This window comes from Scyliorhinus torazame, chromosome 7 (assembly GCF_047496885.1).
Source record: "Scyliorhinus torazame isolate Kashiwa2021f chromosome 7, sScyTor2.1, whole genome shotgun sequence".
Lineage (NCBI taxonomy): Eukaryota > Metazoa > Chordata > Chondrichthyes > Carcharhiniformes > Scyliorhinidae > Scyliorhinus > Scyliorhinus torazame.
This window is the reverse complement of record NC_092713.1, coordinates 67,835,750-67,979,928: the sequence shown is the minus strand read 5'-3', so window position 1 is coordinate 67,979,928 and position 144,179 is coordinate 67,835,750. Positions and strand designations below refer to the sequence as shown.

Sequence of the window (144,179 nt, the reverse complement as noted above, 5' to 3'; positions counted from 1 at the left end):
GCCCCTGTATTACAGTTACGGGGGTAGATCCCTGCCTGCTGGCTCCACCCAGTAGGCGGAGTATAAATATGTGTGCTCTCAATACAGCAGCCATTTCGTCAGCTGCTGTAGGAGGCCACACATCTCAGTGTAATAAAGCCTCGATTACATCCTACTCTCGTCTTTGTGTAATTGATCGTGCATCAATTTATTACACTGAGTTTTTCAGAAGATGAACCTCCGCATCAAGCCGGATCGCCTGCAGCTGCATCCGCAAGCAGACAACGCCAAAAAGGACTTTGAACATTGGCTAGCCTGTTTTGAAGTGTACATCGGGTCTGTCCATGACGAAATTCCAGAAGCACAGAAGCTCCAGATCCTTTACACGCGGCTGAGCTCCAACATCTTTTCACTTGTCCAGGACGCGCCGACCTACACAGAGGCCATGCGCTACTGAAGGAAAACTACGCTCAGCGGACTAACACACTCTACGCCAGGCACCTCCTCTCCACGCGGCGTCAACTTCCCGGTGAGTCGGTGGAAGATTTCTGGCGCGTCCTGCTCCCCCTCGTTAGAGACTGTGACTGTCAGGCCGTTTCGGCCACAGAACACTCGAATTTGCTAATGAGAGACGCATTTGTTACAGGCATAGGGTCTGACTACATCCGCCAGCGCCTCTTAGAGGGGGCCACGCTCGACCTCGCGGCGACCAAAAAACTAGCGCTTTCGCTTACGGTCGCATCACGCAACATTCAGGCCTATGCCCCCGACCGCGCAGCCCACCCCCCTGTGCATCATGGACTCCGCAGACGGCCGCCCCATGTTGGACCCCATCAGCGACCGCCCTCAGCCAATCCCACGCCTGTACCGCGCGGCAGCCAACCACCCCGGGGAGCCCAAATGCTACTTCTGTGGGCAGTCAAAACACCCTGGACAGCGCTGTCCAATGCGGAGCGCCCTTGCAAGGCCTGTGGCAAGAAGGGACCTTTCGCTGCAGTGTGCCAGGCCCGCTCAATCGCCGTTATTGTCCCGGCAACCCCACATGCAGCCAGTGGGCACCGCCACCTTCCCCTCCTAGGACCACGTGCGGCCAGTGGACGCCGCCATCTTGCTCGACTCGCAACACGTGCGGCCCATGGGCGCCGCCATCTTGTTCCTCCCAGGAACAACGGGCGCCACCATCTTGCTTTCCCCACGACACTGGCGGCCTGTGGGCGCCGCCATCTTACCCGACTCAGGACCCATGCCCGTCGGGCACCTCATCCGGCCGCTCATCGCCTGCAACTGCCAACGACCAGCCGCCTCTCGCCTCGGTCACGATTGACCAGTCTCGACCACGCAACCTCTCGACTGCTTCAACTAAAGTGAAGGTCAATGGGCACGAGATCTCCTGCCTGCTGCACTCCGGGAGCACTGAGAGCTTCATTCACCCCAATGCTCCCTCGCGGTACACCCCACTAACCAGAGAATCTCGCTGGCCTCCGGGTCCCACTCCATGGTGATTCGGGGGTACTGCATCGCCACTCTCACAGTCCAGGGCGTGCAGTTCAGCGGCTTCCGCCTCTACGTCCTCCCCAACCTCTGCGCTGCCTTGCTACTCAGCCTGAACTTCCAGTGCAACCTCCAGAGCCTAACCCTGAAATTCGGCGGGCCCCTACCACCCCTTTCTGTCTGCGGTCTCATGACCTTTAAGGTCGACACGCCTTCCTTTTTGCAAACCTAACCCTGGATTGCAAACCCGTCGCCACCAGGACCAGACGGTACAGTGCCCAGGACAGGACCTTCATCAGGTTTGAAGTCCAGTGGCTGCTTCGGGAAGGCATCATCGAGGTCAGCAACGAGGTCATCATCGAGGTCTTCTCGACAGTAGACCTGAAATCTGCCTACCACCAGCTCCCCATCCACAAGGCGAACTGCCCATACACTGCGTTCGAGGCAGACGGCTGCTTTCTTCACTGTCTTTGGGTTCCCTTTGGCGTCACCAACGGGGTCTCGGTCTTCCAACGGGAGATGGACCGAATGGTTGACCGGTACGGGCTGCGGGCCACTTTCCCATACCTGGACAATGTCACCATCTGCGGCCACGATCAGCAGGACCATGACGCCAATCTTGCCAAATTTCTCCACACCGCCACTCTCCTCAACCTCACGTATAACAAGGAGAAGTGCGTATTCAGCACAAACCGCTTAGCCATCCTCGGCTATGTGGCCCAGATTGGAGTTCTGGGGCCCGACCCCAATCGCATGCGCCCCCTCATGGAACTCCCCCTCCCCCACTGCCCCAAGGCCCTCAAATGTTGCCTGGGGTTCTTTTCGTATTACACCCAGTGGGTTCCAAACTATGCGGACAAGGCCCGCCCACTCACTCATTCCACTGTTTTTCCTCTGACGGCCGAGGCTCACCAGGCCTTTAACCGTATCAAGACCGACATCGCCAAGGCCGCGATGCACGCGGTCGACGAGACGCTCCCCTTCCAAGTCGAGAGCGATGCATCAGACGCCGCTCTGGCCACCACCCTCAACCAGGCAGGCAGGTCTGTGGCATTCTTTCCCCGCACCCTCCATGCCTCCGAAATTCGGCACTCCTCCGTCGAAAAGGAGGCCCAAGCGATCATTGAAGCTGTGCGGCATTGGAGGCATTACCTGGCCAGCAGGAAATTCACTCTCCTCACTGACCAACGGCCGGTTGCCTTCATGTTTAACAACACACAGCGGGGTAAGATCAAAAACGATCAAATCTTGACGTGGAGGACTGAGCTCTCCACCTACAATTACAAGATTTTGTATCGGCCCGGTAAGCTCAACGAGCCCCCCGATGCCCTATCCCGAGGTACATGAGCCAGCGCACAAGTGGACTGACTCCGGACCCTGCACGACAACCTCTGTCACCCAGGGGTCACACATTTTTACCATTTCATCAAGTCCCGCAACCTGCCCTACTCCATCGAGGAAGTCAGGGCTATCACCAGAGACTGCCAGATCTGCGCGGAGTGTAAACGCACTTCTACCGGCCAGACCATGTGCGCCTGGTGAAGGCCTCCCGCCCCTTTGAACGCCTCAGCGTGGACTTCAAAGGGCCCCTTCCCTCCACCGAATGCAACACGTATTTTTTCAGTGTGGTCGATAAATATTCACGATTCCCCTTTGCCGTCCCATGCCCCGACATGACGTCTACCACCGTCATCAAAGCCCTCAACACCACCTTCACTCTGTTCGGCTTCCCCGCCTACGTCCACAGCGACCGGGGATCCTCATTCATGAGCGATGAGCTGTGCCAGTACCTGCTCAACAGGGGCATTGCCTCGAGCAGGACCGGGGATCCTCATTCATGAGCGATGAGCTGCACCAGTACCTGCTCAACAGGGGCATTGCCTCGAGCAGGACCGGGGATCCTCATTCATGAGCGATGAGCTGCACCAGTACCTGCTCAACAGGGGCATTGCCTCGAGCACGACGACCAGCTACAGCCTCAGGGGAAACGGGCAGGTGGACAGGGAGAATGGAATGGTCTGGAGGGCGGTCCAGCTGGCCCTACGGTCCAGAAATCTCCCAGCCTCCCGCTGGCAGGAGGTCGTGCCGACGCACTTCACTCCATTCGGTCGCTCCTGTGCACCGCGGCTAATGAAACCCCCCATGAACGTCTCTTTGCCTTCCCTAGGAAGTCCACCTCCGAGGTTTCGCTCCCGACATGGCTGGCAGCTCCAGGACCCATTCTCCTCCGTAGACACGTTCGACTCCTCAAGGCGGACCCGTTGGTTGAGAGGGTACAGCTACTTCACGCCAACCTGCAGTACACCTACATAGCGTACCCCGACGGCCGGTTCCACACACATCCCCCATCCCGGCGCCACCCTCCCTCCCCCCGGCGCACCCCACCGCAGTCCCCGCTCCGGGACAATCTGTCCTCCCCTTGCTCACACCCGGGGATGAAGAGGATTTTGACACGCTCCCAGAGTCACCGAAGACCAAGCCGCTGCCGGAGTCACCACCAGCACTGCGGCGTTCTCAATGACAGATCAGGGCACCGGACCACCTGAATTTGAAATATTATCTGTACTTTTAAAACACAACTTTCTGCATATAGTTTTCCACCACCCCCGCAGGGGGTGAATGTGGTGGTCACCACTGATGTATATATTGTATATCTAGGATGTTGATATAGGTGCTTTATGGTAAGGCCCCTGTACTACAGGTACGGGGGTAGATCCCTGCCTGCTGGCTCCGCCCAGTAGGCTGAGTATAAATATGTGTGCTCCCAGTACAGCAGCCATTTTGTCAGCTGCTGTAGGAGGCCACACATCTCAGTGTAATAACGCCTCGATTACATCCTACTCTCAACTTTGTGTAATTGATCGTGCATCAGTGCCTCTGTATATACCAACGGATACATTAGAGAATGAAAGAGAGGAAGACAAGGCCATGTAAACATGGCAAAATGTGCACAACATTTCACGTAGTGAGTGCTCGCACAGTCCTGCACCAGAACACATCTCCCCCAGTTCCAGACACACCAGAGGCATCAGTAACATATTATTAACTCCTTTTCTCAGATACAAAACCTATTTGTACATTTGCAGGAACCCGTCGATGATTCTTTAACCCCAAAATAACAATACAAGAACTGCACAGAAAACATTTGGGAGTTCACTAGTTCTAGGAGGATATTTTACATATAACCACCAGACGGTTCTGAGCAGCACAGTGGGGCAGTGGTTAACAGTGCTGCTCACGGCGCCTCGGACCCGGGTTTGATCCCGGCCCCAGGTCACTGTCTATGTGGAGTTTGCACATTCTCCCCGTGTCTGGCTTGGGTCTCACCCCCACAACCCAAAACGATATGCAGGGTAACTGGATTGGCCACACTAAATTGCCCCTTAATTGAAAAAAATAACTCGGTACTCTAAATTTATTCCAAAAAAAATAACCACCAGAGGCACCATATCCCAAAATTCCAGCACAATACAGAGCAATCATCACTCATTTATACAGAGAAGACCGGCAAATTCATACAGTTGGTTCAGATTATAATCAATGTGGTCAGCATCTCCCAACACACGAACAGTGACAGGATAAAGAAATACAACCAAGAGCAGAGGATCTCAGGATAACAGGATGCAGTGATCAGCACATGGTCCCCTGTCTCACACCCCTCACCACAAGACAAAAGAGGAAATAGCTGCTCATTAGAAACCTCATTCAGCCTCTCAGGGCATCCTGGCCAAGAAGGACCATCCAAGAATTGGGGAGCAACAAGATACTGACCACAGTATAAGACCTGGCTTGGCATTGTACATTCTTGCATACAGGAGTCAGTAAGCCATGAATACCCACACAATATCAAGACTCACTACACAACCAACCTCACTCCTCTGTAACCACATCATGCGTACTGCACCAGCGTCGTCAACACTGGAAGATTCACATCATCCTCCACCGAGGAAAACCCACCAACGAGAAGAAGACTCATCAACACATCCACCATCTGGGCATCTCGGGAGGGGGTTTGATCAACACCGCCCACCCCCTCCACCCCTTGACACGATAAGGGAAAACCCCTCTGAGATACAAAATACCAAATCGGGGCATGCTATCTACCCAAATAAGGAAAGGAAATCCCAAAAAGAGGGGAACACTAGGATTAGCCAAGGAATGCCAGACTAGGTCGAGTACCGTACACCATTGCAAAAAGGATACCAGGGCAGAACCACGTAGCCTCATCAGAGACAGGATAGTGCCTCCTTCTTGAAGCGGGGATCCCTGGTTGGCAATTTGGAAGTCACCGTGTAAGACCACTTGGAAGAAGGCGCCTTTCTCCCCACTCAGCCTATCCCCAAACCGAAGAAGGTCTCCAACAACACACATCCAGAGCACTCAGGCTCTCACTCAAACTCTGCAGTCCACAGGCTCCTATTTTTCCAGTGTGAAACTCACTCCACCATCCAGCAGATCCTCCCCCCGATCCAGGTAATCAAAATTACTCCTGCTCTTACCTACCCAGTCAAGTGACCACTGCCACTACCCCTGCAGCCAAGGGAATGTTGAAGACAAGTCAAACAAGGATTAAGCGACCACACCCAGGCATGTGCCATTACACATTTCCCCCTACTCCAACAACGTCTGAGACGCCAACCACAAAGAATAATCACAAGGAACCCAGTCGTCTGTCGGATACATGATCTGTCCAGACCATCATATAAGATGAGCACGGATACCATAACCCCAAAATAACAGAAATACAAAATGGAGAACAAGCCACTAACAGCTCTACCTGGGGGTTTTCCTCACCCACAGTGAGGACTTACATGGCCATACCAATCACCTCCATACCAAACCATCCACCCGCCACCCTGCTATGCCACTACTCATCTCCTCTATGAACAAAGTGATGGGTATCTAAATCATAGATCATAGAATTTACAGTGCAGAAGGAGGCCATTCGGCCCATCGAGTCTGCACCGGCTCTTGGAAAGAGCACCCTACCCAAGGTCAACACCTCCACCTTATCCCCATAACCCAGTAACCCCATCCAACACTAAGGGCAATTTTGGACACTAAGGGCAATTTATCATGGCCAATCCACCTAACCTGCACATCTTGGGACTGTGGGAGGAAACCGGAGCACTCGGAGGAAACCCATGCACACACGGGGAGGATGTGCAGACTCCGCAGACAGTAACCCAAGCCGGAATTGAACCTGAGACCCTGGAGCTGTGAAGCAATTGTGCTATCCACAGTGCTACCGTGCTGCCCAATATGTACTCCCTCTGTGTAAATTCAAGAATTAGAGCAGAGAAGAAAAAAGACACAACTAGGTAGATACTGCACAAACCTCCTGTCACATTACCAACTCAGTATAGTCTTCACCATTGCAGGATAACAGGTGACAACTGCTTCTGTACTCGTGTATCGTACACCCTTGTCAGGATAAAGGATAGTAAATAATATCAGTGACATAATCACAAAGGGATAAAGTTCAGGTTCTTGATGAACTGCAGGATGATATCACCATCTAGGGAGGTTGGAAGGGCCAAATCCATAACAGGACTAACGAGCAGCATTCAGGATCCCTCCACAGTTCCATCAAAGCCCCTGCACCCCTGCCATGTCGTCGTCCCCAAGCCCATGTTGTGAGAAACCTAGGCCCCTGCGGGAGGTGATGACCCGACAGGTCCAGCCGCCTCCAACCCTTCTTGACGAACATTGAGGACAAGACAGCAAAAGACCAGTGGTCCGATCGACCCAGGGCCACGAAGACCGGATACAATGTGCTCTGTCAAACTTGAAATGTCCAGCCTCCAAATCTACATTTCAAAAACATGGCAGCCAATCCTAAAAACCGGCCGAGAATTCGTCCCCTCAGAACACCAGGCTCCCCTCTGTCCGGCCCCATCTCCCCAAATTGACCAGGACAATCGCTATGCCATGCAACAGGATTTTCAAGGACTGAGGGCGAGCCCTCACCAAGGACATTGCCCTATCGTGCAATAGGATTCTCTTCCCCACTTCATCTATTCTCTCAAGAATATTTCTCAGTTCACGAAGGAACCGAGTCCATCGTCCACAACATCATTCACAAGGTAGCCAGCATCCTGATGCCAACAGCATTGCCGAAACCTAGCCCGCCCACCAGCAAATCCGCCACTGCAAGCTGGGACCCACCACGGCTGCCTCAATCAAACAAGGATTGTTTTACTTAATCCAACTCCTCATTGCCAAAGTCTAGCCAGGATCTTCCGGAGTCAAAGCACAAGGCACATACACCAGAAATTAATTATTGGATGTGCATCACAATAAAAGGATGAATAGTGCCAGAGCTGGGGAAAACGCAGCCACTCCTGCGCTCACATCACATGACATCTATGTTCCCGCCACCCCCTGGCTAAAATGTTGTGGGAGAACCTGCCCATGGTCATGATGGCCGTCCCAGAGCAATTTCACACTGGGGGCAGAGTTCATTTTGAGGTGAGACTCCTGTCCATTTCTCAGGAGGGAGTCCTGCCTTCGAGAACTGCCAGCTAATCAGATTGGCTGGCTGGAGTCCCAGCTGGGTGCAGTGACCACTATTAGAACTACAAGCAGTTCCAAATGCTGGGGACCCTGGGCTGACAGGTAAGTCCAAGGTCAGTAGTCTCAGCAAGCAAGGTGAGTGGGGGTTGGGCGGCCAGTGTCAGGCGGCCAAGGGGAGGATTAAAGGGTGTGGAGGGGGGGGGGGGAGGGTGACCTTTGGGATGTGACCCCAACATGCCATTGGCCTCCCTTTGCTATGGGTTAAATACCACAGGCGGGATAAGATCCTTAAGTGTTCCCCCTGCAAAACGTCAGACTGGTCAGGGGTGGGTGCGTGAGTGGCAGGATTTATTTTATGCATCCTCCTTACTTTCAAACCTGCAGGTAAAATCCAGCTGGTTATTTGCCTATCTTTGGGGCCTACGTGGTCAACGATTCTATGGCACGGCATTGTTTTCCCATTGCTCAGACCAGCAATCCTTCCTCGAGTAGCTTCAAAAACAGAGTCAGTTGCTTTTTGAGAGACCTTGCTGTGGGCAGTTTTCTGATGAGCAGAAGTAATCTCATTTTAAAAGTGATTTAGTGGTTGTGACGTGTCCTGCTGATGTGATCAGGAATTATATAAATGCAGATGTTTTTTAAACGAGTGACTGGTTGTCACTGCTCATAAACCCCCCATTTATTTCCATACTACAGGATGTATCACCTCGCTTTTTAAAAGCATGGTGTAATGTGTACAGTTTATGAAGTTAATTTCTTAAGTGCACTAATCAATTATTTTCCCATAGGTGGAAAAACAAATCTTTTACACTATTCAATAAATATGGATTGCATGGCAAGACCTTATTGTGACAAATTCAGTGCGTTTTACTGCAGTTGGCTCAGCCTTTCTGTAACGTGAACTCCTCAGTGACCCTTAGATTTCACCTCTGGTGCGCACAACCTCTTGTTATACCCTCACAGAAGTAAATGCAATCTGCTCTTGTTCCCAAAATAAATAGCAGATGGTTAGAAGTATTTCGAATCGATGTTATGGTACTAAGATTATCCCAAAAGAAAAAGCTATTTTTCAACATTGTTCACGGTGCACGTGTGCAACAAGTTGAAGTGTTTGTGAAAATTGCAATAAATCTGGAGATATTTCACCCATCTGGGGAAAATCGCCACAACTTTCAACAAAGAGATTCCAATTTTCACTGATGGTTTATCAACTGTAATGTGATTGATGTACCTTCAATCCACAGAGAGGCAGCGAGAGCGAGTGAACATAAAGCTTTATTAGTCATGAACTTGCCTAGCCAGAGTCAGTAGTACAGATGAATGACGCCCACAAGAGGCCAGCCTATATATGCCCCGGTGTGGGCGGGGGTTACAGTACAGTACCTGGAAGCAGTTCATATCACCATTTCCAGGTCATAGGTCACAGGTTATGGTATCATGCATGCTTAATGGTGAATATATTCACCACATTCACCCCCTGTTAAAAAATCAAGTCCGGCGGGGGTGACGTGGGGTCATTACATATTCAGCCTAGCTGGAGGCCGGATCGTTCTTTTCGACCTCCTCAGCTCTGGCGATGCGGCAGGCACAGTTGTCGCAGGTGGTGACTCCAGGGGCGTTGAGTCTGGAGCTTGAGCCTCAGTCCGGGGTGTCGGAGATGGTTGGGGTGCGGGGGTAGGGTGGGGGGTGATGGGTGGTGGCAGTGTCAGCACGGGACAATACAGGAGACCCAGGGGGGTGTATGGGCGCTGTGAGTGGCGGCGGGCAGCAGGGAGGGGGTGGATGTAAGCGGGGAGGGGTGCGTTGGCGGGGGAACCAGCTGGCGCCAGGTCCCGTAGGGAGACCGTATCTTGCCGTCCGTCCTGGTGCGCGATGTAAGCGTACTGGGGGTTAGCGTTGAGCAGCTTTACCCTCTCGACCAGGGGGTCGGTCTTATGATTCCTCATGTGCCTCCGGCGAAGGACTGGTCCCGGGGTTTTCAGCCAAGATGGAAGCGAGACCCCGGAGATGGACTTCCTGGGGAAGACAAACAAACGATCGTGAGGGGTCTCGTTCGTGGCCATGCAGAGGAGCGATCTGATGGAGTGAAGGGCGTCAGGGAGGACCTCCTCTCAACGGAGAATTGGGAGACTTCTAGACCTAAGGGCCAGAAGAACGGCCTTCCATACCGTCGCGTTCTCCCTCTCCACCTGCCCATTTCCCTGCGGGATATAGCTCGTAGTCCTGCTCGAGGTGATGCCTTTGTTGAGCAGGTACTGACGCAGCTCATCGCTCATGGACGATGTGCCCCGGTCACTGTGGACGTAGGCAGGGAAACCGAACAGCGTGAAGATGCTGTGCAGTGCCTTTATGACGGTGGCTGAGGTCATGTTGGGGCAGGGGACGGCGAAGGGGAAGCGGGAGTACTCATCGATGACGATGAGAAAGTATATATTCCAGTTGGTGGAGGGAGGGGCCCTTTGAAGTTGATGCTTAGATGCTCAAAGGGCCGGGAGGCCTTTACCAGGTGGGCCTTGTCTGGTCGGTAGAAGTGCGGTTTGCACTCCGCGTAGACTTGGCAGTCACTGGTCATGGCCTTGACCTCCTTGGAGGAGAAGGGCAGATTGCGGGCCTTAATAAAGTGGGTAATCCGGGTGACCCCCGGTGGCAGAGATCATTGTGGATAGCCCCTAGTCGGTCATCTTGCACGCTGGCGCATGTGCAGCTGGACAGGGCATCTGGGGGCTCGTTGAGCTTCCCAGGACAATACTTGATATCGTAGTTGTAGGTGGAGAGTTTGATCCTCCACCTCAAGATTTTATCATTTTTTATTTTGCCCCGTTGTGCGTTGTCAAACATGAAGGCTACTGATCGTTGGTCGGTGACGAGGGTGAACCTCCTACCGGCTAGGTAGTGCCTCCAGTGCCGCACGGCTTCCACTATGGCTTGTGCTTCCTTCTCGACCGAGGGGTGTCGAATTTCGGAAGCGTGGAGGGTCCTAGAGAAAAATGCTACTGGCCTGCCCGCCTGGTTGACTGTGGTGGCCAGTGCGACGTCTGACGCATCGCTCTCTACCTGAAAATTGATGGACTCATCCACTGAGTGCATTGCGGCCTTGGTGATGTCGGCCTTGATGCGAGTGAAGGCCGAGCGGGCCTCATCCGTCAGGGGAAAACTGGTGGTTTGAATCAGTGGGAGGGCTTTGTCTGCATAATTTGGGGACCCACTGGGCGTAGTATGAGAACAGCCCCAGGCATCGTTATAGGGCCTTGAGGCTGTGTGGAGGGGGGTGTTCTGTGAGGGGGCGCATGTGGTCGGGGTCGGGCCCTAGGACTCCGTTCTCCATGACGTAGCCGAGGATGGCCAGTCGGGTAGTATGGAAGACACACCTTTCTTTGTTGTATGTAAGGTTGAGGGATTGGGCGGCTTGGAGGAACCTCTGAAGGTTGGCGTCATGGTCCTGCTGGTCATGGCCGCAGATGGTCATGTTGTTCAGGTACGGGTATGTCGCCCGCAAACCGTACTCGTCCACCATTCGGTCCATCGTTCTCTGAAAGACCGAGACCCCATTAGTGACGCCGAAAGGGACTCTGAGGAAGTGGAAGAGTCGGCCGGCTGCTTCAAAGGCAGTGTAGTGGCGCTCTTCCGGCCGGATTGGGAGCTGGTGGTAGGCCGCCTTCAGATCGACCCTGGAGAACACACAGTACTGTGTGATCTGGTTGACCATCTCCACTATGCGGGGGAGGGGATACGCATCCAGTTGCGTGAAGCGGTTAATTGTCTGGCTGTAGTCCATAACCATCTGGTTCTTTTCCCTGTCCGGACGACCACCACTTGCGCTCTCCAGGGGCTGTTACTGGCCTCTATGATCCCCTCATTCAGCAGTCGCTGGACCTCTGACTTGATAAATACCATGTCTAGCGAGCTGTACCGCCTGCTCCTGGTGGCAATGGGCTTACAGTCCGGAGTGAGCTTCGCAAAGAGTGAAGGGAGGGAGACCTTGAGGGCCACGAGGCTGCATACTGTGAGGGGGGCACAAGGGTCCGCCGAACTGTAAGGTCAGGCTTCGGTGATTACACTGAAAATCGAATCCAAGCAGTAGGGGGGCGCAGAGGTGGGGGAGGACGTAGAGCTTGAAACGGGTATACTCTGCGCCCTGTATCGTGAGGTTGGCGATGCAGTACCCCCGGATCTGGACCGAATGAGATCCGGAGGCAAGGGAGATTCTTTGTGAGGAAGGGTAGGTGTGGAGGGAGCAGCGCCTTACCGTGTCAGGGAGGACAAAGCTCTCCGTGCTCCCGGAGTTGAAGAGGCAGGGAGTCTTGTGCCCGTTGACCCGGACGACCATCATGGAGTTCCTCAATGGTTTCGGCTGCGACTGGTCGAGGGTCACGGCGCCCAGCTGAGGGTAGCCTGCGTGGTCGGTGGAGTCGCAAGATGGCGGCCCCCATCTGTCGCACATGTCAGACGGGGTCGAAGATGGCGGCCCCCATGAGTTGCACGTGTCGGTCGGTGTTGGGGCCGGCGGCCAAGATGGCGACCCCCACGATTCGCATGATGACGGTGACGCGTCAGGGGAGGGCGTTCCGGGCAGGCACGCAGCCACATTGCGGGGTCTGTGGGGCTGTGAGTCCATGGGTTGGGCCTGGTGTGCTTTTGATTTCTGGGCCTTGGATCGGCCCAGACAGACTCTCGCGTAGTGCCCCTTTTTCCCGCAGTCGCTGCACGTCACCGTGCGGGCTGGGCAGCGCTGCCGGGGGTGTTGGCCCTGGCCACAGAAGAAGCATTGCGGTTCTCCGGGCTGGCAGACGCGCAGCGCAGGCCAGCGGCGTAGACGGGTCTGACGGGGGCCGTGACGATCGCCGGGCCCGGGCCCGCGGGGAACGCGCTGAGGTTCTGGTAGGCCACCTCGAGCGAGGTAGCTAGCTTTACCTTGTCCCGCAAGTCGGAGGTCCCGTTTTCCAGCAGGCACTGCCTGATTTAGTTCGAGCGGACCCCCGCCACATAAGTGTTCCGGATCTTTGAGTTCATATGCTCCTCCGCCGTCACATCTCGGTAGCTGCAGTTTCTTGCGAGTAGGGTCAGGGTTTCCAGATACTCGTCTAACGATTCCCCGGTGCGTTGACGGCGAGTAGTGAGGAGGTGCCGAGCGAACACCTCATTCACGGGCTTCACGAAGTGCGCCTTGAGGGTTGCGACCACTTCCTCATATGTGGTCGCTTTTTCAATCATTACCGAGACTCGATGGCTCACCCAAGCGTGGAAGAGTCGCAGTTTGAGGGTCTCCGAGGGAGCCGTTGCTGAGGAGTCGATGTAGGCCTCGAAGCATCGAAGCCAATGTTCAAATATTTCCTTGGCTTCGGACACTCGGGCGTCGAGTTCGAGCCTGTCTGGCTTTAGAGCGGCTTCCATGGTGCTGTCTATGACTAATAAATTGATGTACCTTCAATCCACAGAGAGGCAGCAAGAGCGAGTGAACATAAGGCTTTATTAGTCATGAACTTGCCTAGCTAGAGTCAGTAGTACAGGTGAATGCCTCCCACAAGAGGCTGGCCTATATATGCCCCGGTGTGGGCGGAGCCAGAGGCGGAGCCATACCGGGTTTACAGTACAGTACCTGGAAGCAGTTCATATCACCACTTCCAGGTCATAGGTCACAGGTTATGATACCATGCATGCATTATGGTGAATACATTCACCACAGTGATGTCTGAGTGAACTGAGACAGATGCGACGGTGTCAGTCAATTTGGCCTCGCTATTTGCAGGGAAGCGGGGTAGGGGGAAATGTGCAAGTTACCGGTTGGGAAACCAGGAGGTGTGGGTTACCCTCAGGTCCTGCCAGATTGAACAGCTGGACAAGGTTACCACCTATAGAATCCATCTAATGCCTGAAGTCTGTCAGTTTAAGAGGCTGGTGGTTGGGTGGATAGGAAGGGAGGAGATGGGGAAAGATTTGGGGGATATCGATGGGGTGGCCCAGGACATTCAGGCAGCGGTCCACTGGCTGGTACGGCCATGGAGAAGGGAATGAGGAGATTGTGGTCCGAATTGGAACACCACTAACCGGTTCCATCCAGCTGTCGTTGCCTCCATTCTGCTATTAGACTTTCAGGTGAAACCAGACCTGCCAGGCACTTGAAAGAGAGGTAAAATCTTCTGCAGCTGTTCAAGAATGGCTGCTCACCACCCTCTTCTCAATGGTAATTAGGGATGAGTAATAAATGCTGACCTAGCCAGTGACACCCATTTCCATCAATGAATTAAAAAAGTTCAAGTTGCCTGGATTCCGATTTGAAAGCTTTGAAATTTTAACTTCCCATTCAAGCCAAACTCACTCACTCTTTGGGGTGAAAGTAACTATCTTTGAATCCCTCATTCGGCTTGCTCCATCCCACTTTCTGCATTCTTTTCTTCTCGTTTTCTGTCCCATCACGCACTCCCTGTTTCCGGACTCAAGTCCGGAATTGCTGTACATAATTCCTTCCTATCAGTACATGAGGTTTGGTCCAGAGTCGGGCTATATTAGGAATCGGGGTGAACGATCGTGGAAGTCGGAGGCAGAACCACAGCCCGGGTGCAGATAAAAAGCAGGCACTCGGAAAGGCCCATTTGAGAAGGTGATGGTGAAGTCCCTGGAGGAGACATTATTGCCTTATTGGGTGAATGGGAACTCTGTAAATGTTATTCAACTGTTACCTGTCCCTGGGACAGATGGCGCATCATGAGCTTTCCCTGGGAAAAAACTGTCTTTGTTTCTGCCTATTCATAGTGTACTGTAATGATACACAAAGCTTGGAGCGAATTCACAGGACACAGCCATAGAGATGGCATCATCTTGGTGCCACTACCTGGTAAAGATAATCTGCAGTCATGTAGTTAGCTGCCATGACTCAGTGGATATTAGCCAATGCCATGGCATTATCCCATCATTGTCCTCTTGCCACCCACCTATCAGGATGCGCCCATACAGTTGAGCCTTTACCACATCCCTCACCTCTGTATAACATAAAAACATGACAAAGAGGGAGTAAACCAGCAAGGCTTTCAGTGGTCATGGAGCACAGCAAGCAACCTTGGAGGAGTCCCTGGCCCAACTGCCCCATGTTTCTCAGATCAGGATGTGCAAATGTTAGTCAAAGAGCCCCTGAAGAGGAGAGCAGTCCTGCAGCCTGCTGGCCAGTGTCATCCTCCAGCCACCACAAAGGTGGCCTGGGTTCAGCAGCTGTGGTAAGGGCAGCTGGAGACTGTCAGTGATCACGCAGTCAGTGCCAGAAAAGGTTGAACAGCCTGCTGCGTTCTGGCAAGGTGCTTAGTTTGGGTAAGCCAGAATGTGGAGTTGTGGTTACAATCAGATCGGCCATGAGTTTATTGAATGGCAGAGCAGGCTCGAGGGGCCGAGTGGCCTACTCCTGCTCCTAATTTATGTACACCCACACAGAGGTCCAAAGGAAGGGTCATATCTGATTGCTGCAGGTTCGGTGTGAGATGTAATACATGGCTCTGCATCAACCCTGAGACTTGTGGACTGCACATAACAGATGCATTCAGAACAAGTGTGAATGAACATTATGATGTACAGCACAATAAAGAGAGATATCTCTGCATGCGCTGTATATCAGGCTCTTTGAAATCATGTTGTTGCAGTTGAATAGGGTGAAGAATGCCAAGGATATCCTGGACTTGGGGGTGTCAGCTTGGCTGAAACCAATTTGCTTGGTTGAACAGATGGCCATGGAGATTGTGAGGACGCCTGAGCAGCTGTCTGTTGGTGATGGTGAATTCATAGAATCACAGAATAATACAGCACAGAAGAGGCCCTTCGGCCCATCGAGTCTGCACCGACGCATGAAAAACACCTGACCTGCTTACCTTTGCCAAAACTTGGCCCAAAGCCTTGAATGTTATGGCATGCCAAGTGCTCATCCAGGTACATTTTAAAAGGTGTGAGGCAACCCACCTCCACCACCCTCCCAGGCAGTACATTCCAGACCGTCACCATCCTCTGGGTAAAATGTTTTTTCCTCAAGTCTCCCCTAAACCTCCTGCCCCTGACCTTGAACCTGTTTTCCCTCGCAACTGACCTTTCAACTGAGGGGAACAGTTGCTCTCTTTCTGCCCTGGCCATGCCCCTAATAATCTTGTACACCATGATCAGGCCACCCCTCAGTCTTCTCTGCTCCAGCAAAAACAACTCAAGCCTATCCAAAATCTCTTCATAACTTAAACGTTCCATCCTAGGCAAGATCCTGGTGAAATACGCCTGCACCCGCTACAGTGCAGTTACATCCTTCCAATAATGTGGTGACCAGAATTGCACACAGTACTCTAGTATTGGGGAGGCAGTGGCATACTGGTATTATCATTGGACTAGTAATTCAGAAACCCATGTTAATGCTCTAGGGAACCGGTTCAAATCCCACCATGGCAGTTGGTGAAATTTGAATTCAATAAAAGTAAAATCTGGAATTAGAAGTCCAATGATGACCATAAAACCATTTTTGATTGTTGTAAAAACCCACCTTGTTCACTAATGACCTTTAGGGAAGGTAATCTGTCATCCTTACCTGGTCTGGTCAACATGTGATTCCACAGCAATGCGGTTGATTCTTAAATGTTGGCCCAGCCAGTGATACCCACATCCCATGAACGAATAAAAAAAAGCTGTGTCCTCACCAAAATCCTATACAACTCCAACATGACCTCCCTGCTTTTGTAATCTATGGCTCATTTGATAAAGGCAAGTGTCCCATATGCCTTTTTCACCACCCTATTAACCTGCCTTTCTGCCTTCAGAGATCTCTGGTCCCTTTGTTCCTCAGAACTTCCAAGTGTCATGCCATTCATTGAATACCTCCCTGTCACATGACTCCTTCCAAGGTGTATCATCTCACACTTTTCAGGGTTAAATTGCATCTGCAACTTTTCTGCCCATTTGACCATCCCATCTATATCTTCCTGTAACACAAGACACTCAACCTTACCGTTAACCACCCGGCCTATCTTTGTGTCATCCGCAAACTTACTGATCCTACCCCCAACATCGTCATCCAGACATGAAACGTTAGCTCCCTTCTCTCGCCACAGATGCTGCCAGATCTGCTGATATTGTCCAGTATTTTCTGTTTTTATCTCTTCTTAAATATCGTTTTTCTCTTTCATCTTTAATTCCATTGTCCTCAGCACCTCTTTGAACTCAGCTTTTCGAAAAATATAAAAATCTTTCATATTTTCCTATTGTCTTTCCTTTTGGGTCAAATAAAATGTATTAATCTTCCCTTGCTTACTGATGAAACCTTTGTAAATTGTACCTATAGCCCAGTGCTATTTCTCTATTAAACTTTTCCCAGCTTAATTAAATCATTCATACACACACACTGCCAAATATTTAGAACAAGGGGCGTCATTCTCCGACCCCCCGCCGGGTCGGAGAATGGCCGTTGGCCGCCGTGAATCCCGCCCCCGCCCCGGCCGAAGTGTCCGGTACCGGAGATTGGGCGGGGGCGGGAATCGGGCCGCGCCGGTTGGCGGGACCCCCCGCTCAATTCTCCGGCCCGGATGGGCCGAAGTCCCGCCCAGAAATTGCCTGTCCCGCCGGCGTAAATCAAAGCTGGTATTTACCAGCGGGACCAGGTGGCATGGGCGGGCTCCGGGGTCCTGGGGGGGGGGGCGCGGGCGATCTGACCCCGGGGGTTCCCCCACGGTGGCCTGGCCCGCGATCGGGGCCCACCGATCCGCGGGCGGGCCTGTGCCGTGGGGGCACTCTTTCCCTTCCGCCTCCGCCACGGCCTCCACCATGGCGGAGGCGGAAGAGACTCTCCCCACTGCGCATGCGCGGGAAACTGTCGGCGGCCGCTGACGCTCCCGCGCATGCGCCGCATTTCCGTGCCAGCTGGCGGGGCAACAAACGCCATTTCCGCCAGCTGGCGGGGCAACAAACGCCATTTCCGCCAGCTGGCGGGGCAGAAATCCCTCCGGCGTCGGCCTAGCCCCTCAATGTTGGGGCTCGGCCCCCAAAGATGCGGAGCATTCCGCACCTTTGGGCCGGCGCGATGCCCGTCTGATTGGCGCCGTTTTTGGCGCCAGTTGGCGGACATTGCGCCGTTGGGGGAGAATTTCGCCCAAGATTCCCCACAAATATTGTTTTAAATAACATCCATCCTCACAATGATCTATTCATTTCTGGGTTTGAAACCACCCAGGATTAGAAAGTCTCTTGGTGGTACATCAATTTATAAACCTCTCAATTTGTTACTTTAGTATCATTATTGCAGCTGGTGAATGTAAATTGAGTAAATGACCCATTCTGCTCATGGCCAACATTTCTCCCGTAACTCCTGTAAAAAAAAATGTTGTTATTCACCCACTGTTTGAATACAAATTGGTTCTTACATTTACCCATAAGACGCCACTTGAAAGTATTTAGTTTGAAGAGCTTTAGGATGCCCTGATACATACACATTTTGTTTCTGAATTTACAGCTGTGTGTCATGAGCTATAATGAAGGCAAAAATTTTGAAGCTGTGGATTATCAACTGAACGCAATAATAAATGTTCTAGATGTCAAATATACTTGGCCACTCTCAGCTTAGTTCCAATGAATATGCCACGTGTCTGCTCAGAATTTGATAGTAATATCTGTTAACTCACTCACACAACATGAAGATGGTTGATGTGAAAATTGGCTTTTTGAACACATTGTGGTGACTCCCAGGGAAGCAACCATTCATTTTCTTCACGATGTCAACTGCACATTGAGAGAGTGAAATCCTTCCCTTTTGGTGCTTCTGGAATTTGCAATGATGTATTGTGATTGCGAAAGGGAGCACTTATGGCCACATGAGTACAATCAATGAATCCTTGGAGCTCAAGTAATCCTACCACTCCGTGAAATTACCTTGCCCTGTTATGTTACAGGCTCTCCTTGGGGGGGGCAACGGTTAGATGAATTGCTCACTAAAAAAATGCACCCGTGACCTTTTTAGTGCATTTAGTGCACAGTGTTCTTCATGTCCCCAGTGAGAATTTGGAATGACCCCATAGCATGGATGTTAAGGGCCGCCGTGAACTCACCAGGCACTAGTGGAAGTGTGCTATAAATCAATTCACAGTATGTGCTACTATTTCGCAAAAGCTTTGCTTGGAAATCAGCCTCTGCAGGCATTTCTTCTCGGTTTAATGTAGGTCAGGGGTGCCCCGCATGCATATTCTGGTGCAAAGGTACTGGCCGGTGAGCACTGTGTACCTGCAGATTAGTCTCACCAGCCTCTATCGCTCCAGCTCTTCTTTATCTTTTGAAACAGGAAAAAAAGGGAATTTCAAGAGGGAAAGACAGTCTTCCCTCCTGAAAGTCAGGGAATTTATCCCAAGTGAATGACACAGATGCTGATGACAGAGTATTTGGCAGCAGCAAAACAACGCAGTAAAAATGGATGTGAAGATATCTGTTAAGGCCCCAGCTATTTCCCGCAGCAACCTGGGATAGATCCCATCCACCAGCGGGAATCTGAGGGGGGTGCAGAATCAGCAGCAGCGCGAATCTGAGGGGAGTGCGGAATCATCACCAGCAGGGGGTGGGGGGGGGAGGGGGGGGGGGAAATCATCACCAGCAGGAATATGAAGGGGGGAGGGGAGTCAACACCAGCAGATATGTGGGGGAGGGAGGAATCATCACCAGCAGGAATATAGAGTGGGGAAACATCACCAGCAGGAATTTTGGGGGGGTGGGGATGCGGAATCATCACCAGCAGGAATCTGGGGGGAGGGGTCGCAGAATCATTACCAGCAGGAATCTGGAGATGGGGGGGGGGGGGAATCATCACCAGCAGGAATCTGGAGATGGGGGGGGGGGGGAATCATCACCAGCAGGAATCTGGAGATGGGGGGGGGGGGGGAATCATCACCAGCAGGAATCTGGAGGAGGGGTGAATTCATCACCAGCAGGAATCTGAGGGTGGGGGGGAAATCGTCACCAGCAGGAATCTGGGGGAGGGGTGAATTCATCACCAGCAGGAATCTGAGGATGGGGGGAAAATCGTCACCAGCAGGAATCTGGGATCATGTGATGTTGGCTGAGTGACATCAAGTGGGAAGGACATCAGCCTCATAGCACAGAGGCACAGAGGAACAAATGTATGCTGCAAAAGTAATAAAGGAATGGAGCAAAATTAAAGGCCTGAAAATAAATAAGATGGAAATTTAAAATAGTACAGTAACTCTATTGCAGCAAGTGAAGCCAAGTTCATATGGATAAGTTTATCTTGCCGTTGTTTTCAGTTTGTTTTTCTGTGCTGCTTCCAGCATCTCTGGACTGCATTAAGTATTAACCTCTTGAGGGCTGTGTATCTTGGCTGCTGCTAGGGACTTTGTTACATTCTTCTACTAAGCTCTATGGACAGGAAGATATTTGTGAGTGGAATCAATTCAGCAAAAGTTGCTGTGCCCACCGAAAGTTCCCCTCTGGACGAGTTGATGCAGCCCAGCTGGTTTAAATCAAATTCTGCTTCCGAGATTCTACCAGGACCAATTGTCATTTTTGTTGCTCTCACAGGGACACGAGCTTGAGAGGCTGAGCCTCTCAGTGAGGAAGAATCTCCAGGTTTTGCAAACGTACAACAATTTTGCAAGGCACCTCAAAAGACTGATTCCAATTTTAACTGTAAATAAAACTGTCATATAACAGTAGGTAGCACCGGAGAGAACTGATTCTCCTCTCATCCAGTAAATGATACATATTTTAAAAATGTCTATTTCTCCCCTTCGTGTCTTCGGGAGTTTTTCACATTGCACAGTAAGAAGATGGTTTACTGATCCCTCCACTATAGCTAGTCAAACTAGCCATATTCCTTTAGAAGATTACCAATTGATCCTGGTAGAATCTGCAAGTACACACAGGGAGCAATATTGCAATCATTTGTGACATCAATGTTGCTCCAAGCAAAGACCACACATTTTAATAAATGTTCGGTGCTCCTGATGTATAACACTCTGGGAGAATGCAAGGTCAGGGTGCAACCTGGTAAATAGCTAGTTGTTGCCTTAAACGGCAATTGGCTCCAGAATCAATGAACGGTTGCTGAAGGACTCTGGCTGCACATAACTGTTGGACCCCCTTCTGCAGGCTCATCATCACACAACGTCACTCATTAATGGAGTGGAAAGCCTTGCGATTTGTGAGGGGAGTGAAGCCATCCAGCAGGATAAAAGACTGTAGTCAATGACGTCTTGGGATTGAGGATGGGACAGCCTTCAATCCCGAGCCTCAGGGCTTCCCCAGAATATCTCTGGAGAAAATGCTGAAAGTGCATGACATCAACCACCTGCTCAACAGAAGCATGAACTGCAGACTGACTGAGGTTACTGATATCCCCTGTGGGAGCAGCCAGAGAGAAAAGAGGTGTAGGACTGCAGTGACATTGACTTCAGCAGGCTGTGCCATGCTCACTCAGGGTTGTAGGTCTTGCTGGAGGGAGGGTTCCTGAATTCAAAGGTAAGATATATGTCGATCTTCAGTGATGGGCAGAACTAAGTTTCCTAGGACCTGGTTTGTGTTCTCTGATTCATGCAGCTTTTCTTCAGAAGTGGATACACAATAGGGCGCGGATCTAACATAAAAAAGTCAGCTCTGGACGGGATTAAAGAGGTTGTTCCCACTATCTAACGGCATGCTGGTCCCCCCCCCCCCCCCCCCCCCCCCCCCCCCCCCCCCCGCCGAGTCTGCACTCAGCCGCATGAAATGAAAATGAAAAATGAAATGAAAATCGCTTATTGTCACAAGTAGGCTTCAAATGAAGTTACTGTGAAAAGCCCCTAGTCGCCACATTCCGGCGCCTGTTCGGGGAGGCTGGTACGGGAGGCTCCTCAGTGCATTTCCTGCACTGAGGAGCTCCACTCCTCACATGGGCAGGGCACCCCCATACCTGATCTCCATTGTGGGCAAAATGCCCTCCTGGGCACCCTGGCAGTGCCAGGCTGGCACCTGGATGGTACTGTCAGGGTGCCCAGGTGGCACTTTCAGGGTGCCAGGCTGGCATTGTCAGGCTGCCCAGGTGGCATCAGCAGTGCCAAGGTGTCACCCTCCCCAGATACCAGCCACCTGGGGGCTTCCATTCACCTGGGAAAAAAAACCCAAGTGCTGTTCCGACTGGTCCCCAGTGGGGACCAGTGCTAATCGGCACCTGGATGGGGCTTCTTTGGTGAGGACCGTAGACCTCAGGCACTGGTTCAATCTGGCAAAGGAGTAGTTCAGTGAGTTTTCAAACTCAATTAACTCTGCGAGCCTGAGTCCGGCACATTGTGGGTGGGACCAGATTGCAACGCCTCAAAAGATCTTATTAGATCTCATGCAATGTAGTGACCATCAGGAATCCTGGGAGAGGTCTCTTCCGGTATATACCGGCTGTATCCCATTCCGATTCTGGCAGGACGTGGCCGGTAAATCCCAATGTACAAGGACTGGGAGGAAGCCAGGCTGTTGGTTTTGGTTTCACACCCCCTGTGAAGAATCTCACTATAGTATTCATGTTCTAACCCGCACCAAAACCCACCCACCCATAATCCCAACCTGTATTGGCTCCTGGTTAAGCAACATCTGTATTTTAAAATTTTCATCCTTGTTTTCAAATCCCTCCATGACTTCACCCTTTCAATCTCTGTAAGCTTCTCCAGCTAAGATATCTGTGTTCCTCTAATTCTGGCCTCTTGTGCACTCCTAGATTTTAATCACTCCTAGATTTTAATCACTCCATCATTCCTTCAGCTGTCCAGGTCCTAAACTCTGGAACTTCCTCCCCTGATCTCTTAGCCTCTCTACCTCTCTTTTCACTTACCTTTTTGACCAAACGTTTGGTAATCTGCCCCAATATGTCCTTATTATGTACTGTATGTCATGTTTTGATTGCCATACCTTGCAAGCCAATGCTCAATGGGATTGCAGAATCCATGTTGTTTGTTGGTTCCGGTGCTGAAGTAAAATAAACGGAAGCTGCAATGTTAAAGCACAATATTTGTGTATTGATTAAGCTGGTAAAAGCTGTCAACAGTAGCAATATTAAACAATAAGTTCTTATGTGGCTCATTGTCAAATTTTGATTCCTTGGAATCTTTGACTATGTTAAAGGAGCTATGAAAATGTTCGTCGCTGTATTGAGCTCTCATTGATAACCAGTTTTGAGGTGGGTTGGAATATCAATTACCTGGTTACACATGCTCCAGCCAGGGCTAAATCCATATTGCTACTGAGGAATGCAATCCTTGCAGAGTGAGACCAGGCTTTATAGAAACATCCTTTTCAGGAGCCCAGCCAGAAATAGTTTGGATCAAGAAGTAGATATTTTTCTGGATAAAATGTCCTTTCTCGGACATGTTTACCTGCTACTTCCCTGTCGGCCTATCTACTGAAGTCCCCAACTCATATTGAAGGGGTAACAAAGGAGAGAAGCAGAATTACAATTATTTAATTAACAAATGGAAAACACAGATCGTGACTATTGGATGGGGTGCAAAAACAGATGTCCTTTCCTTCTGTAGACGTTCTGTGATGGCTGCTGTTTGAAGTGACTGAAGCAAGCAGCCAAGGAGAAGCATGTTGCTGAGTTGTATGCTTGAGCAGGGAGCAGAAAGAAGAAACAAGCAATCATTAAAGCCAGCCTGTGCCTCTTAAGCTGAAGGAGCATTGTCATTGCAGCAGATGCTTGGAGTCATTCTCTAGGTGATTCTGAAGTGGAAAATAACATGACAGAGAGCCAACTCCAAGGCTTTCAAATGCTGCATTGGAGTCTTTGGGGAGGAGGTGGAGAGGAGGAAAGATGTCTGCATCCACAGGGGGATGGAAGTTCTACAGACAAATTTGGCAAAGACAGTGAGGCAAGAATGCCAGGAATCTAGCCCTGAAGACCTAGATGCTGTGCCACAAGAAGGACACAAGATTCCAAGGACTTACACAAGCAGTCAAGGTCCGTGAAAGCCACTGAACAACTAGCCTCTTAGACATTGCTCAATCGATCACATGCAAACTCATTGCACTACACTCAACTGAAACAGCTCCCTTTCTCCTGCAGGACATAACCAGAGGCAGCAGGACTGAATCGGCAGGGACAGGCTTGCCTGTCCTTACTCCAGTGGAGGAGGCAGTGATCAACTTTATTGGAGTGGCCATGATGGAGGCTGTGGCTAATAGTGGCATTGAAACCATCGAAGATTGTGCCCTCCTCAACCCTAATCCTCCTCCTCACATTAAGCTCCCCCTCATCTCACAATCTTTTCTGATGACAAGCTTCCGATGGTGTAAGCACGCACCTCTTTCTTCACCCACATCCCCCCAACTTACCATAACCCTACACTTGCGCCTATCTCTTCAGATACCCAAGAATTGACCTGTCCAGGCGTGCAATTAGTGGTGCATGGTGCAAGATGGTGCAAGAGTAAGAGTTAAAAGATAAGGAAGACAGCAACGAAGAAGAAATCCTATCATTTTCTCTCACATTTGCAGCCACCAATTCAGATACTGACACTGCACCTACTTTAGAGGATCGCATTGAGTCGGTACTCTGCAGCCAGGGCAGACGACAAGGAAAGTGTCGATCCCAGCTCACTGCAGAGCAAAGTCACACAATTGCAGAGGACTTAAGTGAACACTTTGAAGGGCTGGGCAATGGAAAAATACTAATATGAATTGACAATGAAATGCATAATTTAATGGTTGGCCTGCCAGAAAGTCTACGTGCAAGGTCAAGGAGCAGGGCTTCGTCAGAGCTTGGAGCTAACTCTTGCAGTGGGGAAGTGGTACCTGTCATTAGCACGTTGTTGGACACACCCTTGATGCAGCATCTAAAAACTGTTGAGTCAGTTCCCATTGCAACCAAGGCAGAATCCAGTTAGAATCAGCATGCTGGGGTGAAAGCTTAGTATTCTGCATTGCAATGTCAGCTTGCTGCTATAGAAGCTCAGACTGACCTCATGCAAGATCACCTGGCTGCTACTCAACCTCAGTCTGCCACACCATCGTTATGAATACTAATGTTCAAAGGGTCTTTCAAGGTGTTACAAATGTCCAGCAATCTGTCCAACACATTACTGGGATTGCTGTGGGGAATGCATCTTGGAGGTGGCAGTGCCCCCAGGTTGAGCATCAACCTGCTGTCCTCTCTCAGGATGACAGCATTCAACCCCCCACCACCGTCACTCTGCCAATGCCCTTGTTGTCACTTGACAACCAGCAAATGCAGAATGCTGCATTCCCTGCAGAGATAGTCCAGTCTGAAGCCAGAGCATCATCGTGGAAGAGTAGCTGCACTCTCCTCCCACTGAGAGTCAGCAGCCTCCCAGCAGCCATGCCGCAGCCACTGCAGAGTAGAATGAGGCTCATGAGGTTCCTGGACGACAGGCACTAAGGGAATGGACAACGCTGATTAATTAATTAATGTTTGTATGCAATATGGCATAGTTTGATTTATAAACTTTGCTTGGAATGTTTATTTTCTATTGTCTTTTATTTTTGCATTGTGGCTCCTCTGATGATTAGTGATGGGGGAAGAAAAGATGAATGTTGGTGAATATGGAATTGGGGAATGTTTACTGATATTACAGTTGGATGAGCCTGGTCCGAAAGGGGTTGTGCTGTTTTCCCCTGCCTTTCCTGCCCATTCCCTTCCACCTCCACCTCCTCCTACTCTGCTGTGGTCTCCTCCAGAGTAGTCGAGACAGTGGGGACATTACCTAAGCACCATAATGATTTGCTCAATGTCATTTTATGTGGCAACATGGTTTTCACTATATGTGTGCTACCCAGAGGTATGTGAGTTACAAATCAAAGTGGTGAGCCATTTTATCAAAGGATAGTCTCTGCCACACAGTAGCCATTCTTTAATTTACCACAGTGGCTTAAATGCAGACGGTGCAATGGACTGCTACGGAATTACGTCTACTGCCAGGATGCTGGCCATTGGGCGACACGGTCGCACAGTGTTGCTTCACAGAGCCAGGATCCCAGGTTCGATTGAGCTTGTGTTGCTGTCTGTGCAGAGTCTGCATGTTCTCCCTGTGTCGGCCTGGGTTTTCTCCGGGTGCTCCAGTTTCTTCCCACAAGTCCTGAAAGACGTGTTGTTAGGTGAATTGGGACATTCTGAATTCTCCCTCAGTGTACCCGAACAAGCGCTGGAGTGTGGCGACTAGGGGCTTTTCACACTAACTTCATTGCAGTGTTAATGTAAACCTACTTGTGACAATAATAAAGATTATTATTATCATCATTGACCAGCATGATTCACAGCCTATGGTTGCAAACCAGTTGGACACTGAGGTAGTGAAATCTCTTCTAGTTATGATATATCTCAGAGTTGGCAAAAGAGACATCCGTGCAGCCAATGTCATCCTGCACCATGAGGAAGTCTGAAATTCTCACAAAGCCAAGTCCTTTCTCTGCTTGCTTGTCTCCAGCAGGAGAGAATGAAATATGTTCAGCTCGATTGGAATACAGAGCTTGAGTGACCTTCGTTATGCAACAACAGTTGGTAAACTTGGAGATATTTCAAATATTAGCTGTTCCATCCTTGAAGGAGATTGATGCCACAGTCACCTTCACTGGTATTGGCAATGATCCTCGCGTTGTGCTGAGGCTGCAGTTGTAGTTGCAATACGTGGCAGGTTTCAGTGAAGTCCTCCTTACTGAAGTGGATACATCGAATACAATGTTTCTTTCGGAGGAGAAAAAAGGAGAATCTCTCCCCAACACCCTGGATGGATCGTTCTGCTGGGAGACCTTCACTTCCTCATCCTCCCTCTTCCAGCAACTTGTCATGCTTTCCAAGGGGATGCAAATTTTGCATCCTTGTCTGGGAGCAAGTCGTTTGTGCAGAATCATCAAAATCAGGACAAAGTCCATCAGCAGGTGCTCCACCACTCCCTGTTCACCTTAGCAACTTTAGAGACTGCCAAAGACTTCTAAAGCCACAGTAACTGACAGTAGACGTCAATGAAAAACTAATATGTAATCAGTTGAAGCTCGCTTTAAACAGCAGCTTGGATCCAACCTGCTGCTGGGCACATGTTCAAGTGGATAGGAATCCAGAGAAACCGTTTGCTGGAGCATTGAGCTCCAAAATGGCAGAACTGGCATCAAATTAGTTCCCTGCACGCATATTAACGCCCTCATCAAAATAGTGTAAAGTTTGTCTTGCAGCAGGATGACGTTCCGCCACAGAAATAATTTCAGACAAAACGAACCATAAAAACAAGTACAAAGTGTTGCTGATTTTCTCCTTGGTTCAATTGGTCTGTTTTATTACCTTTGCTCTCGAGTAGCCAGGTATCTTTGTGATACCGCCACGAGGTTCAAGTCCGAGTAATGATCAATAACCCAATACACCGATTAGTAAGATTCAAATCAAAGCACATTTATTATACACAGTAATCGCTACTCATGCACAAATTCTACGTCTAAGCTACTTCTACAACTAACAGGCCTATACTTAACTTCGGACTGGCCCACCAGGTCAGGGGAACAAATGGCCTTTTGTTCGGGTTCTGAGTCTGCGGGATTCGAAGTTGGTACGGATTGGTAGCTAGGAGCGCCTATCTCGTAGCGAGCGTTGAATTAAGACTTACGGGCTTTCGGCGATCACTGCACCGGTCACGGTCAATGTTGGTTCGTGTTGCTGGGTGACCCGGCAGGACGCAGAGGTGAAGAGGGCTGAAGAGAGCGCAATTTGAACTTGGGGCTCAACTCTTATAGTCCCCAGGGGCTTCCCGCCTTTCGGGGCGGACCCTGTACCTGGTCACAAGTGATTGGACTTTGTCCCAATCGCTTGGTTCGATTTTCTCCAATACTGGAGCGGTTCCCTGATCGATGGGCGATCTTCAGGTGGTCGTTCACCTCCTTTGTGTTGGCTCCTGCTGGCACCGAGGAGTCTGGCTTTGCTTTGTGTGTCCAAAATGTTACTTATTGTTCCCGGGGATTGCTCATCAGTATGCAGATGGCTGCTACTTTGTTATGCTGATGGTCGCTGGTATCGATGTTGTCTAGCCTTTGCAGAGGTAAATACACAGCAAACCTGCAGCTGCTGGTTTCTGTCTCTGTTGGCTGACTTTCCCATCAGCCTTTGCCGTTCACCATTTTAAATCGGGAGTTGGCCAATTTAGGTGGCTACACACCCTCCTTGTGATGCTAACGCGAAGCGTGAAGGATCACATAACTACGTTGCTTTCCATTCCCTGACCTGGGGAGCACTTCTTTCATAGCCTCTACACTGACCATAACTATGCAAAAAAATTTTCACTGACAATTCTAAGGGGCGCTATGTCAAACAGGGACATGCATTACAAAACAATAGTGGGAACCTCTAACTATCCTTAATACGCTACTCCCACTCAAACATTTCATCACTCTAACTTCCTCAAACATACAAACAAAATCATAGCAGTCTATACACATTTTTCCTGGCTTGGCAGTCAAGCTCAGGATCGTATAATTGCTCATGAACATTTCTTTACATTTCTTTATTTACAATCAAAACCGCAAATGAATGCTCTTTCTTATAGATCGTGGGGGTCGGGGGTCTGGTCATATCCGAAAATAGAGGATCTGATCCTATATACCGGGGTGCGAGCGCGGTAGGCTCTCCTTCTCCATTTTCTTAGACGCATAGTCTGCACAATGCAGCAGAGTATCACCAATACCAACAAGGATTCTATTACATAGGACAGGGAGTACCAGGTTATAAACCTGTCACACCAAGATGATGCGGTGTCGCTGGTGACTGGGCTCTGGGTACTGTGGGGTAGTGAATCATTAACGGCTGGGGGGCTTGAGGTCATGGGGTTCGCATTCACTCGCAATCAAATGTCCATTGTGATGATGAACCATCCGAAGGAAGTCCTCATGGTGCTGCTTCTTTCCCTTCTCTTCTCTTCTCCGGTCCTGGAGCTTCTGGAGTTCTGTGGAAACAAGCATAGTGTCTGTAACTATCTTGGTTTAACATCTCGTATGCTAGTCTGTCTGTCCTTTAGTGCCAATTACTCCCTTTATAATTGGTCACGATGTGTGACTCCCTCATTTCTTTTTTCAAAAACTGAATTTTTAGGACAAGACACACTTTCAAATAATGAACCAGTGCGAGCCGTCTCGCAGACTGTGCGATTTACCATCCAAATGTTTCAGGATGTAAATAGCATGTGGTTGGCAACCTAAGGGTCACCTGAAACAAAACAAAACTTTTTGAACTAAAATTTCCAAAATGAGGTGCGTATGGGCGACGGGTAAGAGTTGGATGGAGTCCCCGGGTAGGACGGCTACCAATGCCGTATCTCCCCTACCCGAGCGTAGTTGACCAGAGGGGGGCGGGGGGGGGGGAGGGTTCCCAGGCAGGGCGGGTCCCAAGCCGTTTCTCCACTGCCTGAGCAACCGACAGGAACGGGCAAGAACTGTAGTCATCGTGGTGGGGCTGCCGTATTGGTTCCTTCCTTGAACCAGAAGAGCAGTTATGAACGGGGGTCTGTGGTCTCTGTCGACAGACGAGTTCCACTGACCTGGCGTCTGGGCCCTTAACAAGTCTCTGCAGACAAACTAGTTCCGCTGAACTAGCGTTTGGCCAATAGTGAGTCTCTGTGGGCAAGTCCTCAGAGGTTTCGGCTGAAAAGGCGTGGGGCCGTGAAAAAAATTTCTGGTCTGACAAACAACATTTGTGAGAGTTTGGTGACCGAGGGAGTTAGGTGAGGAGGGAGTAAGGTGCTCCTTTCATTTTGTTTCCGACATTTCCGCAAAGAGTGCGAAGAGAGCCAGGAGTTTACAGGAAGTGTAGCTGACTGGGAGCAGAGTCGGAGGGCGGAGATCTAGTTAGTCCACACAGCAGCTATATTCTGTAAGGTAAGAGGGGATGGAGGCTAGGCCAGTTACATGCTCCTCCTGTAGGATGTGGGTGGTGAGGGATACCACCGGTGTCCCCACTGACTATACCTGCGGGAAGTGCACCCAACTTCAGCTCCTCAAAGACCGTGTTAGGGAACTGGAGCTGAAGCTGGATGAACTTCGGATCATCCGGGAGGCAGAGGGGGTGATTGAGAAGAGTTACAGGGAGGTAACCACACCCAAGGTACTGGACAAGAATAGCTGGGTTACAGTCAGGGGGAAAAAAACAAACAGGCAGACAGTGCAGGGATCCCTCCTGGCCGTTCCCCTTCAAAACAAGTATACCGTTTTGGATGCTGTTGGGGGGGATGACCTACCGGGGGAAGGCCCTAGCGGTCAGGTCTCTGGCACGGAGTCTGGCTCTGGGGCTCAGAAGGGAAGGGGGGAGAATAGAAAAGCAATAGTTGTAGGAGATTCAATGGTTAGGGGAATAGATAGGAGATTCTGTGGTCGCGAGCGAGACTCCCGGAAGGTATGTTGCCTCCCGGGTGCCAGGGCCAGGGATGTCTCGGATCGTGTCTTCAGGATCCTTAAGTGGGAGGGGGAGCAGCCAGAAGTCGTGGTGCACATTGGTACCAACGACATAGGTAGGAAAAGTGGTGTGGAGGTAATAAACAAGTTTAGGGAGTTAGGCTGGAAGTTGAAAGCCAGGACAGACAGAGTTGTCATCTCTGGTTTGTTGCCGGTGCCACGTGATAGCGAGGCTAGGAATAGGGAGAGAGTGCAGTTGAACACGTGGCTGCAGGAATGGTGTAGGAGGGAGGGCTTCAGGTATTTGGATAATTGGAGCGCATTCTGGGGAAGGTGGGACCTGTACAAGCAGGACGGGTTGCATCTGAACCAGAGGGGCACCAATATCCTGGGAGGGAGGTTTGCTAGTACTCTTCGGGAGGGTTTAAACTAATTTGGCAGGGGAATGGGAACCGGATTTGTAGTCCAGCAACTAAGGTAGCCGATATTCAGGACGCCAAAGCGTGTAATGAGGCAGTGGGGAAGGGAACACTGACAAAGGAGAGTATTTGCAGGCACGGAGATGGGTTGAAGTGTGTATACTTCAACGCAAGAAGCATCAGGAATAAGGTGGGTGAACTTAAGGCATGGATCGGTACTTGGGACTACGATGTGGTGGCCATCACGGAAACTTGGATAGAAGAGGGGCAGAAATGGTTGTTGGAGGTCCCTGGTTACAGATGTTTCAATAAGATTAGGGAGGGTGGTAAAAGAGGTGGGGGGGTGGCATTATTAATTAGAGATAGTATAACAGCTGCAGAAAGGAAGTTCGAGGAGTATCACCCTATTGAGGTAGTATGGGTTGAAGTCAGAAATAGGAAAGGCGCAGTCACCTTGTTAGGAGTTTTCTATAGGCCCCCCAATAGTAGCAGAGATGTGGAGGAACAGATTGGGAAACAGATTTTGGAAAGGTGCAGAAGTCACAGGGTAGTAGTCATGGGTGACTTTAACTTCCCAAATATTGAGTGGAAACTCTTTAGATCAAATAGTTTGGATGGGGTGGTGTTTGTGCAGTGTGTCCAGGAAGCTTTTCTAACACAGTATGTAGATTGTCCGACCAGAGGAGGGGCAATATTGGATTTAGTACTTGGTAATGAACCAGGGCAAGTGATAGATTTGTTAGTGGGGGAGCATTTTGGAGATAGTGACCACAATTCTGTGACTTTCACTTTAGTAATGGAGAGGGATAGGTACGTGCAACAGGGCAAGGTTTACAATTGGGGGAAGGGTAAATACGATGTTGTCAGACAAGAATTGAAGTGCATAAGTTGGGAACATAGGCTGGCAGGGAAGGACACAAGTGAAATGTGGAACTTGTTCAAGGAACAGGTGCTACGTGTCCTTGATATGTATGTCCCTGTCAGGCAGGGAAGAGATGGTCGAGTGAGGGAACCATGGTTGACAAGAGAGGTTGAATGTCTTGTTAAGAGGAAAAAGGTGACTTATGTAAGGCTGAGGAAACAAGGTTCAGACAGGGCATTGGAGGGATACAAGATAGCCAGGAGGGAACTGAAGAAAGGGATTAGGAGAGCTAAGAGAGGGCATGAACAATCTTTGGCGGGTAGGATCAAGGAAAACCCCAAGGCCTTTTACACATATGTGAGAAATATGAGAATGACTAGAGCGAGGGTAGGTCCAATCAAGGACAGTAGCGGGAGATTGTGTATTGAGTCTGAAGAGATAGGAGAGGTCTTGAATGAGTACTTTTCTTCTGTATTTACAAATGAGAGGGGCGATATTGTTGGAGAGGACAGTGTGAAACAGATTGGTAAGCTCGAGGAAATACTTGTTAGGAAGGAAGATGTGTTGGGCATTTTGAAAAACTTGAGGATAGACAAGTCCCCCGGGCCTGACGGGATATATCCAAGGATTCTATGGGAAGCAAGAGATGAAATTGCAGAGCCGTTGGCAATTATCTTTTCATCCTCACTGTCAACAGGGGTGGTACCAGGGGATTGGAGAGTGGCGAATGTCGTGCCCCTGTTCAAAAAAGGAACTAGGGATAACCCTGGGAATTACAGGCCAGTTAGTCTTACTTCGGTGGTAGGCAAAGTAATGGAAAGGGTACTGAAGGATAGGATTTCTGAGCATCTGGAAAGACACTGCTTGATTAGGGATAGTCAGCACGGATTTGTGAGGGGTAGGTCTTGCCTAACAAATCTTATTGAATTCTTTGAGGAGGTGACCAAGCATGTGGATGAAGGTAAAGCAGTGGATGTAGTGTACATGGATTTTAGTAAGGCATTTGATAAATTTCCCCATGGTAGGCTTATGCAGAAAGTAAGGAGGCATGGGATAGTGGGAAATTTGGCCAGTTGGATAACAAACTGGCTAACCGATAGAAGTCAGAGAGTGGTGGTGGATGGCAAATATTCAGCCTGGATCCCAGTTACCAGTGGCGTACCGCAGGGATCAGTTCTGGGTCCTCTGCTGTTTGTGATTTTCATTAATGACTTGGATGAGGGAGTTGAAGGGTGGGTCAGTAAATTTGCAGACGATACAAAGATTGGTGGAGTTGTGGATAGTAAGGAGGGCTGTTGTCGGCTGCAAAGAGACATAGATAGGATGCAGAGCTGGGCTGAGAAGTGGCAGATGGAGTTTAACCCTGAAAAGTGTGAGGTTGTCCATTTTGGAAGGACAAATATGAATGCGGAATACAGGTTAACGGTAGAGTTCTTGGCAATGTGGAGGAGCAGAGAGATCTTGGGGTCTATGTTCATACATCTTTGAAAGTTGCCACTCAAGTGGATAGAGCTGTGAAGAAGGCCTATGGTGTGCTCGCGTTCATTAACAGAGGTATTGAATTTAAGAGCCGTGAGGTGATGATGCAGCTGTACAAAACTTTGGTAAGGCCACATTTGGAGTACTGTGTACAGTTCTGGTCGCCTCATTTTAGGAAGGATGTGGAAGCTCTGGAAAAGGTGCAAAGAAGATTTACCAGGATGTTGCCTGGAATGGAGAGTAGGTCTTACGAGGAAAGGTTGAGGGTGCTAGGCCTTTTCTCATTAGAGCGGAGAAGGATGAGGGGCGACTTGATAGAGGTTTATAAGATGATCAGGGGAATAGATAGAGTAGACAGTCAGAGACTTTTTCCCCGGGTGGAACACACCATTACAAGGGGACATAAATTTAAGGTGAAAGGTGGAAGATATAGGAGGGATATCAGAGGTAGGTTCTTTACCCAGAGAGTAGTGGGGGCATGGAATGCACTGCCTGTGGAAGTAGTTGAGTCGGAAACATTAGGGACCTTCAAGCAGCTATTGGATAGGTACATGGATTACGGTAAAATGATATAGTGTAGATTTATTTGTTCTTAAGGGCAGCACGGTAGCATTGTGCATAGCACAATTGCTTCACAGCTCCATGGTCCCAGGTTCGATTCCGGATTGGGTCATTGTCTGTGCGGAGTCTGCACGTCCTCCCCGTGTCTGCGTGGGTTTCCTCCGGGTGCTCCGGTTTCCTCCCACAGTCCAAAGATGTGCGGGTTAGGTGAATTGGCCAATGATAAATTGCCCTTAATGTCCAAATTGCCCTTGGTGTTGGGTGGAGGTGTTGAGTTTGGGTAGGGTGCTCTTTCCAAGAGCCGGTGCAGACTCAAAGGGCCGAATGGCCTCCTTCTGCACTGTAAATTCAATGATAATCTATGATTAATCTAGGACAAAGGTTCGGCACAACATCGTGGGCCGAAGGGCCTGTTCTGTGCTGTATTTTCTATGTTCTATGTTAACAAAACAGTACAAACAACATAAAACATGCTGCAGGTTCCATCAGAAAGGACACCACTTCTCCCAAGCGATTCCTTTTAAAACATCATCTGGACACCTCAGGGTCGCAAACGGGTTCTCGTTTTGGGAGTCAGACTCAAGGTTGTCATCTTCTCCCGGGTGCCAAACTCTTGAATGTATTAAGGTTGATAGGGCTGCATGGTGTGATTTGGGGTCGCTCTCGTCATTTCGGACGAGTCTGTATGAGTTGTCTCTGTGCCAATAGGTGGTGTCTAGTTGTGTGGGGACGGAATCGGGGTCGTCATGGTAGTTCGGTGGTCGGTGGTGGGGTTTGTTTAGGAAAGTGATCATGAAGGGATCACTCGGATCGTAGTCGGAATCGTTGGGTGTGGGTCCTGTTGCATGGGGGTAGTAGGGAGGCGTGCTGTGGCCATCGTCCGAGTCACAGTCGCTGTCTCTGCTGCTGCAGTCTGTGGGCGTTCCGGGGCGGAGTGTATATTTCGGGGGTGGAGTCGAGGTCGAGTCCGTGGCTGCGCTGGATGTGTTGGGGGATGGTAGGGTTACGTTGGCTGTGGGCGGGGTGTGGTCTGCTGCATCGAGCATGACGTGGTGTGCGTGGTTAGACTGTGCTCCATATGCCTTCAGCTGGTTTATATGGAACCACGCAGTCTTACCGTTGGGATACTTTATCTTGTATACAGAAGGGCCTTATCGCCCATGCCACAGAAACAGGACAGAAAGCTTGCGCGAGTTATGATCCCTCAGAGTAGGCTCATAACGAGAAGTGGGTAGTGAAAAGATTGTCCCGCACTTGGGAGCAATCTATACAAAGCAAACCCGCAGTCAAGAATCCCGAGGAAAAGCAGGCCGCTGCAGATATACAGGCAGTTACAACACACCAGAACCCTGCATGGGTGAATGAAGGAAAGAACAGCCCCCCACCCAAGTCACAGGAGTGTTACAACTGTGGACAGTTGGAACACTTTGCAAGAGAGTTTCTGTACCTCGCAGTTGTGCCAAGCAGGACACGATTGCCATCGGTTTGCGAGCTTTCCCTAAGCTCTTTTTGTGGATCTCGCTCAGGGACTCCCACCAAATATGTCCTATACTCCCAGGGCCTGATTCCTCGTTGTCACAGAATTCATTCCAAAGGGGCCATCCTTCCCCTTTGAGATATTTCCTGATCTCTTCCTCCCAAATGGGACATTGTCCCACTCTACTGCTGCTGGTCGTTGCGACCGCAAATTCCTCTGGGTTCATGAGGCGTTGCATTGCCTGCATTGCCATCTTTCCTATCCGAATGCTGCTCTTCAAATTTGGGACAGGGGTATTAAGGCGGTGCTGTAAATACGGGTACAGCTTTCGCTACTTTCTAAAATACAACCTTCCGACAGTTTTGTCGCAACAAAAAAATCTATCAGTTTTATCTTATTGCCCTGTTAGTTACGCATGCATACACACACTTCCGAATTATGAGTATTGATCAGAACTGCTTGAACACTTGTGGTTTTTGTTTCCAATTGGATCTCTAATTCAAATTCTGGGTTCTCCCGCAGTGGTTTTCCACTTCTAGATCGGGTCCCGTCAGATGTCGCCAAATAATGTTGCTGATTTTCTCCTTGGTTCAATTGCTCTGTTTTATTACCTTGCTCTCGAGTCGCCAGATATCTTTATGATACCGCCACAAGGTTCAAGTCCGAGTAATGATCAATAACCCAATACACCGATTAGTAAGATTCAAATCAAAGCACATTTGATTTGAGGGCTGAAGAGAGCACGATTTGAACTTGGGGCTCAACTCTTATAGTCCCCAGGGGCTTCCCGCCTTTCGAGGCGGACCCTGTACCTGGTCCCAAGTGATTGGACTTTGTCCCAATCGCTTGGTTCGATTTTCTCCAATACTGGAGCGGTTCCCTGATCGATGGGCGGTCTTGGGGTGCTCGTTCACCTCCTTTGTGTTGGCTCCTGCTGGCGCCGAGGAGTCTGGCTTTGCTTTGTGTGTCCAAAATGTTACTTATTGTTCCCGGGGATTGTTCATCAGTATGCAGAGGGCTGCTACTTTGTTATGCTGATGGTCGCTGGTATCGATGTTGTCTGGCCTTTGCAGAGGTAAATACACAGCAAACCTGCAGCTGCTGGTTTCTGTCTATGTTGGCTGACTTTCCTATCAGCCTTTGTCGTTCGCCATTTTAAATCGGGAGTTGGCCAATTTAGGTGGCTACAAAAGGAACCAAATTTTGAAGCTTCTGAGTTTCTCTCCCGGTTACTTGGGAGTCATTTTGTGATCCTATTACAATGTCCATTTATAGCCTACACTGCATTTACATCTATGCATCAGCATACCATAGGTATGAAATCAAAAGTTGTCATAGTCCCAGAGGACCGTAGGCTGCTCTCCCCTTTTGAGAGAGAGAGAGAGAGAAGGAGAGAGCTGACTGGTGATGATTTAACCTGAGGATCACCACACCTCAGGTGAGGAGCAAGGATAGCCTCAGGATAACCTGAGCCGGTATGGGAATTGAACCCGCGTCACTGCATCACAAACCAGCCATAAAGCCAACTAAGCTGACCAACCTCTACCATTGGTGTAATATTTAGACAAAATGCCACTACATTTCTGGATATTTAGTGTAAAATAAACTACAAAAATTCCCCACAGCATTACTTTGCTGCCATCTAGTGCTAACTTGCAGTCAAACACTTGCCCACACAGTATCTGCTTCTAGATTGGACACAGGATATCAGATTCATGGGCAGGATTCTCCATTTCTGACACTATGGGCGGGATTCTCTGTTCCCCGACGGCAATTTCGTAATCAACGATCGGGCAGAGAAACCCCTTTGACGTCAAAATCAGGGGCGGCACCTGTTTGATGCAGGTTTTGTATGATCCACCCCCTCCGAAACGACATCATCACGTCGCGCGCCGCACGCAGGTGGGATGGCCTCAACGCGTCACCTGAAGGCCCTTCCCCGATGCTCCATCCCCAATGGGCCGAGTTCCCGACTGCGCGGGTGACGTATGGTCTCAGCGGTCGGGTACCCGGCGTGGCAGCTGTGGACTGTGTCCAGTGTCGCCACAGTCGGGCGGGAGCCATGTTGCTGGCTGGGGGGGCTTCCGCAAAGGCTGGGGGGGGGACTGGTGGGGGGTGGCCGGGGGGGGGGCACTATCTGGCAGGTCAGGTCCCGCATGGCCAGCGCCATGTTTTACGGCACGACCGCTGCAGGTCGCCGCCGTGTACATGCGCAGCCACGGTCCCGACCATTCTCCGACCATTTATATCGTGGGTACCGGGAATTTTAATGCGGTGCGGCTGCTCGCCCCTCACCTGTCGCAGAATCGGTGACGGGGCGTTGCCGATATTTTTCAGGTAAAACACCACAGATTCTCTGCACTTAGCCTCAGAAACGGAGAATCCAGACCTAAGTGTTGACACCAACGCAGAATTCATGGACTTTCACGACAGCAAAAGTGGTGCCGCATCTGAACCAATTCTGCTACTGTTAAGGGGCTCGAACTGGTGCCGCGTGGAACATCACCAGTGCAGGATTTGCCGGGACGATGATTGACACTCAGGAGGCTGACAAGCTGCTGCCGCATATACACATTACACTTCCCACACACACTCATGCCAGCCAAAATGATGGCATTGGTTCTGATGTAGTACACCCATTCAGCTGCTGGGTCGGCTGGGGCTAGAGGGTACCCAGGGTAGTGGCCAGGGGGGGACACCTATATGACCTGTGGCCCTAAGTTCACAGTGGGCTCTTAGCGGTGTGCGCAGCTGCATGGCTGCCTTGCCGGCTGTGGCAATGGTGTTCTGTGCCCGTCCACGCTAACCCCACTTGCCACCTCTTGGCCACCCCCAGCTACTCCCCTGGCCACGGAAGAAGCCCCCCGGCCAGCAGCACAACTGTCAGCAAACTGTGGCAATGTTGGACACTCTCTGTTCCGCCTCTCTCTGCCTCAGCCGCCACAGCGCCGGTTTCACGATTTGTAAAAGCACAAGTGAAGAATGCCGACGGGAACTTGGCCCATCGGAGGAGGAGAATCGTGAGGCCACGGAGAATACCGGGTCGGGCCAGCTAATAACATGCACAGGGTGTTTACTGTGCGTGCGTACTGGAACACATTGACGCAGCTGTCAAGGTGATGGAGAATTGCGATTTGGTGTTAAATCGGCGCATGCCGTGAGTTTGGGGCCGGCACCTATTCTCCACCTAATCGTAACAGAGAACCTGGCCATAGAGCCTTACAGCACAGAGAGGGAGGCTCTTCAGCCCATCGTATCTGTGCTGGCCATCAACACCTGTTTATTTTAATCCCATTTTCCAGCACCTGGGCTGGGATCCTCCGACCCTGTGCCGATTCGGAAAATCCCCGGGGGGGAGGCGCGAATCCTGCCTCGCCCCCCCTTCAGCGGCTTCCCTATTCACCGGCACCGTTTTTCGGGGGCCGGCGGGATTCCCGCTACGCCGGCCGGGGGCCGTTGCCAACGGCCCCTCCGGCAAATCTCTGGGCCCCGATGGGCCGATTGGCCGTCAAGTTTTGCCCAGTCCTGCCGGAGTGAATTACTCACCTCACACACAGCGGGACCTGGCAGGTAAGTGTGCGGGGGCCATCCTGGGGGGGAGCAGGCGGGGGGATCCGACACTGGGGGGGGGGCCCCCACGGTGGCCTGGCCCGCGATCAGGCCCTACTGATCTGCGGGCGGGCTGGTTCCGTGGGGGCCTTTTTTCCACCGCGACAGGCCCCTATAGGGTTCCGCCATATTGCCCGGGAGCCGGCGCGGAGAAGGGAACCCCTGTGCATGTGCGGAAATACGCCAGCCATTCTGCGCATGAGCGGAAATACGCCGGCCAGCCCGCGCATGCGCATGGTCACACTGGCCCCTTGGTGCCGGCTGGAGCTGCGGGAAACACTCCGGTGTCAACCTAGCCCCCAAGAAAGTTGAGAATTCATCACTTTCGGGGGCCGTTGATGCCGGGGTTGTTGGCGCTGGTTTTCACGCCGGAGTGGGGACATAGCCCCACTGCAGAATCCCACCCTCGGTCTGTAGTCTTTATCTACCTATAACATGCTCTTTAAAACCTACCATTTTGTCCAGTCATTTTTATAATAATCTTTATAAGTGTCACAAGTAGGTTTACATTAACACTGCAATGAAGTTACTGTGAAAAGACCTTGGGCGTCATTCTCCGACCCCCCGCCGGGTTGGAGAATCGCCGGGGGCTTCCGTGAATCCCTCCCCTGCCGGTTGCCGAAGTCTCCGGTACCGGATATTCACCGGGGGGCCCCCACGGTGGCCTGGCCCGCGATCGGGGCCCACCGATCCGCGGGCGGGCCTGTGCCGTGGGGGCACTCTTTCCCTTCCGCCTCCGCCCCGGTCTCCACCATGGTGGAGGCGGAAGAGACTCCCTCCACTGCGCATGCGTGGGAAACTGTCAGCGGCCGCTGACGCTCCCGTGCATGCGCCGCCCGGGGATGTCATTTCCGCGCCAGCTGATGGGGCAACAAAGGCCGTTCCCACCAGCTGGCGGGGCGGAAATTCCTCCGGCATCGGCCTAGCCCCTCAATGTCGGAGCATTCCGCACCTTTGGGGCGGCGCGATGCCCGTCTGATTGGTGCCGTTTTGGGCGCCAGTCGGCGGACATCACGCCGTTTCGGGAGAATTTCGCCCCTTGGGCGGAATTCTCAGCAATCGGTGCGATGTCCGCCGACCGGCGCCAAAAACAGCGTGAATCAGTCCGGCATCGCGCCACCCCAAAGGTGCGGAATCCTCCACACCTTGAGCAGCCGAGCCCTAACCTTGAGGGGCTAGGCCCACGCCGGACTGATTTCCGCCCCGCCAGCTGGTGGGAAAGGGCTTTGGTGCCCCGCCAGCTTGCGCGGAAATGACTTTGCCGGGCGGCGCATGCGCGGGAGCGTCAACGGCCGCTCACGGCATCCCCGCGCATGCGCAGTGGACGGGGTCTCTTCCGTCTCCGCCATGGTGGAGACCGTGGTGAAGGCGGAAGGAAAAGAGTGCCCCCATGGCACAGGCCCGACCGCGGATCGGTGGGCCCTGATCGTGGGCCAGGCCACCGTGGGGGCACCCCCAGGGGCCAGATCGCCCGGCGCCTCCCCCAGGACCCGCCCGCGCCACCTTGTCCAGCCGGTAAGAGAGGTGGTTTAATCCACGCCGGCGAGACAGGCATTCCTGCAGCGGGACTTCGGCCCATTCGGGCCGGAGAATCGCCGCGGGGGGCCCGCCAACCGGTGCGGCACGATTCCCGCCCCCGCCGAATATCCGGTGCCGGAGAATTCGGCAACCGGCGGGGGCGGGATTCACGGCAGCCCCCGGTGATTCTCCGACCCGGGTGTCCAGTCTGCAGGTGGGAGGGGGGTGAGGGAGAGTGTGCAGGTGGGAGGGGGGGTGAGGGAACGGAGTGCAAGAGGGAGGGGGGTGAGGGAGAGTGTGCAGGTGGGAGGGGGGATGAGGGAGAGTGTGCAGGTGGGAGGGGGGGTGAGGGAAAGTGTGCAGGTGGGAGGGGGGTGAGGTAGCGGAGTGCAGGTGGGAGGGGGGGTGAGGGAGAGTGTGCAGGTGGGAGGGGGGGTGAGGGAGAGTGTGCAGGTGGGAGGGGGGTGAGGGAGAGTGTGCAGGTGGGAGGGGGGGTGAGGGAGAGTGTGCAGGTGGGAGGGGGGTGAGGGAGAGTGTGCAGGTGGGAGGGGGGGTGAGGGAGAGTGTGCAGGTGGGAGGGGGGATGAGGGAGAGTGTGCAGGTGGGGGGGGGTGAGGGAAAGTGTGCAGGTGGGAGGGGGGTGAGGTAGCGGAGTGCAGGTGGGAGGGGGGGTGAGGGAGAGTGTGCAGGTGGGAGGGGGGATGAGGGAGAGTGTGCAGGTGGGGGGGGTGAGGGAAAGTGTGCAGGTGGGAGGGGGGTGAGGTAGCGGAGTGCAGGTGGGAGGGGGGGTGAGGGAGAGTGTGCAGGTGGGAGGGGGGGTGAGGGAGAGTGTGCAGGTGGGAGGGGGGGTGAGGGAGCGACGTGCAGGTGGGAGAGGGGTGAGGGAGAGTGTGTAGGTGGGAGGGGGGTGAGGGAGCGGAGTGCAGGTGGGAGGGGGGTGAGGGAGAGTGTGCAGGTGGGAGGGGGGATGGGGGAGAGTGTGCAGGTGGGAGGGGGTGTGAGGGAGCGATGTGCAGGTGGGAGGGGGGGCTGAGGGAGAGTGCAGGTGGGAGGGGGGATGAGGGAGAGTGTGCAGGTGGGAGGGGGGTGAGGGAGAGTGTGCAGGTGCAGGTGGGAGGGGGGTGAGGGAGAGTGTGCAGGTGGGAGGGGGGGTGAGGGAGCGGAGTGCAGGTGGAAGGGGGGTGAGGGAGAGTGTGTAGGTGGGAGGGGGGTGAGGGAGAGTGTGCAGGTGGGAGGGGGGGTGAGGGAGAGTGTGCAGGTGGGAGGGGGGATGAGGGAGAGTGTGCAGGTGGGAGGGGGGTGAGGGAGAGTGTGCAGGTGGGAGGGGGGGTGAGGTAGCGGAGTGCAAGTGGGAGGGGGGTGAGGGAGAGTGTGTAGGTGGGAGGGGGGTGAGGGAGAGTGTGCAGGTGGGAGGGGGGTGAGGGAGAGTGTGCAGGTGGGAGGGGGGGTGAGGGAGAGTGTACAGGTGGGAGGGGGGTGAGGCAGAGTGTGCAGGTGGGAGGGGGGGATGAGGGAGAGTGTGCAGGTGGGAGGGGGGATGAGGGAGAGTGTGCAGGTGGGAGGGGGGGATGAGGGAGAGTGTGCAGGTGGGAGGGGGGGTGAGGGAGAGTGTGCAGGTGGGAGGGGGGGTGAGGGAGAGTGTGCAGGTGGGAGGGGGGGTGAGGGAGAGTGTGCAGGTGGGAGGGGGGTGAGGCAGACTGTGCAGGTGGGAGGGGGGTGAGGGAGAGTGTGTAGGTGGGAGGGGGTGAGGGAGAGTGTGCAGGTGGGAGGGGGGGATGAGGGAGAGTGTGCAGGTGGGAGGGGGGCTGAGGGAGAGTGTGCAGGTGGGAGGGGGGGTGAGGGAGCGATGTGCAGGTGGGAGAGGGGTGAGGGAGCGGAGTGCAGGTGGGAGGGGGGGTGAGGGAGAGTGTGCAGGTGGGAGGGGGGATGAGGGAGAGTGTGCAGGTGGGAGGGGGGATGAGGGAGAGTGTGCAGGTGGGAGGGGGGGGGAGGGAGCGGAGTGCAGGTGGGAGGGGGGTGAGGGAGAGTGTGCAGGTGGGAGGGGGGGTGAGGAAGAGTGTGCAGGTGGGAGGGGGGTGAGGGAGCGATGTGCAGGTTGGAGGGGGGTGAGGGAGAGTGTGCAGGTGGGAGGGGGGATGAGGGAGAGTGTGCAGGTGGGAGGGGGGTGAGGGAGCGGAGTGCAGGTGGGAGGGGGGATGAGGGAGAGTGTGCAGGTTGGAGGGGGGGGAGAGTGTGCAGGTGGGAGGGGGTGAGGAAGAGTGTGCAGGTGGGAGGGGGGGTGAGGGAGAGTGTGCAGGTGGGAGGGGGGATGAGGGAGAGTGTGCAGGTGGGGGGGATGAGGGAGAGTGTGTAGGTGGGAGGGGGGGTGAGGGAAAGTGTGCAGGTGGGAGGGGGGTGAGGTAGCGGAGTGCAGGTGGGAGTGGGGTGAGGGAGAGTGTGCAGGTGGGAGGGGGGTGAGGGAGAGTGTGTAGGTGGGAGGGGGGTGAGGGAGAGTGTGTAGGTGGGAGGGGGGGTGAGGGAGAGTGTGCAGGTGGGAGGGGGGGTGAGGGAGAGTGTGCAGGTGGGAGGGGGGGTGAGGGAGCGACGTGCAGGTGGGAGAGGGGTGAGGGAGAGTGTGTAGGTGGGAGGGGGGTGAGGGAGCGGAGTGCAGGTGGGAGGGGGGTGAGGGAGAGTATGCAGGTGGGAGGGGGGGTGAGGGAGCGGAGTGCAGGTGGAAGGGGGGTGAGGGAGAGTGTGTAGGTGGGAGGGGGGTGAGGGAGAGTGTGCAGGTGGGAGGGGGGTGAGGGAGAGTGTGCAGGTGGGAGTGGGGTGAGGGAGAGTGTGCAGGTGGGAGGGGGGTGAGGGAGAGTGTGCAGGTGGGAGGGGGGATGAGGGAGAGTGTGCAGGTGGGAGGGGGTGTGAGGGAGCGGAGTGCAGGTGGAAGGGGGGTGAGGGAGAGTGTGTAGGTGGGAGGGGGTTGAGGGAGAGTGTGCAGGTGGGAGGGGGGGTGAGGGAGCGGAGTGCAGGTGGAAGGGGGGTGAGGGAGAGTGTGTAGGTGGGAGGGGGGTGAGGGAGAGTGTGCAGGTGGGAGGGGGGTGAGGGAGAGTGTGCAGGTGGGAGGGGGGATGAGGGAGAGTGTGCAGGTGGGAGGGGGTGTGAGGGAGAGTGTGCTGGTGGGAGGGGGGGTGAGGGAGAGTGTACAGGTGGGAGGGGGGATGAGGGAGAGTGTGCAGGTGGGAGGGGGGGTGAGGGAGCGGAGTGCAAGTGGGAGGAGGGTGAGGGAGAGTGTGTAGGTGTGAGGGGGGTGAGGGAGAGTGTGCAGGTGGGAGGGGGGTGAGGGAGAGTGTGCAGGTGGGAGGGGGGATGAGGGAGAGTGTGCAGGTGGGAGGGGGGTGAGGGAGAGTGTGCAGGTGGGAGGGGGGTGAGGGAGAGTGTGCAGGTGGGAGTGGGGTGAGGGAGAGTGTGCAGGTGGGAGGGGGGTGAGGGAGAGTGTGCAGGTGGGAGGGGGGATGAGGGAGAGTGTGCAGGTGGGAGGGGGTGTGAGGGAGCGGAGTGCAGGTGGAAGGGGGGTGAGGGAGAGTGTGTAGGTGGGAGGGGGTTGAGGGAGAGTGTGCAGGTGGGAGGGGGGGTGAGGGAGCGGAGTGCAGGTGGAAGGGGGGTGAGGGAGAGTGTGTAGGTGGGAGGGGGGTGAGGGAGAGTGTGCAGGTGGGAGGGGGGTGAGGGAGAGTGTGCAGGTGGGAGGGGGGATGAGGGAGAGTGTGCAGGTGGGAGGGGGTGTGAGGGAGAGTGTGCTGGTGGGAGGGGGGGTGAGGGAGAGTGTACAGGTGGGAGGGGGGATGAGGGAGAGTGTGCAGGTGGGAGGGGGGGTGAGGGAGCGGAGTGCAAGTGGGAGGAGGGTGAGGGAGAGTGTGTAGGTGTGAGGGGGGTGAGGGAGAGTGTGCAGGTGGGAGGGGGGTGAGGGAGAGTGTGCAGGTGGGAGGGGGGATGAGGGAGAGTGTGCAGGTGGGAGGGGGGGTGAGGGAGAGTGTGCAGGTGGGAGGGGGGTGAGGCAGAGTGTGCAGGTGGGAGGGGGGGTGAGGGAGAGTGTGTAGGTGGGAGGGGGGTGAGGGAGAGTGTGCAGGTGGGAGGGGGGGATGAGGGAGAGTGTGCAGGTGGGAGGGGGGGTGAGGGAGAGTGTGCAGGTGGGAGGGGGGGTGAGGGAGCGGAGTGCAGGTGGGAGGGGGGTGAGGGAGAGTGTGCAGGTGGGAGGGGGGGTGAGGGAGCGGAGTGCAGGTGGGAGGGGGGTGAGGGAGAGTGTGCAGGTGGGAGGGGGGGTGAGGGAGAGTGTGCAGGTGGGAGGGGGGTGAGGGAGCGATGTGCAGGTTGGAGGGGGGTGAGGGAGAGTGTGCAGGTGGGAGGGGGGTGAGGGAGCGGAGTGCAGGTGGGAGGGGGGATGAGGGAGAGTGTGCAGGTGGGAGGGGGGATGAGGGAGAGTGTGCAGGTGGGAGGGGGGTGAGGGAGCGGAGTGCAGGTGGGAGGGGGGATGAGGGAGAGTGTGCAGGTGGGAGGGGGGATGAGGGAGAGTGTGCAGGTGGGAGGGGGGTGAGGGAGAGTGTGCAGGTGGGAGGGGGGATGAGGGAGAGTGTGCAGGTGGGAGGGGGGATGAGGGAGAGTGTGCAGGTGGGAGGGGGGATGAGGGAGAGTGTGCAGGTGGGAGGGGGGGTGAGGGAGCCGTGTGCAGGTGGGAGTGGGGTGAGGGAGAGTGTGCAGGTGGGAGGGGGGGTGAGGGAGAGTGTGCAGGTGGGAGGGGGGGTGAGGGAGAGTGTGCAGGTGGGAGGGGGGTGAGGGAGCGATGTGCAGGTTGGAGGGGGGTGAGGGAGAGTCTGCAGGTGGGAGGGGGGTGAGGGAGCGGAGTGCAGGTGGGAGGGGGGTGAGGGAGAGTGTGCAGGTGCAGGTGGGAGGGGGGTGAGGGAGAGTGTGCAGGTGGGAGGGGGGGTGAGGGAGCGGAGTGCAGGTGGAAGGGGGGTGAGGGAGAGTGTGCAGGTGGGAGGGGGGGTGAGGGAGAGTGTGCAGGTGGGAGGGGGGATGAGGGAGAGTGTGCAGGTGGGAGGGGGGGTGAGGGAGAGTGTGCTGGTGGGAGGGGGGGGTGAGGGAGAGTGTGCAGGTGGGAGAGGGGATGAGGGAGAGTGTGCAGGTGGGGGGGGGTTGAGGGAGAGTGTGCAGGTGGGAGGGGGGGGTGAGGGAGAGTGTGCTGGTGGGAGGGGGGGTGAGGGAGAGTGTGCAGGTGGGAGGGGGGATGAGGGAGAGTGTGCAGGTGGGAGGGGGGATGAGGGAGAGTGTGCAGGTGGGAGGGGGGGTGAGGGAGAGTGTGCAGGTGGGAGGGGGAATGAGGGAGAGTGTGCAGGTGGGAGGGGGGGTGAGGGAGCGGAGTGCAGGTGGGAGTGGGGTGAGGGAGAGTGTGCAGGTGGGAGGGGGTTGAGGGAGAGTGTGCAGGTGGGAGGGGGGATGAGGGAGAGTGTGCAGGTGGGAGGGGGGATGAGGGAGAGTGTGCAGGTGGGAGTGGGGTGAGGGAGAGTGTGCAGGTGGGAGGGGGGTGAGGGAGAGTGTGCAGGTGGGAGGGGGGGTGAGGGAGAGTGTGCAGGTGGGAGGGGGGTGAGGGAGAGTGTGCAGGTGGGAGGGGGGGTGAGGGAGAGTGTGCAGGTGGGAGAGGGAATGAGGGAGAGTGTGCAGGTGGGGGGGGGGGGTTGAGGGAGAGTGTGCTGGTGGGGGGGGGGGGGGTTGAGGGAGAGTGTGCAGGTGGGGGGGGGGTGAGGGAGAGTGTGCAGGTGGGGGGGGGGTGAGGGAGAGTGTGCAGGTGGGGGGGGGGGGTGAGGGAGAGTGTGGATGGTATCGTCCATCCGCGGATGCAACATGTCAGCCGCCCTGATATGGCAGGACGGTGACGAGGACACGGTCACAGGTTGCCGTGTGGCTGATGGGCACAGGCGACTGGCACACTGGTGAGGAGTATGGTGTGAACTGACCGTTGGACGCAGACAGTGACCAGGTGTTAGGCTGGCTGCGTGTCTGCATCGCGACCAGGCCACCGGGACACACAGGGATCCCATGCAACCCGGCTGGCGAGGTGTGGAAGAACCTCCGTGTAACATGTCGTTTCTCTGCCCCCCACCACCCTCCTGCAGGTCACCATGTATGCCAACCAGACAGCGATGTTCACTGCCGTGGTTGGAGCCGCAGCTCTGGAGTTTGCCATCCGGCAGCGTAGAGTCGGACGGCCCACAGTGGCTGCAGATGCAGCGGTCGCCGGTGCAGCAGAGGGGATGGCCGCGGAGTGGCCCGTCATCGCCGTGCAGGCCGCAGGCGCTCAGGACCCGAATGTACAGGGGGATGCCGAGGGGAACATTGACCCCCCTGACGGTGAGGAATGCAGAGGAAGTGCTTGGGGGGAGCAGGAGGAGGAGGAGCAGGTGGAGCAGGAGGATCCACTGATGGTGGTGCCAGGGAGCCACAGGCGTCCAGCAAGGCCGAGGGTGTACCGTGACAGAATGTCGTTCGAGGCCCGACCAGACATCACATGCAGGAGGCGACTACAGTTCAGCAGGGAGATGGTCGCACATATATGCCAGCTCGTGGCGCACCTCACACCACGTGGAATGGGAGGACACGCGATACCAGTCTCCGTCAAGGTGACGGTGGCCCTAAACTTTTATGCGACCGGTTCCTTCCAGGCGCCGAGCGGGGACCTATCCGGGATATCACCGGCATCGGTCCACAGGTGCATCAGGGCCGTCAGCGACGCCCTGTACGCCATCGCGGACAGGTACATAGAATTCCCCGAGGACCGAGCACAGCAGGAAGCACGGGCACGTGGATTCGACAAGGTGGCTGGGATACCGATGGTCCAGGGTGTCATCGATGGTGTGCACGTCCCCATGCGCCCACCTGCAGACAACAGGGAAGTGTTCATGAACAGAAAGGGCACATACTCCATGAACATTCAGGTGGTGTGCGACCCCCACATGAAGATCATGCACGTGTGTGCAAAGTACCCTGGCAGTGTGCATGACGCCTACATTCTGGCACAGTCGTTCATCCCCGCAATGTTCGATGGATGCCCCCCCCGGCTGAGGGGCTGGTTGCTGGGCGACAGGGGCTATCCGTTGAGGTCATGGCTGCTGACGCCAATACGGAGGCCTCAGACCAACGCGGAGAGCCTATACAACGAGGCCCATGCAGCAACCAGGGGTGTGGTGGAGGCGGTGCTTCGACCTGCTGAAGATGCGCTTCAGATGCCTGGACCGCTCCGGAGGGGCCCTGCAGTACCGGCCCGACAGGGTCGGTCGCATAGTTGTCGTCTGCTGTGCGCTGCACAACATAGCCATGCAGAGGGGAGATGACCTGGTGGAGGAGTCGGAGGGAGGACCCGACGGCACCGGAGCCAACGCGAACGAGGGGGATGGGGAAGAGGAGGGTGCGGAGGATGAGGATGATGGCGCGCATGAGGGTGGGGGGAGGGGCGCAGGACGCAGACACTGCCCGGCTGCTCGTTACGTCCAGGAGGCTGCGCGACGGCACCGCCGCGGACAGCGCGCACGCGACGCGTTGGTGGCTGCACGGTTCATGCACTGTGGGGGTGGGATTCGCTGAACACTGCCACTTGCACCATCACTCCTGTACACGGGCACCACACAGCACCCACCTCCTCCCCCCCCGCACTGCGTTCACGGCAACAATTCCACATCACCTTACCATTGCGGCACTACGGGATTGCACAACATTGATGATTGGGTAAGCGGGTGTGAACAGTGCCATGTTGAATGATGACAGCCCGCTCTGCGATGAGCTGTGTGCTGAGATTCACCAGCCGAGGTCTGACTCATGGCTATAGCTGAACCATGCACTTTGTGACGGATATTTCACCACATGCCCGTGGGGTCGCTGGCGTTGGTGTACCGAGGACAACGGTGTCCGATTATGGGAGGCAGGGGGGGAAAGGGTCAGCACATCCCGAACAGACCTTGAACGGCTCGTATACCACTACGCCAATCGGGCACCCTCACGAGCCCCCTGGCACCGGACATAGCACACAGTCTTACAAGTCAAATTTAACAGTGAGTTTATTTGTGTGGTTAACATAGGTGCCCTACCCACTACAACTAGACTGTGCCCTGCACCCGTGCCAACTTCTTACCTGACTAACGTCTTTGCCTTACGGGCCCTACCACTATGTCTAGATGTGTTCCCAGATGGTACAGCAGGAGTGGAGGCGGACTGCTGAGAATCTCGCCCTTCGACATGGCTCCCCGTCGGCACGCGTTCCCTGGGGCGGCCCGGGTTTGATGGGCCAGGCTGCTCGGCGGGCGTAATGGATGGCGTGGTGCCACCCTGACCTGCCCGCTCCCCACCAGATGCGCCAGGGACGGAACGGGGGGGGAGGCCGAGTGTACCGGGACGTCCCTTGATGGAGCTACCGGGATGGGCCCCAGAACCTCCTCCTCCCTCGGGGAGCCCGGTGGCCCCCGGGCCTCACTGTGGGACGGAGATGCGCTCGGAGACATGCCCCGTCGCACCACCGATACCTGGCGCTGCCAGTCCTGGAGCCTGCAGCGGTATCGACCACGGTCCGAATGTTCGCCGAGACGGAGCCCAGGGAGTGCCACATTCCTGACAAGGTCTGTGCGATCTCGACCTGTGAGTGCGCGACGCCATCCATCACGTGCGCCAGGCGGTCAATGCTCTCCACGACCGACTGCTGGGACAGTGCCATCGCTTGCTGGGACCAGGCCATGGCATGGTGCGACTCAGCCAGGGCCCCGAGAGCGGCGGCAATGTCCTGTTGGCTCTGTGAGATGGCTGCCTGTGAGAGGGCAGCCCACTCCTGGGCCATGGATGATGCGTGCACGGTAAGCCCAACGCCTTGCAGAATCTGACCCAAGGCCGAAACCCTTTCACCCATTGCCTCCACCGCGGTCGCCACCCATGCGGTGTCGGCCTGGGTGGCTGCGATGAGCGGCACCACTCCCTGCTCCTGGACGCGGATAGACTCCTCCAGCTGCGTGTGCAGGTCCTGGAAGATGGCCCTCATCCCGTTATTCAGTCCCTGGGTGTTCACATGCATCGGTTGTCTGGGTGGGTCAATTACATCCAGGAACCCGGGAACCGTCTGGGTGGCAGCTGGTTGCTGGGCCTGCGCTGCCCTCTGACCGTCCAGCCCCTCGGCTGCTCCAAACTCCACCTGCTGTACCGGCTCGGCTGTGGGGTGCGCACCAGACAGTGACCCGGGTGCCTCATCACTTATATGCCCAACCGAGGTGGGTGTCTCTGTGATGGTGAATGGTGTGGGAGACAGCAGTGCCGCAAGCTCGAGGTCATCATCCGTCAGGAAGTCTGGTGTGTACTGGTCCCCCTCATGGCCCGGCGCAAGCTCCATGCCGGCCATGTCGTCTTGACCTCCAGGTGGATCCAGCGGGTGTGTGGCCATGATGTGCACTTCGACATGACTGTCCACCCTGTGCCCCTCACTAATGTCTGTCTCGGTGGTCTGAGCGTCCCGGTCCTGCGTCCCAGACTGAGAGGTCTGCCCTCCTGTTCGACTGACTGCCAACCTCTGGCATGCGTCCCTAGGTGCAGTTGCAGTTGGCAATGTTGCGCTGTTTCCTGGGCGAGACGTCCCTGAAGGTTCGGCGGGTGGCCCTGGGGAACATAAAGATTCAGGGTTCATTAGACATGGTGGCCCGGGTGTATGGTGGTGGTGGGTGCACAGTGTGAGTGGGGAGGGAATCGGGGGTGCAATGGCCAGAGTGTGTGGGGGGTGATGACGGGTTGGGGGTGGGGAGGACATACAGGGTTCTCTCACTTGCTTCCGCGCCTCCGACCTGGCATGGCGCGACCTCCCGAGTGGCCGATCCCCCAGCGAGGTCCAGGGCCCTCTGCTCGTGAACGGTTAGGGGGTGCAGGACAGGAGAACCCCCTCCGGTTCTCATGCGCTCACGCTGATTGTGCGCTGCCTTGTCCTGGGCGGGTTGGATAAAGCATCACCATTAGGCGGGTATGCAGATATAGACAACATTGTTGCTGGTTCAGGAGACAGCACGCCATGGCTTCGCTCCAGGAGGGTCCCGGGGCTCATGTGGGTCGAGTAGATAGTTGGGCACCGTGACCCTCCCCAACATCGCCCCTGATGCCCCAGTCCCCCCCAACACTCCCAACCACCTCTGACCACCCCCAGCACCGCCCCTGATGCCCCAATCCCCCTCAACACTCCCAACCCCGCCCCCCCAGCACCGCCCCTGATGCCCCAATCCCCCCCAACACTCCCAACCCCCCCCCCACTTCCCCTCCCCCCCGTGCCGGGGGGGGGGGGGGGCATGGGGGCACCCTCATGGCACTTACCCTGGCAGCCCGGCTGAGGTCGTGCAGCTTCTTGTGGCACTGCTCCCCCGTTCGGGGGGTCTGCCCCACAGCACTGACTGCGGTGCCCACCTCCCGCCAGCTGCGCCTCACCGTGCTGGATGGCTGGCGATGCCCACGTCTTGGGCAGAGGGTGTCCCTTCTCTGTTCCACCTCATCCACCAGGGTGTCCAGGTCTGTGTCCCGGAACCTCGGTGCGGCTCTTCGGGGCTCAGCCATCTCCTCTCTTTTCCTCCGGGTCCTCTGTGTGCGGATCGCGCCATTTATGATGCAGCGCCGCGTCATTCGGGCGTCGCGCGGTGACGATGCGGCCTTCGCGACACGTCCCCCCGAGGTTCTCGCGGGCCCGATCCTAGCCCATTTTCGGGCCCTGAATCGGTCGGGATCGGGGCCGTTTCGCGCCGTCGTGAACCTCGACGGCGTTGGCACTTCAGCGCAGGAGTGGAGAATCGCGCCCAAGATGTCCGAGAGATCCTGGGCGGAATTCCTCCCCCTCCCCATGCCGAATGGAAGAATCGCCCGGGCGCCGCGCGAGTCCCGCCATGCCGCCCGCACGCGATTTTACTCCGCCCCCCCCCCCCACATCACGGCTGGCCGCTGGGAGAATCGCCGCTTGCCGTTGGTAATGGGCGAGCGGCGATTCACCGGCCTGGGTGGGCCAAGCGGCCTGCCCAACACGACAGGTTCCCGCCGGTGCCATCCACACCTGGTCGCTGCAGGCGGGAACAGCGCGGGAACGCTGGGGGGGGGGGGGGGGGCGGTCGATCGGTGCCCACCGATCGGCGGCCCGGCCTCTCTGAAGGAGGACCTCCTTTCCTCCGCTGCCCTGCAAGATCCATCCGACATCTTCTTGCGGGGCAAGAAGCATGCGCGGGTGACGTCATTTACCCGGCGCCGGTTGGGTCATTTACGAGAATATAAATGAATGGCGGGGCAAGCAAACAAACAGATGGGCAAAGCAGACTTCTTGGATAATGAGGTGAATACACGGAGAAATATAAAATTTAACATTCATTCAACAAAACACAAGCACACAATCTCAATTTCCCTGGATTGTTGACTGCAGCAAGAATCTAAATCGATGTTGTTTTGTGGTAACCTCGATCAGGTATGTTGGCTGATCTGAAACGGAAGGGGGCGCAAAATCCAAGATGGCGCTTGTGAATACGGTCTATCTGGAGCCGGGACCCGGAAGTAAAAGCCCCCGGGGTGGGTGAGCGCTGGGGGTCCCGGCCTGGGCGCAGCGCCTGGAGCTTAGCCCCTGGAGTCCGGGCCCCTGTGTTCGAGGGGGATGGTCTGCGGACGAGTGTAAAGGGCCTGCGGGCGGTGGTCGCGGGGCTGTGGCTTGCCCCCCCTCCCGGGCTGAGGAGTTTCTGTGCTGAGGCCCCGGGCTGGGAGTTGCTCCTTCCCCCTGTGCTGGTGATGGACGAGTGGAAGCCGAACCCACGGGCCAAACCCTTCGTTCCGCGGCGGCACCGGAGCTGGCTTATCGCCTGGAAGTACAGGCTAACGGGACAGCGGTCAGTGAGGAGGTTGTGCCAGGTGAGGAGGTCGAGTTGGCTGGGCTGGGCCAGGCCAGTGCAGCAGTTAAACACTGGGCGGCGATTGTCCAGTGAGTACATAACGATCACATCAACTGACATCCTTATATGTCTCACAAACATTCCCTTTCCCTCTTTGACCTGATATGGTTGACCTTCCTCCATGAACAACACTCCCTTGTTGTCTAACTGGGAAGCACTGCTCTCACCTGGCACTACTCTTATCTATCACTTCCAATGGCTTCCCTTCTTGCTCCTGCCACCTTTACATCTGGTGTTCCACCCAAGGATCTAACCTTGGCTCCCTCTGATTTCTTATCCACATGCTGCCCTTGGAAACTGTTGTGTTATTCACCCTGGGGTAACACGGACTGCAACAGGATGCAGCTGAACTGTAAAGCATACACCAAACGTAGGTGTTGGTTCAATACGATTTATTGAACTATTGTAACAATGCACACAGCTGGCTGTGGGTGACACTGTACTACTCTAAGTGTACTAACTCTAACTTACTAGGCTAGCTCTGATCCACGTGTAGAAGGTGCTGACTGATTTATACACCCTGACTTTTCACTACAGTTGTCACCAGTGGAAAGAGGCGGAGTGCTGATGCCTCGTGTGTTTTATAGTTGGAAGCCCCCCTCTGGTGTTCTGTCTTGTGATTAGTTGTGTTCTGTACTGTATGTTGATTGGCTAACCTGGGTGTCACTGCCTGTTTTTTACCTCATGATGTGCATGGGTGCATATTATGACATCCCCCCTTTTTAAACAAAACTTGTTGGTTGCTTAGAGCATATACGACATATTAACAGATATAACTACAGCAAATGGCGAGTGAATGCATATGTTCATGTAAGGTATCTAGCGTGCAGATACAGAACAATATGTACAAAGGAAATATTTATAAGTCCAATCTCTGGGGCTGGCGTTGGATCCTTGTCGACTGCCTGAGAGGTGGAGGTGGGGATGACGGCGCCTTGACAGGTAGGATTGCAGCCAGATTGATGGCCTCGTGGAGCGAGGTGTCTGGAAAAGGCATCACGACAGCTGGAAACGTGAGATCCGGTGGTGGGCAGGCAAGTTTGCGTAGTGCCCTTCTGTTGCGCCTGACAATGGATCCATCAGCCATGCGAATCACCAACGACCTGGGAGCAGCCTGTCGAACAACAACAGCTGGAGCTCACCAGCCTTCACTAGGCAACGTTTTGCGAACAGCATCTTCCGGAGGGAGCACAGGCAAATCAGTAGTATGAGCATCATATGTCAGCTTTTGCCGGTTTCTGAGTTGCTGCACCTTTTGCAGCACTAGGAGATGATCCAGGTCAGGTAAATGAATGGCCGGAGCAGTCGTCTGCAGGTCACGATTCATAAGGAGTTGTGCCGGAGACATACCGGTGGACACGGGTTGCCCTGTACGCCAGGAGCGCAAGGTTAAAGTCAAAAGCTGAGTCCGCAGCCTTGCAGAGCAGTTGCTTCACGATATGGACCCCTTTTTCGACCTTCCCGTTAGATTGCGGGTAATGTGGGCTTGAGGTGATGTGCTTGAACTGATATATCTTTGCGAAGTTGGACCACTCTTGGCTGGGTGCAGGGACCGTTGTCGCTCATAATCGTGAGCGGAATACCATGCCTGGCAAATGTCTCCTTGCAGGCCTTGATGACAGTCCTTGATATGAGGTCGGACAGTTTCACCACTTCGGGGTAACTCGAGAAGTAGGCAATTCTAAGCACGTAGTCACGCCCATTGGTGTGAAAAAGGTTGATTCCCACCTTAGACCACGGAGAGGTCACGATCTCGTGTTGCTGGAGTGTTTCTTTGGGCTGAGCAGGCTGGAAACGCTGGCAAGTCGCACAATTGAGGACGATATTTGATATGTCCTCATTGATGCCAGGCCAATAGACAGCCTGCCGGGCCCTGCGCCTGCAATTCTCGATGCCGAGGTGTCCCTTGTGGATCTGTTTGAGCACTAAGCTCTGGAGGCTGCGAGGAATAACGATACGATCTAGCTTGAGGAGGATCCCCTCGGCAACTGTTAGGTCAACCTTGACATTAAAGAACTGGGGGCATTGCCCTTTCTGCCAGCCATTTGCAAGGTGATGTATGACCCGCTGCAGAAGAGGGTCCTTGGCAGTCTCTTCTTGAATGTTGACGTCTCGTTCGTCTGAGGCCGGGAGCTTGCTGGCACACAGTTGCACTTGTGCCTCAATTTGGCGGATGACGTCGACCTGTTCACAGGGCGAGATGATGGTGCAAAACAGGGCATCCACAATGATTTAGCTCCTTGCCCGGTGTGTAAACCAATTCGAAATCATACCTGCAGAGTCGAAGGAGAATGCGCTGAAGCCTGGGCGTCATGTCATTCAAGTCCTTGTGAATGATATGGACTAGGGATCTGTGGTCAGTCTCTACTGTGAAGGTTGGTAGACCGTAGACGTAATCATGGAACTTTACAATACCGGTGAGGAGGCCCAGGCACTCTTTCTCTATCTGAGCATACCTCTGCTCAGTGGGAGTCATGGCCCTGGACGCATAGACCACTGGAGCCCAGGACGAGGTGTCATTCTTCTGGAGGAGCAATGCACCAATGCCGTCCTGGCTGGCATCTGTGGAGATTTTTGTCTCCCGCTCTGGGTCAAAAAACGCTAGTACCGGAGCAGTGGTGAGCCTTTAACTCGAGCCACTCTGCTTGATGTGTGGGTAGCCACTGAAAGGCAGTGGACTTCTTCACCAGATGCCTGAGAGCCGTGGTGTATGATGCGAGGTTGGGAATGAACTTTCCCAAGAAGTTAACCATATACAGGAAGCGGAGTACCGCCTTTTCGTCTCCCGGGGTCGTCTTGGTGTTGATGGCCTTGACTTTGTCCGAGTCCGGTTGCACGCCCTGTTGGGATATTTGATCACCCAAAAACTTGATTGATGACATGCCAAAGGTGCATTTGGCCTTGTTCAACTTGAGGCCATTGGCATGTATGCGTCTAAAGACTTGTTGAACACGAGATATGTGTTCCTCTGGGGTCGTGGACCATATAATGATGTCATCAACATAAACCCGCACACCCTCAATGCCCTCCAGCATCTGTTCCATGATCCTGTGAAAGATTTCAGAGGCTGAAACAATACCAAACGACATGCGGTTGTAACAGTATCTTCTGAAAGGTGTATTAAACATGCAGAGCTTCCTGCTGGACTCGTCCAGTTGTATCTGCCAGAAGCCACGCGATGCATCTAGCTTCGTGAAGAATTTGGCATGTGCCATCTCACTGGTTAGCACCTCCCGCTTCGGGTTCAGGTAGTGTTCCCACATTATGTTTTGGTTAAGATCCTTGGGATATATACATGTGCGCAGTTCTCCAGAGGGCTTCTTCACACAGACCATCGAGCTGACCCAGTCAGTCGGTTCCATCACTTTAGAGATTTTCCCCTGGTCTTGGAGCTCGTGCAGCTGCGCATTTAAACGGTCCTTCAGAGGAGCCAGCACCCGGCGTGGTGCATGGATCACAGGCGTGGCATCAGGCCCGAGTAAGATTTTGTAGCGGTACGGCAGCGTGCCCATCCCACTGAACACACATCCGGATATTGTGACAGGATTTCGTCAATGTCAGCCTGAAGATTCACATTGGCCGAGGACATGGCATGGACTCGCATACACGAGATTGAGTAGCTTGCATGCACCAAGCAGGGAAGCCTTGTCAGGCTTGATGATTTCGATTCGCAGTGTGGCATTGATGGCCTTGTTGGAGACCTGCAGGTGACAAGACCCTAATGCAGTAATGGCATTGCCATTATAATCAAGCAGCTGACAGGCCGGTGGAAGAATATTTGGCTGCCTTTGGATGCGAGCAAGATCTGCTTGACATATGAGATTGGCTGAAGCACCAGTGTCCAGCTTGAACTGGATGCTGCATTGGTTGACTTGTACGACAGCACGCCATTCATCCGCAGAATCCACGTTGAGGATGAGTAGGCGTGTTGCTGAATTTGAGGAGGCCTTGTCGTATGTGATAATGATGCCCACACCATATGGGGACTCCAGGCAGTCGTCCTCTGGATCCGTGGTGTTACCAGGTTCCGAATCCAGCAGCCCTTGCTGCACACTTTGAACGCATTTGCGTTGGAACTGGGTTTGCTGGCCCACGATCGGAGGTGCAGACCTGCACAAGGCTGCATAATGTCCAGGCTTCCCACAATTTAAACATCGCCGGCCTCTTGCAGGGCATTGCCGCTTTAAGTGGGTGGTGCCGCAGTCCGGACACGTCATGATGTTGACGTCGTAATGCTCCGTGAGTCGTCGCACATACACAGTACGGTGAGCCGCCGCTCGCACCTGCGCAGTGTGGTCTTCGGCCGCTTCGTTCTCCCGCCCGTGGTGCGCATGCGTGGGACCCCGGGAAAAGCGTGTGAAATGGCCGCCTTCATCGATGCTAAGGCGCCGCATTCGGGCGATGGCCTGAACACTCTCTGCCTCGTGGGAGGCAAGTTGGTCCTGTTTTGCCGATTTAAGGCGGGAGTAGCGACGTTTCGCCTGTTCATGCACTTTACATGTCTCGATGGCGACTGGCAGGGTCATGTTTTTTATTTTTAGGAGCTGCACCCGCAGGGCATCGGAGTGGACCCCAAACACAATCTGATCCCTGATGAGGGAATCAGTGGTGTCACTGTAGTTGCAAGATTGCGCTAATATGCGGAGATGAGTTAGAAAGGATTGGAAAGGCTCATCCTTACCCTGAAGGCGTTGCTGGAAGACAGAGCGCTCAAAGCTCTCGTTCGTTTCGACTTCACAGTGACTGTTGAATTTGGCTAACGCGGTCTGGAACTTGGTCTTGTCCTCGCTGTCGGCAAAAGTGAGCGAATTGAAGATTTGGATGGCCTGGTCCCCCACAGTTGATGGGAGCAGCGCAATTTTTCTGGCATCGGACGCATCCTCGAGGCCCGAGGCCTCAATGTATAGACTGAATTTCTGCTTCGAAGACCCGCCAGTTGGCGCCGAGATTTCCAGAGCTGTGGAGGGGCCTGGATCTTCTCCATGTCGCTGGAAGGCACTTGCTGGTCGTCACTGAATTATTCAAGGTAAATTACTTAGATGAAGTTGACTCCTGGTATCATGTTGTGTTATTCACCCTGGGATAACACGGACTGCAACAGGATGCAGATGAACTATAAAGCATACACCAAACGTAGGCATTGGTTCAATACGATTTATTGAAATGCACAATGTAAATACATAGACATTCGGTGAAGCATATGGAGTATAATGCTACAGCAATAGAGAAAGTGCATAGAGAGATCAGTTCAGTCCATAAGAGAGTCATTCTAGAATCTGGTAACAGAGGGGAAGAAGCTGTTTTTGAATCTGTTGGTGCCTGTTCTCAGACTTTTGTATCTTCTGCCCGATGGAAGAGGTCGGAGGAGAGAATAACATGGTTGAGAGGGGTCTTTGATTATGCTGCCCAAGGCAGCATGGGGTTGTAAACAGAGTCACTGAATGGGAGGCGGGTTTGCATGATGGACTGGGCTGTGTTCACGACTCTGTAGTTTCTTACGGTCTTGGGCTGAGCAGTTGCCATACCAGGCTGTGATGCAGCCAGATGGGATGCTTTCTATGGTGCACCTGTAAAAGTTGGTATGAGTCAGCGTAGACATTCCGAATTTCCTTAGTTTCCTGAGGAATTTTGGCGCTGTTGTGCTTTCCTGGTCGTAGCGTCGACGTGGGTGGACCAGAGCAGACTGTTGGTGATGAGTACACCTAGGAATTTGAAGCTGTCAGCCATCTCCACCTTAGCACCATTGATGCAGACAGGGACGAGTACGACATTTCGCTTCCTGAAGTCGATAACCGGCTCCTTAGTTTTGCTGACATTGAGGGAGTGATTGTTGTCGTTGTACCATGCCGTTAGGTTCTCTATCTGCCTCCTGTACTCTGACTCAACCCGCTACAGTCGTGTCATCAGCAAACGTATAGATGGAGTTGGAGCTGAATTTTCCACACAGTCGTGTGTGCATAAGGAGTATAGTAGAGGGCTAAGTATGCAGCCTTACAGGGCCCCAGTATTGAGGACTATCGTGGAGGAGGTTGTCATGATATTCAAACATACATAATGATAGACAGACCAATGGACCAATTAGCACACATAACACGACAGCCAATCACAGACAAGAGCAGGCACAGTATAAGACAAGAAACACAACACTTCCTGGGCAGTCCATCTGGAGACAGCACAGGGCCAGGACCTCATAGCAAGACACTCACACAGTCACAACGTGCTGAGTACCAAGTCTGATGTGTAAATAGTTAAATGGAATAAAACAGCGTTGTACCAATCGCAACCGTGTTGGTTCGTCTGTACCTCTGAGCACCCAACACTTCATGATACCAGGAGTGAATCGATACCTACCGGCAAATCTGCCATCCTGAGCCATGGACACCCGCAACAAACCGCAGCCATTGCAAGTCGCTGGGAACCTGGGCACAAATTGGAAGCTCTTCAAGCAGCGCTTCGAACTCTTCATGCAAGCCAATGAAAAACAGGACGCCTCAGACGAAACAAAGATTGCCATGCTCCTCACTACCGCAGGTCAGCACGCCATCGATGTATACAACGCCTTGGTGTTCGCGGAAGGCGAGAACAAAGCTAAGTATGACGGTCCTCCTCAAGCTCGACAAGCAATTCAACGTTGAGGTCAACGAAAGCTTTGAGAGGTATGTCTTTCAGTAGCGCCTGCAAGGTAAGGATGAGCTCTTTCAGTCCTTCCTGGCGCACCTCCACATACTTGCGCAGTCCTGCGGTTACGACACCACCTCAGAGTCCATGATCCGGGACCAGATCGTTTTTCGCGTTGCCTTCAGTGGCCTATGCCAGCAGCTTCTAAAAATTAAAGGCCTGACCTTAGCATCTGCAGTTGAAGCCTGTGTCCTGCATGAGAATGCGACTAGACGCTATGCCCAATTTCAGGCGACCGAATCGGCATGGAGGGGTCCCACGCGATCGAATCGGCAAGCCAGGCCGCCCACGAGGCCGAACGCATCCAGGCAATCGAGTTTCTCCCAGCCCGCGGCCTGGACGAGGGCGGCCGTTTTGCGCGCTTTTTAAGGCCTCCCGCGTTTGTGCGCGCCACAACCTACGGCAACACTGAGGGACGTGCTGCGCAGGCGCGCCCGACGCAAGACCGAATTGCGCATGCGCAGTGGCGTAACGAACGCCATGACATCATGACGTGCGGCAACTGTGGAGCTGCACATTTAAAAGGGCAATGTCCTGCAAAAACCCGACAATGCCTACGCTGTGGCAAGATGGGCCACTACGCTGCCTACTGTCGAGCGACTCAACCTGTTGATCTTCCACATCTCCGACAACCACGCAGGAACGTGCGGACGATTCAGCCTCCACATTACAACATCCAAACCGACGACACAGATGACCAAGACGCCTTCCGGGTTGAGGTCATTGATGCGAACTGAGTCAACACCGTCAATCGGGCGAACCCTAACGGTCAACCGATCGCCGATCACTTTCCGCCTGGACACTGGCGCCTCCGCCAACCTCATAGCATGATCAGCCTTCTACGCCATGAAGGTCAGACCACCAATTCAGCCATCCCGGTGCAAGATAATCGACTACAACGGGAACGTTATCCCGGCCATGGCATCCTGCCAGCTCCAGGTGACACACAACACACACACGGCCACACTCTCGTTCGAGATAGTTGGCTCATCGAAGGACTCCCTGCTGGGCGCACAGGCATGCAAGGCTCTCCACCTTGTGCAACAAATCCTCTCTCTCCAGGCGGCATGTCTGACTTCACGGATGCAGAGTTCTACGCACAGCTCCAATCGCTCCTCGCCCACAACCAGGAGGCATTCGAGGGCATGGGAACACTGCCATACACCCACCGAATTCGCCTCAAACCGGGCGCCATCCCGGTCGTTCACGCACCTCGCAGGGTTCCTGCGCCACTTAAAGACCGCCTCAAGCAGCAGCTGCAGGATCTCCAGGACCAAGGGGTCCTATCCAGGGTCACGGAGCCCACGCCATGGGTCAGCTCCATGGTGTGTGTCAAGAAGCCCTCTGGCGAGCTCCGCACCTGTATTGACCCAAAGACCTCGATAATAATATTATGAGGGAACATTATCCCATACCCAAACGGGAGGAGATCACCAGTGAAATGGCCCAGGCGAAGATATTCACAAAACTGGATGCTTCTAAAGGATTTTGGCAGATCCAACTGGACCCGTCCAGCCGAAAGCTATGCACCTTCAACACCCCTTTCGGCAGGTTCTGCTACAACCGGATGCCATTTGGCATCCGAGGTCTTCCATAGAATCATGGAGCAGATAATGGAAGGCATCGAAGGGGTGCGCGTATATGTGGACGATGTCATCATCTGGTCCACCACACCGCAGGAGCATATATATCGTCTCCAACGCGTTTTTGCCCGCGTACGGGAAAACGGCCTGCGCCTCAACCGAGCCAAGTGCTCCTTTCGCCAGACCGAGTTGAGGTTCCTGGGGGACCATATCTCCCGGTCAGGGGTCCGTCCGGATGCAGACAAGGTGAGCGCCATCACAGCCATGCCGCAGCCGGCCGACAAGAAGGCTGCCCTACGCTTCCTTGACATGGTCAACTTCCTGGGGAAGTTCATTCCCAACCTTGCCTCCCACACGACGACTCTGCGCCACCTCGTCAGAAAATCCACAGAGTTCCAGTGGCAACACACACACCAGCTGGAATGGGAGGAGCTCAAACGCAAACTCACTACGGCACCAGTGTTGGCGTTTTTTGACATGTCTCGTGCCACCAAAATCTCAACTGATGCCAGCCAATCCGGCATTGGAGCAGTGCTCCTGCAGAGGGATGACACGGCATCATGGGCCCCAGTGGCCTATGCATCGCGGGCCATGACCCCCACAGAGCAGCGCTACGCGCAAATCGAAAAAGAATGCCTGGGCTTGCTCACCGGTTTAGACAAGTTCTACGATTACGTCTATGGTCTTCCACGGTTCACGGTCGAAACTGACCACTGCCCCCTGGTCAGCATAATAAACAAGGACCTGAACGAGATGACCCCTCGCCTCCAGCGCATCCTACTTAAACTCAGGAGGTACGACTTCTAACTGGTCTACGCTCCAGGGAAGGACCTCATCGTGGCGGATGCCCTATCCAGAGCAGTGAGCACGCCGCCAGATGCGGAGGGGTTCGTATGTCAGGCCGAGGCACAGGTGGCTTTTACAGCGGCAAATCTGCCGGCTGACGACTCCAGTCTGGCCCGTATCCGCCGAGAGACTGCGGCCGACCCCTTCTGCAGCGAGTGATGCGCCACATGACGGGAGGATGGCTCAAAGGGCAGTGCCCGCAGTTCTACAATGTACGAGACAACCTAGCCATCATTGATGGTGTCCTTCTGAAGCTGGACCGGATTGTGATTCCACACAGCATGCACCAGCTGGTTCTCGACCAACTACACGAAGGCCACTTGGGGGTCGAGAAGTGCAGACGGAGGGCTCGAGGGGTGGTATACTGGCCGGGCATCAGTGACGATATTGCCAACATGGTGCTCAACTGTACAACCTGCCAAAGGTTTCAGCCGGCGCAACCTCCTGAGACGCTTCAGCCCCATGAGCTGGTGACGTCCCCCTGGGCGAAGGTGGGTGTCGACCTATTTCACGCGCTCGGCATGGACTATGTCATCATAGTTGACTACTTCTCAAACTACCCAGAGGTCATACGCCTGCACGATTTGACGTCGTCTGCTGTCATCAGGGCCTGCAAAGACACCTTTGCTCGCCACGGCATTCCGATGACTGTCATGTCGGACAATGGGCCCTGTTTTGCCAGCCATGAATGGTCGTCCTTTGCTGCTTCGTTTGGCCTCACACATGTGACGTCCAACCCTCTGCATCCCCAGTCCAATAGAAAGGCGGAGAAGGGCGTTCACATTGCCAAGCAACGACTCTGCAAGGCTGCTGCTGCCGGGTCGGACTTCTACCTCGCCCTGCTGGCCTATCGCTCGGCCCCACTAGCCACTGGTCTCTCACCAGCACAGCTGCTGATGGGTCGCACCCTCAGAACCTCTGTGCCTTCCATCCTGGCACCAACAATAGACCATGCTCCGGTACTGCATAGGATGCAACTGCAGCACGGTCGCCAGAAGAGATCGTACGACATACGGGCAACTGATCTTCCCTCCCTGGCCCCTGGAGACAACGTCCGCATCCACCTACCAGACGGTGGCTGGTCAGCACCTGCCGAAGTTCTCCGACGCGTGGCTCCCCGCTCGTTCCTGGTACGCATGCCGGATGGATCCGTGCGTAGGCGCAATCGCCGAGCCCTTCGCTTACTTCCACGCTCGCAACGGGACCCTACACAGACGCCGTGTCCTCCACTGGTTCCTGATAGCGACTTCGTGGAGCTGCCATATACCATGCCCCTTCTGTTGCCGCCCGTGGCCAGGCTCGCACCTCAGCCAGTGGTTCTCGACCCACCCTTGAGGCGGTCAACCCGAATTCGTCGCCCACCTACTAGACTGGACTTATGAGACTGTTCACACGTCAAACTTTTGCAACCACTGTTTTATAACATGTCACTGTTTTATCGTTACAGGCCTCGTTTGATCGTTCCAAATTTCCACGTTCTTCTTTTGTTATGGTACAACCTCGTTAGCATGTCACACCTGACATCGCCCCTTGTATAAAGTGAAGCCCCATGTACATTATGTAAATATTACGCACACACACACCTTTAGCTGCACTCAGGACACATTTATATTTATAACCATGTAGGCACATAATCTTGTAAAAAAGGGGGGATGTCATGATATTCAAACATACATCATAACACATACATAATGATAGACAGACCAACGGACCAATTAGCACACATAACACGACAGCCAATCACAGACAAGAGCAGACACAGTATAAGACAAGAAATACTACATTTCCTGGGCAGTCCATCTGGAGACAGCACAGGGCCAGGACCTCATAGCAAGACACTCACACAGTCACAACGTGCTGAGTACCAAGTCTGATGTATAAATATTTAAATGGAATAAAACTGCGTTGTACCAATCGCAACCGTGTTGGTTCGTCTGTACCTCAGAGCACCCAACACTTCAGAGGTGTTGTTTATCCTTACTGATTGTAGTCTGTGGGTCAGGAAGTCGAGGATTCAGTTGCAGAGGGAGGAGCAAAGTCCTAGGTTTTGGAGTTTTGATATGAGCTTCACTGTGATTATGGTGTTGAAGGTGAAGCTGTAGTTAACGAATAGGAGTCTGACGTAGGAGCCCTTGTTGTCGAGATGTCTCTCCACTATCTCTAAGAAGTTGTCAGACAGCTTGTCTAACATTAAATATTGGATGAACAGTGGTGTCTTCCAATTAAATATGAGGAAGACTGAAGTCATTCTATCTTAGTGTCATGTGAGAGTACCTTTAAGAAATGGGTGTTTATTACTGCAGTGATGTCAGAGAGTGGATGGAGCTGGGCTTTTTACTTTTGCTTTAGGCTTTTTGCTGCAGGGTGGGTTTGGTTTCATTTTAATTTTGGAGAAGCTGCAATCACAGCAGGATGTGTGTGAATCTCTGCAAGCTTATGAGTGTCCATTTGCGGATTTCAACGTGGTAACTGTTGTCAGTAGTGAAATTAAGCCTGATGTCTTTCTGTAAAAAGGTGTTTTTAAGTCTTATGGATGTTAAAAGGAAAGCTTAAAGGATTACTTAGTGTTGTAGTCTTTGGGGGTTGTATTTGAATTAATGGTTGCTAAGATGTTCACTATGTTTTAAAAAGGTTAACTTGAGTTCATAGAATAAACATTGTTTTGCTTTAAAAATTACTTTTCCATTTCTGCTGTACCACACCTGTAGAGTGGGCCGTGTGCTACCCATACCACAATCTATTAAAAGTTGTGGGTCAGGTGAACTCTATGATACACTTTGGGGTTCTCTAAACCCTGGCCCATAACTTGAGTCCCCAAACTCTGTTCCGTAGCCAGCTATTCCACATTGACAACTGTGGGAGTCTGAATCAGGTTGTTTTCAATCTTGGGGTCATGTTTGATTCTGAGATGAGCATTTGACCACACCTCGCTTAAGGTAAGGGGCATGAGGTTTAGAGGGGATGTGAGGAAAAACATTTTCATCCAGAGGGTGGTGGGAGTCTGGAATTCACTGCCTGAAAGGATGGTGGGGCAGAGATCCTCATAACATTTCAGACGTATTTGGATATGCCAAGGCACGCATGGCTATGGGCCAAGTTTTGGAAAATGGGATTAGAATATGTTGGTGTTTTGGCCAGTGCAGATACGATAGGCTAAAGCCCTTTTCTGTGCTGACCTGACTCATTATAATCGTATTTTTCCACCTTCGTAACTTCACCAAACTCTACCACTGCCTCAGCTCATCTGTTGAAATCCTCACCCATACCTCTGTTATCTCTGGAATTGATGATTCCAAAGCAGTCTCTGGCCGGCCTCCTACCTTCAGCCTCTGGAATCTTGAAGTCATCCAAAGTTTTGGTGCCCGTGTCTAAACTCGCACCAAGACCAGTTCAGCAATATTCCACATCCTTGTTTTCAGATCCCAGCTGCAAGCCCTGGATCCTCATTTGGTCTCAATGTGCACAATGTTTCAGACTGATAACATTTTGCCAGAATTGAAATGATTTAACTGTTACACAAGCTAACTTGACCTGTTGTAAACATAGGTATCGGCCTAATGTTCTCCTAAGACTCCATTGGGATATATAAAGTAATTTTCTGCTTTAATTACCCATGGAATGCATTTGTTTTAGTGGTCCATTGTTGGTTGTTCTTGTAAGTAAAATCTCTCCAACTGAACGTTTTTTTCTTTCTGACTCTGAACACTGAACAGGCATTTTCTGTTTTCCAGACTGGCGCACTGCTATTTTTACTAGTGACTGTAATTGTCAACATCAAACTTATCTTGGATACAAGAAGAGCGGTAGCTGAGGAGGAATTAGTACAAGACTATGGTAAGCTTCTGTGAAGCGCCTTGTAACCTTTTTTCTCTATGTTATTAAAGGTGCTACTGTATATAAATGCAAATTGTTGGTAATGTTGGGGGATACAGCAATGTGAGAGAGGGTTGTGAGTTCAGTTTTCTCATCCGCATTGTGGGTTTTTTTGGGCTCCTCATGTAACAATACATGTTCAAAGGTAGTGATTTACACTGAAAATTTGCTTGATCTTTCAACCAAATTGACAAGCGTTTTTCATTAGTAACACAGGTCATTGTAGCCTTTTGAATCGAGAGCCAATTCTTCAACTATTTTTACAGCATAGTCAACATTATAATCTATCCTTCCATTTGTATTTATTTTAAGTGACACTTTGATCCAAGGGTTTATAACTTTGTTTAGGAATATAGCTTTAAATAGTTGCCGTTTTAATGACATTTGTAATTCATTAGGTGTGACTCATGCCTATTTATCCAACTCAATGGCTGGTCATGCCAGTTTTAAAAATTCAGCTGCATATACAATTTATTTTTATAAGTTTATGGAAATTGCTAGAATCTGCTTTTAATACTTTGTCATAATAGGTTCTGAAGACTAGAATTTCTAACTTTCAATAAAGACGATTTGTGTTGAAACATACCAATAAACTAAATTTCGTTGATCACACCATTTAGAATCACAGAATATCACAGCACTGAGGAGGCCATTCGGCCCACTGTGTCTATACTGGTTTTTGGGTAATGCGATCCACTTGGCCCAACACTTCTCCTCTCATCCTGTAGCCCTCTAATTATTTCCGATTCAACTATTCATCCAATTCCCATTGGAATGTTCTGATTAAATCTCCTTCCACCACTTTTTCAGACAGCACATTCTAGATCATGACAGCTTGCTGAGTGTATATGGTTTGTTTGCCATCACCTTAAAGCTGTGTTCTCTGGTTTTTGATCTTTCTGCACTAGCAAGAGTTTCCCCTTACTTTATTGAACCATTCATGATTTTGAACATCTGTATCAAAAGTTAAGATCCTAGTCTTCTCCTGCCAAAGGAGAACAATGTCCGCTTCTTCAGTCTGCCCATGTAAGTGAAGTCCTTCATCCCTGATCCTGCTCTCTGCACCATCTGAGATCTTACAAATATCCTAAAGCAGTGTGCCAAGGATTGAACGCAGTACTCTAGGTGAAGGATTGTTTTCTAAAGGTTGAGTACAACTTTCTTGATTTTGTACCCTGTTTCAGAATTAATAAAGCCAAGGATCCCAAATGCTCCTCCACTTGTCCTGTCATCTTTGAAGATTTGTATACATGTAATGCCCTTTTAAAATTAGCATTTGGTTTATATTGTCTCTCTCTGCTTTTTCCAACCAAAATGAATCATTTCACACTTCTGCATTAAATTTCATCTGCCATGTGTTTGTCCACCTCATCAGTCTGCCTGTTCTTTTGAAAGCTGTGGTGTAGTGGTATTGTAGTTGGACTTTAATCGAGAGACCCAGGGTAATCGAGAGACCAAGGAGAGACGGCACAGTGATGTTGTCGCAGTATTAGTAATCCAGAGACCCAGGAAAATGATCTTGGGACCTGGGTTTGAATCCCACCATGGCAGGTGATGGAATTTAAACTCAATAAAATATCTGGAATGAAAAGTCTAATGATGACCATGAAACCATTGTCGATTGTCGTAAAAACCCACCTGATTCACTAATGTCCTTTAAGGGAAGGAAATCTGCTACTCTTACCTGGTCTGGCCTACATGTGACAGCAATGTGGTTGACTCTTAAATGCCCTCTGAAATGACCTAGCAAGCCACTCAGTTGTATTCACCACTGCAAAAACACGAAAAAGGAATGAAACCAGACGGATCTCACAGACTCGTCAAGTAGCAGCCTGACGTAGTCATACTCACAGAATCATACATTACATGCAATGTCCCAGACACCACTATCACCATTCATGGGTATGTCCTGTCTCACTGACAAGACACACTAGTATAGAATTGTGAGGGAGTTGCCCTGGGAGTCCTCAACATTGATTCAGCACCCATGAAGACTCATGGCAAAGAAGCCTCCTGCTGATGTACCGGCCACCATCAGCTGATGAATCGGTACTCCTCCACGACTTGGAGGAAACATTGAGGGCACTGAGGGTGGCCAGGGTGTAGAATATGCTCTGGGTGGGGGACTTCAGTGTCCATCACCAAGAGTGGCTCGGTAGTACCACCACTGACCGAGTTGGCCGCAACCTAAAGGACATAGCTGCTAGACTGGGACTGCAGCAGGTGGTGAGGGAACCAACAAGAGGGAAAAACATACTTTACCCCATCCTCCCCAACCTGTCTGCTGCAGGTGCATCTGTCCATGACAGTATCGGTAGAAGTGACGGTCCTTGTAGAAACCAAGTCCCGTCTTTACATTGAGGACACCCTTCATCGCGTTGTGTGGCACTACCGTCATGTTAAATGCAATTGAACAGATCTAACAACTCTAGACTGGGCACCCATGCGACGCTATGGGCCATCAGCAGCAGCTAAATTACACTCAACTACAATCTGCAACGTCATGGCCTGGCATATCCATCACTATGAATACCACCAAGCCAGAGAACCCTGGTTCAATGAAGAGTTCTTGACAGCATTCCAGGCGTGACACCAGGCATAGCTGGTGCCAACCTGGTGAAGCTACAACACAGTACACTTGTGTGCCAGACAGCATAAGCAGCAAGTAATAGACATAGCTACGTGATTCCACAACAAACGCATCCGATCTAAGCTCTGTAGTCCTGCCCCATCCAGTCGTGAATGGTGGTGAACAATTAAACAACTCATTGGAGGGGGGGTGCTCCACAAATATCCCCATCCTCACTGATGGAGGAGCCCAGCACATTTGTGCCAAAGACCAGGCTGAATCATTAGCAACAATCCTCAGGCAGAAGTGCTGACTGGATGATCCATATCGGTCTCCTCCAGAGGTCCCCAGCATCTAGCTGAAGGTTGGCGACTCTGTGTTGCAGGCCGTTGGGGGAAAGTTTTTTTTTTTTTTGGACTAGTAGTGTTCTGCTTGGTGCGGCAGAAGAGCTGAAGTTGTGATTGTGAGTTGTTGTTTGAGTGCAGACTCGGGGATCCAGGGGGATCAGAATCTCGGAAGATGAGATTGAAACCCTGCAAGGTGGGTCGTTGTTGAGGCTTTCCCAGTTGGAAAGACATTTGAACCCTAGAGGTGCGAGAGGACTGGAGGACAGCTAATGTGGTGCCACTGTTCAAGAACGGAAGTACCAGGAAATTACAGGCCAGTGAGTCTAACTTCACTGGTAGGGTAACTACTGGAAAAAAATTCTGAGGGACCAGATTAATCTTCTCTTGGAGAGGCAAGGATTAATCAAGGGTAGTCTGCATGGTTTTGTCAAATCTTACAAATTTGATTGAATTTTTTGAGGAGGTGACTACGTGTGTAGATCAGTGTGGTTGATATAGTCTGCATGGACTTCGGTAAGGCTTTTGATAAGGTCCCATATGGGAGACTGATGAAGAAAGTATGAGCCCATGGGATTCTGGGCAATTTGGCACACTGGATCCAAAACTAGCTTCATGGTAGGAGGCAGAGGGTGATGGTTGAAGGTTGTTTTTGTGACTAGAAGCCTGTGTCCAGTGGTGTTCTGCAGGGATCGGTGCTGTGTTTCTTGTTGTTTGTAGTATACATTTAATGATCTGGATGCGAATGTAGGAGGTATGATAAGTAAGTTCACAGATGACACAAAAATTGGTGGTGTGGTAAATAGTGAGGAGCAAGGCCTTCGATTACAGGACGATATAGACGGACTGGTTAGATGGGCAGAAGAGAGGCAAATGGAATTTAACCATGAAAAGCGTGAGGTAATGCATTTTGGGAGGACTAACGAGATAAGGGAATATACAATGAATGGTTGGACCCTGGGAAGTACAGAGGATCAAAGGGACATTGGTTTGCAGGTTCACAGATTTCTGGAGACAACAGGACAGGTAGATCAGGTGGTTAAGAAGGCCTATGGGATTCTTGCCTTTATTAACCGAAGCATTGAATATGCGAACAGGGAGGTTATGCTGGAGCTGTAGACCCCAGCTGGACTACTGTGTGTAGTTCTGGTCACCACACTTTAGAAAGGAAGTGATTGCACTGGAGAGAGTGCAGAGAGATTCATCGGGATATTGCCTGGGCTGGATCGTTTCAGCTAGAGACTGTATAGGTTGGGATTGTTTTCCCGAGAGAGAAGGCTGAGAGGTGACCTGATGGAGGTGTATAAAATTATTATTTATTTATTTTTTGATAAATTTAGAATACCCAATTAATTTTTTCCAATTAAGGAGCAATTTAGTGTGGCCAGTCCACCTACCCTGCACATCTTTGAGGTGTGGGGGCGAAACCCACGCAAACATGGCGAGAATGTGCATACTCCACATGGACAGTGACCCAGAACCGGGATCAAACCTGGGACCTCGGCACCGTGAGGCAGCAGAGCTAACCCACTGCGCCACCGTGCTGTCCGGAGGTGCATAAAATTATAAGGGACATAGGGTGGACAGGAAGATATTTTTCCCCTTACTGGAGGGGTCAATAAACGAGGGGCATAGATTTAAGGTAATGGACAGGAGGTTGAGAGGAGATATGAGGAAAGCTTTTTCACCCAGATGGCGGTTGGATCTGAACCTCTCTGCCTGAAAGGGTGGTAAAGGCGGGAACCCTCACAACTGTTGAGAAGTATTTAGATGAGCACTTGAAATGCCATTGCAGACAAGGCTATGGACCAAGTGCTGGTTGGCGTGGACACGATGGGCCGAAGAGCCTCTTTCCTTGCTGTAAATCTGACTCTGACTCTATGACTCTGTGACATATGGCATTATGACTCCATAACATTATGTAATCTAACAAGAGTTCTGTAAAAATTTGACATCTTGGGCAGCACGGTGGCGCAGTGGTAGCACTGCAGTCTCACGGCCTGAGGTCCCAGGTTCGATCCCGGCTCTGGGTCACTGTCCGTGTGGAGTTTGCACATTCTCCCAGTGTTCGCGTGGGTTTTGCCCCCACAACCCAAAGATGTGCAAGGTAGGTGGATTGGCCACACTAAATTGCCCCTTAATTGGAAAAAATGAATTGGGTACTCTAAATTTTTTTTTAAAAATAATAATAAGTTGACATCTCGGCTTTTCAATTCTATCTTTCTAGAAGTGAACTCCAATGTGTTTTTTAAAGGTAGCGTTTTATCCTGATGCCCAAATTAACTTTGACCCTCCCACATAGCACGAGCTAACCTTCCCACAAGGATATTGGTCCCAGCTCTGTTGAGATACAACTTGCCACCTGAACAGGTCCCTCCTGCCCCAGTACTAAGCTTAATGTCTCGGGTATCTGAAGCACACACTCCTGCACCATTTCTCCAGCCGTGCACTAACCTGTCCAATCCTCCTCTTTCTATACTCACTCACATGTGGCACTCGGGTAACCCAGGCGTTAGTAACTGTGAGGTCCTGCTGTTTAATTTCTTCCTGAGCTCCTGAAACTCTTGAGTGCAGGACCTCAACCCTTCTTGCAGTGTCATTAGTTCCCACATCGATCACCGCCTCCTCTCTTCATACACCAATTTGTTTTTAAGATATCCATATTGATGATATGGACGAGGGACTGAGTGTTATATATCCATGTTTGCTGACAGTTTCCCACTTCGCTTTCTACGAACCTGTGAAGAAGCTGCAAAGGGATATAGAGAAGTTAAGTGAGTGGGCAAGAAATTGGTAGATGGAGTATACTGTGGACAAAGCTGATATTTCCATTTGGTAAGAGGAATAAAAGGAATTATTTTTGAAGACATTAAAATCCAAGTAAATGTTTAGTATTGAGAGGGATTTGGGTACCTTCCTTCATCAGTCACAGAAAACTAATGTGCAGGTACCGCAACAAATTCAACATGTCTGCCTTTATTGTAATGGGGTTGAAATATACAAGAATAAGGAAATTTTGCTGCAATTAATTATAAATTGATTAGCCCACACCTGGAATACTGTATCGAGTTTTGATTTTCTTACTCAAGGAAGGGTATACTCCTTTAGAGAAATGGGTGAAGTGATGGGGAGGGAGACAAAATTGAGGTTCATTGACTTTATCCCTGGAACAAGAGGATTGTTTTAGAAGATGGGATTGAGTTAGACATTGAATTTACAATGCAGAAGGAGGGCAGCCCATTGAGGCTGCATCGGCCCTTAGAAAGAGCACCCCACTTAAGCCCACACCTCCGCCCCCATACCTGTAACCCAGAAACCCCACCCAAACTCTTTGGACACTAAGGGCAATTTAACATGGCCAATCCACCTAACCTGCACGTCTTTGGACTGTGGGAGGAAACCGGAGCTCCCGGAGGAAACCCACGCAGACACACTGAGCACGTGCAGACTCCACACAGACAGTAACCCAAGCCGGGAATCCAAACTTGGAGCTTGGAGCTGTGAAGCGGCAGTGCTAACTACTGTGCTACCGTATCGCCCTTAGTTGACTCAGCTGTAGCCTCTACCATTTGGAAGAATGATCGGTGGTCGCATTCTAAGAGGATGTGATAGAGAATGAGTGCAAAGAGGCCGTTTTCTTTGGCTGGCGCGTCTAGCCATAATATTAGGATCAGTGGTCAGCCATTTCAGACTGGGATGAGAAGTATTTCCACCCAGACAGTTGTCAATCTTTAGAATTTTACAACTCCGAGAGCTGTGGATGCTCAGCCATTGAGTATATTTAAGAGTGATAGATTTTGGACTAAAGGGGAGCAATGAAAATGGGGATTGGGTGGGAAGGTAGAGTTGTAGTGGAATTTCAGCCGTAGTTTAATTGAATGGCAGAGCAGGCTTGAGAGGCCATTAAGCCTGCTCCTGCTCCAATCTCTTAAACACTGCAGTTCATGTGGTGTAGGTTCACAAGAATCCAATTTAGATAGGTTAATAAAACTGTAGTATGCCTGTATGTCATTCGGTTTTATGCTGGTACTTTGGGTTGACCTAGTAGCAGGTGTCATGATGGCTATGTCATGCAGTTATCATGTGAAGATGTTTGCAATGAAACATTATATGATTGTGCTGTAAGCAATGCCAGTTTGAGTGATCACTTTCAATTGAATAGCAAGAAGTAAGGCTGTTTGTCTTGATGTGGTGCAGTAAACCTGCAGTAATACAGTCTTGGATTTCAAATTATTTACCAGAGCTTTCTTCATGCGGTTTGATCCTCTTAACCTCTCTTGGATGTAGTGGTTATGCTACTGGACCAATGATCCTGAGACCTGGACTAATAATCCAGAGATCAAGAGGGTTAAAACATTCCAGTTACAGAATTTGAAGTCAGTACTTCTGTTTTAAATCTGGAAATCAATAGCTGGTCACAGTAAAAATGACCGTGAAGCTGGCAGATTATTGTAAAAAAAAAAAAATGGCTCACCTGTGTCCTTCAGCCAAAGATACCTGCCATCCTCAAACAATCTAGTCTATATGTCATTACAGTCTCGCACCAAAGTGGTTGACTCCTAATGTCATTCTAAAGTAGATTAGGAAGACTCTCCGTTGTATCAAGCAGCTACCTGGAATAGCAGTTCAAGAAGGTGGCCCACCAGGGCTGTCGGCATAGGCAATAGTGTTCATTTTTGTCTACAGGAATAGTGCCAGAAGACTGGAGGATAGCAAATGTTGTCCCCATGATCAAGAAGGAGAGTAAAGACAACCCCGGTAACTATAGACCAGTGAGCCTTACTTCTGTTGTGGGCAAAATCTTGGAAAGGTTTATAAGAGATCGGGTGTATAATCATCTGGAAAGGAATAATTTGATTAGACATAGTCAACACGGTTTTGTGAAGGGTAGGTCATGCCTCACAAACCTTATTGAGTTCTTTGAGAAGGTGACCAAACAGGTGGATGTGGGTAAAGCAGTTGACGTGGTGTGTATGGATTTCAGTAGGTTCCCCACGGTATGCTACTGCAGAAAATACGGAAGCATGGGATTCAGGGAGATTTAGCAGTTTGGATCAGAAATTGGCTAGCTGGAAGAAGACAAAGGGTGGTGGTTGATGGGAAGTGTTCAGACTGGAGTCCAGTTACTAGTGGTGTACCACAAGGATCTGTTTTGGGGCCACTGCTGTTTGTCATTTTTATAAATGACCTGGAGGACGGCGTAGAAGGATGGGTGAGTAAATTTGCAGATATCACTAAAGTCGGTGGAGTTGTGGACAGTGCGGAAGGATGTTACAAGGTACAGAGAGACATAGATAAGCTGCAGCGCTGGGCTGAGAGGTGGCAAATGGAGTTTAATGCAGAAAAGTGTGAGGTGATTCATTTTGGAAGGAATAACAGGAAGACAGAGTACTGGGCTAATGGTAATATTCTTGGCAGTGTGGATGAGCAGAGAGACCTCGGTGTCCATGTACGTAGATCCCTGAAATTTGCCACTCAGGTTGAGAGGGTTGTTAAGAAGGCGTATGGTGTGTTAGCTTTTATTGGTAGAGGGGTTGAGTTTCGGAGCCATGAGGTCATGTTGCAGCTGGACAAAACTCTGGTGCGGCCGCATTTGGAGTATTGCGTGCAATTCTGGTCGCCGCATTATAGGAAGGATGTGGAAGCATTGGAAAGGGTGCAGAGGAGATTTACCAGAATGTTGCCTGGTATGGAGGGACGATCTTATGAGGGAAGGCTGAGGGACTTGAGGCTGTTTTCGTTAGAGAGAAGAAGGTTAAGAGGTGACTTAATTGAGGCATACAAGATGATCAGAGGATTGGATAGTGAGAGCCTTTTTCCTCGGATGGTGATGTCTAGCACGAGGGGACATAGCTTTAAATTGAGGGGCGATAGATATAAGACAGATGTCAGAGGTAATTTCTTTACTCCGAGAGTAGTAAGGGCGTGGAATGCCCTGCCTGCAACAGTAGTGGACTCGCCAACACTAAGGGCATTCAAATGGTCATTGGATAGACATATGGACGAAAAGGGAATAGTGTAGATGGGCTTTAGAGTGGTTTCACAGGTCGACGCAACATCGAGGGCCGAAGGGCCTGTACTGCGCTGTAATGTTCTATGTTCTATTTCTTGAGAATGAATGTTGCACAGCAATTTGCTAATGTCTTGGCTATTGTGTAAAACTCAGTTCTACCAATTTACTTGTCTACAGTTCTGTCTATTATAAATTTGATTGAAAGGACTTATTATCATATTCCTGTGACAGATAATATCATTCCCAATATGGAAACTGCTCGAAGGCCATCCCATGGCCGAAAGGTCCTGGATATTGAAGTCTATTCCAGCAGGTCAAAGGTCTACGTTGCTGTTGATGGAACCACAGTAAGTACCTTTTCACTGCTTTATTTAACCTTCTCTGTACATTGCTGCACAAGTATTGTATTGTTACCAACACTGACTTAGTGTACACAAGGGAATAAGTATGGAAAGTCAAGTAGTTCTTTTGTCAGCAGGGGGTATTGTTAAAGTAAACCAGTATGTCAGGAGTATTGAAGTTTATAATTTGTTTGTGCTTTGTATCTGCTTCTGAGTGTTGCAAAATAGCATTTCTTATTAGCAAATATGTAGGAAATAAAAATAGGAAGTGCTGGAAACACTCAGCAGGTCTGGCAGCGTCTGTGGAGCGAGAAACAAAGTTAACATTTTGAGACCAATATCTCCTCTTCAGAAGTGTTAACTGGCGTCCCAATCACTGGACCAGTTAACTCAACATGGCAGTGGTCAAACCGTAGACCTTCCTGATCACCTTACTGAACTGTTGAGGGAATGTTTGTTCTGTTTGATGCTAATTTAAGAAAGCTATTTCATGTTTGTTCAGCCTCATCATCACTACTGAGCAACTAATGAAAATTTAGTTTTGGATTTGTATTTCAAGTTTGTACTGCCAAGTGAGGTAAAGCAGCAGTGGAACAATTGTGGGTTCCACCAATGATTTCCAGGTCAGATCTAGTACAAAAGTTGGAAGAAATCTGGCCAAGGCCAAAACTATATTTTATATCCTGTGAATTTTTCTTGTCATCTCCAGCTCCCCTTTTTTGAGGAGATTGTCAAATTGCAAGTAGCTTTATGATGTCAACCCAGCTCCTTGTGTGTTGATTTCTGGAATTGCATACTGCTGTGAATTAAAACAATTGATCAAACCCATTGTGTTGTACAGAACCTTTTTTAAACTAGTTTTAGTCTGGTCAAAATAAGTACAGGTATAGTAATTGTTGAGTGGGAAGGATCGAACAATTAGAGGAAGGTTGGTTGATGATATTTTAATTGTTCAGCTGCCTCATTCTGCTGTGGAGCCAGTATATTGCTGCCTACAGCTGACATTCCTGTAACCTGTTAGAAATAACAACTGAATCACTTTCATTCCATATAGAATACCTATTTTATATGTAAAATAAGCACTTAATTTTATATTTTCGTATGAAGAAACTTTTGATAATATTAAAGAATAGCGATGTGAGCAATACCACTAAAGATTTAAAAACATCTAATTCTATTATGTAGCAAGGCAAATGATTGAAAAGTGCAAACTCCCTGGCAGCCTATCATGAAGGGCATCCTGTTTGTTTCATTTGCAACCTGAGATATTAACCTATTTGCCCAGTCACTTAGTGGATGGGGGAGAAGATCCCTCCTCTGGGGAGTTCTGTTGATTTCCTGGTTATATTGATGTACTTTCGTATTTTCCCATTTTAGGTTCTTGAGGATGAAGTCAAAGAGCAGGGTCGAGGAATACATGTTATTGTTTTGAATCAAGCTACAGTGAGTACACTGCAATAAGAAGACTAAAACTTCATCCACACATACCAGCATTTTGCACCTAGTTTCAAAGTTTTGGGGCATGTAAGAGACAGTTCCGACTCTACTGTGGGTATATATGACACAATTCAGACAATATTGGTGTACATATAACATAATTCAGACAATATTGGTGTACATATAACATAATTCAGACAATATTGGGGCATATATGACAATTCAAGCACTATTGGTCAAACTCTTTGGGTTCAATGGACAATACAGATTAACTAGTTTGCCTTTTGCCCTCCACAAAATAAAATTTAAACATGAAGAAAGTCTTGGATCCTTTAAACAATACAAATTTCAGGGCAGCATGGTAAAAGTGTGTCCAATTATCATAGAATCATAGAATTTGCAGTGCAGAAGGAGGCCATTCGGCCCATCGAGCTGACGCCGGCCTTTGAAAAGGGTACCCTACTTAAGCCCATGCCTCCACCCTATCTCCGTAAACCAGTAACCCCACCTAACCTTTTGGACACTAACGGGCAATTTAGCATGGCCAATCCACCTAACCTGCACATCTTTGGACTGTGGGAGGAAACCGGAGCACATGGAGGAAACCCACGCAGACACTGGGAGAATGTACAAACTCCACACAGACAGTCACCGGAGGCTGGAATTGAACCTGTGACCCTGGAGCTGTGAGGCAGCAATGCTAACCACTGTGCCATATTGCCGCCCTTTATGAAGGGATGGATAGGACCAGATAGGGTAGAGAGGAACAAACTGCTCCAGTAGCTCAATTAATAATGAGGGGCCATGGATACAAGTTTAAATCGAAGATGCAGAACCGAGAATGGGGAAAAAATTGTGAGGCTGTAGACTTCACTTCCAGGTTTAGTATTGAGGAAGAAATTTCCAACATTCAAGATTTAAATTTGAAAGATTTTGGGGGGGCAGTGGGAAAAATGGATTGTAGGTGCAGGTGGGTACTTTTCTTTAGAACAGTGTTTTTCAAACCTTTTTTCCAGGGACCCATTTTTACCAACTGGCCAACCTTCGCGACCCACGCCGTCCGGCCTTCGCGACCCACGCCGGCCGGCCTTCGCGACCCACACCGCTTCGCGACCCACGCTGGCCAGCCTTCGTGACCCACCACTTTCTCTTACCTTGTTTGCTGCTGACAAAAATGGAGGAAATGGTTTTGGGTCCCTTTGGCCCTCGTACACGCTCCTCCAATGGAACCTGTTGGATGAAGGTGAAGCCTTCTGGTGTCGGAAAGGATGGAGTCTCCATCTGTCCAAAGTTCTGCATTTTTTTTCCTTTAAAACTTTATCAAATAAAATCCCCCGAACTTGTAAAAAAAAAATGAATAAAATAAATGAAAAAAATAAAAATAAAATGAATAATATAAATGAATAAAACCCCCCCCCGAACTTGTAAAACAAAAAGCTGCGACCGTTTTTTTTTTTAAAAAAGCGGCCGCACTGTGCATGCGTGCCCGATCATCGACGCGCATGCACATAGTTTTGCGCATGCGCGCTGATGTCGCTTGCGGCCGCATTTCGTTTACATGTTCGTGGCCATTTTGAAGGCCGCTTGCAGCCGGCGTTATTAACGTTATTAGGACCTCCTTACACCCGCCCGAAAATCCCCTTGTATCTGCCACTGTTTTGTCACTGATTTCATTGGTGTGGGGGGTGGGGAGAAGCTTCAAATATACAGTTGGAGCATAAGTGAAAACTGGAAGCAGTAAAGGAGCTGATTAACCAGTGATCTCCGCTGAGCGAGAACCAATAGCAACTCAATTGAAATGGGCTGCACAATGTTAATGTTTATGGAAAAATGAGAAATTAAAATGGGAAGGAAAATAATGTACATAATCAGAAATATTTCTGACATCAATTGGTGTTTTAATGTTGTAGATGTGAACCCAAAATCTGTATTTTTCCACTCGTCTTAATTTGTTAAGACGCTCTTGAAAACTGTTTAGGCCCGATGTTCCTGAATTTGCTATATTGCTAGAATTTTTCCCAGTAATACCCAACATGGTTCAGAATAAGTACGATATGCGGTAATGTTGATTGAAATTATTCACCACTGTTGGCAATTAACTCAGATGTGGAAATAATTTGAAAGAAGATTTCTGCAATCAACATTCATACTAAATATCTCTCCAATCTATGGCTGTATGTATCCAATGTGTAACTGCATTGATCTTTTGTGATGTAAATTGCTCTATGCTGTCTTGCAATCAAACCAGCCACTACGGATGGAGATCTCAAAATTAGAGTTCTTGAATTTAATTTTGGAGACTCCAAATAATCTTATTTCCCGACTCGAATGTGGTTTTGTTGAAATAATTTAAAACAGTTGGAAACTAAGTGGTTGCAGTAATTGTTTTACTGAATGGACTGGGGACACCTTGTCTTAATGATAAGAAATTCTTTCTCCACATATAGGAAAAACCTCCCTTAATCATTTCACTTTCACACATTTTGCCTTTGTAACGAGTACAAAACTAGTATGTTCGAAAGTATGATAAAACTCGACTGATAAGGCTTGAATATGTAAATATTTTTGAAATCTTAACTAATAGCTTCCTGCAATTACTGATGGTGCTAATGATAGCGAATGATTATTTTTATGAATAGGGTCATGTGATGGCCAAACGTGTGTTTGATACATATTCACCCCATGAAGATGAAGCAATGATCCTATTCTTAAATATGGTCTCTCGAGGAAGAATCCTTCTCTTTACTATCAAGGTCAGTGTATTCTCACAACCTCCAGATTGACATATAAGATACTAAAGGTCTGAACATGTTTGGCTATTTTTTTACTTTTTAATTTTGTTTGAAGATAACATAGATACATAGAAGATAGGAGAAGGAGGAGGCCTTTTGGCCCTTCGAACCTGCTCCGCCATTTATCACGCTCATGACTGATCATCCAATAGCCTAATCCTGTTTTCTCCCCATAGCCTTTGATCCCATTCTCCCCAAGGGCTATATCTAGCCGCCTCTTAACCACTTTATAGTTGCTGAGTGAACAAAATAGAACAGTCTCCTGAGATTTGCAAGGTCAGGTGCACCCAAAAAAAAATCAAATATTTGATCTTGGAAAATATATGCGAGATTAGATATAAAACAAACACTAGGATTGGCTCCTGAATAGCATTGGCAAAGATTTCTGGATCTTGTGCAATTTCTTTTCCAAATTGTGTTGATGGGCTTGCCTTCTGGCTGCTTGCATCTGCCTCGAGGATGCCAGCGTGATGAATCTGTATCTGTTGTTTGACCTTACAATGTCTTCTCTCAGCAACACTGACATTATATTCTTATTAATCTTAACTTATTATATAGCAGTAATGGAACCATATAATGGTTACAGCACAGAAGGAGGCCATTTGACCTAATGTGTCCGTATTGTGCAAAAACACCTCGCCTCGTCTCACTCCCCTGCCTTCTTACCAGCTTGGGGGTCACCTAACTAATAGTGAGTTGTTTTAGTCTAATCTCTGGCTAGAGTAGTTCTTTAACGTCTCTGAATTCCTTTAATCACAATGTTACTTCCTCATTGCCAACCCCCCATCTCTCTTGCTCTCCTTATTCTGCATCCATCATTCTCTCTCCTGCTCAATCACAATGATAGAATCCCTTCAGTGCAGAAGGAGGCCACTCGGCCCATCAAGTCTGTACCGACCCTCTAAAAGAGCACCCTACCTAGGCCCATGTCCCCGCCCTATCCTCATAACCCTGTAACTGCACTTAACCTTTTGGACATTAAGGGGCAATTTAGCATGGCCAATCCACCTAACCTGCACATTTTTGGACTGTGGGCGGAAACTGCAGCAGCCGGAGGAAACCCATGCAGACGCACGGAGAATGTACAAACCCCACACAGACAGTCACCCAAGGTGGGAATCGAACCCAGGTCCCTGGCGCTGTGAGGCAGCAATGATAACCACTGCGCCACCTTGCCGCTCACTCACCTTCCATCCAGCTTCTCTGATCTTGTCAAAAATACCATGTTAGATTCTCCAGTTAATTCTTTAGTGATGTAATGTTCGCAAATCTGTATGATGCATCTTGTTGCTCTTATCTGGTGATAATACTTTGGGTACATATAATGTACTAATAATGAGCAAATTTTAATTTTCTTGAGAAAAGCCAAGTCTGTATTTGTCAAAGCTTCTGAAAACAATTGTGGTCAGATGATCTAGATAAGGACTAGATTAGTCTCTGGTTTAGTTACAAGACTCAACCATAATTACTCAGTTGCTGCTATGACTACCACCATGAAAAAAGCCACAAATGTAAAATGAAGCCTTTCATTTGCATGTATTTTGGGTGAAAGAAAGAGTTATGATGGAACTTTGTTCTTTGCTGTGAACTAGATCTGTTGATAAAAGCAAATTACTGCAGATGCTGGAATCTGAAACACAAACAGAAAATACTGGACAATCTCAGCAGGTCTGACAGCATCTGTGGAGAGAGAAGGGAGCTAACGTTTCGAGTTTGGATGACTTTGACAAAGAGTCATCCAGACTCAAAACGTTAGATCTGTTGTACATCGTTCCTGCACCTGACTTTAAGTAGCTTCTATTGTTTTTCTATTAAATCCTGTCTTTTAACTGACCCGAAAGCTATTCAACCAGGTCAAGATGTGAAACTGTAACTTGGACCAATCCATTTTACACACTAATGTCTGAGTTTTTGTCACTAATAAATAGATCTTTTCTATAATTTCCAGAAATCTTCTGGATCCACTTGTATGAAATTCTAAAATGCTGGGATGTGCAACGCTGATGAGAATGGATGGAGTTCAAACCCGTAGTCTTACTGACTAGATATTGTTTAATTTTGCCTGAAAACAATGGGATTTGCATTTGCTTCTCCCTGCTTTAATTCTGGCCAATTTCTAGTGATACAGATGTGATTATCCAGCAGAGGGTGCTACATACACACTAATCAATGCACATGTTCTATGTAGAAGACAAATGTAATGTGACTCTATGTTGGAGGTCCCTCTATACCGTCTATAGCCTGAAACTCGGTATAACACAGGTCAGTCTTGGACCCCCAAATTATCATTTAAATTGAATTTGCCCAGCTTGGTACTAAGCCACACAAGTCAAGGGAGACTTTCATCCAAATATCTGAGCTCTGCTGAGACAGCAATAATGGCATTTCATTTTGACCTGAGTTATGAAAGAAGCAAACCAGTTAGTGTTGCTGCTGGCTGTTCAGTAACCCCTACAGGACGGTGGATATGTATGTCGGCATTAGGTAATGATAGGAATGGACGTAGCTTTGACACCCCACATGCATGAAGAGACTACAAGCATTGGTGACAATTTTATAATATATTTTTATTCTTAAAATTTTCAATTGGAATAATCAAAATGGTCAAACACATTTATACAATTTTTATAAAAATATCCCCAAAACTCAGCCCCACCTATCTTGAATGTACCCAGAACCCACCCACCGCCCCCAATTGCTGGAGGCAACCAACTCCTTAAAGGAGGTAACGAATGGCAGCCATCTGGAGTAAACCCCTCCTCCGATCCCCTTATTGCATACTTTATCAAATCCAGAAATTCCGAAAAATCTCCCAACCATGATGATGCCTTGGGCAGCGGCAGTGCCCTCCATCTGAGCAACACGCACCTCCGGGCTATTGGAGGCGAAGGCCAAGACATCAGCCGCCTTCCCCTCATGCAGCCTGACCAAGTCCAACACTCCAAAGATCGCCACCATTGAGCACGGCTCCACTCTCAACTTCCAAAATCAATGACTGAAGGAGTACGCCACTACAGTAACTGACTTCATTAGTAAGTGTGTGCCAAAGAAACAAATCCGCCTGTTTCCCAACCGGAAACCCTGGATGAACAGGGATATCCATTGCTTGCTGAAGTCTAGATCTGAGGCATTCAAGTCAGGCGACCCTGACATATACAAGAAAGCCAGATATGATCTAAGGAGACCCATCAAAGATGCCAAAAGACAGTACCGGACCAATCTGGAGTCCCAGACTAGCCACATGGACCCCCGCCGACTATGGCAAGGTCTGCAAGACATAACTGGCTACAAGATGAAGGTATGTAAAATCACCGGCTCCAATGCACCCCTCCCTGATGAGCTCAACGCATTCTATGCACGCTTTGAGCAAGAGGTCAGTGAGAGCAAGCCCTCCACCCCAGAAGCTGCAGATGAACTTGTATCTGAGATCACCATTGCAGACATCCGAGCAGCCTTCTCGAAGGTCAACCCTCGGAAAGCCACTGGCCCAGATGGGGTATCCGGACAGGCACTCGGGTCTTGCGCGGATCAGCTGGCGGGGGTATTCGCAGACATCTTCAACCTCTTTTTACAACAATCCGAGGTCCCTATCTGCTTCAAGAAGACGGCCATCATACCTGTACCAACAAAAAGCCAAGCAGTGTGCCTTAATGACTATCGTCCAGTGGCTCTGACATCCATCATCATGAAGTGCTTCGAAAGGTTAGTCATGGCACGAATCAACTCCAGCCTCCCGGATTGCCTTTATCCACTATAGTTCGCCTACCGCTGCAGCAGGTCCACAGCAGACACCATCTCCATGGCCCTGCACTCTACCCTGGAACACCTAGATAACAAAGACACTATGTCAGACTCCTATTTATCGACTACAGCCCAGTCTTCAACACCATCGCTCCTACGAAACTCATCTCCAAACTCCGTGGCCTTGGCCTCGGCTCCTCCCTCTGCGACTGGATCCTGAACTTTCTAACCCACAGGCCACAATCAGTAAGAATAGGCAACAACACCTCCTCCACGATCATCCTCAACACCGGCGCCCCACATGGCTGTGTCCTCAGCCCCTTACTATACTCCATATACACCTATGACTGTGGCCGAATTCCCCTCCAACTCGATTTTCAAATTTGCTGATGACACCACAGTAGTGGGTCGGATTTCAAACAATGACGAGACAGAGTACAGGAATGAGATAGAGAATCTGGTGAACTGGTGCGACGACAATAATCTCTCCCTCAATGTCAACAAAACGAAGGAGATTGTCATCGACTTCAGCAAGCGTAGTGGAGAATATGCCCCTGTCTACATCAATGGGAACGAAGTAGAAAGGGTTGGGAGCTTCAAGTTTTTAGGTGTCCAGATCACCAACAACCTGTCCTGGTCCCCCCATGCCGACACTATAGTTAAGAAAGCCCACCAACGACTCTACTTTCTCAGAGGACTAAGGAAATTTAGCATGTCACCTACGACTCTCACCAACTTCTACAGATGCACCATGAAAAGCATTCTTTCTGGTTGTATCACAGCCTGGATCCTGCTCTGCCCAAGACCGCATGAAATTACAGAAGGTCGTGAATGTAGCCCAATCCATCACGCAAACCAGCCTTCCATCCATCGACTCTGTCTACAATTCCCGCTGCCTCGGAAAGGCAGCCAGCATAATTAAGGATCCCACGCACCCCGTATATAATCTCTTCCACGCACCCCGGACATACTCTCTTCCACCTTCTTCCGTCAGGAAAAAGATACCAAAGTTTGAGGTCACGTACCAACCGACTCAAGAACAGCTTCTTCCCTACTGCCATCAGACTTTTGAATGGACCTACCTCGTATTAAGTTGATCTTTTCTCCACACGTTGCTATAACTGTAACATTATATTCTGCAGCCTCTCCTTCCCTATGTACGATATGCATTGTTTGTATAACATGCAAGATAAAATACTTTTCACTGTATACCAATACATGTGACAATAATAAATCAAATCAAAATTTTAAAAAAAAATCAAATGACATTGTTTCGAAGAAGGAAGCTGAGAACGTAACCAGTTTAGGGCAAGACCAAAATGTAAGCGAGTGGTTCGCTGGTCCCCTCGAACAACTCACATTTATCCTCCACACCTGGGAAGAACCTACTTATATGGTGCCTTGGTTAAGTGTGTCCGATGTACCACTTTAAATCTAAACAAACTCTGCCTTGCACACGAGGTAAAATTGACCCTATGCAGAACCTCGCTCCACACCTACCCCTGCTCCAAAACCAACCCAATTTATCCTTCCATTTCCCCTTTACATGCTCCAGAGAAGTACATCCCTGCTCCAGTGTTCTAGCCCTCTCGACATGAATGCTAACATTGCATTTGCCTTCCTAACTGCCGACTGAACCTGCACATTAACCTTAAGAGAATTGTGAACAAGGACTCCCAAGTCCCTTTGTGCTTCTGCTTTCCGAAGCATTTCCCCATTTACAAAATAGTCTATGCCTAGATTCTTCCTTCCAAAGTGCATAACCTCACACTTTTCCACATTTCATTTGCCACTTCATGGCCCACTCTCCTAGCTTGTCCAAGACCTTCTGCAGCCCCTTTGCTTCATCAATGCTACCTGTTCCTCTACAAATCTCTGTATCATCTGCAAACTTCGCAACAGTGCCTTCAGTACCTTCTTCCAGATCATTAATGTATATTGTGGGCCTATAATGACCAATACTCCATGGGATCTTTTATCTTTTTCAAGATTAAGGAGATTGATGCCTGCACCTGTGTGGCCGGCAACAACCCCGGGACAGAGAATCATTAAACATGTTCCCAAAACAGTCACAAACTGTTGATAAATTTCCACAGGGAATCCGTCAGGGCCCGATGCCTTCCCTGACTGCATTGAACAAATACAGTTCATAATTTCCTCCAGCTCGAGCAGTGCCTCCAGCTCCTGCCCTTTTCCCCTTTCCACCACCGGGAAGACCAACCCATCTAGAAACTGCCATAGACGAGTCTTCCTCCAGGGGCTCAGACTTGTATAGCCCCTGGCAAAAGGGCTCAAAAACCCTATTGGCCTTCTCTGGAGCAGAAACCAACCCTCCCGAGTCCTTAACCTGGATTACCTTCCGAGAGGCCATCTGTCGCCTCAGCTGGTGAGCCTATAAATGGCTGGCCTTCTCTCCGTACTCGTAAAATGTCGCTCTCGCACCACAAAGCTGGCTCACTGCCTTCTCCGTCGACACCATCTCTAACTCCATCTGAAGCTTCTTCCTCTCTGCTGTTGGGGCCGCAGAGTATTGACGGTCCACCTCCAGGATGGAATCCACCAACCTCTGCCTCTCCGCCCTGTCAGACTTATCTCTATGAGCTTTAAACAAAATCATTGCAGGAGTAGACCCGATGCACATGCGAAAAGAAGGAAAACTCCTTCCCCCTTGGGTATCTAAATCTCCATGGGTCCCCCAATCTGTTCCATGAATACTAGCAGCTCCTTTGCTACCCCTGATGTTATAAAGGATTTTGGGCTCGACCTATCCAGCCTAGTGTCCAACACAAAATTAAAGCTGTGCCCACCCCCCCAATAATCAACTGATGCAAGTCATGCTTAGAGGTGGCTGTCACCACCTTCTTAATGAAGTCTGTGCATATACATTCACTAAGACCACATGAGTGCCTGACAACTCTCCAATCACTATCACACCTCTCCCCTCCGAGTCCACCTTAATATTAGCCACCGAAAAGGTCATCCTCCTAATGATCAGCACCGCGATCCCCCTCGTCCTGCCATCAAAACTCGAGTGGCACACTTGCCCCACCACCTTTCCACAGTCGTCTGGTCCTGAACTCTCAGATCTGTCTTCTACAAGAAAACTACATCCGCCTTCAAACTCCTTAGATGAGCAAACACCCGGGATCTTTTAACTGGCCCATTTATCCTCCTCGCGTTCCATGTAACCCACCTGATTGGGGGCCTCCCTTGCCTACCCACAAGGAAGTCCGCCAGGGCCCCAACTTATACTGGTTCCAAACCTACCCAAGATGGCCGCCTTTTCCGCCCCCTCAGACCAATACATAAATAAAGAAACCCTCATCATCATCAATCTGCCCCTCCTCCAGTCCTCCATGCCACCTGTTCCTCGTATTATATCGTCCAGACATCGTCGCCAGAGCAGGAACAAAAACTTCCAAATTACACCCCTTTTCTCTCCAAAAAACTCCAGTTAAACAGGCAAAAAGGGCCAAAACCACATCCCCGAGCGGAAGCCACCTTATTTGTGCCCGTTCACCTCCTGGCCGCCACCAGAAGTCAAATATTTTTATGGCTGAATGTGATGAATCTAGACCGTTGCACTCTAAATACAGCCACATATCCCACTCCTCTCAACTGTGCTAATACACTTGCAGCTTTTCTTTCTTCTGCAAACGTAGCCACAAATGCCCCCGATATCCCAAACTACAAACAGTTACCCACAGTCTAAAAAAACGTATTTGGCTGATTCTATGGTGCGCTTGCTTTATTTATTTATTTTTTGAGCGCAAGGACATGGATGTAGATCTATGCATGTAATATTGGCCCTAGGCACCGTATGAGTGGGCCCAAAGGATACACATCCCAGGCTGGGAGGAAATGCTGGTTGGCCTGGGAAACAAAATCATGCGGTTTTGAGATCTGCTCCCTAATACCATGTTATAGCAGAATTCCAGTGTAGTAAGATACGCCTGTCCTTAAAGTGTGAACTTGAATCTTGGTCTGGATGTAACTGAAAAGCTTGATTCTCAAACTCATTAATATAACTGCTGATTCACTCATTGTTTGTCCTCTCAGTGCATTCACTCACGAATGCAGCCACATAATCCCTATTGGGTAAAGGGAGTGGGAGCAGAAAGATTTACAAATATCTCTGGATAAGAATTTATGCAAGATAACCTCTGCCCTTGGTGATGCTTTACATCAAGTACATTTGTTGGGTGGGAGGGGGAAGCAAGGGGAGAGAAGGTTTTATTTATTACTCAAAAGCCCAGTTTGCATAAATACTTCTACGCTCGGTGCTGATTTTTACCACACTCTTGGTGTAAGTGCACAAAAGACACCAGCTGAGGTGCAGACATTCTCGATTGGGTTAATGCGCAACAGGAGAACAGGTTATTCCATCGTTTGGGCTTAATCGTTTGGGCTTAATGTCTATTTCAGTCGAACTTCAGTTTTCTCAGGCTGGGTAGCAAATTGGTTTTATTGAAATTTAAGCCTAAACAATGAAAATCAAAGTAAGCTATATTTATGCCCCCTATCCCTTCTCCGGCAGTTCAAACCAGATATAATGTCATTTTTACACCTTGAATCTTGGATGTTCTTTTTGACCACAAGTCTTGTTTTATCAAGAATTACTTTATAAATGGAGCAGATTTATTTTCCTAATGTGGCCCCACTCTTGAAGGACTTCACAGTTTAAGCATACAGAAATAGGTTGGGAGAAAACCCAATTTCTTGGGATAAGTGTGTGTATCCACAGAAAAGTGACATTGCAAGGGGTGCATAAGGGATTGCTGTTGGGGATGTGACTCTGAGGTCAAGTATCATTTATATTCCTGTGTTCTATTCATCATTTCAATTTTCTTTACCTGTCAATGGATGCACTGTGGGAAAGAACTGATCTTTTCTTCTCCAACCCCCCCCCACTCCCCCCCAACTTTTTGGTGCAGGATGAGGGATCCTTCCATTTGAAAGACACAGCCAAAAGCCTACTAAAAGGACTGGGTAGTCAGATTGCCTCATCGCTTAGTTGGCGAGACATGTGGACTTTTGTGGTAAAGAAAGGAGGTGTAGTATATGTACATTTAAATTCAAACATAATATGAACAAACTTTGATTCATGCTATAAAAAAATGTTGTAAAGATTGAACCAAGAATAAAATGGTGAAAATTTATAACATTGATTCACTGAACCAGGGTTGTTTTAGATTCATTGTCTACACTGGCTTGTTAGTAATACTGGAGCACTTAACATTCTTGCAGTTAACAAGTGCAGTAACAGTAAATGCCCTATTGAAATTTACTTGCAATCTGACTTTACAAAGTTCAACATTTTATTATTAGGTCAAGTATATGGTGAGAAACATTCAAAGTCTCCAGCTTTGGCCACCTGGGGCGATCCTGTTTTATTGAAGACAGAAGTCCAGCTAAGCTCTGCTGAAGGTGAGTTTTTACATTTCATTTTTAAAAATACTTCCAAGGTCTAAGCCTCACTGCCGTCCATTGTACGTACTCCTCTTTTTATGCAAATCCCATTATCTTCTTAATTGTCAATTTTTTTTTTTTAAACATAAAAAGATAAAATAACCTTTGGGAAATATTAGATGTTTGATGAAACCATAATAATAAAAACAAATTGAGAAACTAAATTGAAGGACCAAGACTCTCTGAGTATAGTGAACCCCAAGTGAAGCAGGTGGCAAGTTGAGCACTAAATCTTTTCAAAGCTGGGAATCTAGCTAGTTTCATTTTCTTCAAGACTCCAGTGTTGTTTAATGGGATTAAACAAATGTAAAACGTATGTTTTTACCACTTTTATATTAAATGTGAAACTACATTTAAGGACTTTTTCAGAGCTCATGTAATTCTAGCAGCACTACTGAGATGTCCCTCTCGCGGTTAGAAGTACCTTTTTGTACTAGCAATGAGCAGGCTCTGAAGGAAACAAATGTCAATATATCCTGAATCAGTTGCTTGGCGAGAGATGCCACAGAACATCAACAGTATTGTTAAAAGTTTGTGTGTATTTTTTTCTTATTTAAAGATGCTGAATGTCACTGGGCTCACACGGATGCCAATTGGAGGAGAAAGACTTTCTGCAGCAAAGTTGAAGGATATGGGAGCATTTGCAGCTGCAAGGATCCAGCTCCTATTGAATTTAACCCTGACCCTGTAAGTTTATTTTTCTTGAATTGCTTTATTGTGCGATGCTTTCACTGTATTCGGTCATTCAATTAATTGATTCTATGTGACAGTTTTAGTTGCAATAGGTTTGGTTTGATGATTGGATCAGCACCAGCTAGCCTAGAAGTAGGTTTGACCTGGTTGTTCACTGAATAAATCTGATCATACAAGGCAGTCTTGACTTGTTGATCAGCCGGGTGAGCATGTGGTATTCCTAGCAGATACTTCCATTCAGCACTCTGAGAAATTCCCCTCAGCGTGTGTCATCTGATCGTCACTGTCTGAAGGAGTAGGTGGCCATAAGTGAGGCAATGAATAAAAAGAGAAACCTGGTTGAGAACAGAGCTGGAAAATATTCATGGGCTGTTGCTGTGGACCTGTGACCCAGCAAACTGATTTGAAGCAATTTTGTCTTGCAAGCTTTCTCCCCTGCCTCTCTGTGGTTTAGGGAAGTATACCCCTAATTAAACCACTGTGGTTGGGAATGCAGAGGAAAATCATGAGCGTTACCCCGTGTCCTCCCACACTCTGCTGTTTAATCATAGTTTAGATGACTTTTCCGTTTTTTTTGCAAGCTGCTCATCTTCCTGTCGGCTTCATAAAAGTTGCCCAGCAAGCACGATTCTTTATTTTTCTCCTGATCTTGTCCCATGTAGTAATTCCTCTGAAGGTGAAGTAAACTCCACTGGCAGGCAGCTTTGTTGGTGCAAGTTGCAGCTTCAGACTTCAGATTGCTCCTCAGTATTAGTTCTAAGACTTGTATTTGGGTGTGGTGCATTGTAGCAGCAATGAAAAGAGATTGATTTACATGCTGCTAAGTTACGTACTTCAGTCATGCTTTCATGTGTTTGCATAAAAAAGAGACAAAGGCTTTTCTCTTGAAGGAGAGACATTTACCAGGCTAGTTATTTCTCTGGCATCACTGAGCAATTTCTGCTGGCAGGGTCGGAGTAACATTGAAACTGACCTAGCAGCAGGTCAGCTACAGGGAGTGTTTGATATGGGTGGGGAAAGAGACTGAATTTCCCCACCCTATTGCTTTCTTTCTCTTGCTGTGAGATACAAACCATTGGGATATGAGAATGATTTATTATATTCAACAAGAGAAATGGGAGGTGAAGAGAGGAATTTATATTTTAATACAAGCCTAAATATCAGAACTGTTGCAAATTATCATCTGGTGAAATTTAATTTCCCGTTCAAAGGGGAACCTTTGGTAATTGGAGTATGTTTGAGCGTTGTGCTTTAATTTTGCAGTTAAAAGATAACAAAGTTTATGAAGTTCCAGTGGCGGTGATAGCTGGTAACAGGCCTAACTACCTTTACAGGTGAGATGCAATGATAGCATTGTTACTTTTGGCTTTACATCATGTCCGTAACATGATGTATTATGACTTTTTGTTTGCTTACTGGATGTTTTGTTTTGGATTGTGCAATTCTTTCATATTCTATTCAAGCTCAAAGTTGGCAATTAATGCTTTTTGCAAAGTACATAGAATCATACATAAAAATAGAAGCAGGAGGAGGCCATTCGGCCCTTCGAACCTGCTCCACCATTCATTATAATCATGGTTGATCATCAAGTTCAACACCCTTATCCGAAATCGCGTTTGGCGCGGTGGCGGAGAATCAAATTTCCCGACGGAATCGGGCCTGGCGCCGCTCCAGTGATTCTCTGGGACCCGAATATCCACGTGTTCATGAATTATGCCGCATGGTTGGTGGGCTATTGCCAGAGGCCCGGCCAGCAATACTCCGTTCCCGACCAGCCAAGTTCCCGACTGCGTAGAACTAACGTGGTATGGCCGGTCGGGATGCTCGTGTGGAGGCTGCGGACCCCCACCAGGACGGGGAGATCGGGCACGGGGGGGGGGGGGGGCCTTATGAGTGGCCGGGCCGAGATCGGGCCGGACGGATCCTCGGGCGCGCGGCCGATCGGGGGCGGGCTAGTTTCTTTGTGTGGGTCCGCGGTCCGAGTCTGCCATGGCACTCAGCGCGGCCGCTGGAGGCCAACCGCTGTGCGCATGCGCGAACTCGGAACTGGAAGTGCGGGGGCCCTTATCCGCAGCCAAAGCTGCGTGAAGCACTCCGAGTCCCTGCTAGCCCCCTGAAGGCAAGTGAATTGGGTTGTATTTTTTTCAAGAAACTCGCGAGTGCAACGCCTGCGTTCTTTCTCAATCTACCCTCTCTAATCCCGTTAGAATTTTAAGCTTTCATGAGATCCCCTCTCACTCTTCTAATCTCCAATGAACATAATCCTAACCAATTTAGTCTCTCCTCGTATGACAGTCCCGTTATTCCAGGAATCAGCCTGGCAAACCTTTGCTGCACTCCTTCCATTACAAGAACATCCTTCCTCAGATTCGGCACCAAAACTGCGCACAATACTGCAGGTGTGGCATCATCAATGCCCCATACAATTTCAGTAAAACATCTCTATTCCTATACTCAAATCTGCTTGCTCGAAAGTCAACATACGATTTGCGTTCTTTACTGCCTGCTGTACCTGCATGCTTACTTTCAGCGACTAATGCATGAAGACACTAAGGTCTCACTGAGTATCCACCTTTCTCAATTTACACCTATTCAAAAAATAATCTGCCTTCCTATTCTTACTACCAAAACAGGTCACCTCACATTTATCCACATTATACTGCATCTGTCATGCATATGCCAACACACTCAGCCTGCCCCAATCCCACTGAAGCATCTCTGCATCCTCTCTGCATCCTCCTCAGCTCACCCTCCCACCCAACTTTGTATCACCTGCAAATTTGGAGTTAGTTCCTTCATTAAAATCATTAATATATGATGTGAACAGGTCCTAGCACAGATCCCTTCAGTACCCCACTAGTCACTGCCTGTCAATCGGAAAAAGAACCACTTATTCCAGTTTTTTGCTTCCTAACCAGCTTTCTACCCATCCCGAGACACTACCCACATTCCCATGCGCTTTAACTTTACATAGTAATCTGCTATGTGAGATCTTGTCGAAAGCCTTCTGAAAGTCTAAATAAACCACATCCAAAGTAAGCCAATTTTCCAGGAAAATCAACATTGTTAATGCATATTTTTGTTTTCTATTGTATTTGATTGATTTGTTTTTAATGTCACAAATATAAAATTGATATTTCCATGGTTTCATGAGAGGTTTGCTAGGAGCAGTTCTAAACCGTGAATATGTTACAAATATCAACAAAGAACAAAGAAATGTACAGCACAGGAACAGGCCCTTCGGCCCTCCAAGCCCATGCCGACCATACTGCCCGACTAAACTACAATCTTCTACACTTCCTGGGTCCGTATCCTTCTATTCCCATCCTATTCATATATTTGTCAAGATGCCCCTTAAATGTCCCTATCGTCCCTGCTTCCACTACCTCCTCCGGTAGCGAGTTCCAGGTACCCACTACCCTCTGCGTAAAAAACTTGCCTCGTACATCTACTCTAAACCTTGCCCCTCTCACCTTAAACCTATGCCCCCTAGTAATTGACCCCTCTACCCTGGGGAAAAGCCTCTGACTATCCACTCTGTCTATGCCCCTCATAATTTTGTATACCTCTATCAGGTCGCCCCTCAACCTCCTTCGTTCCAGTGAGAACAAACCGAGTTTATTCAATCGCTCCTCATAGCTTATGCCCTCCATACCAGGCAACATTCTGGTAAATCTCTTCTGCACCCTCTCTAAAGCCTCCACATCCTTCTGGTAGTGTGGCGACCAGAATTGAACACTATACTCCAAGTGTGGCCTAACTAAGGTTCTATACAGCTGCAACATGACTTGCCAATTCTTATACTCAATGCCCCGGCCAATGAAGGCAAGCATGCCGTATGCCTTCTTGACTACCTTCTCCACCTGTGTTGCCCCTTTCAATGACCTGTGGACCAGTACTCCTAGATCTCTTTGACTTTCAATACTCTTGAGGGTTCTACCATTCACTGTATATTCCCTACCTGCATTAGACCTTCCAAAATGCATTACCTCACATTTGTCCGGATTAAACTCCATCTGCCATCTCTCCGCCCAAGTCTCCAGACAATCTAAATCCTGCTGTATCCTCAGACAGTCCTCATCGCTATCCGCAATTCCACCAACCTTTGTGTCATCTGCAAACTTACTAATCAGACCAGTTACATTTTCCTCCAAATCATTTATATATACTACAAACAGCAAAGGTCCCAGCACTGATCCCTGTGGAACACCACTGGTCACAGCCCTCCAATTAGAAAAGCATCCCTCCATTGCTACCCACTGCCTTCTATGGCCTAGCCAGTTCTGTATCCACCTTGCCAGTTCACCCCTGATCCCGTGTGACTTCACCTTTTGTACTCGTCTACCATGAGGGACCTTGTCAAAGGCCTTACTGACGTCCATATAGACAACATCTACTGCCCTACCTGCATCAATCATCTTAGTGACCTCCTCGAAAAACTCTATCAAGTTAGTGAGACACGACCTCCCCTTCACAAAACCGTGCTGCCTCTCACTAATACGTCCATTTGCTTCCAAATGGGAGTAGATCCTGTCTCTAAGAATTCTCTCCAGTAATTTCCCTACCACTGAAGTAAGGCTCACCGGCCTGTAGTTCCCGGGATTATCCTTGCTACCCTTCTTAAACAGAGGAACAACATTGGCTATTCTCCAGTCCTCCGGGACATCCCCTGAAGACAGCGAGGATCCAAAGATTTCTGTCAAGGCCTCAGCAATTTCCTCTCCAGCCTCCTTCAGTATTCTGGGGTAGATCCCATCAGGCCCTGGGGACTTATCTACCTTAATATTTTTTAAGACACCCAACACCTCGTCTTTTTGGATCACAATGTGACCCAGGCTATCTACACCCCCTTCTCCAAACTCAACATCTACCAATTCCTTCTCTTTGGTGAATACTGATGCAAAGTATTCATTTAGTACCTCGCCCATTTCCTCTGGCTCCACACATAGATTCCCTTGCCTATCCTTCAGTGGGCCAACCCTTTCCCTGGCTACCCTCTTGCTTTTTATGTACGTGTAAAAAGCCTTGGGATTTTCCTTAACCCTATTTGCTAATGACTTTTCGTGACCCCTTCTAGCCCTCCTGACTCCTTGCTTAAGTTCCTTCCTACTTTCCTTATATGCCACACAGGCTTCGTCTGTTCCCAGCCTCTTAGCCCTGACAAATGCCTCCTTTTTCTTTTTGACGAGGCCTACAATATCACTCGTCATCCAAGGTTCCCGAAAATTGCCGTATTTATCTTTCTTCCTCACAGGAACATGCCGGTCCTGTATTCCTTTCAATTGACACTTGAAAGCCTCCCACATGTCAGATGTTGATTTGCCCTCAAACATCCGCCCCCAATCTATGTTCTTCAGTTCCCGCCTAATATTGTTATAATTAGCCTTCCCCCAATTTAGCACATTCATCCTCGGACCACTCTTATCTTTGTCCACCAGTACTTTAAAACTTACTGAATTGTGGTCACTGTTACCGAAATGCTCCCCTACTGAAACATCTACCACCTGGCCGGGCTCATTCCCCAATACCAGGTCCAGTACCGCCCCTTCCCTAGTTGGACTGTTTACATATTGTTTTAAGAAGCCCTCCTGGATGCTCCTTACAAACTCCGCCCCGTCTAAGCCCCTGGCACTAAGTGAGTCCCAGTCAATATTGGGGAAGTTGAAGTCTCCCATCACCACAACCCTGTTGTTTTTACTCTTTTCCAAAATCTGTCTACCTATCTGCTCCTCTATCTCCCGCTGGCTGTTGGGAGGCCTGTTGTATACCCCCAACATTGTGACTGCACCCTTCTTATTCCTGATCTCTACCCATATAGCCTCACTGCCCTCTGAGGTGTCCTCTCGCAGTATAGCTGTGATATTCTCCCGAACAAGTAGCACAACTCCACCTCCCCTTTTACATCCCCCTCTATCCGCCTGAAACATCTAAATCCTGGAACGTTTAGCTGCCAATCCTGCCCTTCCCTCAACCAGGTCTCTGTAATGGCAACAACATCATAGTTCCAAGTAGTAATCCAAGCTCTAAGTTCATCTGCCTTACCCGTAATGCTCCTTGCATTAAAACATATGCACTTCAGGCCACCAGACCCGCTGTGTTCAGCAACTTCTCCCCGTCTGCTCTGCCTCAGAGCCACACTGTCCCTATTCCCTAGTTCTCCCTCAATGCTCTCACCTTCTGACCTATTGCTCCCGTGCCCACCAGACAACGTTGTGAAGTTAGTTGGCAGAGTCACTGGAAAACAGAGAAGGCAAATTGGCTGTGAAATGTCTCCAAAGGGTTCTCTTTTTAATACTGGTGTGCAATAATCAAAGTGGGCTCTGATAAAGAAGTAAGTAAACATTGTGTAAATGGGAGAGTCCAGAATGAGCAGCGGTATGGGATGATTTTGGACTGAGTCACTGGAAGTCAGTACTAATACATAAATGATCCAACCAGACTGCCAAGTGCAAATACAAATGAAAACTAAGTCCAGTTTGTCATATCAGTGGGATAACTAGAATCCTTGACCAGTGGGCACAGCATGGTCTCTCTTCAGGGAAACCTGAGAAAAGGTGATGTTAAGTGAAGTGTTTCTTCAAAATTCTCAGAAGAGGATAAAGATCTTTCTCAATCCATCTGGATAAATGGTCTGAACCTACTTACTTCTGATACAGAGAAGGCAAAGAGGAGATTTAGTAACTGTGAAGGTTTTAATGGGGGGAATTGGGAAAAGCTATTTCCTCCGCAAGGGTGTCGATGATGGGGGACATCAATTAAAAATTGCCACAGAGGAGCTAAGAGAAATTACTCTTTGCAGAATCATTGTAGCCTTGAGTGTTTTGGCATGGATATTGAGGCAGAGACCAGTGCATTTTGAGAAAAAACTCAATCATTGTTCGAAGTAGAGGAAGCGACACGGTGGTGCAGTGGTTAGCACTGCTGCCTCATGATGCCGAGGACCCGGGATCGATCCCGGCTCCGGGTCACTGTCGTGTAGAGTTTGCACATTCTCCCCGTGTCTGCGTGGGCCTCACCCCCCACAACCCAAAGATGTGCCTGGTAGGTGAATTGGCCACACTAAATTGTCCCTTAATTGGAAAAGAAAGAATTGGGTTCTCTAAATTTTTTTATTTTTTTAAAGGAAATATTTTCCATTTTTGATCTGTTTATACTGCCCAAGTTAATTTACTGACCTGATGACGAGATGACCAGTATGAATAACCGATCTTGAATTAAACTTTTCTTGCAGAATGTTGCGCTCATTACTGTCTGCACAGGGTGTAAACCCAGAGATGATCGTTGTCTTCATAGATGGCTACTATGAGGTGAGAAGTTGCTACTGTTGTTTATTATTAACAGACTCCTTATTAACAGACTCATTGTAAAAATCTAAGTTCCTTTGATGAAATAATCACACAGAGCTTGAGTTATTTTTCTTTTGACTATGTTGAGACTAAATTAACTGTAATAGAAACAACTAGCAGGTCATTTCAGAGATCACTGCTAATACACTTAAACTGTTACGTGCAAATTAAAATAAAATCGTCATCTAATTTGTCACATCAATGATGCAATTTAAATCCTACAGTGCCAATCTTTGGAAAGATAAATAACCCAGATGCTTAGCAGTAGCTGCATTTGTTCATTTCTCTCTGGCCAACAGGCATAGTTTCCCCTCTACACCAGGTCCATCTCCCTCGTGTATAGTCTACAGTGACCCAACAGATATTATTCATGTTTCTAGAATGCTTTTAGTTTTGAAATAGAATGACTTGTGATATATAATGATTAAGCCCTTATTTAAGCCTTGCAAAGAGTTAAATATAAATTTCAAAATAAATGACCATGTGTACTTACAAGTCTGAAATACTTTATTACTGAATATTTTTCTTGACCAGGAACCAATGGATGTGGTGGAGCTCTTTGGCCTGAAGGGTGTTCAACACACGCCCATTAGTATTAAGAATGCTCGAGTCTCTCAGGTATCAGTTTCAAGTTTCTGTAATGTGGTTTACCTTCTGGGTTTTGCTGTTTTATCCTCTGCCAACAAAGTACAGCTAGATTGTCTTTTCCCATAATGATGAGTAACTTGAAGGTGAAAAGAATTATGTAGAAATTGGTGTTTGTCAGCATTTGGGTTCCATACGGAATTTGAACAAGAGATATTTCCGTTTTAAACTATTATGTGGGACAGAATCATTAGCTAGCTGGATGAAATGGTTACTGTGGTAAAATTACTAAGGAACCCTGCATAAGACATAAGCCAAAATCTCCCATCCTTGTTCACGGCTGGGGTTTTCCACTGCCGATGAGAGTGAATAGCGTTTTGGCTGGAAGGCCAAATTTTCCGTCCTCTCGCAATGCGTTCTGCCACGGACCAGACTTGAGATTTCCGCCCATAAGGTGGAATTTTACGCTGGTAGGATTTTCAGTCCCGCCAAAGTTGATGGACCGCTCGCTGCATTTTATGGCCCTGCCCCCTGGTACAACAGGACCGTAATGTTCCGCCCATTGTTTTCTGTGACTTCACCTCTGTACAAGCTGGGTTCCTGCCTACTCCACCTGCATTAACTACAGCATCAATAATTATCATAATTGATCTAAATACATACTGAATTTGCATCACGATAACATTTCTTTTGGTTTTTTTTCCCCTCTCCATATACACAGCATTACAAAGCCAGTTTGACTGCCACATTCAATTTACATCCGGTAAGCAATGGAAACATTTCTGAATTTGAGGTTTTTTTTTTTAAATGATAACCGTTTTGTTCCTCTTTAATAATGTTACAGCAGTGGTGTTGATAAATGAAAATACATAGCAAAACTTGTAATTTGATTTATGGAATCTGTTTTCAGCTTTTAGTTTGATCTGTCACGTGGGATAAAACCATAGAAATGTCCATCATAAAAGGAGGCAATTTGTTCCACAATATCTATGCTGATTCTTCACTTGAGCAACTCAGAATCCCACTGCCCTGTTCTCATTGCATGAAGTATTTATCCAATTTTCCTACAAAAGGTGAAGTGGTTGCTGCCCCAACTACTCCCTCTGGTAAAGCATACCACGCTCCATCAACTCACTGCATTAAAAATAAAATCCCTGTTCCATCAACTCACTGCATTAATATCCCTGTTCTCAGTTTTCCTGCTTTTAAATTGATGACCTTTCATCACCTACTTCCGAGGCTGTCTTTTTTAAAAATTCAATCTATTAAAACACTTAATTTTAAAAACTATGTCTCTTCTTGCCCTTCTGTGCCCCAGTGGTAATAATCCCCTGTCTCAAACCTCCCCCTTATTATCATAGTTTTCCGTCCATGCTGTGTGCTCTCCATGCTCTAATGGTTTTTCTACAATAGTGACCTAAATCTATACAGCATACTTTAACTGTGGCATAACCAACGTTGAACACAAATTTATCATTATTTCTTTCTGTGGAATTTGTCCCCTTTTTTATTGAACCCAAGATGCTTTTAGCCTCTAATAGTTTTATCTACCTGTAGCAGAACTTGGAATTATACATCTGAGCCGTCAGGCATCTCGGCTCATCCAAACTGTTTAGTATTTTTCAATCAAGTGTATACTCCTATTCCTTATTTTTCCTTTTAAACTGATCACCGCACACTTGTCCACATGGAATTATATGTTCTGCCTATTTTTCTGCTCTGCTAACCGGTCTTATCTTCCTGATAATTACAGGCCCTTGTCACTTTGTCAGACCCCTGCTTTTGTGCCATCAGCAAAATGAAATATTATTCTTTCTACCCAATTCTGTCAACAATATATATTGAGAACAGAAATGAACTTTGTACTGACTTCTGGGATGCATTTCTAGCTTCTCCACTTTGGGCAACACCCATTGCAGTAAATTTGTTTCCTGGTTGTCGACCAAACTTCCAGCAATGCGGATAGATTTCTTCATACACTATAAGTCATTGTTGTGCCTGCATCTGATCTGATCTTGTCTGTTGAAATTTCCTATTTTCAAGTCTTATTAACGTTTTTTTCTTTGTGTTGGTCATTTTTTGATTGTTCTCCTGTCCCAATCCTTTGTTTTCTCCTACTTATTTTCCAGCACTAAAGTAAATAATGCTTTCTTCCTTATTAAAAACAGACCGTGATGGAAATACTCATCTGGTTTTGCAGCATCTGTGGAGAAAGAAACAAAGTTAACATTTTGAGTTCAATGTGACTTTGTTTTAATGCTTTGTACTTTAGTTGGGCTGGAATCCTACTAAAATAGGAAGCATTCCTGAATGAATTCTTCAAAAAAGACAGTTTCCTCTTTGATCACATACATTATCTTTATGCCAATCTGATATCAGCCACTATTATTGCGCTATTCTTGCATTTTTTTAATTAAGACCATAAGACATAGGAGCGGAAGTAAGGCCATTCGGCCCATCAAGTCCACTCCACCATTCAATCATGGCTGATTTCAACTCCATTTACCCGCTCTCTCTCCATAACCCTTAATTCCTCGAGAAATCAAGAATTTATCAACTTCTGTCTTAAAGACACTCAACGTCCCGGCCTCCACCGCCCTCTGTGGCAATGAATTCCACAGACCCACCACTCTGGCTGAGGAAATTTCTCCTCATCTCTGTTCTAAAGTGACTCCCTTTTATTCTAAGGCTGTGCCCCTGGGTCCTAGTCTCCCCTGCTAATGGAAACAACTTCCCTACGTCCACCCTATCTAAGCCATTCATTATCTTGTAAGTTTCTATTAGATCTCCCCTCAACCTCCTAAACTCCAATGAATATAATCCCAGGATCCTCAGACGTTCATCGTATGTTAGGCCTACCATTCCTGGGATCATCTGTGTGAATCTCCGCTGGACCCGCTCCAGTGCCAGTATGTCCTTCCTGAGGTGTGGGGCCCAAAATTGCTCACAGTATTCTAAATGGGGCCTAACTAATGCTTTATAAAGCTTCAGAAGTACATCCCTGCTTTTATATTCCAAGCCTCTTGAGATAAATGACAACATTGCATTTGCTTTCTTAATTACGGACTCAACCTGCAAGTTTACCTTTAGAGAATCCTGGACGAGGACTCCCAAGTCCCTTTGCACTTCAGCATTATGAATTTTGTCACCGTTTAGAAAATAGTCCATGCCTCTATTCTTTTTTCCAAAGTGCAAGACCTCGCACTTGCCCATGTTGAATTTCATCAGCCATTTCTTGGACCACTCTCCTAAACTGTCTAAATCTTTCTGCAGCCTCCCCACCTCCTCCATACTACCTGCCCCTCCACCTATCTTTGTATCATCGGCAAACTTAGCTAGAATGCCCTCAGTCCCGTCATCTAGATCGTTAATATATAAAGAGAACAGCTGTGGCCCCAACACTGAACCCTGCGGGACACCACTCATCACCGGTTGCTATTCCGAAAAAGAACCTTTTATCCCAACTCTCTGCCTTCTGCCTGACAGCCAATCGTCAATCCATGTACCTTGCCTCGAATACCATGGGCCCTTATTTTACTCAGCAGTCTCCCGTGAGGCACCTTATCAAAGGCCTTTTCGAAGTCAAGATAGATAACATCCATTGGCTCTCCTTGGTCTAACCTATTTGTTATCTCTTCAAAGAACTCTAACAGCTTTGTCAGGCACGAGCTCCCCTTACTAAATCCATGCTGACTTGTCCTAATCCGACCCTGCACTTCCAAGAATTTAGAAATCTCATCCTTAACAATGGATTCTAGAATTTTGCCAACAACCGAGGTTAGGCTAATTGACCGATAATTTTCCATCTTTTTCCTTGTTCCCTTCTTGAACAGGGGGGTTACGATTTTCCAATCCTCTGGGACTTTCCCTAACTCCAGTGACTTTTGAAAGATCATAACTAACGCCTCCACTATTTCTTCAGCTATCTCCTTTAGAACTCTAGGATGTAACCCATCTGGGCCTGGAGATTTATCAATTTTTAGACCTCTTAGTTTCTCTAGCACTTTCTCCTTTGTGATGGCTACCATATTCAACTCTGCCCCCTGACTCTCCTGAATTGTTGGGATATTACTCATGTCTTCTACTGTGAAGACTGATGCAAAGTACTTATTTAGTTCCTCAGCCATTTCCTTGTCTCCCATCACTAGATTACCAGCGTCATTTTGGAGCGGCCCAATGTCTACTTTTGCCTCCCGTTTGTTTTTAATGTATTTAAAGAAACTTTTACTATCATTCTTAATGTTACTGGCTAGCCTACCTTCATAATTGATCCTCTCTTTCCTTATTTCTCTCTTTGTTATCCTCTGTTTGTTTTTGTAGCCTTCCCAATCTCCTGACTTCCCATTACTCTTTGCCACATTATAGGCTTTCTCGTTTGCTTTGATGCATTCCCTAACTTCCTTTGTCAGCCATGGCTGCCTAATCCCCCCTCTGATAACCTTTCTTTTCTTTGGGATGAACCTCTGTCCTGTGTCCTCAATTACTCCCAGAAACTCCTGCCATTGCTGTTCTACTGTCTTTCCCACTAGGTTCTGCTCCCAGTCGATTTTCGTCAGTTCCTCCCTCATCCCCCTTAGTTACCTTTATTTAACAGTAACACCTTTACATCTGATTCTACCTTCTTTCTTTCAAATTGGAGATTGAATTCTACCATATTATGATCACTGCCTCCTAAGTGTTCCCTTACTTTAAGATCTTTAATCAAGTCTGGCTCATTACATAACACTGAAGTCCAGAATGGCCTGTCCCCTCGTGGGCTCCATCACAAGCTGTTCCAAAAAGCCCTCCTGTAAACATTCATTGAATTCCCTTTCCTTGGGTCCACTGGCAGCATTATTTACCCAGTCCACCTGCATATTGAAGTCCTCTATGATCACTGTGACCTTGCCTTTCTGACATGCACTTTCTATTTTGTGGTGCATTTTGTGCCCCTGGTCCTGACCACTGTTAGGAGGCCTGTACATAACTCCCATTATGTTTTTTTTTGCCTTTGTGGTTCCTCAACTCAATCCACACAGACTCCACATCATCTGACCCTATGTCGTTCAGTGCTATTGATTTAATTTCATTCCTAATTAACAAGGCAACCCCGCCCCCTCTGCCCACCTCTCTGTCTTTTCGATAGGTTGTGAATCCCTGGATGTTTAAATGCCAGTCCTGAACCCCCTGCAACCACGTCTCTGTGATGCCTACCACATCATACCTGCCAGTCACAATCTGGGCCACAAGCTCATCTACCTTGTTCCGTACACTGCGCGCATTTAAATATAGCACCTTTAATTCTCTATTGACCGTCCCTTTTTGTTTTCTTAGTGTGGTGGACCTAGGTTTACTGAGCCTTTCCATACACTGTGTCATATTTTGTGGGATGGGGACTATCGTAACCTCTCCTGAGTTCTGTCTTTTCGTGCTTTTTTTGTATTCCTAAGCAGCTACGCTTCCCACTGATTACTTCACCTCTTGGTTCCCTGACTTTCCCTTCCCCCCCCCCCAATCTCTGGTTTAAAGTCCTATTGACCACCCTATTTACTCTTTTCGCCAGAACACTGGTCCCAGCTCGGTTCAGGTGGAGACCATCCCAATGGTATAGGTCCCCCCTGTCCCAAACCTGATGCCAGTGTCCCATTAAAAGGAACCCCTCTTTCCCACACCACTCTTTCAGCCACGTGTTAACTTCCCTTATTCTTGCCTCCCTATGCCAATTTGCACATGGCTCGGGCAGTAATTCGGAGATTATGACCCTTGAGGACCTGTTTTTTAATTTGAATCCTAGCTCTTTATAATCTTTAAACAGGTCCTCTTTTCTAGACTTGCCTATGTTGTTGGTACCGACATGGACCACAACAACTGGATCCTCCCCCTCCCTCTCCAGTATCCTTTCAAGCCGGTCAGAGATGTCCCGCACCCTAGCACCGGGCAGGCAACATACCATGCGGGACTCTTTATCCTGCTCACAAAGGATACTATCTATCCCCCTGATAATAGAATCCCCTACAACTACAACTTGCCTATTTACTCCCTCCCCTTGAATGGCCTGCTGAACCATGGTGCCTTGGTCAGCTGACTCATCCTTCCTGCAGCCCTGTTCGCCATCCACACAGGGAGCAAGTGCCTCATACCTGTTGGACAGGGTCAAGGGCTGAGGCTCCTGAGTTCCTGACTGCTGGTTCCCTTTACCTGCCTGACTTGCAGTCACACCCTGCTGTCCCTGGCCACTGGCAGGATTTAAACTACTTACTCTGACAGGTGTGACTGCCTCCTGAAACACAGTGTCCAGGTAAGTCTCCCCCTCCCATATGTGCCTCAGTGTTTGAAGCTCAGACTCCAGCTCATCAACTCTGAGCCGGAGCTCTTCGAGCAGCCAACACTTACTGCAGATGTGGCCGCTGCAGCTCGCAATGGGATCTGCCAGCTCCCACATCAAGCAGCTCAAGCACATCACCTGACCAGCCATCACTAATTAATTAATTAGTTTATCCATCTCCCCTCCCCCTCACTGCTCTGTCTATCTCCTCTCCACCCTGGTGTGCACAATGTCCACCAAGAATTGCCCATCCCCTTCCAGTTTCTTCAATCCAGGTGTACATAAAATATCTTGTTGCTAACTTTGCCTTAGTTTAATTGCTCTGTTTTATCACCTTTGCTTTTGAGTCGCCAGGTATCTTCATGATACCGCCACGTAGTTCAAGTCCGAGTAGTGATCAATAATCCAAGACACCGCTTAGTAAGAAGGCATGGTAGCCTTGTGGATAGCACAATTGCTTCACAGCTCCAGGGTCCCAGGTTCAATTCCAGTTTGGGTCACTGTCTGTGCGGAGTCTGCACATCCTCCCCGTGTGTGCGTGGGTTTCCTCCGGGTGCTCCGGTTTCCTCCCACAGTCCAAAGATGTGCAGGTTAGGTGGATTGGCCATGATAAATTGCCCTTAGTGTCCAAAATTGCCGTTAGTGTTGGTTGGGGTTACTGAGTTATGGGGATAGGGTGGCGGTGTTGGCCTTGGGTAAGGTGCTCTTTCCAAGAGCCGGTGCAGACTCGATGGGCCGAATGGCCTCCTTCTGCACTGTAAATTCCATGAATCTATGATTCTATGAAATCAAAGCACATTTATTGTACACAGTAATCACTACTCATGTACAAATTCTACGTCTAAGTTACTTCTACAGCTAACAGGCCTATACTTAACTTGGAACTGGCCCACCAGGTCAGGGAAACAAATGGCCTTTCGTTCGGGTTCTGAGCCTGCGGGATTCGAAGTTGGTACAGATTGGTAGCTAGGAGCGCCTATCTCGTAGCGAGCGTTGAAGTAAGACTTACTGGATATCGGCAGCGGCTGAACCGGTCACTGTCAAGGGTTGGTTCGCGTTGCTGAGTGACCCGGTCAAGAAGAACAATTTGAACTTGGGCTTGATTCTTATAGTCCCCAGGGGCTTCCCGCCTTTCGGGGCGGACCCTGTACCTGGTTCCAAGTGATTGGACTTTGTCCCAATCACTTGGTTCGATTTTCTCCAATGCTGGAGCGGTTCCCTGATCGATGGGCGGTCCTGAGGTGGTCGTTCACCTCCCTTTGTGTAGGCTTCTGCTGGCGCCAAAGAGTCTGGTTTGGCTTTATGTGTCTAAATGTTGTTCATTGTTCCCGGGGATTGCTCATTAATATGCAGGTGGCTGGTGTTTTGTTATGCTGATGGTTGCTGGTATCGATCTTGTCTGGCCTTTCCAGAGGTAAATACACACTGCAGCTGCTCGTTTGTGTCCTGTTGGCTAACTTTCCCATCAGCCTTTGCCATTCGCCATTTTAAATCGGGAGTTAGCCATTCTAAATCGCGAGTTAGCCATTTTAACTGGCTACAATCTCTAAGTATGTTTTATATCTCTTAGCCTCATTCATCCCTTAATAATATGGTGGCACAGTGGTTAGCAAGGCTGCCTCATAGTGCCAGGGTCCTGGGTTTGATTCCAGCCTTGGGTGACTGTGTGGAGTTTGCACATTCTCTCCGTGTCTACGTGGGTTTCCTTTGGGTGCTCTGGTTTCTTCCCATGATTCAAAGATGTGCAGGTTAGGTGGCTGGCCATGATCAATGCGCAGCATTATAAGGTTGGGGTGGGGGAGTTGGCCTAGGTAGGGTGCTCTTTCTGAAGGTCAGTGCAATCTTGATGGGCCAAATGGCTTTCTGCAATGTAGGGATTGTATGAGAAGTGTTCTAGAGATGATCCTTTTGCGTCCTGGATGCTGATCGATATTTGACCTTTTTTTAAACATGGTTTAACTATTATAAAATGAAACCTAAATGTTACATTGTTCAGCAATTGTAGTTTATAATTAGTTTGTTTTTGCATAAACTAAAATCTGTACTCCTGGGGATGTTTTCTGTTTAGGATGCAAAGTTTGCTGTGGTACTGGAGGAAGACTTGGATATTTCAGTGGACTTCTTCAGGTGAATACAAAGTACAAATTCTGTTTTCCTCAATTTCAGCTAAACCGAGCTAAACTCAGTGTTGTAAAACATCAATTTATTTATAGTCATTAGATTTTACTTTCTACTATTGTAGATCAGTTGAGGCTTTTTGAACTTACTTAATGTTTTTCTCTTCAAAATACTCTTCTCCAAATTCTGATTGTTTAATTGAATCATAGAATTCGTACAGTGCAGAATGAGGCCATTCTGTGATAATATCCCAGAGTTTAACTGATCAGAGTACATGGCACAAGTTTATATTTGTGCAGCAGAAATATTTGGAACTAACTGTACATTTGCTGCAGGATTATGTTAAATTCTGTATCAGTAGCTAAGTATCGAACTTAACACATCTACATTTGTTTTGCTAGTTTTCTCAGCCAAACAATCCACTTACTTGAAGATGATGAAAGTCTGTACTGCATATCCGCTTGGAATGATCAGGTAGGGCAATTGTATTTGGATAAGTTTAAGTTAACTTGCATATGGATTTGGGGGAATGTTGAGGGGCTTTTTGCTGTGTGGGGTGTGTGAATCTATAGATGGTTAGTGGGTGGGGGGGGGGTGAGGGGAGAGGGTGTGAGAGGGTGAGGTTTAGTTGGGAGGTGGGGGCAGCAGTTGGAAGGACTCGTATTAGGGATACTGCAGCAGTTAGGGTGGGTGTATTTGGGGAATGGGGAGGGCAATGGGATTTGGGGGGTGTAGCTGGAAGGGTGGTGGTGTAGTGGGCAGTGGGTAGCTGGGACGGTGGAGGTGTGGTCCCATGGATAATCCGTACAACAGTTACCCAGAAGTTAGAAGTGGTTTTAATTCTACAAATTCTACTAAACACCCTCCAACCCCTGGGTATGACGCCTTGGGGGACTAAAAGTTATGATTCTATTTTTTATATTCTTTTGAGTTCTGCTCAAACAGATCAATGGTGCTGTCTCTTTAATATAACTGATTTGCTTCCAGCATCCTTGTTTCATTGTATTAATCTGGTATTAACTAAATGTGTAAACAGGAAATGTAGCTAGGTTGTTATTATAAATTATTTGAGTTCTCGAGACCTGATTGGAAGATAAAGCTGTAGCGGGCCCCTTTCTCCTGCCAAAACTCCAGGATCATTCTGGAGAGCCTAGATAACCTTGGGCTTTTTAATCAATTCTCCATTACCTTTTTAAAAATATATTTTATTCCAAACATACACAACATCAACAGAATGCACAGTCCATTTAAACACAGTCAACAGTTTTTTTTTCCTCTTTAATCTCTGCCCCACCTCCCGCAACGAACAACTCCTCAAATAAGGTCATGAACGGCCTCTACCGTGCCTCAAAACCCTCTTCTGACCCCTGCAACTCGAACTTAATCTTCTCCAACCAGAGAAAGTTGTACAGGTGTCCCAGCTATACCACCAACCTCGTCGGCATCCACAAACTCCCAATTCCAAACGATCCTTCGCCGGGCAATCAGAGAGGCGAAGGTCATGAAATCGGCCCTCTTCCCCTCCAGCAGCCCCGGCTCCTCCGAAACCCCTATGATTGCCACTATAAGATCTGGGCTCAGCCCCCACTACCCTGGATAACATCCTGAACACCGCCTCCCAAAAGCTCTCCAGCTTCTCGCAGCCCCAGAACATGTGCGCATGATTTTCTGGGCCCCGCCCACACTTCTTACATCCATCAGCCACCCGCTGGAAGAACCCACTCATCCTTGCCCGAGTCATGTGTACCCTGTGCACCACCTTGAACTAAATCAAGCTCATCCTCGCGCAGGAGGAGGTTGAGTTCACTTGCCGCATCACCTCACACCAGAATCCCCAACCTTTTTCCCTCCCCAACTCCTCCTCCCGCTTACACTTTATCCTCACCACCTGTGCCTTGCCCTGCTCCCCCAACCACCCATATATGTCCCCCAATCCTGCCTTCCCCAAATCGTCGGGGAGCAGCAGTTGCTTCAATAACGTGTACTCCAGTAGCTGGGGGAATGTCTGCCTCTCCTTTCGCACAAATTACCGCACCTGCATGTACCTAAACTCGCTACCCCTCGATAGCTCAAACCTCTCCCGTAGCTCGTCCAGCCCCACAAGCTTCCCCTCTGAGATCATATCTATAACCCGCTCTAGCTTCGCCTTCCTCCATTTCCCATCCATCTCATCCATCTCCCCTGGCTTAAACCTGTGGTACCCACAGCAATGGGGCTGTCACCAAGGCCCTCAAACTGGAGCCCCTGCAGGACTCCTCCAACTTGATTTCCGCCCCCCCCCCCAAACCAATGTCTCACCTTCTCCATGTTCGCAGTCCAGTAATAATACATCAGGTTTGGGGACGCCAACCCCCCCCCTCCGTCTCTGTCTCTGTAACAGAGCCCTCTTCACCCTCGGTTCCTTTCCCGCCATAGAATCTCCAAGATCAGTGCCTCCACCCTCTGGAAAAAGGCCTTGGGGAGAAAGATCGGGAGGGTCTGAAGGACAACCAGGAACCTTGGCAGCACATTCATCTTTACCACCTGCAACCTTCCTGCCAACGTCAAGTACGAAGCAGCCCACCTCTTGAGTTCCCCCTTGACCTCCCCCACTATTGCTGTCAAGTTCCACCCGTGCATTGTGGCCCACTCATTTGTCACCTGAATCCTCAAATACCTAAACCACTCTCTTGCCACCTTAAACAGTAGCGCCCCCAAATTGGGCCCCACACCACTGCATTCACTGGAAACACCTCGCCCTTCCCTATATTGAGCTAATGCCCGGAGAAGGCCCCAAACCTCTTCAGCAGACCCATGATTCTGCCCATACTCTCCAGCGGGTCTGACACAAACAACAGCAGGTCGTCTGCGTACAGCAACAACTGGTGCTCCCTGCCTCCTCCCACAATCCCTTGCCACTCGGCTGGCCCCCGAAGGGCCATTGCCAAAGGCTCAATCGCCAACTCAAATAACAACGGCGACAGCGGGTTCCCCTGTGTAGCCCAAAGTATCCTGAACCCGTCTCGTTCATATGCACACTTGCCACCGGAGACGCATACAAAAGACGAACCCACGCCACAAACTTAACCCAAACCTACCCAAAATCTCAAGTAGGTACCTCCAGTCTACCCAGTGAAAGGCCTTCTCCTCATCCATGGATACAATAGCCTCCGGTGCCCACCCTCCAACCGAGTCATTACTACATTTAACAGCCTCCTAATGTTGCTGGAGAACTGCCGACCCTTCACAAAACCTATTCTATCCTTGGAGACCAATTCCCCATGATGGACTGCTTCCTTAAATCCACCTCTCCTTATCCCTTCAGCCTTTTCTCGACTGATCAATGAAAGGGACCAATTTATTTAATATTATCAAGATGGAGCCAATCATTTCAGCTTTCTACTTCTGCATCTGAACCCTTGCTCCCCAGCTTCCACCATATCCTAGCTCTGACGTTTATGTGTTCAAAGCTAATCTCGTCCATAAGAGATTCTTCCTGCTCCTTTGACCAAATTCCCACTAATCTCCTGACCTCCTCATTTCCTCTTCGGCCTATATGCTATCTCAGAATTTCCTCTTCTCAGGAACTGTTCCCACTTCCTCACTGTCCTCCAAAACATCCAGCATCAGTCCCCTCAAAAATGAAAGCACAGCTTTGATCCCTCGCCTTCCAACTATCTGCCCATTCTTCTTTAGACCTTCAGTGTCTCCACTTTCCCACAGCTTTTGATTTGAATCCCACTACTTAGATCCCTTTTTCTCCCATAATAGCCCTAACCAAAGCAACAAATGATGTTCTCTGTTACGGTTGGTGTATTATTCCTCCCCAATTCCTCTTCAGTCTTTGACACTTGAATAATCAATTTGTCATTCAACTCCTCGTATCTCCATTGTTCAACTCTGGGGCTGTTCTATTCATGCCTATCTATTAGTAGCCAGTGCATCTTCAGCAATGCCTTCTCTTTACACTCCTACATATTGTGCTCGGCACCCCCCCCCCCCCCCCCCCCCCCAATAAATAGTGAGTCATCATTCCCTTTCCTCCTCTTTGTCTTCATGCCACCCATTGACAACATTATCTTCAGGCACAACATTATCTTCAAACACAAGTGCATACACTCAACTCAACCTAATGAACAATTATTTTAACCCCTTCACTATCTCTCTGGTTTCAGAGTACTTGTCTAATATTTGGTCTTGGATGAACTATAATTTCCTCCAACTTTGGCAAACCAAGCCATCATCTTTGACCCTTATTGGAGCTATACCCTTGCCAATTCCCCTTCCTTTTTAATATTATGTGGAACCAGGCTAACCTCCTCCGTGACTCCCTATTTGACCTTGAGCTTAGCTCTGCCCTCATCCTCTCCATCACAAAGACTGCTTACTTACACCTCCATAATGTTGCTTACTTCTGCCGCTGCCTCAGCCCATCTCAGACTCTCAGAATTATCCCTTGATGTCTTTACCCTTTCCTACATCTGTAACTTACTCCAGTGCCATAATTCAGTTTTCCTTTCCTATGGCCTTCCAAATGTTCAGTTCCTCTGTCACTGATACCTTGTGTCTTTTATCGCTTCCTCTCCTCTTTGCACACACACTATTAGAGCCCATGTATTTGGTGCCTAGCCCCACTCTTTGGAATTCACTCCTATAAATCTCTCTGCCTTCCTCTCACCCTTTTAAGAACCTGCTCAAAATCTGATTCTGATCAAGCTTTCAGCACGCATTCTCTTTGGCAACACATATTGAATACCTCAATTGCTTGTTCCTAACACATGTACAATTTTCTCTGTTGTGAGTGGGTTTCCTCCCTGATTTATACATCAATGCTGCAATGAACTGGTCATAAGATAGTGTTGGAATGGCCTGGTGATACTGTTCTGTGTGTGGTTTTTTTTTGGCTGAGGTTAGAACTTCGTATGTGGAGGATCAAGACCATTCCACTCCCCTTCTGGTTGGTTTTATGGTCCAGTACTTTCCTGATTTAATATTATCTTCTCAAATTTGGTTTGGTGTCGTGAACTTGGGACAGCACGGTAGCATAGTGGTTAGCACAATTGCTTCACAGCTCCAGGGTCCCAGGTTCGATTCCCGGCTTGGGTCACTGTCTGTGTGGAGTCTGCACGTTCTCCCCGTGTGTGCGTGGGTTTTCCCCGGGTGCTCCGGTTTCCTCCCACAGTCCAAAGATGTGCAGGTTAGGTGGATGGCCATGCAAAATTGCCCTTCGTGTTGAAAATTGCCCTTAGTGTTGGGTGGGGTTACTGGCTTATGGGCATAGGGTGGAGGTGTGGGCTTGGGTAGGGTGCTCTTTCAAAGAGTCGGTGCAGACTCAATGGGCCGAATGACCTCCTTCTGCACTGTAAATTCTGTGAAAAAATTCTATGAACTTGAAAAAACACCTTCACCAGAATTACATTCTACCAAGCAGTTGCTTTTCATCAGAGTAGGTCAGCTAAATGTTCTGAACACTCAACATAACCAACTTGCCAGCATCTTTCAGATCTTTGTTTCCTCTACTTTGCTCCTTGAGGAAGGAGAAAATCATTGATGAAACATTGGGAGATACTACACTACCAACAGGGCAGCACAGTGGCACAATGGTTAGCACTGCTGCCTCACAGTGCCAGGGACCCGGGTTCAATTCCAGCCTCCGGTGACTGCATGGGTTTCCTCTGGATGCTCCAGTTTCCTCCCACAGTCCAAAGGTGTGCAGATTAGGTGGATTGACCGTGCTAAATTGACCCTTAGTGTCCAAAAGGTTGGGTGGGGTTACGGGGATGAGGTGGAGGTGTGGGACTAGATAGGGTGCACTTTTCAGGAGTTGGTGCAGACTCGATGGGTGGAATGGCCTCCTTCTGCACTATGATTCTATGAACATGACAAGCCACGCCAGTAATTCTCGTGAAGATGTCTCCAAGTCCACGACACCAAACCAAATTTGAGAAGATAATATAGATATTTTGGGAAAGGAAATGGAAAAGGTTGTAACAACCTCAGCTTTGAAGTATGTCGATATGCCTTAAATTTACTCTCTTACTTGATAATATGATAAAAGATTGTTTTGTTTGCTGTTGTACAGGTTAAAAACATATGATTTAATGGTTGTGCAAGTACCAGGCCAATATTCCTTATTGACTATATGTTGCTCTCAACTCTCCAGGAATAACAGTATTCTAATGATTTTATTTCATTTTTTGTAAATCTTAGGGTTATGAGCACACAGCAGAAGACATTACTTTGCTCTATCGAGTGGAGAGCATGCCGGGGCTTGGCTGGGTTTTAAAGAAGAGCCTTTATAAAGATGAGCTGGAGCCAAAGTGGCCAACACCAGAGAAGGTAGGATTTGTTACGTTTCAATTCCTAGTAGTCCATAAATTATAAATGTTTATGAATGGTTACATTTGAGATTTTGCATAATTTTAAATGATTAGCCTATGTCAGTGACAAACACTGAAACAGTTCTGTCCTTATCCTCACCATCAAGGTAAGAATAATACATGAAGGGGAAATTAGCTGCAGTACATCTGTCTTCAAGCTAACACGTGTCCTAGCAGCCATTTGTCAATAGTGTAACTGTCCAAACAGTAAACGACAAAGTCAAATCCTGTTGAGTTGTGGGGATGAGACATGAAGGGGAGGGGAAAGAATGCAGAACCCAGCCAAGTTAAAAGGAATTTTCCTTCTGCTCAGTTCCTATTGTCTTGTGATTAAAGCTGCTCCTTAGAGAATGGGCCATTAAATGGATTTTCAATGAGAAACCATCTATACACCAGAGTTTTATCTGCAGTCTTTCCTTTTAAGCTCTCACCATTAATTGACTATTTTCTCTGTCTATTAAGGTTTGTTCACTTTGGAACAGTTACCTCACAGATAATTGCTGATGAATAGTTAATGAGAATCCATAATGACCTCATAAAAACATAATCAGTTTACTCGCACTAGTTCTGGACTGTGTTTATACCCAGTTTATGATATAGAAAGTTGAGTGAGAAATTAATTTAATTGAATCTAAAGGCATTTTAGAGGCAAAGTTAAATTAAGTCCGCTTTTTGGTATAGGGATTACATTACGGCCCTCACCCTCCTGCTGAAGTGCCCTCATGTTAACTATTGCAACAGACCATCATAGACTTGGAGACACTCTCTGATGACAACTAAAGACCTCCCCATGGGCAGTCCAGGCAATGTAACCAATACTTCAGAATGTCAACTTTTTGCTCCATGATATTGCTGTTGGCTGCATGCTTGCATTGTAGGTGCACTGTCCACACTCCTTGACTGTTAAAAGGGAGTCACGAGCAGGTGTCGAGCAGCTATCCCTTGTCACCTTGCCTCTGTCCTTCATTGTGGCTCCAAAATGGCAGATGGGGGATCTTCTAGGCATGGTGACACAACAACTGCACATTCATGGAGTTGCAGTCCACCTCCCTATTATTGTGCTCAACCGGCAGAGCCCCATGCAGGTAATTGAAAGCATCTTACCCAGTAGGAATCTCACTAGTCTGACAAAGTAATGTGCTTACTGCCCTGCTTCTCTCTGGTAAAGGAGATAATGATGAATTCCACTCTCCTTCTGTACAGGGCCTCTGTCATCTCTCTGATGCAGCGATAGGTGCTGAATTGTCAAATACTGCAAATGACATCTGCTCTCGCCTGGCAGGATATACTGCCATAGAAATTGTCATCATGGCCTGTGTCAGCACCATACGTGGCAGCTGTGCAGCTATAGATCTGGCTGTAGGAGGTGGCACAGTTAAGCCACCGCGTCCTTGGTGAAACAGGAGTAAAAGTATTTCCTGATGACCTTGGTGGATAGGGCCCTCTATTGAGAGCTTTCTCCTTCGCTCCTGCTCACAGCTTACCATCTCTGCTGTCTCTGCTCTATCTGCATGTTCTGCTGGAGCCCAAGAGGAACTGTAACTATAATCCTCTTACTGAAGCCGACTTTTTAACCACCAGAATTCCTCTTCCAATTCCTCTGACCTTCTGGTCAAACTTCAACACCATTCCTTTGTAAATCCAAAATAAACCCCAAACAACTTCTGTAAACACAATGCAGTATTTCCACGCTGGAGGAGCACGAGAAAGTCAAAATCACCGCACCTGGAAAAGACACGGTGATCCCTTTTGAATAGTGCTAGTGGTGGCGGATACGTAGGAGATCACTCGTGCAGCTGAAGGAATGTTCAACTGGGGGTGATTGAGAGGGTTTTAACAGGATCTGCAAGGTCAAAAATTGCAGTTTGTGCATCAAACTGCTGTTAAATGCTGTTGATCCACCCACTCTGCATGCTTCCATGTGCTAGTGTCCCCACAGTCGAGACAGGCCACACTGCGCCATAAGCGCTCTGCCTGACATTAACTTTGGACTACATGAGGCACTATAGAACCAAATCATGTGTCTTTGTGAGTATACTTGACCAATTGAGAACAGTTGACCTGTGAGCGCAAGGATTGTGCTGTCTTATAATCCAGGGCCTTTTCTCGGAGGATTGTTGCAAGATAATCGATTTCCAATGGTCGTGTTCACACTGAATCAGAGACTCTACCAGTCTAATGAAGTTGTATACAAAAAAATGAACGGAAAGTCTCGGTAAAAACAACAGGAGCTGTGTATAGATTTTAACAGACCCAAAGCTTTTAACACTGAAATAACTTTAAATATTTTTTCTGAATCTAGTAACTCAAACCAATTTTGAATAAATATTAAATACAGGGCTAACTTATCAATTTTCTGCTATTTCACAAATGTTCCATTGAAATTGAAGGATAGCCCTCCACAATGACATACTCATTGCTCCTGTCACTGGCATCATGGGCAAGCATTGTGGTGTACACTGAGACAACTACTCAAAACAATTGCTATCCAAAGTGAAGCTGCTCAATAATGCACAGTCTCTATCACAAGGTACAGTAGACCATACCTTGATAACCTATTCCCGTATCCTGTGGCAGAATCCATGGGCAAACAACCACCAATGGAAGGGCTGAAACAATCAATCAAACAAATGAAAAACAACCAACCTCTGTGACCCTGATGTTATTCCAATGGAGATCTTCAAAGCTGGTGTATTTCACTCATATCAAGACTCCATACACTTATGCTTGCCCATGATGCCAGTGCCAGGAGCATTGAGTATGTGACCGTTGAGGGCTACTCCTCAGTTTCAATGGAACATTTGTGAAATAGCAGAAAATTGATAAGTTGGCCCTGTATTTAATATTTATTCAAAATTGGTTTGAGTTATTAGATTCCTAAAAATATTTAAAGTTATGTCAGTGTTAAAAGCTTTGGGTCTGTTAAACACTTATCTTATGTATTTGGGAGGAAAAAATAGCCTCCTCGCCCCCAGACCTCTGGAATTTTATAATTGTAGTTATCTTCAAGAAGGGAGATAAATCGTGCTGTGGAAACTATAAGAGTTATTTCCCTTCCGTCCATAACAGAGAAAATCCTGGCATGCATTCTCCTGAATCGCCTACTTCCTGTGGCTAAGGAAATCCTGCCAGTGACTGAGTGTGGCATTAGACCCTCCAGAGCAACCTCTGATATGGGGTCTTTGCCAGACAAATCCAAGGAAAATGTTGAGGTAGGGGGGTGGCAGGTGGAAACCACCTTCCTCCACCATGAGTCAGTCCATGGCGGGCAGGCCCATGGGTGGCTTTCCTGTCCTGTCACCAATTAGTGCCCACTTATGGGCCTCATCCCGCCACTGCTGATATTATCCCATCAGTGGGCGGGAACCTTGCCATACAGGGAGCATGAGGAGCAAATCCATGCCCGTTCAGTCACATGACAGAAACTCACAACCCTGAGCGTACATTATCATTGATTGAGGGCAGTCGCTGCTGACAATACTGCACCACCATGCACATTGTTATACTATGAATGCAGCATATGTCAGTGCCCAATAGCCAAACTACAGTTGGAGAAAAACAATCAAGAACACTTTCTATCCCAGTAGCTCCATCAATGTTTTTTCGGATTACTTAAATTACGTCTGTAATCATTGTCAAAACTATTAGAAATTAATTTTTACCGCTTAAACTCTGATGCTCATACAATGTCCCAGTCAGTCATTTTTACAGGTCTCTGTTGACTTCGTTCTTCGGTGCCTCAAATTAACAACCCCAGTGCCCTAAGTTAATAATCCTCATTCTATGTTCAAACCATATCACAATCTTACTCCTCCCTATCTCTAACTTCCTCCTAAATTACACGTTCCAAAATCTTTCATCACTGAATTCCCCACCACTCATATCTTGGAGTTTCATCATTGACTGGAAATTTAACTGGGCCAGCCATATCAATATGGTGGTACAAGAACATAGCAAAGACTATGATAAGCTGCTTACCTTCTGACCTAACACTCTAACCACCCTCCAAAACATTTTCTGCATCAATGAGGGGTCAAGTCAAGTGTGTAATGGAGTTCTCCTGCACGCTGTGTTGGCAGTACATATGACATACAGAATGTGCTACAATAACTCACCAAGTTTATTTTAATACAACTTGTACCATTTTAAGAGCAAAACAAAAATATTCATAAAATCTCGAAAGTGCAGAGGAGGTCATTCGGCCCATTGAGTCTGTATCAACGCTTGAAACAGCACCAGGCCCACTCCCCACTCTATCCCCATAGCTCCACCTAACCTGTGCATCCCTGAACACTTAAGGGACAATTTAGCATAGCCAATCCACCTAACCTGCATATCTTTGGACTGTGGGAGGAAACTGGAGGGAACCCACATGGAGAATATGCAAACTTCACACAGTCATCCAGGGCCGGAATCAAACCCAGGTCCCTGGCCCGATGAGGCAGCAGTGCTAACCACTGTGCCACACATTATGGAAATTTCTTCATCTCTCAAGTTCTGCACCGTCCTGATTTGGCCACGTCACTATTTATTTATTGTCGCTGAGTTTGAATAGCTTTAATTTTCTACCTAACACTATACTTTTAGTCATTACAAGGACTGCAGTAGTATAACAAAAAGACCCAGCACAATCTCAGAGTGTTGTCACAATAATCCCTATCTGTATTCACGTATTACAGTCATGTCATTTTTGTTTGGAACCCAACTTGCCTGTCAATTTAGCACTGGTATAAATGCCGAACTTTAGACATAGCTTTTTCAGTTATGGTAATCGGTATATTACTGTGTGATGTAGTGATCTCCATTCCCAAACAGAATAACTACAGAGTTCATTATTGCAAAGGTTTCCTTATTGTGGATAATATACATTAAAAAGGGCTTGGGCAACTAGCCTGTGCACCATTGTAATTCAGCGGTGTGATTTGGCACATGGAGACTTGGAAATGAGGAACAAATAAAACCATTGCTCACCATCGTCATACTTTGATTGAACAAAAACATTTTGATGATCATTTATGACTTCCTTTACAGCTCTGGGACTGGGACATGTGGGTGAGAATGCCTGAGCAAAGAAAAGGTCGGGAGTGTATTATTCCTGATGTCTCAAGATCTTATCATTTTGGCATTGTTGGACTTAATATGAATGGATATTTTCATGTGAGTAATAGTTTTGCTTGTAATTGGATTAATGTAAAACTGCTCTGAAAGGAGACTCGAGGGGCAATCAGGTTGATTATTTTGTCGCTACTAATGCAGCAGCTGATAAAAGCTACAACCTTTCTGGCCCGTTGTCTTTCACACAAATGAGTACTCATGTAGTTTTTAAAATCAGCAACCACTTTATTTATTGTTTAGTGTTTTAAAAAACAGCTTTACTAAATTTAGGGGAACATTTTATGTGAATAATTCAATTACTCTTACGAAGTTGGGAATGGGAAAGGATTAAAAGAATAAATCATACTTTGTGTACATTTGGACCAGCAGCCCTGTTGGATACATTCCAAATATGTATGAAACAAAATTTGTACAATTCCGAAGTAACAGAACATACTGATTTTTAAAATTCTAACTTTTTGTGGAAGGAAGCCTACTTTAAGAAGCACAAGCTTAACACTGTTCCAAACGTGCAACTGAAAAATGTGGATAGGTATGTTGTGATACTTTAATCTATCTCTCACTCTTTCCTTGCCCCCTCCTGTGTGTATTTTTAATGGAGCTTACTAGCTTACCTTTGCATTTAACCTTTTAAACAAAGTTTTATGCATCTTAATCAAACAGCACATAGCTTTTATACTGTTTTCAACCTGAAAGATTATAGAATCTCTTTTAAATGATTGTTTGGTAAAATATCTTTGATCTGTTCATGTACTCAAATTTAACATCTTTTCACAGCCTGACAAAGGATGCCTATGAGACTGAAATTCACAAACTGATAAGGTACGCCAGTTTTACACTTGATTAAACAATCTTCCTGATTTACTCTTGTTTCTGATCATGTCTTCTACTGAGTCTTTATAGCTGATAGGAGTGTAGGTTTTAAAATCAGTCTTCCACTAATGTATTGTTGCGATTTTAAAAAAAATCATAGACATCTCTAAAGACTGGAAAAGCAAATGTTTTCTCCCCTTGAAAACCAATGTCATTATTAAGCAGAAAATGACTTTTTAAAAAATAAATGTTTTATTAAAGCTTTTCCAACCAACGTTTTTACATAACAAAGATAGAAGTACAAATAATAATAAAAATAAACAAGAATTATTAAACAGAACAAGGTGGGTGTTGTCTTCATACAAAACTTACATTATATCAACAGTTCCCCCACTCCCCAGGATGCTGTTGCTGCTGACAATTACTGCTCCCCTAGAAAGTCAAGGAAAGGTTGCCACCGCCAGGAGAACCCCATCAAGGACCCTCTCAAGGCGAACTTTATTCGCTCTAGGCTGAGGAACCCTGCCATATTGCTAACCCAGGTCTCCACACTCGGGGGTTTCGAGTCCCTCCACATTAACAAGATCCGTCTCCGGGCTACCAGGGAGGCGAAGGCCAGTACCTCGACCTCTTTCGCTTCCTGCACTCCCAGATCCTCCGACACCCCAGATATCGCTACTGTTGGACTCTCCTTCACCCGAGTGTCCAAAATCCTATACATCACCCTCGCAAACCCCTGCCAGAATTCTTTAAGCGCCGGACATGCCCAAAACATATGGGCATGGTTCGTCGGACTCCCTGCACATCTCGGGCACCTGTCCTCCACCCCAAAAAACTTACTCATTCTTGCCGCCGTTATATGCGCCCAATGCACCACCTTAAACTGAATTGAGCTGAGCCTGGCACATGATGAGGAGGAGTTCACCCTGACCAGGACGTCGGCCCACAGGCCGTCATCCAGCTCCTCACCCAGCTCCTCCTCCCACTTGCCCTTCAACTCCTCCACTGAGACTTCCTCCACCTCCTGCAGCTCCTGATATATGTCCGACACCTTCCCCTCCCCTACCCAGGTGCCAGACACCACCCTGTCCTGGATCCTACGCGGGGGCAGCAGCGGAAATGTCCCCACCTGTTTTCTAAGTAAGTCCCGAACCTGGAGGTACCTGAACGTATTCCCCGGGGGCCTGCATGCTAGGGAAAGTCCCATCTATAAACCGGTCCCCCATCCTCCGAATACCTGCCCTATACCAGCCTTGGAACTCCCATCCATCCTACCTGGAGCAAATCTATGGTTATTCCGTATCGGGGTCCACACAGGCCCCCTCCTCCTGCCTGTCTCCTCCACTGCCCCCAAATCCTCAGTGCCGCCGTCACCACTGGACTTGTGGTGTATAGAAAATGACTTTTTCTAGTCAGAAACTGGCATTGGTCAATCTACCCTTCAATAACTAACTAAATAAAATTAGGTTACCCTCGCATAGGAGCAAGAGTAAGCCATTCAGCCCCTCGAGGCTGTTCCCCCATTTAATAAAATCATGGCCGATCAGATGGTAACCTCGAATCCACTGTCAGATCACTGCCATGGTCTTGTTAAAAGGTGGAGCAGGCTCAAGGAACCTTATGGCCTACTCTTGCTACTTTTTCATACGCAAGGATAACCAATTTTACTTAGTTGGCATTTGCAGGACGTTTGACCAGCTTCTGGCAGAAGAAGACTTCTGCTTAATAATAACATTCATACACCAAGGGGAAGAAACATTCACTTTACCAGCCTTTAGGGATGTTGATTAAGATAAAGAAAGAAAAATCACAATGCATACAATGTTTCTGTAGACCATCCAGATTGCGGCTACTAATTGGTTATTATTCTTACAGTGAAGCCAAGGTTCTGGACCACAGTAAAAACCCCTGTGAAGATAATTTTATTCCAGACACGGAAGGAAAAATCTACATTATGTATATTAGAATGGAACAGGAGGCTGACTTTACAACATGGACACAGTTAGCTAAGGTAAGCATGGAAGGTGCAATCTTGGGGAACAAAAAATGTAGTAATAATAATCGCTTATTGTCACAAGCAGGCTTCAATGAAGTTACTGAGAAAAGCCCCTAGTCGCCACATTCCAGCACCTGTTCGGGGAGGCTGGTACGGGAATTGAACCCGCGCTGCTGGCCTTGTCCTGCATTATTAGCCAGCTGACCATAGGCTGGATTCTCCTCATCATGGTAGAGTCCCAGCATGAATAGCCGGGTGGCTTTGTAAAGTGCGTGAGGTGGAAGGGTGAGCAATATTGATAATTCTAATTTAGAAGCTGTGTATAGAGATGATTGTTAACAAAAGTCCATAATGTTGAGGAAGACACCCCAAATTCTTAACAGAATCTTCTACTATACAGCCGATGGAATGTTAAGACCTATCTGCAGGTTAGGTTATGGATAACTTACGAAGTACCTTTGATTTAAAACTTACTGATCACCATAGTCACAGTAATGTGAATCAAAGATGTGTTACGGCTGTATATTCTAATGGACCGGTTTGAGACAGCTGACTCTTTTGTGGAAAGGGTTATTGATTTCGGGCAACAAGCCAGACAAAGAATCTTCATACCTTCATCGAAATGCAATGCTTAAATCTGTCAAGGGCTGCTTCTACTGACTTCAATTGTAAATACCATTGTGTTTTATGGGGTAACACTGCAATAGCTCAGTATCCATCTACACTTGATCTCGTTTGCACTCAATAAAGTTAATTCTGTCTTTTTCTACTTGGCAATGAATGGAAACCTTTCATTCCAAGTTTAAGATGTTTTTAAAATTGTAGCAATATAAAATGCAGAATGTGTTATTCAGCTAATTGTGCATCTGCTAACTCTTTGAAAGAGCTTTGCAATTAATCTCGCTCCTCTACTCCATCTCTGCAGCCATGTAATATTCTCTGAGTTTTTATTTAATTCCCTATTTTAAGTTGCTGTTAAATTGCTTCCACCATCCTTTCAGACAATGCATTATTAATTATTCTTTTTGTTGCCTCTGGTTCTTACATTTCTGTTCTTTGGTTGCTGGAACCAATTTCTCCTTAACACTAGCAAACTTGTCTGTGATATTGAACACCTCTATCAAACCTCCTCTTAACCATATCCATTTTGAAGAGAACAACGCCATCTTTTCCATTTTCTCCATTGAACTGAAATCCCTGTTCATTGTTGTTATTCTAGTAAATCTCAGCGCAGCACGGTGGCGCAGTGGGTTAGTCCTGCAGCCTCATGGCGCCGAGGTCCCAGGTTCGATCCCGGCTCTGGGTCACTGTCCGTGTAAAGTTTGCACATTCTCCCCGTGTTTGCGTGGGTTTCGCCCCCACAACCCAAAAGATGTGCAGGGTGGGTGGATTGGCCACGCTAAATTGCCCCTTAATTGAAAAAAATGACTTTAAATTTATAAAAATTTAAAAAATTCTAGTAAATCTCTTCTGTACCCTGTCCAAAGCCTTGACATCCTTCCTAAAGCTTGGTGCCCAGAATTAGACAGAGTACTTAAGCTGAGGCCTAACCATTGGTTTGTAAAGCTTTAGAATGCTTCCTTGCTCTTTTGCTTAATTCCACTATTAATAAAGTGAAGGACTCCCTATGCTTTCTCACTTTGAACTGCCCCTTTCAAAGATTTGTGTACATACATTCCTAGAATTGAGGGCTGCGAATCTTATGCCATAAAATGAAGGAAGGAAGCAATAATCCAAGTAATTATAGACTGAAAATGAAAAAGGTTCTTAAGAGCCAAAGGGAAATGACAAATTGGGATTCAAAATCTGCTTAGTGGCAAGATGCAAAGGATAATGGTGTTTTTTGCGATTGGAATGTTACCAGTGGATCTTCATGGGGCTTGGTACTCAGTCCCTTGCTGTTGTGTTTATATTAACGTTTTAGACTCAAATGTAGGGGGATTGATGAAGGAGTCTGCAGCTGCTACAAACATTGGTCATGTAGTTGACGATAAGGAGGATGTAGATGGTCTGGTGAATTGGGTTGGAAAATGGAAGTCAATCCACAGATGTGTGAGGTAATGCATTTTGGGGTATGTAGAAAGGTGAGGGAATACACAACAGTTGGGAGGATACTGAATAGGGTGTGGGAACAGAGGAACCTTGGATTATATGCGCACAGGTCCTTAAAGTGGCAGGGCAGGACATGTTAAGAAGGCACATGGCATACTTTCCTTTATTAGCTGAGACATAGAATATAAGAGTCAGAACTGTATACAATACTATTTAGACCACGACTTGAGTACTGCATGCAGTTCTGATCACATTACAGGAAAGATGTGATTGTATTGAAGAGGGTGCAGAGAAGATTTATGAATATGTTGCCAGGACTGAAAATAATTTAGCTATGAGGCAAGATTAGATAGGCTGGGGTTGTTTCCTTGAAACCGAGGAAGCTGAGGGGTCAGTCAATTGAAGTGTATAAAATTGAATGGCCTGGATAGAATGAACAGGGGTGACCTATTTATCTTAGCAGAGAGGTCAAAACCAGGGGGCATAGGTTTAAAGTAATCGGTCAAAGGATTAGAGGAGAGATGAGCAAAACTTTTTCACCCGTCGGTGGTAACGTCTTGGAATTAATTCACTGCCTGAAAGGGTGGTCGACACGCAAACCCTCATCAGATTTAAAAACATGTCCGTTTGAAGAGCTGTGACTTGCAGAGCTTACAGACCTAATGCAGGAAGGTGGGATTAGACTGATCAGCTCTTAGTCGATTGGCACGGACATGCTTCTGTGTTGTAAATTTTCTATGATTTCTTAAGTTGGCTTTGTTCCTGCAGGCCATTTAAAATTGTACCATATAAGCACAGAGAGTTTATGCTGGGACTGTATAAAATACTAGTTGGGCCACAACATACAGCTTTGGTCACCACATGAACAGGATGGATTATTTTCTGGTATCAGGAGAGCTAAACGTTACTTTTGATGTTATAGTATGTGGCACCTTAGTTGTTCTATTAGCACCTCCCAGCCACTATATATGTTTTTTTCCTGTTCCAAATGCACTATACTGATTCGGATGTGGATTACTGCTGGGTGAAAATCCTGAAATAACACCATCATAGGAGTATCACCACTATAAGACAGCAGCAGTTCAAGTAAAAGGATCCACCATCTTCTTGGAGCAATTGGGGATGGTCAATAAATGTCAGTATTGCCCCTATCCCAAAAACAAACATTTTCAAAACTGGAAATGGAGCTCACTCCTGGTAACACATTTCATTCATGTAGTTTTGAGTTGACAATTCCATCAAGTCCTTGATCAGAAGTGTGTTTATATAATAAAATTCACTTGATGGAATGAGATCCATACTTCTCCATCACCTACAATCCTGTTGTAAAAAAGCACCTTTAAGGTATCATGTTGTAGGCAAACTGTACCCCATTTTGACAGGATTGCTCAGTGCATGTCAGGGAGTTTCTTTCCTGTACTTCACTGACTCTGAAGCTGGACTGCTGAACCAGATTCAGGGATTCTGTGGTGGGTGTAAGTTGTTTTCTCCACTCGTTGTCACCCAAACGATTTGCCTCAATCAGTGCACGGAGAGATTGCTGCACTAACTGGGGAGCCTTTTCTTTTGGATGAAACATTTAAACTGCAGACCTGCCAGTTGAAAAAAAGATTCCATGTCACTACTCGAAAAGCAGGAGTGTTCTCGAGGTGATGTTTCAACCAAACGTTAATAAAGCTGCTTATCTATCTCATTTGTGTGATCTTACGGTGCACAGATTGGATGCCATGTTTGCATGCCTTCCGACAGTGATCACTCTTTGAAAGTATTGTAAAGGCTGAGGTTGTTGAGTTGCTATACCAGACCTCCCACGTTCTCCTCATCATACACTTGCTCTCTACAATAAAGGAATAGAAAAAAGCTTTAACTGTCAAAATTGACATTAGTCGTGAGATTAAACCGAGATATTTACAGATTTAAACTATTTTCCCAGACGAGTGGATCTAATGACCCCTGCCCTTAAATGGTCATTAAAAAATGCCCTTGTATTTTCAAGTGCCTACATATCTGGGATCTGGATGTCCGAGGTAACCACAAAGGCATGTGGCGGCTATTCAGAAAGAAGAACCACTTGCTTGTTGTGGGGACACCTTCCTCTCCTTATTCGTAAGTACTGTCTTCCATCACTCCCGTCAATTACTCATAATGAAGTGAATACTTTATACAACCTTCCTTTGGCATCTTGCTTATTTAGAAAATTGCTGATGAGGTTGAAGATTCATTTAATGTTAAACGGAAAAACAAACATCTTTCAAGGAGAAAGGAACAATGTAACAAAGTTCTGTTGTATTTAATCATTCAGGAAAGAGACACCTTGCTGTGTGCTGCAATGCGATGAGATTTGAGCTATGGACAGAATAATGCAAGCAACAGAATAATAATTGCTCTGTTCAAAATTGAGGATAAATGAACTGATTTTCCATTTGATTTTTGATAGGTCAAAGAAACCTGCGACAGTTATTCCCATATACCTTGAACCGCCTCCAAAAGAAGATGTGGAGTTAAACTGAAGATGGGCAAGCAAGAAAATCCACTACAGCGAGCATGACAATTTTAAACCACTCTATTTAATGTACAGTTTACCATGGTGTTTACAAGTTGGTTTATAACGGTCTGCTTAAACGAAAGAAAACAAATTTTTACCTGCAGCTAATACTTGATCACATGTAAAACTACTAAAGACATGGTTTGTAAATTATGGATTCAAATATTTATTTTGCTGGAACTATGTGCATTTTCTGAAGCACTGACGACATCAATCATGTTTGACAGCATGTATCCCGGAAGTTATGGATCAAATTCGACGTCATCATAGCAAAATATTACAATCAATACGTGGAAAGTTTGGCAAAATGGACTCCTTGAAATCCGTATTTTATTTCCAGATATCATGAATCAGATTTTTCCTACAGTTACTCTCTTGCACATGTTTGTATTTTGTAATGTGTAATTGAATGTTGACAGATTTCAACACAAGCCTTGTGTACAGAATTCTGGAGATAAATAAACCACTACAAATAAACTATCAATTTATTTAATCTGTGATTATAAAGCCGAGATATCAACATTGAACTCTAGTCATATTTTACCAATAAACTTTACAGGGATGTAGCTACCTTCACTACGGGACAAATGCCAGAAATGCTACATTTAGAAAGTAAAGAAACTGTCCAATACAGCATTACCCATATCGACTAGAAATCCCAGGTTTGTATTCTGTTTGTTGAACCTAACCTGGTCTGATTGTCATTCAGTAATCCCTGCTGGAAATTGTGTGTGAATATATGCACATCTTGGATTGGGTTTAATTGTGATAGGCGCGGGGCAGCACGGTGGAGCAATGGTTAGCAATGCCCCACGGCGCCGAGCTCCCAGGTTCGATCCTGGCTCTGGGTCACTGTCCGTGTGGAGTTTGCACATTATCCCCATCTTTGCGTGGGTTTTGCCCCCACAACCCAAAGTTGTGCAGGGTAGGTGGATTGGCCACGCTAAAGTGCCCCTTAATTGGAAAAATGAATTGGGTACTCTTAAAAAAATTTTTTTTAATTGTGCTAGGCGCTGTGCTGTAATAGCCCATCCCATAAATGTTTGCTCTTTACATTCAATTGTGACAGATGAAGAAGGAATCAGAAGAATGCTGGTACGTTTGAAATTATTTGTGCCTTTGGGGGAGGGACAATCTCCTGAAGAGTTTAAAACATGTTCTTCAGACGTTGGTGTTGTTTCCTATTGGAATTTGTGCATTTGCCAACTTGTACTCCTGCACATTTCTGACAGCTACTGTGTCTTAAATAATATATAGTTCAGGGTTTGAATGCTCTATAAAATGAATGAAACTACTGATTCATACTACCAAGGATAGAGGATTGTATGTAACCCTTATTTTATTAAAAAGTTTTTTAAATGAAATTTTTTTTAACCCAAGTCTATTTACACCTCGGTTGACAAGTTGCACTGTGTACTAGAAAAGCTGGTTGTACTTAATCTACAAACATATGAATTAGGAGCAGGAGTAGGCCACTCTGCCCCTCGAGCCTACTACACCATTCAATAATATCCTGCCTGATCTGATTGCCACCTTAATTACAGATGCATGCTATCCCTGATTTCATCCTCTTGCTTGTCAAAAATCTATGATTCTTTAAAATATCAGCCCTATACCAAACATGGACTAAACTGATCCAATTTTTATAAGTATCATTTGTAACTAATATTTTTGTTTATTTTTATAAAATACTTCCCACTGTACTATTTTGATTGTGAGAGTGTGCCGAGGGTGGTGAAGTGGATGGCAATGTATCACTTTGCTGACTCTTGAAATTCTATCATGGACAAAGACGGGATGGGGCGCAGGGAAAGACGGGAAGAGGGAAATGGTTTCAAAATGGGAGATAGAAAAGAGGGATGTGGGTGGAGAGGATTAGCATCTAATTGGGGGAGGTAAGAGGGATACTGGGGAATGGGATCAGGGGCAGTTAAATCTTGAGGGAAATTTACAGAAGTGCACGAGTTGGCATTAAGTCAAGTCTGTTAAACTTTGCATCATTAAGCATTATAAATCACCAGATCTCACTCATCCGCCTTTACTAATTGCCTCACAATGAGACTGAAAGAGGAGTTGCTGTTCCTCAAGTTAATGTTGAGCTTTGTTAAATGGTGTGTGGCACTAAAGAGAGAGAGGGCAAAGTGCAGGGACTGGAATTTGTGTCATGCTTGCAAACTGAACCGAGCTGTTCCACAAAGTGGTCACCTAACCGTGCCAAACTAGGGGAGATCGCACCTTGAGCACTAAATGCAGTATACTAATTTAAAAGAAGTACAAGTAAAGTACTGTTTCACCCGGAAGGAGCATTTAGGGCCTTGCATAATGAGGATGAGGGAGGTAAGAGCTGTGTCGCATCTCATGTGATCGCGTGGGAATGAGAGGATGCTGGGGGTGATTGAAGAGTGGGCAAGGCTGTCGTAAAGAGAACAGTTTCTTCGGAAAGATGAAAATGGAGGGGTTCATGGCATCAAACTGGTGAAATGGCGGAGGCGGATCTGTTGGATCTGAATGTTGGTGGAGTGGCAGGCGAGAATAAGTGAAAACCTAAAGTGCGTCCTCGGAGGCTGAGGAAGGGGTGGGAGCGAAAGTCGAATTGAACGATTGAGGGTCTTCAGGACCGTGATGGAGGAGAATCCTTGGTTCAAGAGAAGGGAAGACATATCAGAAGCACTGGTATAGAATGTGTCTACCTCATACGCTGCAGGAAAGGATGTCCCGAAGCGTGGTACATTGGCGAGACCATGCAGACGCTGCGACAACGAATGAACGGACATCGCGCAACAATCACCAGGCAGGAATGTTCCCTTCCAGTCGGGGAACACTTCAGCAGTCAAGGGCATTCAGCCTCTGATCTCCGGGTAAGCGTTCTCCAAGGCGGCCTTCAGGACGCGCGACAACGCAGAATCGCCGAGCAGAAACTTATAGCCAAGTTCCGCACACATGAGTGCGGCCTCAACCGGGACCTGGGATTCATGTCACATTACATTCATCCCCCACCATCTGGCCTGTAAAATCCTATCAACTGTCCTGGCTTGATGCAATTCACATCTCTTTAACCTGGGATCACCCCATCTCTGGATCTGTAAAGATTTAATCACCTGCTAATGGTCGCATTCCAAGCATTGTTGGGCATCTTTGAATTTGTCTATATATGTGTTTCTGGAACATACCTCTTCATTCACCTGAGGAAGGAGCAGCGCTCCGAAAGCTAGTGACATCGAAACAAACCTGTTGGACTTTAACCTGGTGTTGTAAGACTTCTTACGGTATAGAATGTGGCATTGTCTGAATAGATACAAGCGATATACAAATGAATCCTTCCAATTTTCATTTAGAGTTATATGTTCCCCTTACAAAGTGATCCATATGTACAACAGGGAAGCTGTTGATTTTAATACTATAAGAATTACAGCTGCTTATTCTATGGTCACTTTCATCTGCGCATGCTCACCTTCCAGCAGGGGTCATAGCACTTACATTGAATTGGAGGTATTTAACTCCAGCAGTAAATTCAAATGTACCGTATAAAGTTGCAATACCCTGTTGTGGTTTGCTTACTTTTATGTACAGAATCACATCTCAAGGACTTATTGTTCCACATCCAGTTGAATTGCTATAAAAAGCCATTGAAGCTTAACATTTTCGAAGAAAAGAGATTTTCATCTATCAGCTAAAGAGAGTAGTATCATATACCACACCTAGTTTTATTGAAGGAAGTCTTTAATAAATAGCACCTAACAAAAACATGGCTTCATAAAGCCATTAAGCTGTTAGTCACACAAGGAAATCACTTAGTCATCAGTGATCTGATACTTTGCCACTGATGTAAGCCTTTACAAATTAACACTTTAGTCTCGAGAAATTGCGAAACGCTTCAACTACAAAATGAGTTATTTTTCTTTAAAGAGGGTTAATTTTATTCAATTTGTTAGGAGGTAGCTACCTAATTTGGGGGGGAAATATCTCTGCTTTACATTTGTTGGGTTTTATTACTGCATTTATTCATAATGCCAGCATCATGCCCCTCCCAAAATCCAGTAGCCATGTTGTAAAATGGTGCTGCTGCCTCCAGAATCTCCCAAACTCAGAAAGAGCAAGTGTAATGGAAACAGTAATCCTGGAGAAACAAAAGAAACATTGGAGTTCACTGGTGCCAAGCAGGCTTATTATTTTTCTGCTTATGTACTTAGGCTGGCCATGTAGAACACAAACACAAGTAATAGAAGCAGCAGTAGACCACACGGTCCATCGAGCCTGCTCCACCATTCAATATGATCATGGCTGATCTCCATCCTCAATGTTTGACTCCTTACCCTGAGACTATGCCCCTATGTTTTGTGCCCTGTGATCAGAGGAAACACGCTCTCAGCATCCACCCTATCAAGCCTCCTCAGAATTTTGTGGGTTTGAGTGAGATTGATTCTAATTTTCTGTATTACGTGCATGAACACACTCCGGTCTCCGAATAACAACACATTAAAAAAAATATTCTGCTCTTCTACTCTTACGATCAAAGTGATTAGTTTCACACTTCCCTACATTATACTCCATGTGCTAACTTGTTTCCCACTCACTTAACCTGTATATATCTCTTTACAGCCTCTCTGTCACCACCCAACAGTTTACCTTCCCACCCAGCTTGGTATCATCAGCAAACTCTGATATATTATTCTCTGTCTCTTCATCTAAGTCATTAATATATACAGTGATGCTTGCAGCACTCCACTATTCACTGTCTGCCAATTTGAAAAATCCCACTCTATGCCAGCTCTCTGCTTTCTACCTGTTATGCAATCCTCTATCCATGCTAACATATCACTCGCAACTCCATAAGCCCTTATCCTTTTGTGTGATGTCTTATCAAATGCCTTTTGGAAGTCCAGGAATACTACATCTACTGATTTCCCTTTACCTACCCTACTAGTTACATCTTCGAAAAACGACTCCATTTGTCAGACAGGATTTACCTTTAATAAAACCATGTTGACTTGTTCTAATCATACAATGCCTTTCTAAGTGCATTGTTAGGACTTCCTTAATAATGGGGTACTTCAATTATCCAAATATAGACTGGGATAGGAATAGTGCAAAGGGACAAGAGGGGTGAGATTCCTGGAATGTATTCAAGATAATTTTCTGCATTACTATGTTTCCAGTCCAACAAGAGGGCAGACACTGTTGGATCAGGTTCTGGGGAATGAGTTTACCCAAGTGGATCAAATATCAGCGGGAAAGCAGTTTGGGGCCAGTGGCCACTGTATAAGGTATAGGTTGGCTGTGGAAAAGGACAAGGAACAATCCACACCAGGGATAATTAATTGGGGAAAAGAGAACTTCCATGTGATGAGAATGCATTTGAGTTGAGTGAGTTGGAATCAAATGTTGGCAGAAATGATAGTGGCTGAACAATAGGGCACCTCCAAGAAAAAGTATTGCAGGCAATATCAACAGGGGAAAGAGAATCCATCAAAACATCAATCAGTCCGGAGACCTACGGTTCCGCTCAGACCTCTATAGCTCTGCAACAGTCTCAGCACCCTTTTGGCCAATCGAGTTGCCACCAGTCAGTGCCACCTCAGGAGGCACCACCTCAATGACAGCTGGTCTCACCAGCCTCGACATGTGCAGCTGGTGAAGAAGAATCAGGAGTCCCTGGCTCACCTTGATTGGACAGAGTTACAGGAGTATTCATGATGCTGCTGGGACGTGCTCACTCTGAAAACTGAACCGGCTTGATTATACCCAGCTCTTCCAAACTCTTTAGCTCTGTTTCAACCTTCTGATGCAGTGCATATGGCTCTGGATTGGCTCTGAAGAAATTAGGCGGTTAATACGGATTGACATATATTCTGGTCTTGATGCCCTTAATCCGGCGCAGTTCCTTCTGGAAGAGGTGTTCATACCTCCTTAGGACATACTGGAGGGCGCTGTGGGATATTTTGAAGATTTCAAGCTAGTTAAGCCTAATCTTCTGTAACCTGTCTCTTGCCATCAGACTGGGTCTATGCCTGTCCATGATAGCCAAAGGCAGTTTTTTCTTCTGCCCTCTGTAGGCCACTGGGTATTAGCTGTTCCGAGGATCTTCCAAATTTCCCCAGTCTATGTTGTAAGCTTGACTGTAGTACTCTTCAAGCTTAGACTGAGTTCCTGCATGAGGATATTGGAAAGTCTGCTCCCCTACCACAGTCACTGAAGCCCTGGTGTTGACTCCGTTTTAAGGGGTTTACCATTTACGCTGAAGACAATTTCAATCGGGACCATCTTATTCAGTTGGGCTTCATTCAACCGATGCATTGCATACTCTTCTGAAGAGATCTTCTCCATTATGTTCAGTGGCATTGTGGACTGCTGCTGTTGCTTTTTGCATTGGTACACTTTGCCTTACGCAGCATCATGCTTAAAGGTGCTCCTTCAGTTTCATCAGAAGCACACAAACCCCTGAACATGATAGGTCTCCAGGGGATGGTCTCACCCGCAAAGACTTGGCTTGATGCCGCAATCTTTTAACCGAATCTTGGGTTCTGGTCCAGTACCCAGGACTGTGTCTGGTTCTCCACCGTGCCTGCTGATCCACCGTGGACTTCATGGCCATACCGCCCTATGCTTGGTTAACCAACCTTCAGCCACACATTGGAGCTCAGTGGCACCTTTTTTGGTGCACTCCATCGTGATCGCGTTTTCCAACATAATCGTGATCACCCCAGAAGCTTTGACTGGATATTAAGATTATGGATCCCACAAACCAGTCGATCATGCAACATGTCATTAAGCACGGTCCCGAACTTAGCAATCTGGCGAAGCCTGGCTATGAAGTTGAGATAGACTCTTCATGGTCCCTAATTACAGAGTTAAACTTTTAACGTTGGAGGATAATCGAGGGCCTTGGGTTGAAATGTTCTTCAACCAATTTCACTATCTAGTCAAAAGTCTTCGAGTCGGTTGCCTCCAGGGACATGAGGTTCCCAATCAAATTATACATTTGGGGCCACAATCAATCAGAAGTACCACCTTCTGCTTGTCTTCATCTGTGATCTCATTTTCGACAAAAGAAATTAGCAGAGCCGTTCAACATATTGACTCCTGTCCTCAGTCCCTTGGCCAAATAGATCTAGTTTAACAATAATAGGCATTTCCACTCACAGTTTGAATGACTACGACTCTTGCTGGAGATCCTCTACTTTCTCAACTGTTCCTTCCTTCCTTCCTCAATTCATTCTAATGTCGGCTCCAATCAAAACCTTTTACTGCATCGCCAATGTGGTGGATCAAAACAGACACTGGAGGCTTCCAGTAGTTAACAAAGGGGTTTATTGATGAAAGGCAAAGGTAGTTAAGTAACAGGTACAGAACACTATACAACAGGCCTTAACACTTAGTCCATTCTGCCTGGGGTCCTGCTACCAGGGCCCCATGCAAACGTACTACCGGCTGAAGTTTGGGCGCTCTCGCATAATTGGCCCCGAGCCAGTTACGTAGGCCATGTTACCACAGATAGTTATTGTATATATTTCCACTGCTCCTTTTACCTCTGGATTATTGAGTATTTTTGGAATATTATTTAGTGTCTACTACCTTGAAGACTGACATAAAGTATTTATTGAACTCCTCTGCCATTTCCTGGTTCCCCATTATTATTTCCCCAGCCTCTTTCTCTAAGGGGCCTATGTTCACTTTGGTCTCTCTGATCCTTTCTATATATTTAAAGAAGCTCTTCCTGTCTGTTTTTATTTTACTTGTTAGTTGACCCTTTTTATTTTGTAAAACTTTAAAAAACTTTCCTAATCCTCTGGCCTACCACTAATCTTTGCCACATTGTATGTTTTTCTTTCCATTTAATACAATCCTTAACTTCCTCAGTTAAACATAGATTGATGTATCCCCTTCCTAGAATCCTTCTACCACACTGGGATGCATCTTTGTTGTGAGTCAGAAACTATTTTCATAAACATCTTCCGCTGCTGATCAACTGTCTTTTCTGCTAACTACCTTTCCCAGTCCATTACAGCTGGCGCTGCCCTCATTATTTTGTAATTGCCCTTATTTAGGTTTAGCATACTTGTTTCTGACCCAAATTTTTCAGTCTCAAACTGAATGTTAAATTCTACCATGTTATGATCACTATTTCCTCTGAATCTTTTACTCTGAGATTGTTCGCTAAACCTGCCTCTTTATACATTACCAGACTCAAAATAGCCATTTCCCTGGTTGGATCCACAACATGTTGTTCTGGAAAACTGCTCTGAATAGATTCTATGAATTCTTCCTCATGGCTACCTCTGACAATTTTATTTCACACATAATTAATGTACCGCCTTTTTTACATGCCTTTATTATCTCTTGATTTATTCTCCATCCTACAATATAGCTACTGCTAGGGGGCCTATAGACTACTCCCAACAGTGTCGTCTTCCCCATCTTATTTCTTACCTCCCCACACATGGATTCCACATCATCTGATCCAAGATCACTTCTTACTGTCATACTTATTTCACCTTCTACTAACAAAGCTACCCACCCATCCTTTCCTTCCTTCCTGCTCTTATGAAAAGCTTTGTGGGCAGCACGGTAGCACAAGTGATTAGCACTGTGGCTTCACAGCGCCAGGGTCCCAGGTTCGATTCCCCGCTGGGTCACTGTCTGTGCGGAGTTTGCACGTTCTCCCCGTGTCCGCGTGGGTTTCCTCCGGGTGCTCCGGTTTCCTCCCACAGTCCAAAGACGTGCAGGTTAGGTGGATTGGCCATGATAAATTGCCCTTAGTGTCCATAAGGGTTGGGATGGGTTATTGGGTTGCGGGGATAAGGTGGAAGTGAGGGATTAATGTGGGTCGGTGCAGACTCGATGGGCCGAATGGCCTCCTTCTGCACTGTATGTTCTATGTAATCTATGTAAAAAAAGCCACATTGCCCTTAACATTTACTTCTCAGTTTTGATCTCCATGTAACCATGTCTCTGTAATGGTTATAAGATCATACTCATTAACCTCAATTTATGCCATTAATTCTGTGCTAATTTGCATTTACACAAAGAGCCATTAATTTTTTAGAAGTTTAGCCGATGGGGAATCCACTTCTACATTAAATGTTTTTGCACCCTGAACATAACAAAAGCAAGTATTAGATGCTTCTTTAATAGATCACAGTGAGTAGTTAAGCAATACAGAACAGGAATATCCCAGGTTCAATTATAATTTTTCCTGTTGGTTGATGACAGCCTCGGTGACCACAGCAAGTTAAAATTTGCGCAAGTAACCCTGCTTCTCAAAACCCCAGCTCCAGTTCCCCATAGCTATCCAGCAATTTGCTGGATATATGCAGATGTGAATGCTGGTTGAGCATGTGACTGAGATTGCCAGTGATGTGCTAATTTTCCATCTTATGTTCCCCTTAAGCACTGTTTTCCAGTGGGAATTGCTGAATTTACTTCCTTTGGTACCACCAGTCCCACGTGATCCATTTCAATGTGTGAACTGCGAGAGTGAATGTTGATGAGAGCTGACAATACTGCTATCTGCATCCAGATGTTAATACATCTGCAGCAGACATCGCTGCATTGCAATCCAGAAACTAATTACCAAAACGTATTGCAGGCAATGTCAAGATAAATTCTCTTAATAAATCCAGAGCATCCTGGATGCCGAGAGAGATAGAGGTGAAGATGAAAAGGAAGAAGTACGCATACAACCAATGTCAGGTATGAAAATACAATGGGGAAACAGACTGAATATAGAAGGACCAGAGAAGAGGTGAAATAGCTAACAAGAAGAGAAAATGAAAACAGATCGGCAGCTAACATAAAAGGGAATCCAGGGTCTTGTATAAGCATATAAATAATAAAAAGGGGTAAAAGAACGTGTCGGCTGATAAGGGATGAAAAGGGGATGTTTAGCACAGGGCTAAATCGCTGGCTTTGAAAGCAGACCAAGGCAGGCCAGCAGCACGGTTCAATTCCCGTACCAGCCTCCCCGAACAGGCACTGGAATGTGGCGACTAGGGGCTTTTCACATTAACTTCATTTGAAGCCTACTTGTGACAAATAAGCGATTTTCATTTCATTTCAAAAGGGGACTTGTACGTGGAGCCAGGTGACATATCAATGAGTGCTTTGCATCTGCCTTTACAAAGGAAGAAGATGTTACTCAGGCCAAAGTGAGAGAGGAGGTAACTGGCCCACAAGAAGGATTTGCACTTGAGAAGGAAAAGGTGTTAGACAGGCTATCTTTACTTAAAATTGATAAGGTACCAGGGCCAGGTACCAGGACCAAATGAAATACAAAGTGAGGGACGTGAGAGTGGAAATTGCAGAAGCACTAATGACAATTTTTCAGTCTTCCTTAGGCACTGGGTGGTACTAGAGTACTGGGACAATTGCGAATATTACACCCTTGTTCAAAAAGGGTGTAAAACAAAGGGAGAAAAAGGTGGTTCAGGGACAGAAGAGCGTTGCTGCATATATACATAAGTTATTGAAGAAGGCAAGGCATGGTGAGAAAGAGTAATTAATTGATCTGAGGCTTCCTTAATAGGGCAGTTTGAATACAAGAGTAAGGAAGTCATGTTGAACTTGTATACGTCACTAGTTAGGCCTCATTTGGGTGCCATACTTGAGGAAGGATTGAAAGACATTGCAGAGGAGATTCACAAGAAATATTTCAGGAATAAAGATATATTGGCGAGAGTGGGACTGTTTTTCTTGTGTTATGACCCACAGCACCACCACTACTGCACCCCCCCCCCCCACCCATTGACGCTCCCCCCCCAAAGTTGTTGATCTGGGCGACACCCCTCAATTTTTCACCGTTCAGCTAGGATACCCCCAAATTGTTAAAAACTGGGGTGTGGAAGGATGAACTGGCTCTCTGTCTTTCTGCAACAAGATACCTTTTCCTAGACCCAACAATTATGTTTTAAAGGGGGCCAATTTAACTAGGTGTTCTTGAATTAAAGATAGCACTCTATCTTTATGAATTACCAAAGGCAAGAAAAAAGGGTAAAATGCATGCTTATACATTCGTACAGATTAGAAGTGAAAATTGAGTCCAAAACAAATAAGTTTTTAAAAAGCTATACGGAATAGTCCTTGAGGAGTAGATGATGAAAGTGTTGTGGTCATTGCAGTTCGAAATTCCAGTAGACTTGACTTTAGCCGGCAAATAGTTGTATTTTAAAATTCCAGTGTGCTGTAGTTTGCTGGTGAAGCTTCCTAGTTTCCTTCTCAGTTGTGTTCTTTGGCTGACTTCCACAGTCAGAGAGAGAGATTCAGATATACCTGCAAAACTGACTATTTGCAGGGGCACTGTGTGTTGCTTTCTCGGTTTCTTTCTGTGTAAAACCCTCCAGCACGTCTCCTCACGGAGCATACACAAAGGCAGACCACATGGAACAGCTTTCAGCTGGCTTTAAGCCAGTCTTTGTATATTCCAAATGGAAAGCAGAATCTGCAATTCCATACGGGAATTGCTCACATAATCTCTTGAGATGAAATGGCCATTCTGTCCCTTTGCCTCTCCAAGAGATGGTAATTTGTTTCTAGATGTTTCAGAAGTATTGTTTCTGGAAACAATACAGTTTCTCAGTCTGTCACCAACTCTCCACTGCCACCAACAATCAGCCAGTGGCTGACTGTACATGCTCAGAAAATTTGGCATTTTCCTTCATTATTATGACACTTGGTGAAAAGAAGGCTGAGAGGAGACTTGAGAGAGGTATTCAAAATCCTGAGGGGCATGGACAGGGTAAATAATAAGTAACTGTTGCCACTCGAGAGAGCATCAAGAACTAGAGGATACAGATTCAAAACAATTGGCAAAAGGAGTAAAAACAAAAAGGAGTAAAAACAATGTGGGGAAACTTGTTTCTCGCAGAGGATGGTTGCAGTCTGGAACAAACTTCCTGAGTGGGTAATAGAGGTCGTTTCAATCAAGGTATTGAAAGGGGAATTAGATTTCTATCTGAAAAGAAAGAAAGTGCAAAGTTATGGACATAAGGCAGGGGAGTGAGAATAGGTAGATTGCTCTTTCAGAGAGTCAGAATAGACTCAGTGGGCCAAATGGCCTCCTTCTACACAGTAACGATTCTGTGATAATAGATTCCTGCATTTTCCCGACAACTGATGTTAGGCTAACTGGTCTGTAGTTCATTACTTTCTCTCTCTCTCCTATCTTGAAAAGTGGTGTAATTGCCAACTTCCAATCTTCCTGAATCTAAGGAATTTTGGAAAACCATTCTAGCACATTCATTATTTCTGCAGCTATTTCTTTTCAAACCTGAGGGTGTGGGCCATCAAGACCTGGGGATTTAATCCCTTGAGCTTTTCCAATACTTTTTCTCTGATGTAGGTTAGTGATGAGGTTTCCAATGATTGAGAATGATACAATAGCTGGAAAACAAGCTCACAAAATGTGACATGGACACTGGTTCTGGTTATTGCACACACCTGAAGTTTAGGGGATGACGAATCCACTTCTACATGAAATGTTTCTATGACATGAACATAACAAAGGCAAGTATTAGATGTTTCTTTAATAGATCACAGTGAGTAGTTAAGCAATACAGAACAGGAAAATCCCAGGTTCAATTATAATTTTTCCTGTTGGTTGAGGACAGCCTAAGTGACCACAGGAAGTTAATATTGCATAAGTCACCCTGCTTCTCAGAACCCCAGCTCCAGTTCCCATAGCTATTCAACAATTTGCTGGAAGAATGCAGATGTGAATGCTGGTTGAGCATGTGACTGAAATGGTCTGTGATGTGCCGATTTTCCAACTTGCGTTCCCTTTGAGCACTGTTTTCCAGTGAGAATTGCTGAATTTACCTCGTACTTTCCTTGGTACCAACAGCGCCAAGTGATACATTTCAATGTGTGAACTGAGTGTTGATGAGAGCTGATAATGCTCCTAACTTTGTCCATTTTCAGCAGAAGTCACTGCATTGCAGTCTCGAGTGGAAACCCAGTTGATCTATCCCTCCTTAGTCTAAATGTATCAATGCCAATTCCGCCTTCCGCTACACCATCTAGAATAACTAACTCAGCACATGGAAGAAATTAATCTTGTACCTTCCTGTCTCACTCAATATCATGCTGGCCAACATTTTTACCTATTGAATTCTTGTCTGCTAAAAATCTAATCTGACTCTGTGTAAGACAATGAGTCGTTAAGAAAGAATAAAATTGTGGATCCAAGGTGCTATGGAAGATAATGCTCCCAAGTAATCCCAGAAGCCTTCTTAAATTAACAGATAATCATTGGTTTGATCATTAACGTGATAAAGTTGTCACGGCTGAGAATTAATTGGAGCTTCTGTTCATTGATCGGAGTGTTGTTGCTATGGAAACCATTGCTTAGCACATGATTTTCTCTGGTGAATTAATTAAAAAGGAACTGCTGCTGGAATCCAAATATCTAACATGCTCCTCAATAATAAAAAAAGAGCTTCTGCTTCATGAAAAATCATATGGGTTTAGAAAATACAACCCTTGGCTGAAACAATTGCAGCCTACTTCCTAATATCTGACTACCAACCATTCCAGATATTTAACATAGATGCGCTTGTTTTTGGTCGTTTTTTTTTTTCAGTGGTAAAATCTCTGAGCAGTCTAGTAGAAATTTGTGTTTATTTTACCGAACAAGGGTCCCATTTGTTCGTTTGCAAATGAGTTTCATTAACTTGTGATGATGTCTGCCCCCTCGGGGTAAGATTTGTACAAGGGCAGCTTGGAGGAAAAGCTAACTCATTTGTGTTTCCATGGAAGGTCTCCGTTAAGTTTCCAGATAATTCTGTAAGGATTGTGAAGAGATCCTCTACCTGCCAAAATATTTTTAACATGGAAGAGAAACTGCTATGTCCCCATGATCTAGTTCACAATTCTCTTCAACTTAACACGATTGGTGCAGCATTTCATGCCGACCATAGGATTGGACAGGATGGCAACTTTTATCCCAGGGTGCTTGAGCTGCAGGAAAGGGAGAGAAGCATTCAGATCGACTACTGCAGAGGGCTAAAGTTTCCATGAAGTGCTCCCCCAAGTTCTGCTATAACTTGTGATGCACGATCAATTGCACAAAGACTAAAGTTGGGTACAACTGTGGCTTTATTACAGTCAGATGTGTGGCCTCCTGCTGCAGCTGGTGAAATGGCAGGGCACTGGAGGTCATGCATATTTATACAGTTCTCCGTGGGCGGAGCCAGCCGGCAGGGGCTACCGGCGAACCTGTAGTGCAGGTCCTACCTTACATCTCCTATTACAGTGGTTCCCACATTCACCCCCTGTTAAAAATGAGTCCGGCGGGGGTGATGTGAAACTATATACAATTAGTGCAATTATGTGTAGTGGTAGGGAAAGAAAAGTCCATGTTGACTGTCCGGAGTCCATCAAAGGTTCAGCCAGTCCAGTGCTTTGGTGCTTCGTTGGGAGTGGCGTAACGGTGGCGGCGAAGTCGGTGCTGGCGGTGGTGGAGGTGGCACCGATGGCGGTGGTGGCGGTGCTAATGCTGGCCAGTCATCGGGGAACTCCGGGAGCGTGCAGAAGTCCTCTTCGTCCTCTTTTGCGGAAAAGGGGAGGGGGGGGGGGTCTGGTGGGGTCAATATTGGCAGTGCGGTGGGAGGTGGGGGAGGGGGGCGCATTGGTGGGGGTGTGTGTTGGGGTGGGACCTGACGGTGCCAGGTCCCTGAGTGAGACAGTATCTTGGCGGCCATCGGGGAACTCAACTTAGGCATATTGAGGATTGGCGTGGAGCAGCTGAACCCTGTCTACCAAGAGGTCCGCCTTGTGGAGTCGGACGTGCCTATGGGGAAGGACCGGTCCTGGAGCAGTGAGCCAAGTCCGGAGCGACACCCCGGATGTGGACTTCCTGGGGAAGTAAAAACACGTTCATGGGGTGTGTTATTAGTGGCGGTGCACAATAGTGACCGGATGGAGTGCCGAGCGTCAGGGAGGACCTCCTGCCAGCGAGAGGCTGGGAGGTTCCTGGACCGTAGGGCCAGCTGGACAGCACTCCAAACCGTCCCATTCTCCCGTTCTACTTGCCCGTTTCCCCAGGGGTTGTAGCTGGTCGTCCTGCTGGAGGCTAGACCCCTGCTGAGCAGGAACCGACGCAGCTCATCGCTCATGAATGAGGATCCCCTGTCACTGTGGATGTAGGCGGGGAAACCGAACAGAGCGAAGATGGTGCTGAGGGCCTTGATGACGGTGGCAGACGTCATATCAGGGCATGGGTTGGCGAAGGGGAATCTGGAGTACTCATCGACCACACTGAGAATGTACGTGTTATGGTCGGTGGAGGGGAGGGGCCCTTTGAAATCCACACTGAGGTGGTCAAAGGGGTGGGAAGCCTTCACCAGGCACGCACGATCCGGCCGGTAGAATTGCGGCTTGCACTCCGCATGGACCTGGCAGTCCCTGGTGACTGTCCTTACTTCCTCGACGGAGTAGGGCAGATTGCAAGCTTTGACCAGATGGTACAGTCGAGTGACCCCCGGGTGACAAAAGCTGTCGTGTAGGGCCCGGAGTTGGTCCACTTGTGCGCTGGCACATGTACCTCGGGAGAGGGCGCCTGGGGGCTCGTTGAGTTTATCGGTGCGATACAAGATCTCGTAATTATAGGTGGAGAGCTCGATTCTCCACCGCAAAATTTTATCATTTTTGATCTTGCCCGCTGTGTGTTATCGAACATGCAGGCTACCGACCGTTGGTCCGTAAGGAGAGTGAATCTCTTACCGGCCAGGTAATGCCTCCAATGCCGCACAGCTTCAACGATAGCTTGGGCCTCCTTTTCGACGGATGAGAGTCGAATTTCAGAAGCATGAAGGGTGCGGGAAAAGAATGCCACGGGTCTGCCTGCCTGGTTTAGAGTGGCGGCAAGGGCGACGTCTGAAGCGTCGATTTCTACTTGGAAAGGCAGAGACTCGTCCACTGCGCGCATCCCGGCCTTGGCGATGTCTGCTCTGATGCGGGCAAAAGCATGTTGTGCCTCGGCCGCAAGGGGGAATTGGATGGACTGAATGAGTGGGCGGGCCTTGTCCTCATAGTTTGGGACCCACTGAGCGTAATAGGAAAAGAACCCCAGGCAGCGTTTGAGGGCCTTGGGGCAGTGGGGGAGGGGACGTTCCATGAAGGGGCGCATGCGGTCGGGGTCGGGCCCGAGAAGTCCGTTTTGGACTATATAGCCGAGAATGGCTAACCGGGTCATGCTGAACACACACTTCTCTTTGTTGTAGGTCAGGTTGAGAAGAGTGGCAGTGCGGAGGAATTTATCCAGGTTGGCATCGTGGTCCTGCTGGTCATGGCCGCAGATAGTGACATTATCTAAGTACGGAAAGGCGGCCCGCAAACCGTACTGGTCGACCATTCAGTCCATCTCTCTTTGGAAGACCGAGACTCCATTTGTGACACCGAAAGGGGCCCTAAGGAAGTGGTAGAGGCGACCGACCGCCTCGAAGGCAGTGTATGGCCGATCCGACTCCCGGATGGGGAGCTGGTGGTAGGCGGATTTCAGGTCAATTGTTGAGAAGACCCGGTACTGCGCAATCTGATTGACCATATCAGATATGCGTGGGAGGGGGTACGCGTCGAGCTGCATGTACCGATTGATGGTCTTGCTGTAGTCCACGACCATCCTGTGTTTCTCCCCAGTTTTAATCACTACCACTTGGGCTCGCCAGGGCTGTTGCTGGCCAAGATAATACCCTCCTTAAGCAGCCGCTGGACTTCGGACCTGATGAAGGTCTTGTCCTGGGTGCTGTACCGTCTGCGCCTAGTGGCAACGGGCTTGCAATCCGCAGTTATATTGGCAAAAAGGGAGGGGGGATTGACCTTGAGGGTCGCGAGGCCGCAATCGGTAAGGGGGGGTAAGGGCCCGCCGAATTTGAGGGTGAGGCCCTGGAGGTTGCACTGGAAGTCCAGGCCCAACAGGAGTGCAGTGCAGAGATTAGTAAGGACATAGATGCGGAAGTTACAAAATTCTACTCCCTGGACCGTGAGGGTGACTGTACAAAGGCCTCGGATCGGGACGGAGTGGGATCCGGAGGCTAGGGAGATCCTTTGATTGTCAGGGTGGACCACAAGGGAGCAGTGCCTTACCGTATCTGGGTGAACAAAGCTTTTGGTGCTCCCGGAGTCCAGCAGGCACGAGGTCGCGTGGCCGTTGATTTTAACTGTCGTCGACACGGTGGCCAGGTTGTGCGGTGAAGATTGGTCCAGCATCATCGAAGCGAGCTGCGGGTAGCCATCGGATGCTTCGGGTGGCGATCGTGTGCGGTTCCGATGTCGGGATGTCCGGAGACCCTGTGGGGGACAAGATGGTGGCGCCCATGGTGCGCACATTGCGGGGTCGGGACAAGATGGCGGCGCCCATGGGGCGCACGTGGCCGAAGGGGGACAAGATGGCGGCGCCCATTGGTCGCACATGGACCCGGGAGGAGAAGATGGCAGCTCCCATTGTGAGTCTGGCGTGGGAGAGGGGGCGATAGCGGGCGCGATCGCACCGACTGCGCGGGCCTGGCACACCACCGCGAAGTGGCCCTTTTTACTGCAGGCTTTACAAACTGCAGTGCGGGCCGGACAGTGTTGGCGGGGGTGCTTCTGCTGACTGCAGAAGTAGCAGCGGGGAACCCCGGGGTGCGCGGATCGGCGTGCGGTGCAGGCGTATTGGGAAGGCAGGGCCCTGGCTGAGGAGGTTGTCGGCGGGGTCTAGGAGGGGTAGGAAGGAGTAGAAGGATGGGCAGTGTGGCAGGAGGGGTACGATTGTATGTTACCGGATGCGACCGTCATGGAGAGCGCCAAGGTTTTTGTCTCCGCAAGTTCGAGCGTAGCCCCTTCCAGTAATCGTTCTCGGATGCGGACCAACGCAATCCCCGTCACGAAGGCATCGCGCATGAGGAGATTCGTGTGTTCGGCGGCCGTAACGGCCTGACAGCCACAGTCCCAGACGAGAGTAATTAGGGCCCGCCAGACGTCTTCGATGGACTCACCAGGTAGTTGCGAGTGGGTGGTGAGTACATGCCTGGCGAAGAGCGTGTTCGCCTTCTGCTCGTAGTGTTCCTTAAGGAATTCCATTGCTTTTGGGTAATTTGTGGCGTCTTGGTTCAACGGGAACATGCTGGAGCTCAGTCTGGAGTATAGGACGTTTATCTTCTGAGCCTCCGTTGGCTCGGGGTCCGCAGCCTTGCTGTAGGCCTCAAAACATGCTAGCTAGTGAGTAAAGTCTTTTCTGACGTCGGGCGAGTGAGGATCCAGCTGCAGGCGATCGGGTTTGATTCTGATATCCATTCTGCGGAAAATCTGACTGTAATAAATTGATGCACGATCAATTGCACAAAGACTAGAGTTGGGTACAACTGTGGCTTTATTACAGTCAGATGCGTGGCCTCCTGCTGCAGCTGGTAAAATGGCAGGGCACTGGAGGTCATGCATATTTATACAGATCTCCGTGGGCGGAGCCAGCCGGCAGGAGCTCCGGCGAGCCTGTAGTGTAGGTCCTACCTTACATCTCCTATTACAGTGGTTCACCACACTTTGACAGCAGACCAGAAGGAGGATTTCTATAGAAATCTTCAACTTAGATACTTTGTTTTTATTCATTCTTAGAATGTGTATGGCACGGGCAGCACCAGCACTTATTTGCCATCCCTATTTGCCCGTTCAGAGAACTGAATGGCTTATTAGGCCCATTTCAGAGGGCAGTTAAGAGTCAAAGACATTTCCATGGACACCAGACCGAGTAAGAACGGCAGATTTCCTACCCAGAAAGACATTAGTGGACCCGGTGGAATTGTTACAATAATCTAGTAGAACCTAGAATCGCTACAGTGCAGAAGGGGGCTATTCGGCCCATCGAGTCTGCACCAACCTGCTGAAAGAGCACTCTACCTAGGCCCACTCCCCCACCCTATCCCTGTAACCCCACCTAACCTGCATCCCTTTGGACACTAAGGGGCAATTTTGCATGGCCAATCCACCTAACCTGCATGTTTTTGGACTGTGGGAGGAAACCGGAGCACCTGGAGGAAACCCACGCAGACATGGGGAGAACGTTCAAACTTCACACAGACAGTTACCCAAGGCCAGAATTGAACCCGGATCCCTGGCACTGTGAGGCAGCAGTGCTAACCACTGTGCCACTGCCGCCCTGAGTTTTAAGGCCATCGTTACTAGCTTTTTATTCCAGATATATTTTATAAACTGAATTTAAATCTATAAGCTGCCATGGTTAGATTTGAACTCATGTCACCAGATCATTAATCCAGACCTCTGAATTACTGGTCCAATAACATAATCACTATATAATCATACCTACTATTGTGACAGGCATTTAGCGATCTTCTAGTAAGAGATGTTGCAGTAGGTAGTTTTAATTACCACCCTCGCTACCACCTGCTATCAGAAGTGTGGGCTTGGACTCACCTCTACAGAATGGAGATTTGACAGGATTAAACCTTCACCCACTTCTTCATGTCTGTTTCAGCGGGATTACTACCAGCAGAATGGGGAAATGGGGAAAGAGGGATGCAAGGATGGCCCTGCAGCAACAGACGACCTGTGGTAAAACCCAAAGGAGGAAGAAGCACCCTGCAGATTGGAACAAAAGCTCCTAAAGATGGTACGACCACTTGGACAGGGAGGAATCCATGACATAGCCTTTCTATCCATCGGATACCATTGCTTCACTGAGGTGACCCTGCTAACTGGCTAACTGGCAGGAAGTATCCCAGATGGTTGAAAAATCTACAAGCACTGTGTAAGCACTGGGCAGCACGGTAGCATAGTGGTTAGCACGATGGCTTCACAGCTTCAGGGACCCGGGTTCGAATCCCGGCTTGGGTCACTATCTGTCTGGAATCTGCACGTTCTCCCCGTGTCTGCGTGGGTTTCCTCCGGGCACTCCAGTTTCCTCCCACAAGTCCCGAAAGACGTGCTGTTAGGTAATTTGGACAAACTGAATTCTCCCTCAGTGTACCCGAACAGGCGCCGGAATGTGGCGACTAGGAGCTTTCACAGTAACTTCATTGCAGTGTTAATGTAAGCCTATTTGTGACAATAAAGATTATTATATTATATCTTTCACTTCATTCTTCACCCCTAAACTTTCGGGAGTGGTGCCATCAAACTGCACACGACAGTGCATGTTGTCATGGAAGGAGCAGATGAGACTGAGGAATGCACTACACTCTGCACTACACATAACACAGAGTGTTATACTTAAAGTGCACTGAGTAGTTTCTATATTGTGTACATTTAATTTTATTGCATCATATATACTGTACGATTTACCAGCCTTGCTGAAACCGGCTTGGTGACACGAAAAGGCCATTGAATGTGACTCTTAAGACATCTCGCGGGATTCAACTGAACCTCTCAAAT

General features: G+C 48.3%; 1 protein-coding gene across 1 annotated transcript; it reads left to right on the top strand.

Annotated features, from left to right (window-relative positions):
• Positions 1-51,826: 51,826 nt before the first annotated feature.
• On the top strand, positions 51,827-124,308 carry pomgnt1 (protein O-linked mannose N-acetylglucosaminyltransferase 1 (beta 1,2-)). The gene is made up of 21 exons (XM_072510848.1): positions 51,827-52,171; positions 65,051-65,153; positions 74,350-74,465; positions 75,837-75,902; positions 78,536-78,649; positions 87,364-87,481; positions 87,758-87,856; positions 88,458-88,585; positions 89,855-89,925; positions 95,823-95,898; positions 96,472-96,555; positions 97,244-97,285; positions 104,895-104,953; positions 105,346-105,418; positions 111,134-111,262; positions 116,335-116,460; positions 116,886-116,950; positions 117,196-117,240; positions 119,107-119,242; positions 123,276-123,385; positions 123,717-124,308. The coding sequence occupies exons 1-21, from the start codon at positions 52,052-52,054 to the stop codon at positions 123,787-123,789; spliced, it is 1,953 nt and encodes a 650-aa protein (XP_072366949.1). The 5' UTR covers positions 51,827-52,051; the 3' UTR covers positions 123,790-124,308.
• Positions 124,309-144,179: the final 19,871 nt, after the last annotated feature.

What these genes read in the sequence shown, in the direction of transcription:
- pomgnt1 (XM_072510848.1), top strand. Translation starts at nt 52,052, where the DNA reads ATGGACGAGTGGAAGCCGAACCCACGGGCCAAACCCTTCGTTCCGCGG. An exon ending in TCCTTCTCTTTACTATCAAG is followed by an intron (nt 78,650 to 87,363) that starts GTCAGTGTATTC and finishes TTTTTGGTGCAG; the next exon opens with GATGAGGGATCCTTCCATTT. An exon ending in ATTTCAGTGGACTTCTTCAG is followed by an intron (nt 104,954 to 105,345) that starts GTGAATACAAAG and finishes TTGTTTTGCTAG; the next exon opens with TTTTCTCAGCCAAACAATCC.